Consider the following 143,735-nt stretch of genomic DNA (forward strand, 5'->3'; position numbering starts at 1 on the left):
TTCCTTAGCCACGTTTAAAAAAGTCACTAAACTGCATATGGTTAGTGGTGGCCTTATTGATCCAGCCATATACTTTATGAATTGGTTTATTCAGTTCATGGTGGAAAGTTAGCTTGAATAATTGACACTTTAATGCTTTGCACTTATATGATCTAAGAAGCAGTACTAGGAATGTCAATCTGTATTTCTTATTTATGTATGTGTGTTCATCTATGCCTGTTTGAGTCTGTGTTCCCACATGCATGTAGGAGCCCACAAAGACCAAAAGAGTGTTGGATCCCCCAGAATTGGAATTATAATTATAAGCCTCCATTTGGGTTCAATCCAAGTCCTTTGCAAGAGCGGTAAGCACTCTTAATTGATGACCCATCTCTCCAGACAGTTTCTTTTTTAATACTTACTAAGATGTTTTTGAAAGTACCACTCTTTCAAGATGGGGCTGTACATATCAGTACGCAATCCCTTTCTCATAGTAGACTACATGGATGCTACTAAATTATAATATGTTGTAGTAATAAGGGGCGATGGGGCTGCGTCCCTAGCACCTGGCTGCCTGCATGGCTAGCTTATGCCCCGAAATAACACACAAACTGTATTCATTTAAACACTGCTTGGCCCATTCTCTTCTAGGCTAATTGTCACATATTAATTTAGCCCATTTCTAATCATCTGTGTGTAGCACCCCAAGGTGCGCTTACCGGGAAGATTCTAGCCTATGTCCATCCTCGGTCGGAGCTTCATCGCATGTATTTGCCCAGGAGCGGGGCATGGCGTCTCTCTGAGGCATCTGGCCCCGAGAGGAGAGCTGTGGAGTCTGAGCTTACTTCCTCTTCCTCCCAGCGTTCTGTTCTGTTTACTCCACCTACCTATGTCCTAACCAATAAAATGGGCCAAGGCAGTTCCTTTATTAGCCAATGACCTTCCTCCATCAATATGTGATTAAGAGGATGTTAATTTTGACAAGTTCCTATAGAGATGGATCGCATTTATTTATTTATTTATTTATTTATTTATTTATTTATTTTAGTGGGGAGGTGTTTGAGACAGAGTTTCTTTGTGTATTTTTTGAGTCTGTCCTGGAATTCGCTCTGTAGTCCAAGGCTGTCCTCAAACTCACAGAGATCCCTGCCTCTGCCTCTTGAGTGCTGGGATTAAAGGCGTGAGACATTGCTGCTCAGCTGATTGTTTTAATTTTTATATCTGTTCTTATTTTTATAAACACTGCATTGGGAACTGAGGTTTAAGCATTGAAACAATTGGATAGGACCCTACCTTTGTATACATACTGCAATTCAGTTTGCATCTTTTTATGTAAATCCTTAGAGATGAGACAAGAATTGCTGTGGTAACACTGTAATGATTCTGGCATACAGAAACTCCTCTTTTGTCAAAGGAAATCGAATGGTATTTGCTTATTGGCTATCTTGAATCATAGAAAATAGCTTAAAGACCTTATACGTGAAAAGGAAGGTAACAACGTGTCAACTGTCAGGCAGTGTGTTCCCTTGCTCATGCCATCCTTACACACTTCAGGTGTGACCAGTTCTGCTCAGCCATACTGCCAAGCTGTTAGAGGCATGCTTTTGGAGTCTGTTTGCCACTTTCTCTATGGCTTCTGATTAGTTGCTGTTTTGTTCTTCTATTTTATCTGTTTTCATTTCTTGCTGGATGGATAGAAAAAGCCAAAACCACTTATTTAATTGGGGGGGGGGGATTTCTGCCTAGCTGGTCCCAGCAAACTAGTCCTTCATAATAAAAGCGTCATGAGAGAAATGTACAGTGGGGGAAAAGCTGCTTGCATCTTGGCTGCGAGGAAGCAGAGGTTAAAGAGGAATGGGCTGTGTCTAACCTATTTCCTCCTACTGATCCCCACCTCCGAAGAGCCACCGAAGGATGCAGAGATGGACAGTACCTTCAGTTTCTCAGTTCTTCAGATTCTATTTGGGAGCACTCACTCCTGTGGTCCACCTGACGTTTAAGTTCATTTTTTTAAGAAACGTCATCTTATGTTAAAACTTTTATGCTTTGCACAGTTTCTTTCAAAATAGTCTGATTTATGAAATTGCCACGTCAAAATCAATTTGAGTGTTCTATACAGCAGGAACAATACAGAAAATTGATAACTTGAAAACCAAGAGGGATTACTTGCCGACTGTTCACCCAACAAGGGAGTGGTGTCCAGAATAGTCCAGCAAAGTCCTGAACTATCTGATTACAAGGTGCAAATAAATGGTGTCGAGTATGGTGACACACATCTATAATTTCCTCATTTGGGAGGCTAAGGGGGAAGGTTATTGTGAGTTCCAGGAAGGTCTAAAAAAGGTGGTGGTGATATCAAATATAGTGATTGTATATTAGATATTTCATGTCTTGTTTTTGGGACCAGTGTCATGGTAAACATGGGTGTTTACCAGACATCTTTTTGACAGGCTGATTTGATTCCTTTAGTATATATAACTAGTTGGATAGCTAGATTGTGGGAGTTCTGTTTTTAGTGTTCTGAGGAACCTCCATATTGTTTTCCATATGTATATGTTCATATTCCCACCAATGATATGTGGTTGTTCACCTTTTTTTGCATCTCAGCCAGCATGGGTGTATTTATGGACGGTGCATGGTTGTGCTTTGCATTTCCTTTCCAACTATACAGTCATTTTTCATATAATTGGTCATTTATTCTTTGAGAATGGTCTATTCAGCTCCCCGCCCCATCAGAGTTGCGATATTTTTCTGTTGGATCCCTTGTCTCTCTTGGATCAGCATCTCTTGTTGGATGAACAACTTGCTAATGTTTTTCATCTCTGCTGGATGTCTCTTCACTCTTGTATCCTGTTGTTTAGAAACCAGTTGGTTTGACTAAAACCCCAGTTGCCTGTTTTTACTTTTATTGCCTGTGCCCTGGGGAAGCCATCCAAAAGCTATTGTCCACTCAATGTCTTGCAGGTCATCCTTGAGTCTCCTGACAGTTTTATGGTTTGGGGGTCTCATGTTTAGGCCTTTGATGTACTTTGGCTTGATTTTTATGTGATGAGAGATAGGGGTCTTGTTTATTGTTTTGTGTATGAATTTCCAAATTTCTCAGCTTCCTTCATTAAAGACTCTGTCCTTGCTCTAATGTAGGTTTTTGGTGCTTTTTCCAATGATTATTAGTTAGCTGTAGATTATGGAATGATTTCTGAGTTCTCTGTTCCATTGGTCTGCGTGTGTGTATATTTTTACGTTTACACCGTGTTGTTTTGCTTATTTGCTCTTTGTAGTATGTTTTGAGGTGTGAGATAGTATGATTTTTTTTTTTTTTTGCTAAAATACTTTGACTACCCAAGTTTCATTTTTTTTTTTTATTTTCCTTTCCTCTCTTGTGTAACCTAGACTTCATACACAGGGTGTAGCCAAGGCTGTATTTGCCTCCTGCTTCCAGTTCCCAGGTGCTGGAATAGCAGGCATGTGACACCATTCCCATCTTCCTTTTTCTGTTTTGTGAAGAAAACCAGTGCTTTGTGGGTAGAGATCACATTGACTCTAAATTTGCTTTGATAGTATGGACATTTTAACAACGCCTTTCTGGAATGTCTTCTCCTGTTGGTGTGTAGTCTCCATTGTTCTCTTTTCCTTGTTTTGTAATTAGCATTGCATAATAATCCGCTCCCTTGGCTAGATGGAGGCCTAAGGGGTTTTGTTCTGTTCTTGTTTTCTTTGATGTAGCACTAGGGATGGGGGATGATACCTGTTAGCTAACAGTCTGTCTCTATGCTGTATCCTCATTCCCTTGGAAGGGTTTTCTGTTGGTTGCTGTTGTTGTTTCTGGCTCTTTGTTTTAGCAGTGGGGATTGCATTTTTTTCTTTTCTTTGCAAAAATGCTACTGATTTGGTATATGGCTTTTTGTATCTTGCAACTTACAGAGTTTATTTGTCAGACTTTTTTATAAAGAGTCACGTTGCCGCAACAGAATATGCGCTTCTCTCCTGGCTGGCTCTCTATCCTGTAGCTCTTTCCTTGCTCACCTTGCTACTCTGGGTAAGACTTCACATTCTGGGTAGGAATGGGTGTCCTTGTCATAGCCCTGATTTTACAGGGAATAGTTTTTGATTTTCCCCTTTGAGATGATGTCAAGAAGTTTTTACTTTTTCAAATATCAGCAGATTCATGAAACATTCTCTACTTGGTAAAACTAGTAGACAACTTGTTTTAAGTAATGCCTCTAAATGTTTTCAGCTTCAAAGTAAATAGGCCCATGGCAACAACTTAGACCACATAAACTTTTAAATGTGTTATTTTGTGGAATATTGATTTCTTAGTCATGTTCTTGAATATTGATTAGTATATACATTTATATCTCTTACATAGCATTTATCCTGAAATTTATATGAAATATGAAGCTCACATATTAGGCAGTTAAAATACATATTTAAAGGTTTCAAGACAAAAATACTATTAAACTTTTATTGGTTGAGTTAAACATGTAGTTGGCAGCATCACAGTTGTAGCTGGTGGATGGTGGCTAAGATGTGAAGGGCAGAGTGGAGTGGTAGGTACTAAGAAAGTGGGAATGGAGGTAGCTGATCGAATGCTGGCCTAGCTGGAAGGCCTTGGGTTTGACCCTATCACTGCATAAGCAAAAACAAAGTAACAATGTAAAAACACCCACTAACAACAGCTCTTGTTCTTTTGCCGGGAAGCCAAGAGCAGGAGTCAACTAACAAATGGTTAGACAATATTGGATAGATAATACTGCAGTGATAGAAATAACAATAGTCCTCGTCAGTACATGGAGGATCATGCAGATTTTGGTTAGAGCTGATGGCGAGGGACAAATAGGAGCTGCTTTCCCAGAGGAGGATCTGAGCTGACCCTGAGGGCAACCAGATGAGAAGAGGAACTGTGTAGCACAGCGAGAGAATGTGAGATGTTCAGGGAGCCTTAACAATGAGCTTCTCCTTAAACAGCTCCTAAGTAGCAAGCAGAACTTCCATTCGATCTTCTGCATTGGCCATCCCAGCACATGTGTGCTTTGTTCTAAAGTGACTGAGGGTTTTTATGGGTGGAATCGGTGACAGTATTGTTCACTTGGCTTTTTGTTTTTCTTCTGTTTTTAGTTTTTAACTAACTTTTTTTTTTTAAAGATGGTCTCTTTCTGTAGCACTGACTGTCCTAGAACTCAGATTGGTTTCAAATTCAGTGACCCAGCTGTCTCTGCCATGAATGCTGCAATTAAAGGCATGCACCATCATTCCTGGCTTCACTTTGCTTTTTTCAGATGAAGCAGTTTTAAAGCAGAGTTAGCTTGAAACATTTTCTGGATCACTGGTATCTGATGCTGTAACTGCAGCTAGAGTGTGGTGTGGTGGCCCTGGGAGGGAGGGAGGGAGGGAGGGAGGGAGGGAGGGAGGACAGTCAGTGGGACAGCAGGCATACTTCTGCTGTATGTCGTTAATGGCAGTCCTGCAGGCCTGAAGCTTGACAAATGGAGCAGAAACATGAGCTTACCTATCTTAGCTCTTTGGCCAGGATCTTTAACCTGTAAAACTGCTCTTAATACCTCTGAATATTTTCAGTTTCTCAGGATATTGGAGAATCCCTGTGTGTTCCTTGACTAATATATACTGGGAAGGGACATAGGATGAAACACACTTACTTGCTACTCTGTCACGGCTTTCTTCATTGTGGGTGATGGCTTCCTAAAGTAGTGTAATTGAACCTTTTATTTTTGAGATTATAATATAATTACAACATTTATCCCTTCCCTTTCTTCCCTCCAAGCCGTCCCATATCCCTCTCCCTGCTCTCCTTCAGATTCATGGCCTCTTTTCATTGTCGTTGCCCGTTTATACATATACATTCCTAAGTGTAACATACAGTCTGTGCGATGTTGCTTGTATGTATGTTTTCAGGACTGTTTGGCACTGAACAACCAGTTGGTGTGCTCTTCCCTGGGGAAGCCCACCTTTTTCTTTCCCAGTTTTCCTCAGTTTGCTGTAGTTCTTTGTGTACGGTTGAGGCCCCATCCAGTTTGGCATGTCTATTGGATGTGGTTTCATTCTTGTTCAGTTCACATTTGGGCAGCCACGTTGGTGAGACTTTTGAACATTGCTTCTTACGTGACTAGAAGACAGAGATCTCAGCAAATGCCCTGATCCTCTGGCCCTTGCAGTCTTTTCATCCACTCTTCTGCAAAGTTCCTGGAGCCTTAGATGCAAGGGTGTTATGTGGAAGTATCCTTCAGGACTGGGCTGTAGTAAAAGGCGTGGCCAGCTGCATTCCTGCCCGGATTCCGGCTAGCTTACCCCCGAAATAACAACACACAAATTGTATTCATTTAAACACTGCCTGGCCCATTAGCTCTAGCCTCTTTCTTGCTAACTCTCACATCTTGATTAGCACATTTCTATTAATCTGTGTTTACCACGAGGCCATGGCTTACCGGGAAGATTCTAACCTACATCCATTTTGGGCCGGAGCTTCATGGCATCTGCCTGACTCTGCTGCCTTTCTCCCAGTATCCTGTTTGGTCCACTCCATCTATCTAAATTCTGCCCTATCAAAAAGCCAAGGTAGTTTCTTTATTAACCAATGAAAGTAACACATAGAAAGAAGATCCTCCTACATCACTGGGCTCCACAGCTCTGCGTTATGATTGGTTGTGGTTTTCTGTCAAGGTCTCTGTTACAAAGAGAAGTTTCCTTGATGAAGGGTGAGAACTATACTTACCTGTGGGTATGATGACAAATATTTGGAGTGTAGTTAGAGATTGTGCTGTTAAGTGGTGGTTGTAGTTTCTCCTAAGATCCATGACTTCTCTAGCACTCAGTAGCTAGCTGCATTTCCAGTACTAGACATGGTTTCCCTCTTGCTGAGAACTGCGGGTTACTACCAAGGTGTGCGTGCCACTACTGCACTCTTTGCCCCTTACTTTGCTGTTTAACCACACAATATATTGTTTATTTTAGTTAGCATTGCAAAGTATTAGGTTTCATTATGGCAGTTTCAAAGAAGTTTTATTTTTCTTTCTCCCTTCCATTGTTTCTCCAGTTTTTGTACTTTCTGCTGCCAGTAACAACCTTTCTGCTTGCATTGCACATGTGTTCTGATGCCCTGCTCCTTCCTCAGCACTTCCTTTCACCTTTATCATCCCATTTCTAATTCATAGCCTATGCACATACAGATCTGTGGACATTACATGCTAAGATTCATACGTGAGCAAGAACTGCAGTGTTGTTTTTGAGTTCAGGTTACCTCACTTGATATGAGGTTTCTAGATCCATCCTTTTTCTTGATATGTAGTTTCTAGACCCATCCTTTTTCTTGATATGTAGTTTCTAGATCCATCCCTTTTCTTGATATGTAGTTTCTAGACCCATCCTTTTTCTTGATATGTAGTTTCTAGACCCATCCTTTTTCTTGATATGTAGTTTCTAGACCCATCCTTTTTCTTGATATGTAGTTTCTAGACCCATCCTTTTTCTTGATATGTAGTTTCTAGACCCATCCTTTTTCTTGATATGTAGTTTCTAGACCCATCCTTTTTCTTGCAATTATTGTAATTTCATTCTTTATGGCAAAATGAAATTCTATTGTATACATATTACATTTTTTCAGTGTCTTTTTTATCTGTTGATGGCATTACTAAATAGTCAGGAGAAAAAAGAGATGGATACTACCAGATGCCACAGTTGTTGTGAACAGGAAGCAGGGAATCTCTGATTGAGGAGATAGTCTGTTCTTGCTACTGCCCTGCCCTCTGCCCTTTGTTACTCAGTGAACTCATCTCTTTTTTTTTTCCCCAAAATTAAATAAATTTTTGTTTCAGATGCAAGTCAGGTTTTTAAATTTATTTTTATGTTCACTGGTGTCTTTCCTGCATGCTTGTCTGTGTGAAGGTGTGAGGGTGTCAGGTACCCTGGAACAGGAGTTACAGACAGGATTGAGCTGCCATGTGGGCACTGGGAATTGAACCCAAGTTCAATTCTGTGGAAGAGCAGCCAGTGTTTTAACTGCTGAGCCATCTCTCCAGCCCCCAAATACAAGTTTTAACTTGTCCAGTAACCTGAGGCTTACTGGCAACATGACTTATTGAAGAGTTGAAGATGCCCTAACTGGATCTTCTAGTTAATAATAGTAATAATTAGTGTGCACTTGATAAATGGCACTGCCCAGCACTGCGTTCCAGTGTTTGGCGTATGTGGTTCCACCTGTCTTCTTGAGTTAAAGAATAAGCAGCTCTGGCTGCCCTGGGGGATGCGAGAGGATGCTGTGGGCTTCTGCTTCTCTGCAGAGAAAAATCTTCTAAAGTGGAGCATTTCCAGCTCTGCTTAGGAGACAAGAGTAACCAGTTTGCTTGCTTGTTTAAGGAATTTTCTCAACTCCTCGAAAGACCATATTCTCAGTTAATTACACATTTGTCAGAATGGTCAGGACCAAAGTTGCTTTTTCTGGTCTGGTCTCGATAAACTTTTCCAGTTCTTCACTTCTTTCCCAATATTCAGTGTGTCTTCCATAAGGGATAAAATAAAATATTCTCTTTTAATCCACCTGGAAGAATTAAGCCTTTGCCTAATTTGCTTAAGTTAAACTGTTTTGCATGAAACTTTGACTCTTCATTTTTATTGCTTTGAGTCTTTGATACAAAGATAACCTACTTTTCATAAACAATGCCAGATTTGATGCTGCACACCTGTAATCTAGCACTTATGATGTTGAGATAATTATTAATTTGGTGCTATCCTGGGATATATAATAAAACCCTGCCTCACCAGTGTGTGGGGGTGTATGTGTGTGTATTAGCAGTTTGTTCCCCTCAAAATTGCTTCATTGCCCTCAGAAATAGTCAACCATAAATAGATTAAATACTAAATGTGAAATCTTTGCCCTTAGAGGCATTAATCTGTTTTTTGCGTAGTATAATAGCTGAAGTTCCAAATGACGTGGGTCATCAACAAAAACAGTGGACTATTTCCCAAGACAGAAAGTTGTGTAATACATTTTATAAATTTGTTTGTCCAAAACATACTGTTTTAGTATTGGGTCAGTTTTATGTGCTGCTGCTTTTTAAATTTCCTTGAAACTCAAAGTAATAATTTACTTTCTTATTGTCTTGTATATTTCCAGTGTGGTGATGGCTTCTACCACAGTAGAAGGCAGGAAAGAAATGCTAACACAGCTGTTATTGGCCCACATGTTTCCCTAAGACAGCTGAAAAAGGGATTTTGTAATTTAGGATCATACCTGAGGGTGACTAGGAGTCTACCTTCATTTCTTGTGGTCACTTATCTCCCCCTTTCAGTAGGGTGACCAACTGGAAAGATAGCAAGCTCTGTAGAGAATGAACTCTGGAATCCAAAGTCAAGGGTGGAGGGACACATATGGCAGGGTGGGGGCACAGTAATTTCACTGGCTCCCCCCATTGCATTCCGTCTCTTTTCTGGCCCTGATGGAATTATGGTCTTTTTCTAATCACCTCCCTAACTGCAGTGGAGCTGTTGTAGGAGACAGAGGTAGGGACTCAGCCCCGAGTCAGCTCCGCAGCACTGTCTTGTCTGTCTCTGCTGCAGGCGTTAGCAGTAGCCAGCAGCCCAGCTCTTAGTCCTGTCTCTGCTGGTCCTGTGCAAGGTAGAAACAAAGGGAATCCTGGACCTGGTTTGCAACGCCCCAGCTCCTTTGAGAAACTGGTCAGGAAGGAGCCACTGACTGTTGTCAGTTGTTAACTTACAGTTGTCTGTCTGTCTGTCTGCTCTGCACCAGTCTCACTTTTCAGACATTTTAGACCCTTACACAAACAAGGTTTAGAAATTAATAATTTTCTTAGGTAGCTCAGTGACTTTAATTGTTTTCTTTAATGAGGATTAAAGTGTAGTGAGTTTTAATGGAGCCAAGGGGAGGGAGGTGTCCTACTTGTGTTTAGCAGTGAGGATGAACCTCAGTCTGGTGTTCAGGTTTCGGGTGGCCTGTTGTTAGTGACCATCACATTTAGGTTTGAACTGATTCACTGGTTAATAAAAATTAAAGCCTCAAAACTTGATGTCTTAAGTTTCAACGATTGTCACTCACCCTTGTGGTAGACTTGAGAGACTTGCTCTTGCAGCTTATTCTGCCATTTCCAAGATTATGCCCAGTGTCTGTATTACTGTTAGCATAATTCTGTGTTTGACTAGGAGCTATTCAAGGAGTATGTACCTCATGAATCATGAATCTTGATTTAATCTCAGTTGGTGAGGTTTTTTTTTTTGTTGTTTTTTTTTTTTTTTTGGTTTTTTGAGACAGGGTTTCTCTGTGGCTTTGGAGCCTCTAACTCACAGAGATCCGCCTGCCTCTGCCTTCCGAGTGCTGGGATTAAAGGCGTGCGCCACCATCGCCCAGCTAGTTGGTGAGTTTTTAAAAATGATTTATTTTATGCACATGGGTGCTTTATCTGCGTGTGCAACTTTTATATTAGAAGAGGGCATCAGATCCCACTATCAGTGGTTGTGAGCCACCACGTGCTTGCTGGAAGTAGAACCCAGGACTCTGGAAGAGCAGCCAGGGGTACTCTGAGCCATTGAGTCATCTCTTGAGTCCTCCAGTTGGTGAATTTTATAAACGCTCCATCTGAAGAGACTCAAGACAAACATATGACCCACTGTGCTTGAAGCAGCTGTTCTGACGCAGGGTGGAGCGTGGATTCCTATTCTCCAGTGGTTCCTAGTACAGAACATGGAGACATTTCAGCTGTGACTCCATAGCTTTTTAAGGCAGTCAGAGCGCTTGTGGTAGCAGTCTATTTTTGCTCTCAAATTCCTTCCAACTATAGCAACTTAGTGTTCCTGGTTCAGAGATTTTCAGTGGTCTGTATTGTTTCAGCTGTACGAACTTTAAATTTAAAATGGAATTTGATTTAATTTTATTTAAAATAAATTTACAGGTTCTTGACTGCTGAGCAGTTAAATGTTGCATGCTGAAAAACAGAACTGGTAGGAGAGGTCTTTTTCTTCTCAGCTTTTCTTGAAGGAACCAGATAGGCCCTGCCTGGCGTTACTTCTAAGATGAATGCCTTCAGGCTAGGGTGGGTAGGCCTGAACAAGCAGCCTTGTTGTTAGGAGAGCGTAGTGACTGCTCCAGTGTGAGGGCCTAGGAGGAGACTCAGGTGAGTCCTCACAGAAGTCCAGACTGCCAGGAGAGCTGTTTTAATGCAGCCGGCTTCTTCTGTGACCTTTTGTCCTTTGACTTAAGAAGCTGTGAAGGGGCCTTAGGTTGTGCCAGGTGTCTGTGCACAGAGCCTTGGACTCGAGCGACTGGGATTTGTAAAGGACTCCACTCGTTCATCACAGCCTACAGGGGAAGGGGTAAGGACAGGTAAAGTCAGTACAGCAGTAGTCATCGTATTCATCAGGTTTTAGGACTAAGTGTTCGCAATAGTCACCTGGATCTTATGAGTGTAGACTCGGGCTCTACTCATCATATTGTGCTACCACACATCGTAGGAATGAAAAAGCAGCATAGGTGATGTTTCTGATGGAAAAGGCTTGGACTCTGCCCACCACAGCTGCAGAATTGTGTTTGCTTTGTTTTCAGTTACAGTACACGACTGATTTCTAAATCGATTTCAAGTTTTGTTAGAGAGACTTAGGTACTTTAGGTATACTCAGATATTGATTGAATAAATACAAAGCTTCCAGTGTTGCCCTCTAAGAATTGGGCAAGCACTAAATGGACTCAGTAGGTATTTAAAAAATAGTAATAAATGAGAGTTCATGAAGCTGGGAAGGAAAAGTTGTGGGCTGGTAGGGGAGGAGTTAGAGGGGAGGAAATGCAGATGGATTGATTCAAACACATTATATGAATGATAAATTTTAAATAAACTATTTTTAAAAGTAAGACTTAGTTGTTGGTTAAAAAACTTAAATATCAGCATTATTATGGACTAGAGAGGAATTAGAGTCTGTTTCTAGTTCTACCTTGACAATATTAATTAAACATTATTTTCCATTTCTTCAAAGATCAGAAAATCCTACTAAAGCAGTAAAGGGCTTGAAAGTGACTTTTTAAAAATATAATAAGTATGCATGTGTAATAAGAATGTAATCTGAATATAGTAAGGTTGTAAAGTTTGTTAGTTTTCTATCTAGTATTTTCTGACTGCCATTGAATTAAAATGTGCTGTTCATTTACAGTAGTTACATTTATAAGAAAAATGTGTGGATTGGTTAGCTAGATTGGAGGAGTTTGTGAATAGATGCAGATTAGATAGCACTATAGTGTACCCAGAGCTTAACAGTTGGGTGATGAAATTTTGATAAACGCCAGTTTCCCAATATCCCACTCCCCCACATTCTTACAGGCATCTTTTTCTCTTATATTTTTGTAACTGGGTTTCACCAGTGTAGCCCAGGGTGGCCTTGAACTGTTGATCTTCTTGCCATAGCTGTCAAACTGCTTGCTTGGATATAGGCATGCATCATGACAGCCAGCTCTTGCACATGTGTTTAAGCAGTAGGGTTTTTGCAGAGCATTTCCATCACCCTGAAAGAAAATTGCCAGTTAACAATCTCTTTCCTCTTCCCTTGACCCTGGAAACCACTAGTCTACTTATAGATCCGCCTTTGGGGACATTTTATATAAATAGAATCATGCTGCATACAGCCCTTTCTCTTTGGCTTATTTTTTGAGTGTGATGTTTTCTGGGGCTCATTATGTTGCAGTGAGTCAGATCCTCGTTTTTGCTTTGTGTGGATGTACTACTTAAAAATCCCTTCACTTAATGAACTTTGGAGTAGCTTCCACTTTTGTCTATGTGAGTAACGTTTCTGTGAACATTTGCATATGGTTGTTTATGAGGGCACATTTTTATTTCTTTCCTAAGTATACCCAAGAACTGGAGTTCTTAGATGTTGTATTAACTCTATGATTAGTGTTTGAGAAATGTACAGGTGGGTGACCTGTGTGTCATTTTGCTGCAGTATGAGATTACAGCTTGTCCAAACTCACTAACATTTGTTAGCGGAGTGTGTGTGTGTGTGTGTGTGTGTGTGTGTGTGTGTCAGGGTGGAGACCAGAGGTCAATCTCAGATATTGTTTCTCAGAAAATGTCCATTTTGTTTTTGAAACAAGATCTCTCATTTAGTGTTTATGGAGTACCCTTGACTGGCAGGCCGCTAAGCCCAAGAAAATGGCTTCCATGGTATGTTTAAGTCTGAAGTCAGTGATGGTCGTGTGAGCGGATGCCAATCTAGAGCCAAAATGTCTTGTTCTACATTTGAAATTACAATTGTTGTCAGCCTTCTGCACATTCTGTTCCCCTCATAGGCCTCAGGAGTTCAGGTTGCGGATGAAGTATGTCGCATTTTCTATGACATGAAAGTTCGGAAATGCTCCACGCCAGAAGAAATCAAGAAAAGAAAGAAGGCTGTCATTTTTTGTCTCAGTGCAGACAAAAAGTGCATAGTTGTTGAAGAAGGCAAAGAGATCTTGGTTGGAGATGTTGGTGAAACCATAACTGATCCTTTCAAGCATTTTGTGGGAATGCTTCCTGAGAAAGATTGTCGCTACGCTTTGTATGATGCAAGCTTTGAAACCAAGGAGTCCAGAAAAGAAGAGCTGATGTTCTTCTTGTGGTGAGCACTTAGAATCAACCCCAAGCTTCTGTATATCCGAGCTCTTAGAGAAACGTGGGGACCAGAATGGTACTGGAGATGTTGGGGTTTGAGCCAGTACCATGCATGTGCTAGGCATTCCCAGACCCTCAAGATAACTCGTGTTCATTGTCAGAATGTTTCCCAGCTTTCATAGTTGTAGTGATAGCTTAGCTATGTTGTCTACTTGAAAGAACATCATTTTAGGTAGTTTATTTTATGGATTCTTAGGACTTGTTTCTAAATCAAAATTCCCAGCTTCTACCAAATGTTCCTACTGGTAAACCAAAGCCTCTCTTTGCTTTACTGGACACATATTCTTCATGTAGGTATTTGGAGTGTATATTTTTTTGAGGCCACTGATACTGTTCCTTCTTTATTGTAGTTTGCTATATGTTCTAGTTAGGTTACCACTATGTACAAAGGGATGTTTAATTTTTAATTTAAATTTTAATTGGTTAAAAATGATACTGCTATATTTTGAGACAGGGTCTCACTGTATAGCCCAACCTGGCTACTCAGTAATAGCCCTTCCCAGTGTTAGAAGTACTGGCATAGTCTACCATGCCCAGCTAAAATTCATTGTTTAGCAGAATGAATATCTATTTCCAATTTGTAGCCACATATTACTGACAGATGTAGAGCATTTCCATTGTTGCAAAAGATTCAGCTGAGCAGTGTTCTCTAGTTAGCATTTTTAAGTGATTTATTGGCCTTTTCTAGTTATTCTATCTTTTCAAGTATTTGACATTAAGCCTTAGACAGAAGTCTTATGGCCAGGTATGGTGACACATACCTTTAATCCCAGAACTTTGGAGGAAGATGCAAGAGGATCTCTGAGTTCCAGGCCAGCCAGCGTAAAAGAGGTGCAGAACTGGAGGTCAAAAGCATTGATATTTGGAGGAAAGTAATGGTGGATTCCATCACTTCTTTTCCGCTAAGATTCCCGTTAAACCAGGATGTGAGACTGCAAGAGTGAGGTCAAGGTCCGTGTGAGAGAACAGACAGCACCATCTCTGGAGAGTAGTGTATGAAGATAATTGCTGAGGGGCTGGAGAGATGGCTCAGCGCTACACGCACTGTGCTCTGCAAAGGACCATGGTGTGTTGTCAGGTAGCTCACAAGAGCCCGAAGTAGTTCCAGGGAGTGTATGCCCTCTTCTGGCCTTTGTGGACACCTGCATGCATGTAGTACACATACAGACAAGTAATCACACTCATGGACATAAATCAAAACTTAGAAGGTCATTATTGATAAGCCTTGAAGTTAGTAGAATTTGGATTTGAATGAGGTGCATTAATTAAACTTTATTTCTCCTATACATCACGCATAGTGCTAGGAGCTGAGGAAACAGCCCTATGAATAAAATCAGTAAAGTCCCTGGCTTTGGGGAAGTTATAGCTGTGTGGCAGGTATATTGGCTAAATAAATAGGCTTTTAAGTTGGACAGTTATCCTTTTTTTTTGGCATACCTTTTTTCTTCACTATGGTTATTGTACATATGACCATCTATAACTTTTACCTTCAGAGGTGGGAAATAGAAATCTAGATTCTGAGGCCTGTCTCATTTCTGCTGGAGACTGTTTAACATGGTAGAGGCTGTACTTTTCACCAAAGCCATCTTTGCACTGTGGCATCTTTCTGTCTAGGGCACCAGAACATGCGCCTCTGAAAAGCAAAATGATCTATGCGAGCTCGAAGGACGCCATCAAGAAGAAATTTCAAGGTATGAGCTAGACTTTCCTATGAAGTTTTATGGGTATAGTGAATCCCTGAATTAAGATAAGAATATCTCTAAAATCCCTTATTTTCTTCGGTGAGCTTTGGCGACAGAGAAGGGAGAAATGCCCTCTGAGCATCTTCTGTCTTGGACTGGTCACATTGCATCTGCAGGCCTGTGTCCATGGCCTTTCCCATTGGCTGTGCATCATTCTAGAGCTGGGTTTAAGCCAGGTTCTTATATGGCAGGTGGTTTATGTTATTTGTATTTAACAGTCTGTTTTTTAATGTAGCCCATGACAAGGCCGTAGAAAGGAAATGTTCATAAGTGGGGAAGAATTCTCTTATCTCTCGCTTTACTGTTCAATGGTATAATTTTAGGTAATTGATTCATCTGGGTCCAAAGGAAAATACACTCACCTTGAGCTGGCCAGTTGTATTTGACTTGCCACTGGGTGGCTGGGGTCCGGATGAAGTGGCCTTGGCCAGACTCCAGCCAGAAGACATTGGTATGGTAGAAGAGCATGAGGCACAAGCCCCAGAGGCTTGCATAGGGCTGAGCTTGCTGTCTAACTGCTGTGTGACCTTTGGCTCGAATCTATAACCTCATTGACCTCAAGTCTCTCTGCTCTGGGGAAGGAGGCTTGATCTGAGTCTTCTTCTGCCATCTCCCTTCCACTGTGATGTCCAAGTAGTGGAGGGAGCCCAGGTTACAAGGGTTTACCCAGTGCTGGTATCATTTGTTTTCTGTGACTGGCATTTGTATTCTTGGAGTAGAACTGGTTCGCCCTAGCTTGTTTTAATGAGTTAAAGAATTCCTGTTTCCTTTTCTAAGTCCCACTGCTGCTCAAGTAAGTGGGTTCTTCATGCATTCAAGTTGATGTTGGGGCTCCCTAACCTGTCAACTGATGCTTCAAATGACTTTCAGCTTCAATACTGTGATGAAATCCAATAGTTAAGGGGAATTGCTACATTAGACTTGATTTAGGAATATTAAATGATAGACACCTTGAAAATTTTTTTAGTGGAATCATCAATGGCTTTCTCAAATTAGTCCAAAGTTGGCTAAAAACTGACCTGTTTGAGTAACGTTTGAGAAATGATCTTCAAATGGTAGACACTCACTGTGCAGCTGCTTTAAAACATGCAGCTCTGTGCAGAGAAACTGCTGTGTGCAAGCCCATGGGTGAGCTAGTTCTACAGTGTGCTGATGGAATTGTCCTAAGACCCCCTCAGTGCCACATCTTAAGTGTGGTAGTGTGGTGTGTGATGCCACCACAGAGCTGTTTTCTGTAGCAGTGTTTTAGTTCATGCTTGCTTGCTTTTTAAAATTTATTTATTTAGATTTATTCTATTCATCCATACATACATCCATTCATTCATTTATTTTGGGGGGGGACCCGTTTTCTCTGTGTATCCCTGACTGTCCTGGAAATCAGTCTGTAGATCAGGCTGGCCTCAAGCTCAGAAATTCACCTGCCTCTGCCTCCAAAATGCTGGGATTAAAAGCGTGTGCCTGGCTTCTGCTTTGTTTTTAGTTATGTGCACATGTGAGCGCAGGTGCTCTCAGACCCCATGGATCTGGAGTCGCAGGCCATTGACTCTAAGGCACTCACTCTAGTGCTGTAGACTGATCTCTGGTTCTTCACAAGAGCAAGAAGTACAAGTACTCTTATCTTAACCATTGAACCATGTCTCCAGCCCCCATATTTCCATTTGTTTTAAATAAAAAGTTACTACGCCTGCCTTTTTATTGAAGTACATCTTTAATAAAGTATATATTCTAAATTATTATAGAACCCCACAAAATCTTTCTTGACGCTCTTTTTTGTTTGTACCCTTCTCCTACCTTTCCCTGAACCCTAATGTTAATTGGTACCCTAGCATCTAATGGCATACATTGGCTGGGGCTGATTTAGAGTTAAATAAATGGAATCATAACAGGATGTGCACCTGTTTTTCTGATTGCTTTCAGTCGGCATTATGTTTGTGACAGGTCATCATTTTGATTCATGTGCTTATACATTATTTCTTCCTACAATTGGATAGCATTCTGTGGTCCGTTAATACACAAGGGTCTTTAGTTTGCTACTTTAGAGAAATAGTAAGCTACTGCATAATTCTAAATAGAATTTGTTTTTCTCTCTAGGCATAAAGCATGAGTATCAAGCAAATGGACCAGAAGACCTCAATCGGACTAGTATTGCAGAAAAGCTTGGTGGCTCCTTAATCGTAGCTTTTGAAGGATCCCCTATTTAGATCATCAGCCAGTGCCACAATTGAAAGCTTCCATGTTTAACACTATCCTTTCACTATAGAAGTAAAGCAAATATATTAGGCCAGGATCTCACTGAGGGGAATTTGTCTTGTCATCTTTGTAGTAAACTAAAAATTCTATAGATGTGTGCAAACACCAACACCTACATAAATCTAGCCTCTAAAGTTTCATTGGTGTGGAATTAAATTCTTATTGGCCAAATGCCTATTTTCATGAAGTGACTTAAAAAGATTTTGTTGAGCTCAGGATTTTAATAACACAGTTCACAAAACAGTACAAGGCAATGTGAAGCGAACTCTAAATCTTGACTAACCTCAGCAGTTACTTTTGTTTCCTTTGCTTAGAAAACTGATTGTAATCTATGTATAATTTTCATCCAAATTCTCTATTTTTCCTTGACTTAAACAAAATAATGAGGTATAATTTTCTTTAGTGTGTACAACACTAATATACACTAACAGCAGTAACTAAGCCAGGCAGTCTTCAGTCATCAGATACATCACGAGACTGCTTCAGAACTGTGTCTGCTTAGAATCACGCTGACCTTGAGCACACCATCCAGAGCACAGTGTGGAATGCAGGAAGCAGCCCTGTACCTGCAGCAAGAGGCTCCCTGGGCTAGGAAACTGCTTACAGTGACTTTGTGTCTTAGAAATCATGGTATATCCTCAGGGGAATGTTCAGTGTCTTGTAACAACTAATTATATTGCAAATTAGGGCTTCATTGTAATCTACTTCATTAATGAAAAATGATAAAGCGGTGTATTTAAAAAAGTCAGGGTGCTGTCAATCTTTAATTTCTCCTTTGGAACCCTGCTGCATCTGGTATGGTAGGATGTGGAAGAGTGTTGAGTGTTTCCTCTGGGGCCTGGGAGGACACAAATCCCTAGAGCAGTTTACCAGCTGTGTGGGAAACGGGAACAAGTACCACGGCTGGCACTCACAGGGGCCTGCCTAACGACACTTGGAAGTGATAACATCACAGGCACGACACCACACAGTGTAGATGCACAAGCAGCTCAACTTAGAAGTAGCAATGCTGGCTTTATGTAATAAAGGAAGCATTTGTAACTTACCTTTTGTGTGGTTATTTGTCTGAATTGGAGATAAAGAACTTGTCTTCTGCATGTTTTCTTATTGCTGTGATAAAGGTTATGTCCAAAAGCAACTTGAGGAAGAGGGGTATACTTTTATTTCATTTTACTGCTCCCAGAACCCATCACTGAGGGAAGTCAGCACACAAACTCAGACATGGAGGAATGCTGCTTACTGGCTTGCTTAGTTTGTTTTCTTACCCTAAGACCATAAACTCAGGGGTGGTGCTGCCCACAGTGGGCTGGACCCTTCTAAATCAATTAAGACAGTGCCCCTAAAGACTTGCCTACATATAGGGCAATCTAATAGGGGTATTTTCTTAGTTGAGGTTCCCTCTTCTCAGATAACCCCAGCTTGTGTCAAGTTGACACCAAACAAGCTAGCATACTTTCCCTATGCAGTGAGTCCTCCAGGTTTTGGCATTTCTGACTAGGAGGAGGGGGTCACAGCTCACTCCTCTGCTTAAATGAGAATGCAACTGTAGAAGTTGGACATCTTTTTCTTATTCCATATGTCTATCTGAAGGAAGCAAAGTGGTAATTGTACTTTCATCAGACTCCCTTTAAAAGTTGGCTGTTTGTCATTCATCCTGAATTTCTATGCAACCATTGTAGTGGGCCCCATAGTCCGTGGATCGTCCAGGTATTGTCTGGGGCTTTTAGAACTGTTTGTGCTTGTGAAATGTGACTGCTGCCACCACCACAGCTCCGTGCTTCACAAGTTTGGGCACACAGGCTTAAGCAGTCTGTAAGTAAACATCTCCAGAAATGTTAATGGTTCCTGGAACCTGTTGGTCTCATATAGGTGGCTTTTGGGAAATTTCAGGGGACACCTACCTAGTCTGGGTCCCAAGTTGTGCTAACAACTATTTCAGTTCTGCTGTAGTAGTTCAGGTTTACATGTTTGCTGACATTGGTCAAGGAAATGCTATTTGTAGAAGACATTTCCACTCTCAAGGGCTAACATACTAAAATGTCTGTGGTCACTGAGAAAGGTGCTCATGAGGTCCCGCTATCAAGTTTGTTACTTCCGAGATTATTAGTCTCGGGAAAACAGCTGTGACTTGGATAGTTGAGTCCGTCCTGGTCTTCCTACAAAGCTGCCTAGGCCCTTGGCAGCTTCATTCCTGCAGCCCACTGGAGAATGAACCTGCCCAAAGGTTTGGAGTCCTTTTGAAATAACAAGGTTCGGGCTGCCACTGGAAGAAGGGACACTAGGTGCATGACACTGAATGGTCAGGGGAACAAGGGTTCCTGAAGAGGCTTCAGTCACACAGTGGAGCAACTGTTCTGCTGGCCAGTGCAACTGGAAAGCCTCTGGGCAGCCCTTCGGTAGCCAGCACAGAGGCAAAGCAGTTCACCTAACTGCACAGAAGCTATGACTCTAGCCATGCTGTCCCTGCTACTGTGGTGAGTTCCCGTTCTTTTAGCCCTTGGGATTAAAAGGTTGGGTTTTTAGTAGATGAGCTCTGAGAGGGGTGGGAAAACTACCTCCTTTGGCCTCAGAACTCGTTAGATCCAAACCTGAAGAGAGCTCAGGGAGAAGGTGTTTGTGGAGGGTGTGTTAGCCTCCTGCCCACCAGGGTCTTTGCTAACGTGGCCTATTGTTCCTGTCGTTACTGCACAGCTTCTGCAGGCCAGTATCCTGCCTGTGGGCCACACTCTCAATGAGAGTCGTGAAAGATGAGAACATGCTTGTCACAGCAGTGGTCTGTGCAGTACTGCTTCCAGCTCGGAGGTAGAGGCCACCACGGACATCTCTGGTGGCAAGGTGGGATCTTCCTAAAAGGAAGCATTTGGGCAGCTCTGGTACTGAGAGAAATGTGGCACCCCAGGAGAGCAGTATCTCCAGAGAGGATACCTGTTTTCCCACCTCCTCGGCCAAGTGACTGGAAGCCTGAACTGCTTAAGCATTTAGTCTCGGGGGCCAGGGAGCAGTGACTGACCAGGCTTCTGTGGTGGTTACCATGTTGAACCTCTTTCACATTCTGCAAAAGGCCACTGCTAGTCTAGTGTCTGAGTTGTTCTCTGCTCCAGAGTCCTAAGGTTAGAACCTTGTTTAGGAACAGCTGGGCAGCTGAAGCGAGATCCAGCACACTGCTGCTACCGTTCGCTGCCTGACAAACTCAGGCTCCCTCTGCTGGCCTGGGAGGTGGTGCTACTGGGCCGGTTTGGAGGACTGATGGGCTCTTTGAGCCAGAGATACTGTGGTGTCCACAAGCTACCCAGGCCAGCTCCCAAACAGGCCTCACCGTGCACCATCGCTGGCTTATCTTCCCACCCTCTCCAAGGGGAAGATGGTTCCCACTGGTGACAGTAAGCAAAAGCCAGGGACTACAAACCCAGCTTGGGTAACTCCAGGATCTTGCCACCTTTCCTCAGTTCCTCTTTCCTTTCAAAATGGGTGTCCTAGTGCATGCCTTTAAATCCCAGCACTCAGGAGGCAGAGGCGTGAGGATCTCTGTGAGTTCAAGGCCAGCATGGTTCCAGGACTGTTACACAGAGAGACCCAGTCCTGTGCCATCAGAGAGCATCTTCCTAAGCACGGGGGTTGTTAGCACTCTCCCCCGACTCCTGCGTCTTCAGAGGAAATCTCCCTAAGTATGTGGGCCGTTAGTTCCAGGTCTTCCCCCATTACTAACCCATCTGGGCTTCATGAAATTTATTCCCGTAAGGTTCACTTCCCCTCAGACTACTCGAAGCAGTAATTCTCAACTTGTGAGTTGTGATCCTTTCACAGGAGTCTCCTGAAACCACGAGAAAACCTATTTCCATTATGACTCCTAACAGTAGCAAAATTACAGTTATGAAGTAGCAATGAAAGTAATTTTATAGCTGGAGTCACCACATGATTGTGTTAAAGGGTTGCAGCATTAGGAAGGGTGAGAACCACTGACTAGAGTTCCCGTGAGTCATCCATAGCTGGACCCATGCATGTATTGATTTTCCTGTTACTTCTTCCTATTCGGTCTCCCAGTGGGAAACCAAAGTCTTGGGTTTCGGTGGCCCCTCTCCCCCATGGCCTCTGAGGGGTTCATAACAGCTGTAATTGTTCCTTGCTGACAGTCTCCTGTCAAGCACTGCCCAGCCACATGACCTTAATACCGTCTCAGCCTTACCCTCTCCCCCACAGCTGAGCACCGTCTGTCAGGACAGCCCTCCAGGACCGTCTTGTTCATCAACACCGACACATGCCATGCCTTGGTGGCTCATAGGGGCTCGGCCGTGTGGTCTCAGGTGTGTAGTGTCAGAAGATCAGACAAGACCCCAGTGCCGGGCAACACGTTGGTTTTTAATGGCATTGACATCCAGGCAGTCACATGTCAGTTCTGCTTGGCAACTTCCAGGGGTGAGGGCTGCAGCTTTGCTGGGCTGGGCTGAAGCCCTCCAGTCTGCTCAACAGCCTCTGAGAACTCACCACCTGGCCTGTTGCTCCCCGACCCGGCCCCACTGAGAAATACAGACAATTGCACTGATTGACATAAATCCCGAGCGTTCTGGACTCCCAGCACACCCCGGTCTGTCAGCGTTGATGAGGGCTTTGGCGTCTGCTCGAGGTGGTCCAGGGCTGCTCCCGGGAATAGTGTTTATCAAATGTGACAAAAGTTCTTTTACAGACTGGGGGTCTGGAAGATTTATTTCTGTGGTTCTGAGACTTGTCTCCAATGGCTTCACTGGAAGTTGGGCCTGGATAACGCTGTGTTGGTTGGTTTATTTGTAAGGAATGTGTAAGGCATTTTGGTAAGTTGAACAGTTTGCCGAGGAGACTCAGACAGAGGTTCCCTCCTTTGAGCTGCTACCATTCTCCTGCAAACAAAGTGGAGATATGAAGGAAAGGCCAAGTCAGGAGTCAAGGCACCCACTCTTGTCCCATGCCCAGGACCCTCAAAGCTTGTCCTGGGGCAGTTCCACAGACACCTCCAGACCTTCAGAGAGGCCCAGAGCTGACTCTAGGGGCTGGGGGGTGCATGCAGAGGGACTGATGGGACCCTATGACGAGAGGAAGGTGAGGTGAGTGTGGCTGAGAGTCTGTGGTCCTGCCCCAAGAGGCCCACCCAGGCCATGGAGTGAAGACAAGTTAGCAGTGCAGGTGTCGACTCCCTGGGGCCCTAAACAGCATGGACCAAACCTCTGGAGGTACGGAGGCTAGCCCTGCAGTCCAACCTGCACCAAGTACTTACTGCTTTTTCCAGCTGTTCTTGCAACTTCTTCACTGTGTCCCTCTCTTTTGTCAGCTGCCCCTGGGTGGTCTTCAAAAGTTCTTGAAGCTTGGTGGCGGCACGCCCCAGGTCACTTGTTAACCTCTTCTCTTTTTCTAATCTCTCCTGTGGGCCGAGGGTTGAGAGAAGTCAGGCCCCACGTGATAGACCGGAAGAAGAGAGCTATGAGGACCTCCAAGAGCACAAGGCAGGTATCTGGTTATTCAGGCAGACAGTGCTGGCTGGGAGGAAAGCCTTTAATGACAATGCTGCCTGTGTCCTGCCATCTTCAGCTGCTGCCAGGACAGTTTCCTGGCCTGATGGTTTACTGTGCACTGCCCAGTGTGAAGGCCACTACATGTGTACCTAAAACATGACTTCAAGCTGTATAGAGCTTACATTTAATTGACAACTAACTTGTGACTGAGACGTGACTTAGTGCTGTCAAGTGCCCTCCACTAGGTGTGGCCAGGGAAGCCAGTGCCTGGGTGGTTCTCTGGACTGGCCCCTGTCTAAGGCCATGAATGACTGTGGTGATTTGAGTAAGAATGACCGACCTCCCTAGGCTCATATGAGACTGCTTAGTCATAAGAAAGTAGCACTTTTGAGAAGGATTAAGAGGTGTGGCTTATTGGAGCAGGTGTGGCTTTGGAGGAAATGTGTCTCTGGGGGTGAGAACTGAGGTGTCAAAAGCCCATGCAAAGTCCACTTCTTTCTGGGCCTGGGGATTAGAATGTAGCCCTCAGCTACTGTTTCAAAACCACGTGTGCTGCTATAATAATGGAATAAACCTTGGAAACCATAAACAAGTCCTCAATTAAATTCTTACTTTTTTTGTTTTGTTTCTCAAGACAGGGTTTCTCCATGTAGCATTTCTGGTTGTTCTGAACTCACTTTGTAGCCCAGGCTGGTCTCAAACTCACATGAGATCTGCCTGCCTCTGCCTCCTGAGGACTGGAATTAAAGGCGTGTGCCACCACCGTCCAGCTAAATATTTAATTTTATAAGAGTTGTTTTGGTCATGGTGTCTCTTCACAATAGAACAGTGACTAAGACCAAAGCCTTGAAACCTACAAGTCCAACCGGTACCCCAGTTCATCCTCTACCTTCAGCTGTGTGACCTCTTCTACTCCTGAAGACTCCAGGGGGCCAGCAGCGCGGAGCTTCTCCAGCTCTTCCTGTAACCGATAGGCTGTGCTCTGAGCCTTGTCAGAGAGGAGAAAGGTCTGAGTCAGAGGCCTAGTAGGTCAAACCTGGTTAAATTCACCTAGGGGTTGGGGTGGGGGGCAACCCCAGCCAAAGAAGGCAATAGCTCAGGTTAATCCACATGGCTGTATCTACATGGGCAAGAAGCTTGGACATAATCTACAAGCACCCAAGCCTTCAGGATCCCCCAAAGATGTGGATACCCACAATGTTCCTCGGGTAGACTCAGTACAAGTGCCCACTCAGTACTTCTTAGTCCAGGTGCCGCCTGGTGGTTAAGCTGGGAAGCCCTGAAAGCATGTAGGGACTGAGGGCCACTTGGCAGGAGCTAACCTCTTCAAACTCAGCTGTGAGCTTCTGCCGCCGTGTTTGCTCATCCTCCAGGATGGCCTCTGTCTGCTCCAGCTGTGTTTTCAGCTGTATGGAGACACAACAAATGTGACTGCAGTCTGGGGACAGACCCAAACTGAAGCTCCACCTTCTAGCTGCTTCTAGGACTCCTTGGGCCTTTCCCTGCCCTGGGGAGTCACACTTAGCACTTTCCTCCTGGGGAAACAGTGCCTCAGACTCAAGAGAGAAGCAGAGAAGTTGAAGAGAAGTAGGGAAACATTACCATTCCGGGAGCCTTTCACAGGACTCACAGGATAGGAAAGACCCCAAAGCCATGAGTTTGATCCCAGGTTCGCAACGGGAGCCCAACAACAGGTCCCTGCCTCTGGCCAACTGTTCTTGGCAGCTGTTCCTTTGGTCAAAACACTAGAAGACATCCTGCTAGCAATGACCCAGGAAATGGCCACAGCTAAAGGCGAATCCCCTTTGTGCTACAGACCCAAACCCAAGCTGCAGGCCTGTCCAGGAGCCCCTGGTGTTATGAGGACTGAAGGCCCTGGTTACCTGCTCTTGACTCTACCATACGTTCTGGGTACCTCTCATCCAGACCAAGCAGGGCAGAGAGGGTGGCTAGCAGTGGGGATTGGAAACACCTACTATGCACAGTTCAGTCAGCACAGAGGCTGCCCACCCTAAGTACCACCTGGGGAGTTAGGGACACATCTTAGGACAGCTCATCACCCTAACCTTCATAGGGTCCTGCTCGGCTGGAGGGACAGCTGGAGACCCAGCCACGTCACCATCCTCTACGTGGCTCTTCATGTCACTCAACTGCTGCCTGACCTGAAACAGGGAGGGGTGCATTTGTGCAAATAAACAGCTAAAGGCATGCAGGTACACATGTACACACACACATGTACACACACACACACACACACACACATACACACACACAGAGAGAGAGAGAGAGAGAGAGAGAGAGAGAGAGAGAGAGAGAGAGAGAGAGAGAGAGAGAGAGAGAACACCCTTGTGGAGGAGGGATAGGCCAGAACCACGCATTCCACTCTGAGCCAACAAGCCTCCAGGCCAGTAAGAGCCATGGTGCTTATTGAGGTCAGCTGGTGCCACCCTCCAGCCCCTGGAGCAAAGTGACTTCAGTGGATGTAGACCTCACAAAGCCAAGGAGTCTTCATGGAACAGACGGAGCTGACAACATGCCACACTTTGTAGTTTAATGATGTAGTCTCCTGTTCATGGCCTTTGGGGGGGCTCAGAAAAGATGGTATTATTGCCTTGTAATGCCTCATTCCTCTGAGTTCTGTTGCTGGGGCCAAGATGTACAATATAGAGGAGGCCTGGAGGTCACTAACCTCTCTAGGTCTCCCATCTGAAAGGTGTTAGGGCCACACAATTACCTGAGAAAGGTCCCAGTCAGAAGGCCTGTGGATAGAACTCAAGTACAAGTTCTTCAGGAAATATGGGCAGCCTCAGGCTCCACTTAAGTTTTACTTGGAAGGCCACCCCAAGTCTTCCTTTCCAAAAGTCCCAACAGGCAGAAACCAAAGGGCACAGTTAAAAGATAACAAGAACCCCCGGCAGGCATACTCTGTGTGCATATACTGCCTGGGTGTGGTATGGGGTGGAGGCCTCTCACCCAGACTCAACCTAGCAAATGGCTGAGAAAAAGCTTTAGATTCATTCAGGTAACTTGGCCTAGACAATACCCACTTCTGGTGTGGTAGTCTGAGCAAGGCCAAAGAATGGGATCCAGTAAGTCCATGATGGACTTAGAAGACAGCGTGGAGGATGCTAGCCTAATATACCAGACTTGGTCTCTTGGCCAGAGCTCCCCATGTTCCATCTCCAAATTTCAGAAGCTGAAGGCTACTTCAAGGTTTTCAAAATGACTGTGCAGATCCAACAGACCACAGCTCTGGCTGAGTGGGCTGCTGCCAATAGCCAGAGCTTGGGGGTGGGGTAGGGGAGGTAGCCCAGTGAAGAAGGAGCTCAACTGGCCAAGCTAGGGCATGCAATCAGGCACTGCAGCTGCAACCCGGGAAAACGGAATGGCCTCCGAGGCACAGTGCAGCCCCTCACATCTCTGCAGGATTATCTGCTCCCAGTGCCTGACAGAGGGCCAAAGGGGGCAGGCTGCCCTGTGTAACTGTAGTGGCAGGGCCTGAGCCACCACTGAAGCAGGAAGACCTACAGAAAGCAAAGGCGTGCCACCAAAAGGCACCAAGGGACCCTTTGTGATGTCCTGGACTGGGCAGGTGACGAGACAGGCTAACAGGGCTGTCATCTCACAGCTCTCATTTGTTTGTTTGTTTGAGCTCTCAGTTTTGAGCAGTGGACAGGTCTTCCCAAAGATGGGAAACAGAATGTGAATATCTTGGCCCCTGGCAACTACAAGTCCAGCTCCGAGTTTTAGGCATCCTGCCAAAGTCCCAACCTAGTCTATGTAACAGGACTAAAGCATGGCAGGACCTGCTAAGCTTCAGAGTCTCTGCATGGATGTTAAAACACCACCATCCAGTTAATCACACACACACATACACACACACCCCAATGCCATACTCCCCAGCCCAGGACATAAGCCAACCTACCAGGGCAAGCTCAGCGCTTTGTTTCTGAGCTTCACTCTTGGCTTCATCCAGCTGACACTGAGAGTCTAACAGAAGCTGCCTCAACTTCAGGGGAAACAGCCAGGTGAGAGGTAGAGGAGAGAAAAAAAGAAGAGAAAAGAAAATCGGTTCCAGTGAGTCCATATCTAACCCTGGAATGGAACCCAAGCCCGGAAGATTGACATAGAAGGGGCAGGTGTCCTCCAGCTACCATTTCCTGTCAGTTGACTTAGGAAGGCACAGCAGGCTTTAGAAACACCTGCCCACCACCTCTTATTAAAGAGCAAAAATTTGCAACCAAAACCAGATGAGGGTGTGGGCTTGGGCGATCTCCTGAAATCAGGAGACTGTAGCAGACCGAAATCCAGTGGCAGCTAAAAACGACAGCAGCAAACCTGCGGAGAGGCCACATGCTCAAAGGCCAGCTGGAGCAGGAGGTGCTGCTCTGGCCCTGCCCTGCATCGGGGCCGCCTTTCCGAAGACACCTCAGGGCTGTCAGTGCAAAGGGGCATCAGCAGGGCTTCGGGGGAAACCTGAAAACCTAGCTTTTAAGGCTCCTGTGGACAAGTTCTCCACAGTAAAGAAGGAACCACTCAGGATAACCCAGGCTTCATGGGGCAGAGGCCACTCAGGACCAGAACCTAGGAATGGTGGATTCACTCACCCCTGCCACCTCCTGGGCATAATTCTGGCACTCTGCACTGGCAGCTGCCATGTGCTTCTCCAGCTCTGCTTCCAAAAGTGAAGTGTGCTCCCTCACCTAAACAGGGACAGACATGGACACTGGTCAGAGCCTCTCAGTGGCCAGCAGGGGCCCTTATTATACGAGTGGGAATGATAGCTGTCGAGTCTGGCTGGCCCCAAAATAAGCAAAATACTACCAGGTACACTGAGGTCAGAAAGAAACAGTCCCTAGCAATAGAACCCCTCATTGAACATCGAACAGGTCCTGAAAAGTCCTCAGGCTTCAGGGTGGGTAGAGCAAAGTTTATGTATTGGCAAAGCTTAGGACAGAGGGCACTTTTCCAAAGGCCAAGGCTTGCTGCAGTACCTTGAAGAGCAGCAGGCTCCCCAGGAAGCACATCCCTGAATTCTAAGGTCTACAACTAAGCCACTACTGGGCAGACTACACAGCTCATGGCTCCCAGACCACTGTGGCTATAAAATCTTATTACTTAGGCTCAACAAGACAAAGCCCTTGCTCAGAAGAGCGATGGCCTCCTTGGACATGTGGTTTGTGAGGAAAAAAATAACAAGGATGCATACAGTCTTGGCATGAGTGTCAGAACATGACCAGCAAATTTATAGGACAACAAAAAGCAATCATCAGAACGGAGACAACATACCTGATCTGAGCTTTCAAGTTCTCCTTTTAGCTTCTCTACAATGTCTTCCAGAAGTTTCACTGTGACCCGTGACTACAAGGGAGAAGACAAGACCCATCAGGCATGAGACTCTGGGAGAAGCATCCTGGGCCCACTAGGCTCAGGTGCCCACAGTGCTGTGGCCATCAAGCTCTGGGAAATATGCAGGCCAGCCATACCTTCTGGAGCTCCTCTTCAGCAGCCCCCACCTTGGCCTTCCACACACGCTCTTCCTCCTCCACACTCTTCTGCAGGTCTTTGAGCATACCCTCCTGGAGAGGAGGCAACACTGAGGCAGGCCCCTCCCTCCTTAGTTTGACCCCGCAAACACAAACTATATCTTCTTCACCCTCTGCAGCACTATTCTTCTCCACTGACTGTGAACTGAGTGTCACAGGGGAAAGAAGCTGGCCCTGGCAGGGCTTTATCAGGAAATGAGGTTTACAGCCCCCGTAAAGCTGCCAGAACTCCTACTATTCTTGGAATCAAAGGGCTCAACCCCATTTACTCCAGGCCTACCTCGTCCTTCCTGCCTGCTTGCCCAAGCATCCCTATTGTAACTATCTTTCCTAGCCCCAAACCTTAAATCCATGCTTGTTCTTGACTTAATACCACCCAGCTAAAGAGATGAGGGCAAGGTGGCTGCCGCTGCACGAGGGCACACAGAACCATGCCATCTGCCCCAAAGACTCCAGGCTCTTATTCCTGGCAGTGCCCTAGGAACACCAAGCTACAGTTACCACTAAGTCACCACCAAAGTTAGCCCTGGCTGCTCACCGTCTCTGCCAGGATGGTGCGGTACTGGTCACACTCAGCCTGCAAGGAGTTCTGGGTCTCTTCAGCCTCCCTCAACTTGGAGACTATGTCCTGAGGGCAGAGGGACAATCACGAGTCTGGTTAGTCCTTCCTCTTGATGACTCACTGAACAAACTGGACTCCTGATTCCCAAGAGCCAGAGGAGGACCCAGCCCAGCAGTGTCACTTACCAAGGAGGGCTCTACGGAGGCAGGCGGTTTCTTTAGCAGCTCAGAGCCCTTCTCTTTGACTTCCCGCAGCCACTCAGCATAGTTCTGCAAAGAGACAGGCATGGTGGGGCCAGGTTGCTCCCTGACAACAATGGGGACCTGGGGAGTCATCTTTCTCCCTACCTGGTGTGCTGAAATGGAGAGGTCTGGGAGCAAAGCCAGCAGAACCTCCTTGGTCTGGGCCTCAGCCAAATGGAGCTGCTTTTCTGATTCCTCCTAGAGGATGGAGAGAAAAGGGCAGCACTCAGCCTATGCCCCCGAAGAGCACATCCTCAGCACTGCATGGGAGGGACAAGTCAGAGGAGGCTAGGATGTTTGGTCTATGGCCCTGGTTATTTGTGCAAACCAGCAGACACTCAGGTCCCAAACACTTTCCCTTTCCAGTTTGTGTGTGCAAGGATATACACACGTGTATAATAACCAAGCTGAGGTGTACAGTAAGGGCGGGGTGGGGGCGGGAAGAGGCTAGAAGGTGCATGGTGTCAGAACAGGTGGAAATTGAAGGTGGAAGCAGGGCATATCCAGCAGCCACCAGGGTCAGGGCCAGTAGGAGACAGAGACAGAGGCTGAAAAGGGTCAGGCTCCAGCTGTAGGAGGAGAAGGGGACCAAATTCCCACCAGGCAGAGCTAAACCAACTTAAAGAACACAGTGAACGTGACCCAAGCTTGACTCATCCCAAGCTGTGCCAAGCCTGACACTCCTCATTGGTCCTCCAGAGGGAGTCAGCAGCCCCCTACGCAAGGCACAGCACCAGGAAAAGAGGCAGAGAAGACCTAAAGGAGCCATCAAACAAAGCCCAGGACAACTGCATCCCCTGAGCACACAAGTCTGTGGAATGGCTCCAGGGAACTTTGGCCTAAAAGTTTTGTCTAAACCTGAGACAGACAGAACCCACTTTCAGTTCCATACCGCTGTGTATGGCTTGAGGCTTGACGTGGCAAGGACCCCAACCTTGTGAGCAGCACTTTGGCTATCTATCCCTGATCCATGAAGGCAAACAACATGACACATGAGGTCACCCTCTAACTCTATCTGCCTATGTAGTGCAATCGAGTAAAGTAACAGCTTAGACCACAACTTCCACATTTGCCACAAACGTGGGCCAGATTCATGGGTCATTTCTAGGACTAGAAGTCCAATATTCCAGGAATCTGACTTCAGCTCTAAGAATGCAGTGTGGCTAAGGCTAGCCTTTCCCAGGTCTTTCTTTGGAGAACCACGAGAGAGTTACTGCAAAGCTGTCCTATGGAGATGGACACTCCTGTGTAAGTGATGCTGGCAAGAGATAGCCTTTCATGTGTGATGGGCGCAGGTGCAGGGAGCTCTAGGTGTCACCACTGCTGGGGATGAGATGCCATGCTGGCTCCTGGCCAACCAAGGGCCCTAGAGGACTTCACTGCCCAGATGCTCACTGCTAAGGCCATTTCCCTGAGATACAATATAATTTTCAACTTAGTCCAGGATGAAAAATGCACAAAATCTGTAAGCTGCATAACCCTGGGCTTGCTCAGGGTCTGCGCTCCTCTCAACAGAGGAAAGCATCAGGGCACAAATTTATTTGCTCCATCTTAAGGAAAATGACAAAAAAGGAAGGAGGGAGAGAAGGAAAGAAGAGGCCATGGAGCTCGGGTGGGGGGGGCAGAGTTAGATACAGGAAATGTTCTAAAGCCAAGGCTAGCCCGTCCATGGCTTTTGAGTCTCGTAGAGTTTGCTAAAGCAGATGGGTATTGGTGCTTCACCCGTGGCCTTACCAAAGCACTCAGGATGGACAGGGGCTCTTACCTTGGCTTGGGTCAGGGAGCGCAGCTTCTCCTCACAGGCCCGCTCAGCTAAGGCCAGTGCCTCCATGGCCTTCCAGTTCTTTTCTCGGAGGTCCTAGAGGAAACCAGAGAAAATCAGCTTGGGGCAATTATAGCACAGTCCCCACTGGCCGTCTCAAGCTGGTCTCAGCAAAAGCAGAGCTCACAGAGCCTCCTTTAGTCTACACCAGAGAATCTCCTAGGACTTGCCAGGAACCAAGTATCCTTTCCTTGGTCTATGTATACATGGCCGCTCAGGGCAGGTGGCTCATATACGAAGATAGGTACTGTGGCCAGAAGTAGGAATGGTCAAGGCACAAGGTAAAATGGCCTGCCATTTTCAGGAAAGAGAAGTGGGGAGCTAGCTTATCTCTTCAGAGGGAAGTTTCCTGTGGCCCCTGGCACAGTTCTGGCCTGGACAGTCCTTGGGAAGCTTTGTTCTCTATGGGGGCACTGTAACAAGGCACGTGCAAGCACAGCCTCAGTGGAGAGGTATGCCACCTGCGCAGCATGACTTCTTCATGGCTTCTAGTGTCACCCTCCCTACCCTGAACTGTTCAAAGGGAGCGTAAGTCCTGAGCCAGGCCAACCACTGCAATCCCAGCCCAGAGGTGGCCCCATGCTTGGGCAGTCTGCTGTGGGATAGCTGTGGGCCGTGTGGGAATGGAGAGGCTGAAGAGCGGCTCAGCACACATTGTAAACTTCCAGCACAAACAACGGGGAAAGGAGCTGGGAGCGAGCCACGTCCCATGCGGCCTGGGTGGTCAGAGTGTCTTCAGGTGACTTGGGAGGACTTGGCCCACAGGCTCCTCTCTGCCCCTTCTACTCACATTGTTCTTCCCTTTCTGCTGCTCCATGGCCTCCTTGAGCTCACTGGTCTCCTTCTCCAGACACGACACCTGTGACTCCAGCTCCTTGAGACTGGGGGCGAGGAGGGGGATGGTGAGATTTCAGTCTTGGCTCCAAGAACTCATTTCTTCTCTGCTTGGGCACCTGGCCCAGCTTGAGGTCCCTCCCATCTGCCTGGGCATATGCTTTAAAAAGCCTATCTAGCTGCCTAGCCTCTTTCTCCGAGACTCACCTTAAGCGCAGGAATCAGGGCAAGGACCTGAGTCAGAGTTAGAAGTAAGGTTTTTAAGACGTTCTTCTAGCCTAGGTCCTTTCTGGGCACCACAGCCCATGTCAGCTGACCCTTCCCTGTGGTGCACACCTGGCCCTTAGTGCTGAAACTCAGGGCAGTGCTGCCGCCCCTCCAGCTGGAACTCTTGGAACCATGGTTCTTAGCAGCTCTCAAGAGCCCACTGATTTCTAGCGCTTCGGAGACTTACAAGCTCCTTCTTCCTAGTTTTGGGACTGAGTTTGAGGAATTAGCTGACGACAACCTATCACACTATAGGATGGTCAAGTCCCCATCTTTCCAGTGCTCTCCAGTGACCTTCACCATACAGAAATAAAAGCTATACTCAAGGCTCTTGGGGATGAGCCTCAAATGGACATCTTAATGCACTGAATGTAGAACAGATGGCCCGAGCCAGATATAGGAAACCCAAAGTCCAGAAGTGGTCAATTGTGGTGGTTTAAATAAAAATGGCCCCCATAGGCCCATAGGGAGTGGCACTATTAGAAGGTGTGGCTTTGCTGAAATAGGTGTGGTTTTGTTGGAGGAAGTGTGCCATTAGGCTCTGAGGTCTCAGAAGTTGGAGCCTGGTTAGTGTGTCACTGTCACTTCCTGCTGCCTGCAGATCCAGATGTAAATGCTCAGCTACCTCTTTAGCACCATGCCTGCCTGCATGCCACCGAGCTTCCCATCATAATGAACTAAACCTCTGAACTGTAAGTCAGCCCCAATTAAATTTTTTAAGACTTGCTGTGGTCATGGTGTCTCTTCACAGCAACAAAATCATAAGATATCAATGATATTCTAAACCAGCAGCTTGAGCAACTCTGAGATGCCAAGAGAAGCCTGACACAGAGTAGCTGCTACCAGTCTGATGCAGGGATCTGATTGCCAAAGTCAGCTAGAAGGGCGCGCGCACACGCACGCACACACACACGTGCACACACACACGCACACGCACACACACACGCACACACACACACACACGCACACGCACACACACGCACACACACACACACACACACACACACACAGGTTTCTTTCAGGAGGCCATGGTCAAAAGCTTTTTGAAAACCACCATTCTAATTCACACTAACATGAGCTATAAAGTCAGCATGGGCTGAACACATGGCCATCCTGACCACCCTGACTAACAATGGATTCAGTCTGGCACAGCTTCTATTTTCAGTCTGAATATGGCAGACCTGGCCTAGTGGGCTTTGTGGCTATGGGTTTTAGGCCCACAAACCTTGAATACACCCTGAAAGCTCCACTTGGATCCCTCAGTTACTCCCTCTGAGGCCAGCATTATATAATTGTCTCTTCTGGCAGAACACCCCGAGCACGTCCAGGGTAAGACCCTGAGGAAGAAGCCATACACACCAGTGGCAAGGACACACTGACCATAACCTCCTTGGCAGTGGCTATAAAGTTCCAGAACATTTGGTTTGGTACTCCAGCTCAGAACAGGGTGGCTCCCCACTTAGGCAACTTACAGATACACTGTTTCAGAAGGAAATCAATCAATTCCTGCTGGACATACTAACACCAGACTTTAGCAGGTCTTATTCAGAGTGTGACTTAGTTATCTTAGTAATTTTACTGCGTCACACAAAAACCTGAGGTTGTTTGTTTTGATACAAGGTCTGGTAGGTCTGTCTGTCCTTAATCTTGTAATCCTCCTGCCTCAATCTTTAAAATATTAAAATTACAGGTGTGTCTTATCATGCCAGTCTTCAAAACTATGATCTTAAAACACAAGAGAAAGCCGTAAACGAATACAACCTCTCCACCTTATAAATATCATCAGGAGAAAAGAGGTTCATCCATGCATTCTGAGAGGGCTGACTTCTGGGTCTTCAAGTGAGTTTCTAGTTTATTCTTAGCATGCCCCTCCTCCCAGTTACAGAGCCCGGAGGATGCCAGGGGACACTCAGGCTGTGACTAGGAAGCTGCATTACTGCAAAGCACATGGAGAAACAACTCTTTGGCAGTAACAGTCAGAATGAGGGATCCTGGTGGCTGCTATCCTAGGACACTGCCAGGATGCAGGGAGACCATTCTTCGTACCCCTCCTTCACATGGCTGCTTTGGGGGCCTAGACCATGGCAGCAGGACTCACCTCCCAAGCCTGTGGGCATCTGCCCCAGAGGCGCTGGTCAGAAAGACTTGAGCCTGATCTGAGCAGGCCATCCAGACACTTTGGCCTTAGCCAATAGCAAACAAAAGCCATGAGAATGATTGGTGTGAGTCTGTATGCAACTGACACTGAGGGGAAATAGTCTGGCCAGCAGGAAGTCACCTCACAAATGAAACGACTCTATAATGTGCTCTGGACTACTCCAACAGAAAGGGACACTTCCTCATTTGACTTCTGGATCTCAATCCTTAAAAACCCCACACCTTGCAGAAACTGAGAGCCTTTATGAAGCACTGGAGAGAGGCAGCACAGCTTACTCTGAGTTCACTGTTATGTTCATCCAGGGATTTGGGCTAAGCTTCAAGTGTTAAGAAGGCGTGAGACCCTAGGGGGAGGTAGTTTGGTCATGGGAATGCTGCCCTAAAAAAGGAATTATTTCTATAAAGGCAAGCTGTTGTAAACAATAAGCCTGACCCTGGTCTCCTGCCTCACCACAAGCAACTTATGGATTCCTGCCATTGTGCCACACACCGGGATGTGAGAGCCAAGAAGGGCCCTCACCAGAGGCCAGATACCAAACCTGAGGGCTGAGGAGGTGTCTTTTCTTCTGAAGGGTGCCCAGCCGTAACTACGGAGAGCAGACTAGTGCAAAACTCTCGCAAGCTGGCTTTGTTCCCTACCAGGTCTGTCTTCTATCCTCTGAGTCACCGGAGGGACAGTTAAGCAAGGGGACTCTAAAATCTAAAAATTCTGAAGGAGGATTCTCCCCCCCCCCCAGGAGACCCAAGCATTCCAGTGAAAGCTCCAGCTTCCAGGGGCCCATGGCCAACCTGGGCTGCAGCTAGAGCAACTGCCCTGCAGCCCTCCGTGAAGCTTACCGAGTCTGCTGCTGGTCCACCTCAGCTTGGCTGGCCTGAAATAAAAACACAGAAAGCTCCTTGGTTCCACAAGGCTCACAAGTACAGGAACTGGGCAAGGCTGGAGGCCCTTTGCTCAGCAGAGTCCACCCTCTCCTCGGACTGGCCTGAGAAATGACTGACCTGGGTGACTTGGGCCTGGCCTGCTCCCAGAAGCGTCTCGATGGAACGGATCCTCTCTGTGAGCTGTAAGTTCTCTGCCTTGGCATCCTGGAGCTGCCCATGGAGATTACTCAGCTCCTCACACTTGCTTTTCACTTCTACCTCAGAGGACTGTAATTTGCTGTGCAGCTCTGTAGAAGGACAAGGAAAGAAGTCAGGGTCTGGAAATGCCTGGCTGGGCACCTCCTCCAACACACATAGAACGCCAAGGGCTCCCTCTTGCACTGTGTGCCCAGAGGCCTCACTTCCGCATAGAGCTGCTTATGGGCTGGTAAGGAAAGGCGTTCTGTGGCAGCGACATCTGTGAGCACCACAGGTAAAATAAACCAGTGAAGGAAAACGAACAGCAAGCAAAGCACATTCAGTGCAAGTCACTCTCTACAAAGTACTGGCTCACAGGAGTGGGACTGAGAGCAGAAGTGAGACATCCAGCGGCTGTGCCCTCCCAAGGACCCGCCCTGGCCCTTCTGTGGGAGACATCAGCTCACAAGTCCCACAGCTAAGTTAGCCCAGTGCCTCTGACGCTTCCTCTCCCTGAGGCTGATCTTCAGGCTCAACCCTAGGTGATGCTTCCAGATGGAGCCTGAACAAGGCAAGAGAGACTTGAGTCCCAGCTTCCCAGGGATGGGATCATCTCTCTCCCCATCTGCAGCATGGGGGCTCTGCACCCACCATCTCAAAGTCTGCCTCCAGCAGGCCACTCTCTTTCTTGTCTGGACAATGGCAGCTGCTCCTATCACCGCTTCTCCCACTGTCCATCCGAGCCTGCACCACGATTCTGAGCAGTGCCAGTGGAGCTGAGTCATGGCCGGCCCCACATCTTCCCACGTAGTCAGCTTTCTCATCCCAGTACATACTTGGGGCAAGTCCACTCCTTTCTCTCCTTCTTCTGACCTAGTTTTAAGATCCCACCTTCTACCTCAGAGGGCACTCAGTGGCCAAAGGCATACCTGGCCTTCTAGAGCAGAGGCCAGGAAGCTGGCCCAAGGCTGCTCACCCCCACCCATTGTAAAAAGAGTTTTGTTTCAATGCCAGGACTGTAGATTATAGGATATCAATGGCTGCTTTGCCCCCAGTAGCAAAGCAGTGTGGTTGTAACAAAAATCATCTGTCTCAGAAAGTCAAGCATTTACTTCTGCCCCACCACAAACTGTCTGTCCAGAAGGCATTGTTGTGACTAGTCCTTGTGGCTAGCACTGCTGCCAGCCTAGCGCCCATGTCAGGGGTTCAGGAGGAATGGTGGGTAAGTGACTGATCACCACATTCTTAGCACCAGCACCACCTAGGCCTCATCCAGCCCTTGCAGGCCCTGCCCCCGCTCTACCGTCCTCATCTCATGTTTAACACTTCCAGGTTCTACTCTGCAGCCAGTGGTGGATAGTTTGGGCCCACTATGCTATGGTTCCCACAATGAGACAAGGTCACTGGGAAGACTCATCTGGGAGAGTCATCCAGAAAGAGCCATAGACACTGCACTCACCTGCTACCCGCTGCTGCTGTTCCTGGGCCTTCTCAGCATCTGCCCGGAGGCTGGCGTGGCTAGTCTGTGCCCTGCACAGCTCCCGGGTGACCTCCTCAAGGCGCTTCTGCAGAGCCTCTTCACTCTCTTTATGGGATGCCTGAGGAGGAATAGACAGGAAGAGGGCTGTGAGAAGCAGAAGAGGCCTAGCTCCTGTAAGCTGAGGGGCTGCAGAGAACACAGCTCTTTACATGGTTATCCTAGTCACTGTGGTCTCTGGATGGTGGGCAAAGAACAAGTTCAGGGCCAGTGACATGGTTCAGCTGGTAAAGGTGCTTGCCTCCAGCATGATAATCTGAATTTAGTCCTTGGGACCCACACAATAGGAGAGAATACTCTTATGATGTAATTTCAACAAGAAAGAAAGTCCATTTCTGGATAATTCTGAATCTGTATAAATATTCCCCCAGCTAGCACCCCTTCAATGTGAGGACAGCTCCTAGAGTTCTTGTTTGGGGGAAGATAGCTTCCCCATTGGTGTCAATTCTCTCCCTTGAAGTAGCTGCACACAAGCAAGGCACACAGTTAAGACATATAACACTGCTGGCCTTTTTACTTCAAAGTTCAGCCACACAAAACCATCGGTGTTCAACCATGCTTGATCCGTCAAACAGCCATTTCTCCTATTTCATTCAGTCTGCATCTTGAGGACTTCCATGTCAACACCTCATCCTTGTTCAGAGCAACACAACTGTTGCCCACTCAGTGGCAGAAAGGCCTTTCTCATCTCTCAATCAATCCTCCTCAGGGCATCTGTCAATCATTCCTAAACACTGGCCTCCTGGCGAGTGGGTACTTTACAGGCCAAATTCTGCAAAGGACCAGATCTCTTCAGAACCCAAGTTTGTCTGGATCACGGACGAGTGGGACGAGTGAGAGGGACAGTCAACAAGTAACTCTAGTCAGCTAAAGTGGTATTCCAAGACATCCTCAAACACTTTAAGGGGCTGACAGATTGAAAACACCAATTTCCTTCTCTTCCAGGGCAATGTCTGCACAGGGGTGCTAAGTCAACCATTTTAATGACATGGAGACAAAGCTGAATCCAGTGATAGCGCAGCTCTTACTAAGAATGTATCCCTTGGCTGTAGAAAAGTGTGCACTATACAAGGAAAAGTTGGGGTAGCTTTAGGGTGGGTAATATTTTCTCTACATTCAAATGTGTCAAAAGGTTGGCTCAGCTCCAAATAAAAGGCACAAAAGTAAAGAATGGTTCAATGTCTCCCAGTGGGCAGGCATGCTTCTCCTCTGCCCATCCATCATAGCATATATAATATCCTCACCGCTCTGTCAGTACTGAGAAGAACAGGACAGAGACATCACCTGTGCAAGAATACCACCAGCCCGCCTGTGTCTCTCTTTTCATTAAGTAGGAGAACCAACCTGTCTCATTTTTCTTCTCACTGAAAAATGAGAGACTGCTCATTTTTCTTCTCGTGGTCAACATTAACTAAAGTACTGATTTCAATAAACAATCACAGGAATCCATTCATCTACAGAAATTAAAAACTTCAAAACTTTAACAGAAAGCACATACATACACCTTAGGAGACAACGAGCCTTTTAGTCTGGAAGAAGGTCATCAACACAGCCAGGCTAGTTCTATGCTAGGCCAACAGGCCATGGACTTCCATAAATAAACACTGCTGGGACTTAGGTGCAGTCTATCCTGGAACAAGGAGTCGGGACAGGTTCCATTTACTGCCTGGAAGATGGCTCTAGGGTCAGAGTTAGGGCCACCTCCTGATGCTATGCTTTGGGAACTAAGCCAGTAGGGCCTTGCCCGCCCTGGTCCCCAAAGAGTTAGAAAGGCAGAATGAAAAAGGCCTTTCTTTCTAAAAAGCAAGCTGCAGTCTCGCACGGCTAATCTTCAGTTGCAGACAGGCACTACTGTCATGTCCAGGAGCAGAGAGGAAGCTGGGCTCAGCCTAGGCCAATTCGTCTTCACACAAGCTAGTAGGAGCATCAGAAGTCGTAAGTCCCGGGGCTGACTGAAGCCTTGTGGGTGTTACCGATCATGCTACGAGGACAACCTCCCTCCCTCTGAAAGAGACTGGGAAACATCTTCCAAGCCACAGCATCTCCAGCCAGAAGCTGCAGTAGCCAGACTCAGACCCAGAGTCTGACTCTGCCATGCCCCTTGCCATGCAAACTTTGGGTAGTTGTTTCACTTCTCTGGGCCACAAGCGTCCTTGTGAGTGAATGGCAGATGTCAACAGTTCCTGCCTTGTAGAATAGGGTATAACATTTAGGGTATAACATTGGTACTTATTGGTACCAAGCACACTGATGCTTAGCACACAGCATTTCCTGTATGCTACTGCTCTAACAAGGCAAAGTTCAAGAGTTCAAGCCCCAAACACTGACTAAACTTCCAGCTATTCACCCTGCCTGGAAAGGGATGACTATGCTCATACAGAACACCCACAGGGCTATACAATCAGGTTCAGTGCGCAGTGAATGGACATTGAGGTGGCACCACTGCTACTCACCTGCAGTTGTAGGACCTGCTTCTCAAAGGTGGCTGCTTTGGCTTCCAGAGCTTTCCGCTGTTGCTCCTCCTGCCGGGAGGCCTCTGACTTCTCCACTAGCTCCTTGTTGACCTTGCTAAGCTCCTGTCTGAGCTTTGCCAGTTCTGTGTTCTGCCTGTAAGACAGTTCCCAGCCCCAGTTGAGGAGGAGGATAGAGACTGGCAACTGATCCCTCTCTCAGGCATATCTGCCCTTTTCTAGTTTAGTGCCCAACTCTTAGGTTCATTATCTAAGAGTAAACCATGTGGCTTTTGGTGTGGGATTTTATTGAAAATGGGTTGCCAATATAGTATGTGGAGCAAAAGGCCTCTCTCAGACACCACTGGAAGCAGACAGAACAAAGACAAGACAGGTGCAAGGAGCATCCCCTCACTCCCTGCACGTGTGTCTCACTTTACTGCAGAAGAGAGGATGGCCAGCTTAGGGAGTGCCTTGTGAAGGCACTGATGGTCCTCGTCCTGGCTCTTTGTTCCACCAGATGACCAGAGAGGCCATTCAAGACTAGAGATCAAGACACTTAGAAAAAGTGCTTCAGTGTGGCACTTTAAAGTGGGTGTCAGGCCACAAGAATATTCTGGAATTTCAGGAAACCTACTGAAGGAAAGTTTGAGACTAATCAAATGTCTACCTCTGTTACTAGCTAGAAAAAGCATAAGACAAGGGGACAAAAAGAAGTGAAAACCCAGCTGCGAACAGCTGTGCTTCACTGACAGATGGGGTCCCTCCTCTCTGACAAACTGTACCAGAGACCAAACCACAGAACCTTTAACTCAAGCACTGTACAGTGCAGAGATCCAAATGACCTGGTAAGGGTGGTGTGGCGCCTTCTCGGGACTGCTTAGGACTTGTGGATGGAAAAAGGGCTGGTAAAACCCACTTGGCTGCTGTGGACTCCCGACCAGGCAGGGTTTCTGGACTGAAGGGAGGCAGCAGCCACTACTTGGTGACAATTCCCCAAGCTTCAGAACTTTCTTCAGAAAGAAAGTGACAGAGATTCCACATGACGGAGAATGCCAGAGTTTCTCAGTCCTCAATAGCCTCGCAGTGGAGGACTGAGACCACAGCAGGTCCTTGAAACACCTATACTCTCAACTAGAATAAATCTGGCTTTGATACTCTGTGACAACCTCCTCCATATACCATGTATGCCAGCAAGGATGAGCAGCAGGTTGGCACACATCAGACCTTTCTGAAGCATCAATGACATGAGGGGCTCTGGGCCAGTTGCTAAAAGATGCAACTGCTCAGAACCCGCATAGATGCTGGATGTGGCCAAGTAGAAACTCACAGGAAGTCCTGTGTATGGCTGCCACACCAGCCCCACACCCAGAAAGATGCTTGACTGCATCTGCTATAGCCCACAAGAGACCCACTAAGTCCACCCAGGTTCTCAGCCCTAGGAAACATGTTACCATGGTCTCTACATGGGACACTCAGCTTACTTGCTTTCCACCTGGCTGGTGGCCTGGTTCAACGCATCCCTCAAGATGGAGTTCTCCTGCTGTAGGCGGGCCAGCTGGGTGTTGGGGCCATTCTCCAGCTGCTCCTGAAGAGTCCGGATCTGAAAAGTTACCAACAAGATCATCAGGGCTGGTCAGCCACACACAGCACTAGCAAGGTCACACAGCTCAGAGTGGAAGGTCTGGAGACTACATCTGCTCCAAGACAAGTCAGGAGTGTGCATAAAGCAAGAGGTACAAGCACTGTGCCACTCCAGTGTCAGGGTCTCAGGGACAAGTGTAGATCTCCTTCACCATCACCCATCTCTCTAGCCAACGCCTCAGACAGATGCACAGGTACCTGAGGTCACACAGGTATACTATTCTGAGAGAAAAAAAGCACAGGGCCACAGAGCACAACTACCTCAAGGAGGACTCATCTCTTGCCTCCTGAGTCCACATGGCATCCCTGAGACATGTGGCAGGGAAGCAGTCATGCCCACAATGAGCCAAGCATAGGTTTTAGAAGATAAATGTCAGTCAAGACAGGGAGTCACCAGTGCTGGTCTCCCGATCCAGGTAAAGGTATGTTCAGGTTTCCTACTTTACGGGATCCTCCCAACCACCAAGAGAAAGTGTAATCAGCATCACTGCAGCCTCACCTGATGCAAGGCTCTTTTGAAACGGTGCTCTTTAAAATATATTTTAAACCTTCCTGGTTAGTAACATCAGACGTACGGAAATGCCCAGTCAGATTCAGATCCCAGCAGACTTCCTCAGTCTCTGCTCAAGCCTCACCCTCTGGGTCCCCATGACTCACCCAAGCCTACTCCTTCCCCTGTGCCTACCTTGCCCTGCAGCTGCTGCACCTCCTTCACATGGTCCTGGTAGCTGGCCTGCATTCGTGCCTGCACAGCTGCGATCTCCTGCTCCCGAGCTACCAGCTGCTTCTTCACCTTGGCCTCCCCAGCTGCAGCTTTGGCCTTCTCTGAAGCCATCTCCTAAGAAGAAACGGCAGGTAGGGGTGAGGGAACTTGACCAGGCAGGCAGAAACAGGGCCAGATTACTTTCGTGAAAAGCATTGAAAGGGTAATGTTCTAAGTGGAGTTTGTTCTGTCTATGTAGCCTAGAAGACAAGTATTGTTACCAGCACTCACTGGTGCTCTGATAGCACATTCTTCTGGGATCTGTTCCCATTCCCAGATTAGTGGGGTCCTGCATAGACTGGCAGGGCCCAGAAGGTGTCCACAGACCGGCCTCCATATACAGCCTGGAACCGTACCACCTCCCATCCTGACTTTCTCAGTAGTGTCTGGCTGGTGTTTGCAGGCCTCGGGCTCCTTTGCTGAGCAGAGCCCTATCTTACAAGGCCACACACTTTGGCACTGGAGTGGACACACAATGGTCTTGTCCAGAGTGTGGTGCCTGGAAAGACAACGGCTGGAACGGTTTCCAGAAGGTTTTGCCTTCCTTGGCCTGGAGTCTTCAAAGCTACACCTGGGCCCTGAACACTTAAAAGGGAGCACTGCCAAATCATAGAGCTCCCAGGAGTGCTCAAGCCCATAAGCTCCTTCAGACACTGGTCACGGGCCCAACTCTGACAGGCCCTTCCAGGCGAGTGGCACAAACTCTGCAGATGACTGGCATTCTCAGTGCATCCAGGACAGGCCTTTTGGCATGACTCCAAGAATGATCACCAAGCAAGACCCTTTCCCAAACATTTTCTCATATACTTTCTCAATGGTTTGGGACTAGGAGATATAACACCAGCATGACATACACACGCTGGCTCTACTGGGATATGATGGTCCACAATTGCAAGGGCACAAGGACGATAAAAGCAGACAAAATAAACATTCAACTATTTACAAAGGGAAGATACAAATACCAACAAAAGCTCCTCCCTCAGCTGCAAGCCAGCCGGGGCCTCAGTGGCCACTTGCTTACAAACAGTCTGTTAGGCTGGGCCAAGCAAGGTCAGAGTATTTGCTCTACAAGGCTCACAGTCTACCAGCAACCAGATACAGGTCTGTGGCAATTATAATGATCACCTCCATGAGAGTTCCATAAGATTCCTCAGTGCTGGTTACAAAACTAAGTCATATAGGATATTAAGAAAATGTCCAACCCACCAGGGAAGTACAGGAGAACCTCAGTAGACGCAGGAAAGAGTAGAGTGTCCTGGGAGCAGGCAGCCATCCAAAGAGGGGAAGGTAAGATGCAGAGGCCTAGCACTCAGGGTGCAGATTTGGGGATGGAGACTGGGAGCTAGTGACAAAGCATGAAAGAGGTTTAAGTAGAGATCAGCGTTGGATCTCCTGAGCTTATAGGAAACTGGACGTGGGTAGGGAGAGAGGATCATAGCTGGACACTGGCATTAAATCTGGATCAGAGCCAAGGCCCACACTCTGGAAGATGAGGTGGGTAACAAAAATCAAGGCTTCTGGACCTACAGTCCATACCAGGAACAGATTCTACTGCCACAACCAAAGAAGGGTGGTACATGAACATGTTTGGTAATTAGGTGCCATTGTGGAAACCATGCCACACAGCCACCTCTGAGGGAGAGCATGGACACTGAGTGGCCAACACAGAGGTAGTATCTAAGAAGCCTTACTTCCTTCAAACCTGCCACCCTGTCCTTAGTGAATACGACTTCAGAATGGGAAAGAGCCCACTCTATCAGAGGTTACAACCTCCTCATCTATCATGTCTTAAGCCCTTTCTAAATTAAAGGGAATAGACACAACTGACTAGTCAAGGAACATACAGCCTGCTAGAAGGGCAGACACTCCTGCATCCTCTCATCTGTACTTCAATTTGGGAGTCAGCAAATTTCCATCAGGACCCCTCTGTCTATTTAGAAAGAAGGTATGTTTGTTTTTGTGTGTTTGTTGTTGTTGCTTGTTTTTTGATCACTGACATAAGCTGGAGCCATCTGAAAAGACTGTTGGTTATGCCGACCCTGGGCAGGTAGTAAGCAAGCCAGTAAGCAGCTGTCCTCCACGGCTTCCACTTCAGTTCCTGTCTTGAGTTTCTGCCCTGACTTCCCTCAGTGATGGAATGTGAACCGAGAGTTAACATGAATAAATCCTTTCCTCTCGAGTTGGCTGTGCTGTTTATTACAGCAACAGAAACTTTAACTAGGGCAGAGGGTATTAGAACAGCTCCCCAGAACTGCGGACTCTAGTCATCTGATCTAAGAAGTTGGAGGACTCTGCCAAGTTCCATAGTATAAACTCTCACCCTTCCTGCAGCCTAGGCCTAAATCCTAACATGAAGTGTGCATAGAGCTAGGAGGAGATGGTACATCCAATTGTCATAAGCTGAAGGCCTGCATTTCCAGGAACCCCAGATAGCTCGAGTAGGCCATGTGGTGACATCTTAAGAAGCAGGACAGGAGGTCACTGAACCCTAAGAAGAGGTCTCTGGTGGATGACCAACTTGTCTATCAACCAAATTTTCTGTCTGCCTCAGAGGTGCAGTCACTGAATTTAAGAACAAACTCAATTTGCCTCATTCCTAGTTTGTCTCAAGTAAAACAGATGGGAAGTACCTAAGGGAAGGGCTATGCCTCAGATGGGGTCAGATATTTAATGGCCCAGGCCATTCCCCTGAGTCTGCTGCCTGGGACAGGAAAGGCAAGACGCAGGGAGACGGCAAGAGAAAACCCACAGCACCTGGCACAAGAGAGAACGTCCTAACTGAGAGGATACCAGGCCCATGGGGATTCCCCTAGTCCTGCCCTCTATGTCCTCTGGGGATTCTGGGACACCAGGACCCACCTCAGAAGCAGAGAGGCAAGGGAGAGGCTCCAGTGAGCTCAGCAGTGAGTGACTGTCCAAGCCTGGGGACCTGGTATATCCTGAACAATGCCCCAAACCTGCCCCCTTAGCATCCCTGGCTCACTGCTACCTGTCATTCAGAGTAAAAGCCTTCTGAGCAGCCACAGGCAGCCAAGAGCTACCCTGTACAACACTCCACTAACATCAGAAACAGGGAGGAAGATCAACCTCTGCCCCAGTTCTCAGGAAAACCAAACTGAATTAAGTGTGCACCTCCTCCTTCCTCAATGCACTAACTCAGAAGATGACTTGTCATCCTGGGAACCACTACAATCTGAGGTTCTGGTCGCCGCTGAGCTGCATGTTTTCTTAGACCTCAGAGGAGGGACCCCAATACCACACCATCAGCTCTTTAGACAGCACAGACTCTTCAGTCAAAATATTCTTGGCTTGCTAAGACAGACAAGCCCTATCCTGATACCCAATGGGCAACTGTGGCTGGGTTTCTCAGAGAACAGAAAGAGAAGGGGCTGCCTCACTTCTGAGCTTAGACAGTACCTTGTTGAGTTCCCTTAGTTTGCTCTTGGCGACAGCCGCATCCTCTTGCTCCGTGGCTAGCAGCTTTTCTTTCTCTTCTAGCTGGCGTTTCAGAATTGCTACAGGGTCACCCTTCTGCGTGGCCTAAAAATGTTGACAAAGCCATGTTAAAGGGGAACAGAAAGAGACATAGTTCCCCCCACTCTGGCAGTGAAACAAGAGGACTGTGGGTAGGTAGCTAAGTACCATCTGACCCTAGACACAGCCATGAGGAACAGACGGTCCAGCCTTCAGAAACTCCTAGACCTTGTGCACATGGATGCTTGCTGTAGTTTTCATAACCATAGGATTTCCGGTCTTAAAGCCAGTATATGCAGCCTAGAGGCCACTGGCTGCAGTATGGGAGCTAGAACAGGAAGTCTGTATTCTAAGGACATGGTCTGAGATAAGCAGGGACTATAGTTACCTTGACTTCAACACTCATACCCAGGAAACACCCCCAGTGCTTACTTGCTGAGGAGCTCCTGCATCAGCAAGAACATACAGAGCCTGTCATCCCCCAGTGAGAGCCAAGAAATGACTTAGCCCCAACACCTCCAGCCACTGAACTGACCAGCATACCTCACTCCCTAGAACAGAGGCACTAGAGTAGGAATCAGTCTTTGAGTTTGCCATGGTAGCACAAGGGACATGTCACAGGGCTCTGCCACACACTATGTCTGGATTTCTTTCCTTATACTCTGGCCCAAACCCCTGCTCTGCCTTCCGGGCAGACAAGCAGTAGTAGATCACTGACAGCTGATGCTACACACTGAGCACAGGCAGCAATGGCAGGATTCTCTAGGATGTGGAAGCCCTTCCAACCCTTCCAGGGACATTCTTTTTGCAGTTTGACAAGCAAGGTATGCCTTGGTAGACAGTTCCTGGGCAGGGGCAGGACTGAGCAAGACGCTGATCTCAGGGGGAAAGGCGTGAGTCAGGCCAGTCCTACAGTGGCCTACCTTATGCCAGGTGTCCTGAGTAACTCCAGTCTTCTCAGAGAGGATCTCAATAAGCCGTTGGGCCTCACCCTCATTGAACACCATGCTTCCAACTGTGGAGACCAGCGTCGTATAGGGCAAGAAGAGAGGGCTGTCGCAGTCTTGGGTTCCTGAAGAGGGAAGAAGGAGCAGGGGCTTACATTCCACCCCAAAACAAGGGATGTACAACAATATCCCTCAAAAGGTAGCCCTGGTCGGAGCCAAGGAGAACTGTTCCACAGCTTTAGAACAGCAGGCTGGTACAGTGGGCTTCTTTTTAAATGATGGGTCTACATCATTGCATAGAGTCCCAGCAAGACTAGGAGAAACATCCTCCTTATTCTATATTGGTAGTAAGAATCATATTCAGGATTCGGTGCGTGCTAGGCAGATGCTTTGTCACTGGGCTACAACTTCCTTCTTTAAATTATCAAGACTGAAGCTGTGTGCGGATGCAGGGATGAGGTAGCTTTGTTAATAGAGCTGCTAGCACACACAAAGCCCTGGTTCGAACCTTGGCACTGCACAAACTGGGAGCTCCAGAAAGGAGGAAGGGAGATCAAGGTCACACTGCACTCCACAGTGAATGAGGCCAACCTGAGTTACATTAGACCATGTCTTAAACAAACAACAAAAAGGATGTGCAAAACTATGCACAATACATTTTCCTCTGAGGTTTTTTCCCTTTCTTCTTTTTCTAGTAAATATTTGGTTCATCTCACCTTCCATGGCTCAGTGAAATTCCCTTTTCTACCTCAGCATCTCCATGGGCACTGACTGCCCGTGACTAACAAGGGTGATCAGAACCACACATGCAAAACCTTGGAAAAGGCTGGCGGGTACCAGGAGTCTGCTCCCCACACTCAGGAACAAACACTCTATCTCTAGTCTCCCTGAATGGAGCTTAACTAGTGACTGGCTTCAGGAGAGGAATGGCTGAGCCAGGTCTCCCAGAACGAGCTTGTTCACCCCCATCACAACTATCACTGCCAAAACCCAACAAAATCCTCCTAAACATCCCCATCCCCAGTCCCCTTGTTGATACTCATGCTGCCTACAGGCAAGAAATGAGTGAACGGAGATAGCTCACCTAAAATGACTAGGGAATTCCTTCTGCTGGTATCTAAATGTGCCCCACAGTTGAAACAGAAGGCCAAATGCACTACAACAGACAGACAAGAGAGGCCTGCAACAGCAAATTCAGCTAAGCCTACCTTCCAAGGACAAGGAATGGGAGGGTTCCTCCAGCAACCTTGAATCCTCTGACTTGTCACAATATTCCTACTTCTAGTCACAATATTTTCATCACAAGTGAAAGCACTTAGCACGATACTGTAATAAGGGGAAGGTGGGATGTGGGCGAGCTGGTTGCTATGAGCACCTTATTTTATAACTTCTTACCTTGGGAAAGCTCAGTAGATTTAAAAATAATCACATGAGCACTAAAGGCCTAAGAGTTTGTATTGCCAAGAAAGTGGAAGAGTGTGTGTGTGGGTACCTCCTTAATTTCACTGAAATATGTATGCGCACACAACTAATGGTGGACTTACATACTAGACGTAATCCTGAATGCTACAGAGCCAAAATAAAACAAAACACCCCATGAGCTCACTCTCAGGAGGAACCCCCACTGACACAGTTTTTGTTGTATGTTTTCCCATGCAGCCCCAACCTTGGGTGGATATTCATTGCCCAAGGTTTAAAAACCACAGGCAAGGAGGCATGATGTCCTCTTAAGACTCTGTGGAGTGGAAGGCTGTAGAGACATTCCTTTCCTGATTCAGAACAGTCTAGACACAGTGCTCCCTGAGAACTCGTATGAGAACTCTTGCAGCCTGTGATGTGCTTCAAGCAGAAAGTTTACATGGGGTTTCAAAACTCAATGTAGACAAGAACGTAAACCAGTAAGCTGACATATTGGATGTGAATTGGTAAGTTGGATGAAGTATGCTGTTAATACTCATTCCAACTGTTTCTTCTTGGCCTATTCTAAAATGGCTAGCCAGGACTATTAAGCTACAGATGTGGTTCAAACCATATGCCTCTTGGACTGGCTGTTCTATGCCCTTCCAACCCCGTGATCTTAGAAGGCCCTATCCTCTAGAAGTCCCTGAGTGGTTGAAATCTCAATTCTCCACTAGTAGACACTCTTCTAGTGGGCATGTTGGTATATGCCTGTAATTCCAGCACTTAGGAAGTAGAGAACAAGAGTATTTAAGGCTAGCTTGGGATACATGAGACCCTGTCTCAAAGAAGGAGAGGTGGGGATCCAAATAAAGACACTGCCCTTCAGGCCCTATCCATTGGGCCTCACCCTTTACCATGGGAGTGAAACATTTGTCTATCACTGCTGGAGGAGGCCTTGCTACTGAACATCAACATAGGTACAGGCATCAGCTATGAGAGGCTTCAAGATGCTTCCAGCACTATCCAAAAGCTCCCTCCTACATTCAGAGGGTTTCTGAGGCTATTCTTTCAAAGAGGCACTCTAGACTTCCTACATCCTCCTTCAGGATCTAGCCTCATAAGTAGTCTTCACCCCTCAACAAGGAAACTTCTCTATGCCACAGAGACCACTACAGAAAACCTCAACCAATCAAAATGCAGAGCTATAGAGCCCAGTCCCAGTAGACACAGCTACAAAGCACCTAAGGCTCAGGGAACATGGTGGAAGAAGGGGCAGAAAAAGCGTAAAAGCCAGAAGAGTATGCTGCGAGGTTTTGTCTACTAGTAATGTCAGAAGCTATTAGAATATCTAAAGTAGATAGCTACACCACATGCCTGCCCAAATGTGAGCTGAACAAGGACTACATCAGTAGCCTTGCCAAGCCAGATGTGGGGAGAAGCCCGCAAGACGTCAACCCTACACAAAGAATGTATAGACAATTGAGGAAAGCTGGGAGTAGACAATGTGGCCTTTCCTGGGGAAAAAGGACACCAGTTGGTTGTCTAGCACTAAATGGTCATCATCCCTGAAAACATACACACACAAGTAATATTATGCAGACTGAGTAGGTTACATTTAGAAATGTATATGCATCTACAAATACATATATGCATGAAATTACAACTAACGAAAAAGGCCATGAAGGAGAGTGGGGAGGAGTGTATGGGAGAGTTTGGAGGAAAGGAAAAAATGTTGTAAATATACATATATTTTATAAAATCGCAAAGATTTAAAAAGAAAAAAGAAAAAGAAAACATTTAAAATACAATAAAAACCAAAATAAAATCATCTTGAAGACATTTTTCTGTCAAGTTTTTTTAAAAAGTAGCATTCTAATGAATCCTTATTAAACTTCCTCTAGGGTAACTATGAATTTTTGTTAAATCTTTCAATTAAAAGTAAACAGTTGTAACAATTCAAACAACCCAAAGTAATGTAAAGTAAAATTGAGCCTTCTCTGCCTACCCCCTTCTCCATCACAGAAACTTCCATGGCCTTTTCCACATACATATTCTCCTTTACATTGCTTTTAGAGAGTAAGAACTTCACAAAATATTTTTCATTGAATCTTTGAGGTCTATTTAAAAGGGGGGGAAAAGGCAGTATCTCCACCGTCTCTGAATCAGAGGCAGTAAAACTGACAGAAAACCTGGGTCCCTGGATGAGGCACCTCCATACGGCTTGCCCACAGGAGCCCCGCAACCCACTCACAGCACCCCACTGGCGCCTCTAGCAAATGTTTGAGGATTCTCCTAATCCTTGGTATTGCGAAATCTTAAGGTATTAGAATAAACTTGCCAAAGACTCCATATCTAATCTGTTAACCACAGTCTTTAAAAAGAGCAAGGGTTAGGGAATTCCAGAGGAGGTCAGCTCCCTGCACTGCTGCCCTGGCAGCTTTGGTAAGTATGCTCTGGAATGAGGCAGACAGACGGCAAAGAGCAGCTACGAGAGGGAAACAACCAGATCCTGTCTTTGGGGGACACAGCAACACTCACCGTGGGCCAGGCCCTTCAGGAATGCAGAGCTATACAGACCCAGGACAGGCCTGTCCTGCATGGAGGGGCCTGAGGTACAGGGCTTCACTTTCACACAGGAGACAGTATAGAACCCCTACAGCTGCAGACTAAAAGATTAGGCTGGCAACACTGACAGCTAACTCCATAAAAAATAAAAATAAAAAATAAATGGATAAAGCCACCAAGGGGGTTAAACAAATATATGTGGGCCAGGGGCTAGCCTATAGTCACCTCTGGCCTTGGATATATATGTATATGTATATATATACACATATACATACATACATACACACACACACACACACACACACGCAGTATCTATGGTTTCCAGTGGCCTAAGCTAAAATGTCAACTTCCGACTCAACTCCTCTGACAACTTTATGTCCTTGGACAACTGACTTAATTACCTCCCATCTTTGTTTCCTTGTCTGTAAAGTCAGTAATAACTGTTCCTCCCTCACAGCCTGGCTGCAAAAATTAACTTACAATGTGCCTGGAATGAGGCATGGGGGAAAAGCATTGAAAACTAACCCCCAGGGCCAACTTTGGATGCCCAACCATTCAGACCCCTCCTTGGACAGTGAAACACCTGCCCCTTCCAAGCTCAATAGTGAAGAAGTCAGGCAAGGGTGAGGCTCTGAGGACAGCCTCTCTGAGGTCAAGGCTGACATAGAGACTCAAAAAGGGCAGACTGTTCTTACTCATGCTGCTAAGCCGCAAGGCTTGAGGGAAGATTATGTCTCCACTGCCAAGAAGCCTGAAGAGCGTCAGTCGGTGTGCCTAACACCTCAGACTTCAAAACTATGATGTGGTTTGCTACAGAAAATACTTTATCACCTAGAAAATTAAACTTGTAAAGAGGCACTTAGGAGTCTCTTCTCTGTCAACTGTGGGGTCCTTTAGGAAAATTTGTTCTGTGCCTACATAACCACCAGCTCAGCATTAGGAGGAAGATGTTAACATAAGGGGACTCCAGGGACTCAGCAGCCCACTGTTCCAGCAGCAGCTAGCCCGTGTCCAGCTACAGAACAAGCCTGTCCTTGCCCATGCTCCACTTTCTCAACCAGCAGGGAGGAGATCAGCCCACTCCAGGACTTGCCCTGTGAGTACCTGTGGACAGCTAGACATTAAAGGGAGCTGAGTATTACTGTAGGTTCCCAAAATCTCTGCCCGGGATAAGCAGACCCAGCTTACTTCCAAACACAATGGATGTACTCACCGTCCCTTACTACTGCTGAATACTAAGCTTGAAGGGGTAAAAAGAAAGGAAGACCACCGCTTCACCACATAGCAGGCACAGGGAGGTCATCCAACAGACCAACACGCTGGGGTCTAGAGAGGCAGCCTGGCAGCAATGCAAGCAAAAACTACACGGCAGACGCCTGCAGAAAGGGGAACAGCCCAGAAAGGCACAAGTCTGCAGGATCCAGGACTCTGGATTCCCAGAGGAGTAGAAGGAGATAAGCCTGGAACAGGTGCAAGATATCATGGGCCCCAGAGATCTGGATTTTATCCCACAGACAAAACGCAGTGACTAAAAGGGAGCATTGTGTGGGATGCCAAAAGGAACAAGGCTGAGGGCAGGCAACTCAGGTAAGAGCCCAAGTTAGAGAGCTCACTCAAGTCCAAGAGTATTCAGGAGCCTAAGTGTGAGAAGCCCAAGTGATAATTCAGGGACCCGTCACAGTGGGGCCCGACGGGGACATGGCTAGAGACTAAAGAGGATCCGATGGCAAGGACATTCATTTTCTTAGGGACTGTCCAAACCCATCCTGAAGGCCTTCCCCTCAAACGCAAAGACCAGACCTGAACCCTCACAGGGCATGGCATGGACGGTGCAGGTCTGCGGCACGGCAGCATCCTCACAGGAAGGAAGCAGAGGCCAAGCCCAGTCTACCCCAACCACCCCAGGCAAAGTGGGCTGTGCTACAGAGCAGTCAAGCCCTGACCGGTTCTACACTAACCACCAAAGGCAAACTCCATCCTGCTTATCTCAGGAGGCCAGTTATCCTCAGGGCCTAGCCAAGCTGGGAGGTAACACTTTTTCTAATAACAAGGAGAACATACCAACACCACTGCAGCCTCTCCTCAACTATACACCTATACATTGTGGCCAGGAGTCTATGGGGAAGGCCAAGGCCCTCAGAGAAATAATATACAATTTGACTGCTCGCACCACCGCTTAGTGCTCTTCCAGCCACAGCCAAGACAGGCCGCGGGCAGCATGTTAAGTGGAGACTCCACTCCCAGACCAAGCAGCTCAGCCCTGGTCATCCCTTCCCAGAGCACACAGGCCAAAGATGAACAGCTACACTTGACCCCTAGATGGCCACAAACACTCACATCTGGAGTTTCCAGTGCCCTGGCTCCAAGCACAGAAGCTGTGGAGAGCAGCTTATTAAGGGCTTCCCTTTGGCTGGAGGAGAATAATCTACTACTAAGCTGGAAAGACATGTGCATTAAATGGCTTTCTACAGACGGAATGATTAATTTCCTCTTTGCATGTCAGAGTCTTTCTCTTCAGACTTCCACACCAACAGTTTTATATCTGGAGAACAAATCCAGCATCACAATAGTTTTAAAGACAACCATGGGAAGGCCTTGCGCAAGCCCCCGCTTGGGTTTGCGGGCAGAAAGGCTGAAGACCATAGAGTTTCAGCGGCAGGCACGATTCCTTGGTGCCTACAGAGGAAGACCACAACTTTATCGGGAATGCAAGCACAGAGGCCTGGACAGTACCTGAAGTCTCAGCACTGCCACATCCAACAGTCACCACATGGAGATGTCCAGAAGAATGCCATCTAGATGCTTCTCACTTAACTTGCTTCCCTGGGGGATCGCTTTACATTCTTTTTGGAGAGAGAGGAAGAGAAGAACAGAGGAATAGAGAAGAGGGGAGAGGGGAAGAAAATGAGGGCCTGGATTTTGAAGAACTCACATAGAAAGTGAATGGCTCCGCCGGGCAGTAGTGATTCATACCTTTAATCCCAGCACTTGGGAGGCTAAGGCAGGCGATCTCAGTGAGTTTGAGATCAGCCTGGTCTACAAAGTGAGTTCCAGGACAGCCAGGACTGTTACACAGAGAAACCCTGTCTCAAAAAACAAAACAAAACAAAACAAAAACAAAAACAAAAACAAAAAGAAAGAAAGAAAATGAATGGCTCAAATGCCTCAAGGGTTTTGTTTGGAGACTCAAACCCTGACAAAGAAATAAAGGTCACCAAGGCTTGTTCTGAGTGCACACCTGGTGTGTCTCCAGCCTGTAAACAGGGTGAGGGGTTAACTGTATAGATGGGAAGGGGCTCCAGGAGTGTTACCATGGAGACCCTGTACTGCCATCTGCTGGCCACATGACTTCCTCCAAGTCTGAGCAGTGGCCATGTAAACAGGTAAAGCTGGGCAGTGAGGGGTGTAAACGCAGGGAAAGCACCAGCAAGCACCTCTACAAACCCTGGCTACACAGGATGATTGCCATACTGTGTAACAGCACCAGGACACGGCAGGACAAGGACAAGGCAGGACGGGCACTTGAAGCACGTGTGAACAGGTAGATTGGTAGAAGAAAGGAAGGGCACAATCATGGCCCATTAGTTTCAAGAAAGCTCCGACCCGCTCTGTGGACACCCGAATAGGTCAGATAGCCCTTCTTCACCTTTTCTGTCTCATGCCCATTAAGCTACACTTTTCTTACATTATGTTCCTGCCTGATCTGCAGGTGGGGAGGAGACCCCGCAGGGCTGCGCGTACAAAGAGCTCAGACACCGCCACCAGCACCCACAGGACACTGCTAGCTTCAGGGTACAGAAGCACCTTTGACATTCATCTTACCTCAGCTTACGAGCACTTACCAGGCAACAGGTACCAGGGGCTGGGTGGGCACTGGCATCTTGTGGGAGGCCTGAGAACTGGCTGCCGCCTCCCTCCACCCTAACTCTCCCGAAGGACTAACAGGCCTCCCTTTCCATCATCCAGAGACGCTCCAGGAACACACAGACAGGAGTTCCATAGTGGAGTTTTGTTTCTTTTCCAGTTTTTAAAAATATATACAAAAAAGAAAAACTAGAAAAAAGTAAGAGGGTGAATGAAAGATACAAAAAATTACCCACAATCCTATCTCCCAGTGGTGTCCTTTCTCGTGTAAGTCATGAGAGACTCATAAAAGCCTATTTCTGTTTTCTACATTATGGAGGCTAGTGAGATTCTCCTAGTCACAACATCATGATCACCTAGCCCCAGAACAATACCAACCTGCCAGCTGGGGAAGGAGATGAGGGAGAGGGGAGAAGGGAGGGGTCCTTCAAAAAGCCAATCCATGGATTATGGCAAAAGTGCCAGAGCCCCTGGGTGCACCCCTGTCCCACTGAGCAAAGAGGCCATGTGCTCTGTGGTAGACTCCTCACTTGGACCCTGGTCTCAGCCCCTCCTACCAGCAACAGGAAACAGACTCACTCCGGTTAACAACTGCCCATTCTGGAACTCACACTATCTACAGAGTCAGAGAACATATAGTGTATTTCCCACATCCCAGACCCACATGGGATCCAGGCAAACTCACTTCCAGTGCAGAGCTCCTGACAGCACACCACCACGAGGCCATTCCAAGTAATCAGTGCGGCCCTCAGCTCAGGGTGGGAGGCAGGCAGGCATAATTAAGAAGGCACAGACTAAATCCAAGGATAAAAACAGATTTTAAAAACCACTACCACTACCACCATACACATGTTTACCATGCAAACTAAAGTATGCTGGACACAGGTGCTGGACTACCCACTGAGCCAGCGGTGGTATCCAAACAGTGGCACTTTAGTTCATAGAGTTTTTACTTCTCTAGGATTCTACCACTTCCCAGTCCCTAAACATTCAGAAAAGAATCCCTGCTTTTTATTTCATAGACCAGTGTTGTCTCCTCTTTCCATGCAAAGGCTTCTAACACCCTTTTGTAACACAAACCTTTCTCAGTCCGACAGAAGAACCACACAGAGGTTAATATGACACAACCAAGCAGGCCTCTGTAAACCACTAACCATTTTTGGAGAGCAAGAGAGCACTCTTCCTAAATGAAAACCGTACCCACCTTCTGACTTGCAATTACAGACCTAGGAATTTACTTTAAGAGACACTCACAGCAATATATGTACATCACTGCAGCATCAATTTCAGCATCCAAAAAAGTCTGCACACTATTTAAGTGTCATTTAAATAAATCACGATACATTCACGTTACAGAATGTTATACAGCTGAATGCAGCAACTTTGCAAGCCTGATGTGGAAAGATATCACCAATACACTGTTAAGCAAACAGCAATTTCTAACTGGTTATATACCATAGCTTGCATGTGACAGCAGTGTCTCCAGGGTCCCCAGAAGTGAACAGTGACAGGGACAGAATGGGACAACTTTAAATTTTCACCCTATCCATACTTCTCTATTTAAATTGCTTGCTAGAAACATGTTTTTTTATGTAATGATACATTTTCAAAAGCAATCAGGATCGGGTGTTCATTGTCAAACACTGCCACAGACAAGTGGTTAATACCTATGGCATGGCCCTGATCAGTCCCTTAAAGTCACATCAAAGAACAAATTCTGAAAGAGCTCCAGCTGGTCTGCAGAAATGTGCCCAGGCTTGCCTCCACGCCTGGCTTGTCACCTCTACGGTACCTGTACCAACCACGGACAGAGTGAGACTGGCCATGCAACCCCAGCCCAGTGAGAATGCACTGTGATGTCATTCTCAGTGCCTCTCTATATGAGGAACAATAGATGGACTGCTAGAACCAAGTAGGGGAGTAACTGCACATGATGCCAATACTTGGCTGCAAAGCCATGTCTTCTTCATGTGGATACCTACCTGCAAGGTGACCCGGGAGGCCACCTCCCCATAAATGGCTGCTACTTACAGCAGGGGTGTCCAACAAAACTTTCTGATGGTGACATTTTATCTCTAAGCTGTTCTAAAAGGCAGTCACTGGCGACATGTGACTACTTACAGATCATTAAAGACAGAAAATATGATCAAAGAACTGAGTCTTATCTTGGGCTAATTTAAATGACTAGGGTGACCAGTAGCTCTTAGTGGACAGCACACCTCTCAACCCTCAAGATCTGCAGTCAGCTGTTGGAATCTCATGGTACAAGGGTCCTCCTCATCCTCCTCATCCCCTGCCCAAGTCTAGGTCTCCTGCATTTGTGGGAAGACGTCCCTTCCAGCCTGTTCTAGACCACTGATGGGACCCACCCCTCAAGCATTTCCTGGATCCTCATAGCATCATCTCAGGCCACTTCATCTGCCCAGCCCTACCCTGTCAGATACCTAGCACCCACCTGCAGTTCTGCCATAATTCTTTTGTATTGGGCACATGTAGTCCCCAGAATGAAGGCAGTTCTGGACAGACAAACACTTAGTTGTGGCTAGGTTGCAAGGTGGCTAAAAGTAGGCCAACAGGGGCCAACCACAGACCAAAGAGGTCTAGCTGTGTGAAAACATTCAGGTCTGCTTCTCATTCATGCCTGCTCACCTGACAACACTGTACCAGCTGCAATGTTCAATATCAAATCAGGCGAATTCTAGTACACTTCATGTACCAGACTAAAGACGATTCCATGACCCTCTGGTAAGTATCCATACCGTTAGATTTCATGCCCCAACTTGCAGTTACTACAGTTTATGCTTCAGTTCAGTGATGAAAATCATGTGCAAAGTTCAAGAAATTGCCAGACAAGGTGAGTCTGAGTTCCCACTGCAGTTACTTTCTGAAGCAAGATGGCCAGTGATCCCAAGCATTTCACTGATACCTGGCTTTGTACTGTTCCTTTGTTGTTTGTACTGGCATTTCACACATGAGACCCAAAATCAGAATCCTCCCCTGTTGGAAGTGAGAGCCCTACTTTACCCACCCCCCCGTTTCCCTGGAGTTTTCTCTGTCCAGCAGCTGTGACAGTGTTGCCAGGTGAGCAGACAAGAAAGAGAAGCAAGTCTGAATGTATTCATAAAGATTATATACATCCATTCACATGTTGTACTTGCAAACACCAGCACAATGAGGAAAATGGCTTGCGTCTGACTGAGCCCACCCTGGGCCTCTGCCTCATGCTGACCCCCACCCACAGAGGCAGTGCGACACTGCAGGTTCTATGTAGCTATTTGTCTTACTCTCCCCATCACTGCTTAGCCATGGCTCGGGTTGGGTCACCCTTCCATGCTACCATCAATCAGGAGAATCTTGGCCACAGGAATAAGAAATATCTTTAGAGCCCGTGAACCAGAAAGAATGGGAAATATATTTTGCTGGAGAATAAGCAGACTGTGACAGAATCCATTAGGCAAAGCCAAATGGGTGGTCTAGCCAAGGGCAGCCAGGCCCCAAGGAACCAGAGAGTATATATAAATGCAAACAGCAAGCTGTCCTCAACCCACAACCATCAGGGGCCATACCGACTGGGTCATTCTTAGATAATCCTAGCACAGAGCAGAGCTGTATACAGTACAACTATAAAAACAGTAACTCACGAACACGTTCTTGCCTGTTTGGGTCTGACAATGCCACACAAGGTCTGGCCACTGCAGTAAAAGACACAATGAGAAGACATGATTCTTTTATCTCCATCACCTTTCACAAAACCAGTCATGGAGTGGAATGGACAACCTCCACATAAGGCACGCTCACCCTGTCCACATCACTGCAAGCATGAGGTACTCAAAGTCCCCTACATCCTGAGTGTAACAGGAAGCTGAGGGGAGTCTTGACATCGCAGAGATGAGGTAGGGGCTCACTTACCTAAGGGTACTAAGTGGGAACAGAGTTATGAACAGCAAAAACAAGAACTCTCACAGACCTTCACAAGCCCCCAAGGACATAAGAGTTTTCTGAGCTCACCAGGGAGCCTCACCAATACACTCTCCTCATTATTTAGGAAAAAGAGGTGGCTAACTCCGGGCATGACGGTTCATACCTACATCCCAGGATTTGGGAGGCTGAGACAAGAAGGCCATCATTTTGAGGTCAGCCTGTGCTATAGTGAGAGATCCTGGGGCAGAGGGCTAAACACATAGACCTGTCACTTGGGCAATACCTGGAATCTTAGGACCAAGTGCACAGCCAAGTGCTAGCCAGGAACACCCTTCACATGCTTATGAGTGCTTCCCATCACCTGTCCTGAACTTTTATAGCTCTTCCCCATGGCTGGAGTTCCAGCCTTTCTGAGAGACCATACTCCCTTAGTGACAGCCCTGGGCTTCTCTGAAGCACCTTGGTTCCGCGGCTCTGTGAGTCTGCTCTACTTTTCAACACAGAGTCCCTGATGGGAATCAACCCACTGCAGAGGCCTGACACGCTATCCACATCCAGAGAACTTGCCAAGCACAAGGAAAGGAATTCCACCCCCCACTTCACCCCTGCCCCATACTGCAGAATTCTTTCTGGATTGTTACAGCATTTGGTAGTTAGCATTACTGCTTTATTCTTTTGGGGATGAGGAATACAGCATTTAAAGATAATATATCAAGACCCAATTTTATGCCCCTAATTTCAAAAGGCCATCAAATAAGAAGAGTTTTAATGGGAAATTATCTACTGCAACATCTCATTAGGATTCATGTCCCATGTGGCCTTGCACCAAGGCGAATGACTGATATCGAAGGCCTTCCACACAGGTGTTTCCAACTTCAGGGGGTGCTGTCACAGCCACAAGAGCCAATGCCTTCTTCAGGATTGCTTCCAACTTTTGAAGAATAAAATATCAGCACACTGCATAAAAAAAAAAAGTCAAAGAACAACTGGACTCTCGCTGGGGGACAGCCAGCACTCTTGCCTCCATAGGCTTCCCATCCAGATCCAACCAACCTCGGATCAAAAACATTAAAAAACAAAACAAAAAGAGAAAAAAAAATGTGTCTCTACTTAACATATGCAGTTCTTTTCTTTGTAATTATTCCTTAAACAATATAACATAACAACTATTTACACAGCATCTGCTTTGTAGTAGGCATCTTTGGTAGTCTATAGGTGATGTAAAGTATGTGAGGCAGGCTACAAACATAGCTCATTGGTATAAAACTTGTCTAACAAACATAAGTGCTCTGGGTTTGATCCCCAACCCTATAGGGGGTGGATAATAGAATTTTTCTAAAAAAGGGATATGAAGTATATGGGATTTAGGGAGTTACTTATATGAAAACATGATGCCATTTATGAGACTTCAACATCTACAGATTTTGGAATACACAAGGTGGGGGGAGCTTGGAATCAATCCCCTGAAATATGAAGAAATACTAATTTTTAAAGTTGCTTTCATTTGTATTATCTCATATTTAATGTCTTTGTCTTCTTTCGTTATCACCTTTCAAGATCTGGTAGCCTACTTTTCCTGTGTCATCTCTGTACTTCTCTTTGGTGTCCTAACATCCATCACCATTGAAGCTGGTAGCTGTGTTGTGCCTGCATAAGCAGATGCAGGGCCCCCAGGCAGTCTGGGGGCATCAGGTCCACTAAGCACCTGTGTGCCACAGTTCAGTTTCCCCAGGAGAGACCTGGGAGAACAACTGCCTCAAAAAACCCTGTTTGCTAAAGTGCTTTTCACAAGTCACACAAATTCAACCACTTTTTAAACCCTGGCTGAATCTGTATAGTTACTGTAACCCACTAAAAACACCAAGGCAAATCAGTGTTCTGTATTATCTATTTTCTCTCTATATAATATGGAATCTACATTAATGTTCCATAATGCTTTATTAAATAACTAGGGAAGAATGGTAGGATAATATGAAGAAAACTATTTCCTAAAAATACTAAATGAATAAAGCTAAAATTAGGTGGGGCATCAACACAAGGCAGACTGGTAAGACACAACAGACGCTTGAGAATATCTGCCAAGACTACCCTATCTAGACTGTTTCTCACACCACTTCATGCAGTCCCTCAGAGGGGACTCAGTACCATTCACATGACTTGCCCTGAAGAATGAGATGCAGCTTGAAGGTGCCTGCTCAAAATGTCTTATGCCTCTGCTACACCCTAAGAGGGCTTCTGCCCTAGAGAGAAACAGGCACTTCAGCTCAGGCCCCCAAATGAACTCATGCATGTGGAGTAGCCCTGAGCCTACCTAGTTATGACACAGCATGAAGCAGAGCCTCCCAGCAGACAGGACCTACATCAGCCAACCTTAGCCAACCACAGACACGGGAGCAAAGACAAAGGACTGCTGTTACAAGGCGGTAGAACTTGGGGTGCTTGTTACGCAGCCTTACTATAGCAGCAGCTGACTGACACGGAAGGCACCAGTTATGTAACTACATCCTCCAAACTCAAACATCCCTCCTGTAGAGGACTGAGGATCATAAAATTCAGGAAGCTCAGAAAGTCCCAAGACTCACAGGTCCTCCTCAAGGTTACACGACCACCACAATTACTGGGGAGATTGAGTCTTTAGTGGAGCTGCCTCCAAGTTGAGCAGGGATAGAGAGAGCTCCAGGAGCACAGCTTTCCTAAACCCTCAGGGAGGCTGTGGTGGGCATTTTGGTGGTGATACAGCTGCCTTAGACTTATCCATGCTCCTGTAGGTAAACTAGCACCCCTGCTCCTGTATAAAAGCCTAAAAGCTCAACGGTCCATGGAGCTGGACTTGTGTGGAGTTGTTTCCCTGGTCTGTCATCTGTACCCAATCTGGGGAGAACAGGAAAAGTGAATCAACAGAGCACTGAGGACACCGGCCAGTCACAGAGGAGCAGCTTTCCCTCAAGCTCACAGGACAGTCAGGGCACTCACCAGGCTCGCCTTTTCTTTTTGAACCAGACTTCTTCTTTGCAGGAGCTTCTTGCTTTGGTGCCTCCTGGCTCTGGACCATTCCTGCATTTTTATCCTGGGCAGGAGCCGACTCTGACTTTTTAGCTTGATTGGCAGCTGTGTCTACCTTTTTGCCATGATTGGGGGACTCATCTACCTTTTTGCCCTGATTGGGGGCCCCCTCTGCCTTTTTTCCTTGGTTTGAGACACCTTCTGTCTTTGTGCCCTGATTAGCAACTGCATCAGTCTTTCTACTCTGGTTGGAAGCCCCTTCCCCCTTCTTGCCTTGGTTGGGATTTCCATCCCCCTTTTTGCCCTGATTCTGGGTGCCCTCCCCTTTCTTGCTTTGACTTTGGGTCCCTTCTGCCTTTTTGCCCTGGTTTTGAGACCCTTCCCCTTTTTTCCCCTGGTTTTGGGCCCCTTCCCCCTTCTTGGTCTGATTCTGGGCCCCTTCCCCCTTTTTACCCTGGTTCTGGGCCCCCTCCATCTTCTTGCCCTGATTTGGGGTTCCTTCTGCCTTTCTGCCCTGGTTTTGTATAACCTCAACTTTTGTGCTCTGGTTGGGAGACCCTTCTCCTTTCTTACCCTGGTTCTGAGCTCCCTCTCCTTTCTTACCCTGGTTCTGAGCTCCCTCTCCTTTCTTACCCTGATTCTGGGCCTCCTCTCCTTTCTTGCCCTGGTTCTGGACCCCTTCTCCTTTCTTACCCTGGTTCTGAGCCCCCTCTCCTTTCTTGCCCTGGTTCTGGCCCCCCTCTCCTTTCTTACCCTGGTTCTGGGCCCCCTCTGCCTTTTTTCCTTGGTTAGGAGAGCCTTCTAATTTTTTGGCCTGGTTTTGAGTACCTTCTCCCTTCTTGCCTTGGTTTGGGGTTCCCTCTGTCTTCTTGCCTTGGTTCTGAGCTCCTTCCATTTTTTTGCCCTGGTTTTGAGTTGCTTCCCCCTTCTTGCCCTGGTTCTGGGATCCTTCCCCCTTCTTGGTCTGGTTCTGAGCCCCTTCCCCCTTCTTGGCTTGGTTCTGGCCTCCCTCACCTTTCTTAGATTGATTTTGGTTTGTTTCCCCCTTTTTGCCCTGATTTTGGGCCCCTTCTCCCCCTTTCTTGGCCTGGTTCTGGGCCCCTTCTCCCCCTTTCTTGGCCTGGTTCTGGACCCCGTCTATCTTCTTGGCCTGGTTCTGGGCCCCTTCTCCCTTCTTGGCCTGGTTCTGAGCCCCTTCTCCCTTCTTGGCCTGGTTCTGGGCCCCTTCTCCCTTCTTGGCCTGGTTCTGGGCCCCCTCCCCCTTCTTAGCTTGGTTCTGGGCCCCCTCTCCCTTCTTGGCCTGATTCTGGGCCCCCTCCCCCTTCTTAGCTTGGTTCTGGGCCCCCTCCCCCTTCTTAGTTTGGTTCTGGGCTCCCTCTCCCTTCTTGGCTTGGTTCTGGGCCCCATCCCCCTTCTTAGATTGGTTCTGGGCCCCATCCCCCTTCTTGGTTTGGTTCTGTGCTCCCTCCCCCTTCTTGCCCTGATTGCTGGTGGCAGGAACACTGGCCTTAGAGCCCACGGGGGGTACAGCCACCATAGGCACCTCCTTGGGTGTTGCTTCCAAGATGGCAGACTTTGAAGCAAGAACTTGGATGGAATTCACAATAGAACTGACTGCTGGCTCAACCTTTGCCACTTTTTTCTCCTTCTTCTTTTTGTCCTTAGGGGAGGAAGCCAGCTTTTCTTGAGGCATGGCTGGTACAGTGGCTACAGGGGTATGGACCATAGACGAATGGACTGAAGTTGGAGCCACAGCCATAGCAGGTACACGCACTGGTTCCTTGAGGATGATGGTCACGTTGGGATCCAGGTCATGATCGGGTATCTTCCCATTAGGTTTTTCTTCCTTTTTCTTGGTCTTTCCTTTCTTCTCCACAGTCTTCTCCTTCTTTTTTTTCTCGCCTTTCTGGTGGTGAGTTTTTGCCATCTCCTTGCGCTGGTTGGCAAGTGCTTCTTCATACGATGTCTCCTTCATGGAGAAGGTTGACACCAGGAAGATACCGATGGCAGAAACAACCATAAATCCGCCAAAGACCACAACTCCCAAGGTCTGAGTGTCGTAGATATCCATCTTGGCTGGCTTGCTTTCCACCTGCCAACACACACAAGTAAATTACTTTCTGGAGAAACTGAGGAATTACACAATTTCTACCCCTATCACAAACTTAAGGTTTCTTACATTTCTTCAGACTAAATTAAGAGCAGAAGCAAACCCATGTTCTTACCCCCTCTTCAAAAATGGATAATTTTTACCTATAGTCTGGACAGTTCTTCTAGTACCCAAAGATACAAACAGGCAGATGGCAGAGTACAGGGGACAGCTGGAGTTTGTAATGTCCAGTTGATGTGGGAATCCCCTCTGTATGCTGTTATTACCATTAATGAATAAAGAAACTGCTTTGGACCTATAGCAGGGCAGAACTTAGGTAGGCAGGGAAAACCAAACTGAATACTGGGAGAAAGAAGAGCAGAGTCAGAGAGAAGCTATGGAGCCTCTGCCAGAGTCAGATGTGCTGAAACTTTGCTGGTAGGCCACGACCTCGTAGTGACGTACAGATTAATGGAGATAGGTTAAATTAAGATGTAAGAGCTAGCCAATAAGAAGCTTGAGCTAATGGGCCAAGCAGTGATTTAAATAGTACAGCTTCTGTGTGGTTATTTTGGGACTAAGTGGCTGGGAACTAACTAGCGGAATCCTTACTACAACCAGTAGCCTTCAAAGTCCATGACCATGGCCCAAGTTCAAGGTGCCCCTTAAATCCTCCCCACTACAGGATTCAAACCACTCATGGGCACAAGTGCTGTTCAGAAGTGATACAACAGGGTGTAGTGGCAATGATGCCAAAGCTAAGCATGGCTGCATGTGCCAAATACTTAAGATGTGATTTTGACTAATCTGAGAACTTTTCATTTTTCATGTTGGGCCAAATTTTTTTTTTGTATTTTTCTTCAATGTAAAATTGTCTGGTTTTAGTTAAACAAACAAACCAACAAAAAGCTCAGTCAACCCCAACACATCTGCAGGCTTTCCCGCAAGGCCCCTGGCACACCATAATCTGCTTTGTTGCCAGTGCCCTAAGCAAAGCCCCTAGGGTCATAGATAAACACCTTGGTACTGCAATCCTGAAAAGTAATCAAGAACTTGGTTCAGGACAACACCCTTTCTGTAGCAATACCAGTCAGTCACAGAGCCTACAATTTCCATATTGGGAAACAGAAAGCAAGTCTTGGGAAGCCCATGGGATTCTAGGACTGGAATTTCACATCTGCAGACTTCACAAGAGAAGGGAGCAGTGTCACTAGGCTCTTTGTCAGACAACATACCCCGAATCAAGAGGCTGAAGCATACCATTCTTGTTGCTTACAGACCAAAGTCCAAAGGATCAGAGGCAAGTGGGCTCACCCCTTCCTGGCTGATAGCCCTGGCTCAGTTCCACTTCACTAAGTTTTTAACTCACGTCAACGCTATCATCAGTTCCCAGTCCCCTGAGCTAGAGAGGAGAAGTAGTCTACTCCCTCTGAAGAGGATCAGCAAAGAACAAACAAGCAGAACTCCAGTGTGGATGAGAAAGACTAGGAGGGAGGGAGAATAAGAGGGAAAGGTGGGGAAGGTGAGGACACTGTGTCCAGGCTCTCTAGACACCAGCTGCTTGGGCAGGGAGATTTATGTGCCTCTTCAGAGACATTAGGGCATTTTAAAGAAGGGACATCGTTTAAACACCTCAGCATCACATTTTTGGACACTCGGTCTCTTCACAGCACAAACCCTTTCTCTGCCTCATTCTGATGAGGCCCTTGAGGAAGAACTGGACTGCTCACAACGACTGTCACTTGGGGATGTGTAGGACCAAGGCCCAACACTCCATTCCTGCCATTGCTTCTGGGGGAAAAAAAAGGCTGAGGCCAACCCACACAAGCCTTCGAAGCCTGGGCAAGGCAGCATTCATATTACGAATGGATTCTGATTTCTAGCTATGGACAACTAGTGACATTTGATCCAAAGCCAAGGCCAAGTGCTCTCACAAGTGGTAGTCAAGGAAGGCTGTTAAATAAAGTCTTTCCAGGAACACACTCCTAGGTTAGGTGTAGAAATAAAAACCTCGCACCTGCCCATTCCGGCTCCATTCTGTGTTCAGGAGGGCAGGGACAAAGTGTGTGATATGGCTGATCACCCCTTCCCGGGGTAGGGATCTCCAACCGAAGCTCCTCCAGGGCCTCACAGACTCTACCAACAGAGACATGCTCAGGTACAAATTACAGTGCAATCAGATGTCTAGTCAGATGACAGAAGTTCTCCAGAGCAAGACCTACAGTAAGCCTGGTTCAGCCTGGCCACAGTTCTATAAACACCAAGTGGTCTCCAGACAACTATGCACTCAAGGGATGGCCTCTCATAGAGTTGCAGTTGGCACTGGTCACCAGCCCCTGACACAGTGAAGGGCCATCAACAAAGCAGGGCCTGTTCACAGCTGAGGACTGTGGAGTTCTGTGTAGCTTCGTGCCTTCCAACTGCTCAGCTTAGACAGAAAAGCCAAGGTTGGAAAATCAACCTTTAATCTGACTCCACATAAGCGAACAAGACACACAAAATACATTCTCTGTGGGGAGTTCAGAATCAAGGCACACAAACTTGAGTGAATATTTTTCACATACACAAAGTATGTTTATAACAGCATAAGTGTGTCTTCCCAACTTTTGCAGAACTAGCTGCTTTAAAAAGAAATTACATTGCTACCATTAATTCCTGAGGTAGAATTTTTTTAAATGAAAGCTTTCACAGGAAAATGAAAAAAGCCCAGTCGTTAGCCATACACTGAAACATTTAAAGCTAAGGCAGTATCTCTGAAAGGAGCAAAGAAATGGAAACAAGGAAACAGAAAAATCACCTCTGCTTTCAAAGTGAGTTTACCTCAAGATGAACGACAATTGTAAGCTGAAATACCCCCCCGGGGGGGGTCCACAAAGAGAATTTTGGTGGGGACAAAAACACATCTTGGAGACTTGACTCACAGACTAATAAAAGCAGAAGGGTCTCTCTCTTATGCTTGCAGGAACCTCTATGCTTGCAGCTTGCTCACTGTTCTAAGACTGCAGAGTGCATCTCTTCAAAGGTTTTCTTTCCCCTGGGCTGTGCCTACATGGGCTAAGGTCTGGGCCAGATGTGTGTCCACCTGTACTCTATACTATCTCACCACAGGAATCTCTACTCTGTCATTTCCAGAAACTTCTGTGAAATTGATATTTTTCCACACCTACTATTGCTAAAGTACTCAGTGAAAGACTAGCTAATGAAGCTAATGAGGGAAGGAAATCAAGGCCAATGACCAGTCCCAGGTTTGGCTAAACGGAATTCACTACCATCTTTAAATCCCAGGAGAATGCTGCTTCTTCTAGTCTTAGGATTTGGGGACCAAAAGGAAATGGGAGCTCTCAACTCTTCAAATATGGACCATATCTACTAACTCAACTGGCATGATAAAGCCAGTTCAGTCCAATTCAGGGCTTGAGATCTAGGTCAGTTTTAGGAAATGTCCCTCAACAAGAACCTGAAGTCTGTCTTATCACTCCCAGCTGCTCTACAGTGGACAGCCGGTGTTCAGAGACGCCGTCTTGTAGAGGATGGACAAAGATAACAAGCCTACAGACCTAGTCCTAAGCCAAGGAATACAGATTTGACAGAAAGATACCAAACAGCAAGAAAATCGAAGGCAGCAATAGCTATAAGTACATCTCCTAATATTTTAAAATAAAGATTGAGTACCCCAAATCCAAAAATCTGAAATTCACATAATTCTTAAAGCCAGGGAACAAGAGATGGTGTTACATGCGGAAAATTCTCCATCAAACCTTATGTGATGGTCTCAGTCAAAACACAGGAACAGACCAGGTGTGGGAACACATCCCTATAATCCCAGGGGCACTCAGGAGACCCATGTGGGAGAATTCTGAGTTCAGGGTAAGCCTGAGCTATAGAACATGACCAAATATCAAAAAAAAAAAATCAGATACATTAAAAATATATAAACCTGGGTGCTAGAGATGGTTCAATGGTTAAAACTGGGAGCTGGAGAGCTGACTCAGTGTCAATGCTTACTGCTCTTACAGAGGAGCAAGATTTGGTTCTCAGCACACGTGTGTACCTGGCAACTCAAAACTCTTAACTCCAGTTTTAGGGTATCGACACTCTCCATGAGCTCCTGAGTGCCCATGGTACTTGTAAACTCATACAGGGATACAAACACACACATAAAACTAATAAATTTATTTTTTAAAAGTATCTTAAAATACATAAACTTACTTGAGTACATAATGTACACAGGAAACATAAATGAAGCTAGCGTTGAGATTTGGATTCATCCCTAAAATATCCACAGATAAGATACCAAAGAGAAAAACAAAAACAAAAGCCCAAATCTGAAACACTTTTAGTCTTAGCACTTTGGAAAAGGGACAGTAAACTTGTATTATGATAGTTCAGATATACAGAGGTTTGAGAAGTATGATTATTTCCCAACCACATACACTTGACATACAGGTATGTCAAATACTAACATTGTGCACACTAACTTCAGATACTGTGTGTGTGTGTGTGTGTGTGTGTGTGTGTGTGTGTGTGTGTGTGTGTATGTGTGTATCTTAACACATGTGCGCGTGTCCAATGCTGTAACTGCTTTGTAAAGGTATTATTCTGGGTGACATCTGGCAATTTTTAACTAACCTTCATTTTGAAATTCATACAGATAAGAATAGCTCTGGCTCATTCCTTTTAACTCCTATGACATGCTAACAGCCACTCTTTACATGCTCATGTTTTAAACTCTATGCTACTCACATGGAACTGGAGCGATGTGTTTACCAGAGTCTTACAGGGCCTATTTCATGCTCCTGACTCTTGACATTTGAAGTCACTTCCTAGAAGTAACCACTGTGACAAACTCGCTGTTCAGTTCCTTTCTTCTATAGACTGGAGTACAAGAACTGCAGAGAGAGCTCAGAGGTAGCACACTCATCTGCAGGGAGCCCTAGATGCACTCACTGGCCAACTTCAGTCACGCTTTTTGCAAAGAGGTAGGTTCCTTCATTGGGTGCTTCCTTTGGTGGATGACAGACAAGAGTCACACTGGCTTTATCACCAGCACCACACCCTGTTGGGCCTCCCCCTTCTTTCTGATGGGTTCTATACTGTACTCCACTGGGGAATTACTCAAGTCCTGTATCAATTTCAGGTTTTTAGCTTATCACCATTCCCTTCAGAATTTCTACAGAGCTTTTAATTTGAATCATGCTGAAGTTTCAGATAATCACAAGAACTGGCACTGACTACAGGGCTCCCATCAACAAGCAGCTATGCAGCAGCACTACAATGACATCAGCGTTCACTTGAAGCCTTTAGAAATTCTCATGAGTCTTCTCTGTGAATGACTTCCATATCTTTGTGATGTCTCAAAACTATTGCTTTTTGTAAAATCCTAGAGAAAAAGCATATATTGTGAATTATTTTTTTCTATTCTCTCAGTTACATACAGCCAGTAAAGCCATGATGTTTATATATGTATCATTCATTTGGCTTTTATTATGCTAAACCCTTGTCCAGCTGGAGTTTACAGATTTGCTTTGATTTTCTTGGCAAAAAACTATCTATGCAGGAAAAAGAAAGCCCTGTTTTTTGCTCTCTGGGCTACATTACCTCATTTCTAAGCCGAACTGGTAGCAGAAGTCTCCTTGCCGGGTCCCTGCATCCCCACAGCTCAGGTTAAACTATCACATAGAGAATCGATGCACATTTTTGGTGAAACACTTTCCTCAGGTTATGTAGTGTATCCTATCCTCGCAGTTACTGTTAACAAAATGAGCACTAAATTTGAGCAACTGTTTTTTACATCATCTGACATTTTCTCCTTTAATGTGAAATACACTGAATTATAATACAGTAGCTCCCCTTTATCTACTAGTGCTAAATCTCAAGATTCCAAGGGAATCCTGACATAGTACTGGAGCCTATGTGTATACACTATACACATACATACCCTTATATACATACCTATGAGAAAGTTTAGTTTGTAAACCAGACATTCAGTAAAAGGCAAAACAACAACAACCAAATAAAACAATTATAATAATACCACCAGCAGCATCACTACTCTTCTGTTTAAGGGCCATAATTAAATAAAGATTAGTCATATAATTCTACAACAGTCCATCTGATAATCTAGACTAATGGGTAGGTAGTATATATGATGTGCATGCACTGAACAACAGGACAATTTATGTCCTGGGATGACATTCAATAGTGTAAGAACAACAAAAAATGTGAAAGTGATTCATTATTTCTAAAATTTTCCATTTAATATTTTTAGACCATAGTTAACTGGGTAACAGAAATGTTTGACAGAAATTCTTTTTAAATAACATCTCTAGATTTGATCTGCCCATGTATTTTTTTTTTCTTTTGGTGGCCTTTGTCTTCAAAGTGAGAGAAATCAGGTCATCCTCACTGTTCTCACCCTGGCGGCAGAACCACTAGAGTCAGCCCTTTACTCCGGTTCACTGGGACAGTTTGTGCAGGTTTAGAAGACTATAGGATGAGATCAACTGCCAAGGAGGAAGCCTTAGATCTCACCTTTGAGAGAGAAGGTAATAAGAGCACTGACTTAATTAACCACTGACGATGACTGTATATCCAACTTCTGGGTTGGTGATCCAATTAAGTCTCATTATTCCCTTCATCTTCCATTGGTTTACATTGTTTTAACAACTTCTTGACATGAATGTATATTATTTTTTAATCCTCTTCTGGTAGCAAATATTTAAGGCAATAAATTTCTTCTAAATACTCATATAGCTTCATCCTAAAGCTATAATGAACATTTCCATTAGAGCTCAATCTCCAAATCCCCATGTATTTCTTCTTTGACTTGTGGTGTGGCAATGTATTTAACTTTCCTAACATACAGAAAGGTTTGAATTATCAAGCTAAATTCTAATTTTAACTGCTGTAAACTTCCACAATTTTAACTGATCTAAAACTCAATCATTCTCTCTCTGTTGCCATTTTGTCTAATCCAACAGTTATTGAGAACTCTCAATATATGCTCACACACTTTTCAGTTGCTTCCTGGAATCTATCAATTTGTGTTTTATTTGAGACCATCTTGTTAGAATATAAAATCACAAGTAATAGCTCTTCCTGGTTAAGTACCTGCTATTTCTCTTCCCATTTGAGAATGATCCTCTTCAATATAGTGATTTTTTTCATTAAGTTCTAGTTTGTTCAATTATTTTCAAAGCTTCTCTAACTCTTGTGGGATTAGTATTAGACTGGCATTTTTCTTTTTCAACCTTCCTGTGTTCGTGTTTTAAGTGTTACTCTTAAAAACAGCATATGGCAGGATTTTATTTTAATCCCAGTGGCAATTGTTTTTAGGTTTAGTCCACCAACATGTATGGTGATTTCTGCACAATGCACTCGTCCGTGCTCTTTATGTTGTGGTACCTATTAACAACAGTGGCTTTTTGCTTACACCCTCATCCCTTTTGCAGTGTTTGACTATTCAAGCACCATTCTTTCTTGCTTTATAGCTTGGGTGTTAAACATTGTACTTCTTTTAAAATGAGTTCCCTTTAATATTTGTTTGTTGAGACAGGGTCTCACTATGTATCCCTGGCTGGCCTGAAACTCTCTAGGCAGACCAAGCTGGCTCTGCCCCCAGAGTGCTGGGATAAAAAGGAGGGACGCACTAGCATGCTCAGCTCCTTTAAAATTTTTAGCTGTGATGTTCACCCACATTTTCCTACATATTCAACTCAGTTTCACTCCTCCACCCCCTGCTCCAACAGGAGAACCTAAAAGGCCACCTCTTCTAGTGCTGCCCTGACAGACTGCTAACGCTCATTTAACTACTCAGAAGTTTGTCATTTGTTCATCATTGCTTCTTATATTTCATCCCACTAGGATCTTGCCAAAAACTCCGTCGGTCAATTCTCTGGACAAGTACAGCTTCCTACTCGGCTTTTATGGCCCTCATTCCCTGGAAGACCTTTGGTTTACCTTCAGTCTTCAAGAGTGAGTGACTGCACAGAACCCATACAAAGGCTGTCTTTCCCCACTCCAAAGATCCGATTCTACCTCCCAGCTTTTCTTTGGTGCGAAGGTTACTACTGAAAACAGGCTACCAACCTATTGCAACCTTTGACCTCTCACCATCTTCCACATGTGTGTTTGGTGTGTGCACGTGTGTGAATGTCAGGTGTGAACAAACATATTCACATGCATAGAGAGGCCCCAAGTTGACTTATGTGTCATTCTTGAGTACTCTGTTGAAGCAGGGTCTCTCAGATGAACCTAGAGCTTACTGATGGGCTAGTCTTACTAGCCAGCTTGCTCAGAGATCCTGCCTCTGCTTCCCAAATGTTGGAGTTACAGGTGGACCTTTATATGCGGGGTCTGAACACAGGAACTTGTGCTCTCCCCAGCCCTTCTTATCACATTCAAGTTCTATTTTCAGAGTTCTGAGGAGTTCACAAAATACATATGTGTATTTGATCTTATTTAGGTTTACTGTGTTTTCCAAGTTTGAGGTGTCATCATTTGACATCAATTCTAGAAAACTCATCATCACTGAATTCCTTTGACAACTGTCTCGTTTCTCGTGTTCCTTCAAGGTATCACCTCTAATTAGACCTTAATAATTCTCTTGTGCAGCCATTAGGGCAGACTTCAGACCTAAGGTCCACTCACCACTCTCTCTTAGGCTGGATCCAAACAGCTCCTTAATGAAGTCTTGGAGTTGTTCTGTCCTTCTCAAGTCTGCCCACTTCTTCCACGGCACGTCTTAACCTCTGCTAGCTTTCCTGCCTTCTGCTCCACGGTCACTTGTCACCTCCTATTGCATTTCTGTTGGGCTTTATTGGTGGCAGTTCTTTAGGGACTCCCCTAACATCACTTGATCTTTGCTTCAACCAGGCCTTGGAGGGAGTCAGCAGCCGTGGGCTGATTGTTACCTGTGGCAGGGACTTCTGATGGAAAAATTTCAGCTTTTGACCCAACAGTTTGGCTGTCCTGTCATCTCTTCTTGCTACTAACTAGGAAACTGCCTGTCCTTTTGTGGAGGGTGCAGCCCTTCAAAAGTTCAGGACACACTGGGTGTTAGTCCCCACTTCCTATCTCAAATCCCTGTTCCATCTGAACACTGAAGCCAAAGATGACATCAGCTGCCCAAACCCCACCCGACAGTATCCCAAAGTCCGCTCAGGTTGGGCCTCTGTCACTCCCCTCACTTTCCCCTGACAACCTCTTTGCTATCTTTGAAGCACAAGGCTTATCAACATTTAAGTACTATTTCCAAAGAAGCATCAGAACCTCTCATCTAAAAATTGAAGCAATGTTGTTTTTTTTAAAAACAGAGTAACTGAAGGAAATGTAGCTACTAAAACTAGAATTTTGAAATAACTTATTTCATGTATAAAAGTAACTTCCTACTTTAAAGAAACAATGCCATTCATTTTAAAGAGTTGAGACACTAAAAATAGAAATATATTCTATTATAAGCCTTGCTTAATCATCAGCCATTTCGGATTCAATTTCTATGCCTGAGGAAAAAAATAAAGAATTAACAAGCTTTTGTTCCCAAAAAAAAAAAAAAAAAAAAAAGTCTTTGAAAAAAGACCTAAATCCTCTGGGGGTTCACAAGAAGCTACCAGTTTCCACTTTATTAAAAAAGACAGGCCTATACAGCATGATAAAGGATCTTCAAAACAGACAATTGGTCCAAAAGTTTTCTTACTGTAATAGGCATTCATCCCCAGAAAGCAGAGGCCAGTTGGCACGGCATCCGACCAAATATCAGTTCTCAGTAGGTATTGGCTGTGAAAGGACCACTAAATATTCTATCAGAGTGTTCAATAACCAGCACTCATATGAATAAATCCAAAGAGAAAAATACAGTTATCTGGACAGAGAAAAATATTTTGCATGTTGCTGGAGAGATGTTTCTTGTTTCTTCCGTTTTATACTCTTGCAAATGGTCACTAAGGTTCTGTTGTCTGTCTGTTACTGGCATGGGAAAGTGTGAATGATTCTCACGTCTACTACTTTCCTAAGCAACTCTGCCTAATTCTAGTGATAAGCCTTTAGTTTTTTTGTTTTTGTTTATTTTTTTTAACTTTCCTGTGTCTGTAAGCATATAAATCAGTTTGTTCCTTTTTTTCCCAAACTTGACCCATTTTACTTTCTTTAGTTTTTGTGGAGTGGGACCTCTGATACAATGCTAAAGGGAAGGACTGGTGATGGTCTTTCCTCGTGTCAAAGGGGACAATATAGATGCCTAGCTGTTTTACCCATAGTATGCATGGTAAGTTTTATCACATATTTTCTCTGTATCTGTTAAGATAATAATATCATTCTACTCTTGTAACCTGTCAGTATGGCAAATGAACATACACTTAATTTTCAACACTAAAGTTTGCATTCCTAGGACAAACATCACTTTGTCGTTACATGTACTGTTGGGTTTGGCTTTCATTCCTAGGTATGAGATGACTGGTGATTTCCTCCTCCTCCTCCTATTTCTATGGAACAAGATTAGCTGAGAGCAGAATGAGTGGATACATACATCCACTTCTTCCTCTCCTCTAAGTTTGAGAAGAATTGGAATGTGCATTCTTTACATGCTTGGCAGGGATCCATTTCCTCATGATTACAGCAACATGCAGTTTTCTTTCTTCCCTAAGTTTAGTACTGATAAGTTTGATTTAAATGTATCAGGATTGCCACAACTTGCAAAAGTTTTGTCATGTTAATCTATAAAAACAAGCTATGTATCATAAGTGATGTATCTTTTTCCTCCACTTTCTATTAAATATTTCTTTCTCAGACAGGGTTTCTCTGTAGCTTTGGGCCCTGTCCTGGAACTAGCTTTTGTAGGGTGGCCTCAAACTCACAGAAATCTGCCTGCCTCTGCCTCCGAAGTGCTGGGATTAAAGGTGTGCGCCAACCACTGCCTGGCTGTACTGAAATTAAATTTTTTAAGACTGCCTAGCTACATGTCCTAGAGTGGCCCAAGATCTTTCCTACCTCAGCCTCAGAGTGCTCAGGCCAGAGCTGTACGCCATCATAGCTGACTGTTTTAGGGAAGCACCAATAGTATTAATTTTTAAAAAACTGATTTAACATGAGCTTTTCATAAATGCCACTGTCTTTTCAGTGTCTGCCATCTGCAGTGAGGTCCCAATCCACATACTTCATGTTGCTTACTTGTTCCCTGTTCACAGTTTTGCCTGAGAGCTGCCAATCCCACCTTCTTTTCTAAAGAGGCCCTGTGGCTTGGCTGCTGCTCCTTGTTTTCTGTCTCCTTTGCTCTTCCTTCCACTACTTCATGACCGAGTTGGGCTAACTATGACTTTTATCAGGTTAAAGAAATTTCTTTTATCCTAGTTAGCATAAACTGCATCGAGATAGATGCTTTGCTCAATAATTTCCTTCTTCCCCTTTTGAATGTGTTTAAAGTTATTAATCTGTCAGAAATGTTTCATCTACACACTATAAATTTAATATGTACCATTTTCTTTATTGCTGTCAAAACATTTTATATTTCCCTACTTTATGACTTATAAACATTAGAGGTACTTTTAAATTTCTAAATACATGATGATTTTTCTATTTTTTTATTCATATTTCTAATTTACTTGGAGTGACACTTGGGTTTCAATCAGTGTTCTGTCTAACATTAGTGTCCCACCTGTCCTGGACTGTTTTTTGCCCTTGACACAGCCATCTGAATACTATGAAGTGTGTTAGGTAGTAGCTGTGGGTTTTTTTATAGTCACATATAGACCAAATCTTTTATTTACTGTTTTGTCTAAAGCTGTTCATTAGTTATATGATCACTAAAATTTCTCTATTGTGGCTATAAATTAGGCCATTTCCTAAAATGTCTGACCATTTTACTTTATATATTGAGATTATGTTAACTCAGAAAGTTAAAATGGGGCCAGAGAAAGGGCTCAGCATATAAAGTATTTGTTGTGTAAGCCTGACTGGTACCTAAGTTTGATTCCTAGAACCCACAGGAGGAGAGAACTGACTCCCACAAGTTGTCCTCTGACCGCACACACACACACACACACACACACACACAATTTTTTAAGCTAAAAATGCTTAAATTGTTTAATTCACCTCCCTCTACAACGCTTTCACACTTGATCTCAGCCAAAACGCTGCTAAGCAATCACGATGTGCTTTTTTTCTGCCTTAAAGTCTATTCTCAAAATACTGACACAACATCAGTTTTCTTTCCGCTCTCTGTGTAACACCCCTGGCTGTCCTGGAACTTGCTCTATAAACCAGATTGGCCTTGAACTCACAGAAATCTGCCTGCCTCTTCTTCCCAAGTGCTGGGACCAAAGGTGTGCACCACCACTGCCCACCTCTTTCTGCTTTGAGAGCTTTTCTATATAGCCCAGGCTGCCCTAGGCCAGCATACAGCACCAGCACATGTAAACTGCCTTTCTCCATCCATTCTACCTATGACAGTGCAACAGCTGTATTTTTAGAATGCAGCATGAGCAGTGTCTTTGGCTTTTACTGGAGTATTTAGGTAATTGGCATTTAATATGAATGCTAATGCATTGGGTTTAAACCTGTGTTTTCTCTAACATTAGTCTCCCATCTGTCCTGGGCTGCTTTTTGTCTTTATCCTTCTTGATTACTTTTGAATGTTTTGTTTCCCCTTCTAGTATTACAGAACTAACCCACTCTTTAATTCTTTAGCAGTAACCTTTGGCGGGGGGGGGGGGGAGTCAATATTCAGTGATCATAAAAGTTAAACAAAATTTTTAATCTGTCCCACTAATTCCTTCACTCTCCCTAGATATTGTTTTTATGCACTTGCTCTTACAGTTCTTTAGTCTCACCAACATATGGCATTATTAAAAAATTATCCAAATATTAAGCACCTTCTTCACTTTTCACTCTTTTCCTCCTGCCTTACTTTTCTTCCAGGAACACCCTAGAGTTTCCTGATGATGTGCTACTAACAGTTTGCTTCTGCCTTAAAATAGTCCTTCCCCTAACCCCACAGGGACTGGAGAGATGGCTCAGTGGTTAAGAGCACTGGCTGCCCTTCCAGAGGACCTGGGTTCAATTCCCAGCACCCAGATAGCAGCTCACTAAAGTCTCCCTTTGTTTGAGGGAATCCAACACCCTACCATACACAGACATAAATGTAGGCAAAACACCAATCCACATAAAATAAAAATAAAATAAAATAAAAACATACAAAACAGTTTCTCCCACTACTGAATTCTTCTCTAGTTACATCATGAATTATCTCCATGTAGATTTACTTTTATTCTGTTTGTGTTGTTGAGATCTTTAAAAAGATGGGTATCTCACCTATTATGTAAGATTATCAGCTACTATCTCTTCGAACACTGGTTCTTTCTCCCCCCTCTGGAACTGTAACTCGACACACGTCTCAGTTTGTTCCCCTTGGTTTTCCATTGCTCCCACAAAGCACCCGTCTGTGGTTCTTCATAGTGAATTCTGCATCCTTTCTTCCGCTCTGATCAGTCCCGTCTAACCTGCTACTGGACCCACCTGTTGTGTTTTTATTACAATTATTGGACTATTTATCCCTCTAAGTTGTACTTAGTCCCTTTCAAATGTGCTAGATCACTGTACAGTTTCTATCACTTGTAGATATTTTAAACCCTTTCTATTACTTTCAGCTCAGCAGGCGGTGGTGTTTAAACCGGGTCAACAACTCTACCTCATGCTCACAGAGCTGTTCCTGCTGTCTTCATCCACAGCACTTTGCAACCTTTGTGTTTATTCCTTCTGTTTCATAACCATCCACTGTCCATCTTCCTGTTATAATCATGCCTTGGGGATTCTCCAAGTCCAGGAAATAGGTGCAGTCCTTCAAATAGTCAAGGACTAGCCCAGGAGCACTGTTCAGTCACCTCTCAAGCACAAAATCTTAAACTTCCTAACATGTCCTATGACCTTCATGAGGGACAACTTGCAACACCCACATTCAGGCTGTGTTCTCCCTACCCTAGTAGTTCTACAGTAGGAAAAATGTTCTGGTTTTTTTGTTTGTTTTGGTTTCTTTTTCACGGAACTGAGTCTGGAATCCAAGGCCTCCTCAATGCTAAGCAGGAACCAACCATTAAACTACACTCCAGCCACAGAAGTGTTTAATGCCCGTCTTCCCTGGAGGTTCCATTGCCCTCGGTGATACCAGCTCTTAAAGGATCACTTTCTAGCATGTTGCCCACACTGACCTCTACCCTTTGACCCTGGAAATACTACAGTTTGTTCAGTTTGCTAAAAGCTCTTACAGGGCTGTGTTTGACTTCCTTGGAATCTTCTGAGCTGACCTATGCTTTTCAAAAGGCATTTTTACATCTTTTATTTAGAGTGTATCCAAATCAGAAGACTGATCAAGACAACCTCTATTGCCAAAAACCCAGTGCCCCTGCCGTGATATCTGCCACTGCTGCCACTCTCAGCTAAGCCAAATCACAGCTCACTGCATCTTAGATTTAAAGAGCAAAGACTACTGCTACATGACAAGAAGGCCAGCTGGGCCAGGGAAAGCACATCCCAATCCACAGCTTTACTTCTGGAGGGTTCAATAACCCCCGGACAGTCACTGGACTTACCACCATGTAAGCATGGCTAACCTCACCTTCTTACCAGAAATGTGGGCTCAGTGTAGAGTGATTTATGTAGGACAATCAGATAACTTTTATTACCGTATGTTGTTACAATTCTTAAACTTCATTTGTTTTTCTTCTTAATTTCGCAGTGCCTACCTAATTTGTAAATTCAAGATTATCATAAGTATTTAAAGGCAAAACAAAACATATATTTTGAGGGTTTGGCTATCTGCAGTTTTAGGCATCTAATGGGGATCTAGGGAAGTACCCCTCACAGATAGGGGAGCACTGTATTCCACAGCAGGTTAGGAAGTAGAGGAGTAGGAAATCCTGGAGGGATATCCCCCTAGCACCAACCCGTGGAGGCAGACCAGTATTTTAACTAGAAATGTCTATAACTTCATTTTTATAAAATCCACAGGTAGAAGGCTCATCCAGGAAGGACTGCTCAGCTTCTGCCTTCACTGCCCACTGCTTTCCCACTTGGCTTTGCTGCGAAGAACATCAGTGGTCTGGCCCTCACTCCACAGCCTGCCCTGACCAACAAATCCTACTGGCCTGACAGTCCCACCCCCAATAACACAGACCTTCTTCTAGCATGTGGGAATTAACTCTTTTTATTATCAATGTGATTCAAACTTCACTTTAGCTTTTTTTTAAGTCAGCCATTTTATAATACACCCCAAGCTCTCAAATACTGCGGTGAGAGTATAAATTACTACAAGCACTTTGAAAGAAAAGCCTGGCACTTTTCTCTATAGCTGAGCATATGCCTCTTTATAGCCTACAATTCCAGATTTAGATAGCAGACCCAATAGAAATATGTGTGCATGCTAACCAAAAGTCAGGGCGAGACCAATTATGCCAGGGTTATTTATCCACAACAGCTCCTCCCTGGAAGCTAGCCAGATACTGTGTTACAGTCACACACTGGAAGATACAAGAGCAAATAAGCGGACCACAGCTATCTCAACCACATGGATGAATCTTACATACACACCAAGGGAAAGACAAATGAGCATATGTCACGTGATCCACTTCCATTATGTTCAGACACCAGCAAAGAGATTGTGATGTTATGAACAGGAAGGAAAGCAGGTATCCTTGAAGAAGGCAATAAAGGGACACAGGAATACAAAAAGAACGAGTTAAACAAGGGTGTGCAGTTTAAATAAGTGTATTTTACCAGGACTCAAGTACACACACATGCATTTCAGTAAAGAATTAAAAATACGCACAACTTGCATCCTGAAGAACAGGGGCACCCTTTAAGGATTGTCATACAGTGTACCCTCACCTTCCAGCTCTAACAAGCATACAGGACATCGTTCTCTCCAGAGAGAAATTAATGGGACCTCAGTCAAGGAGGGTGTCCCCTTCCCAAAGTAGCCAGGGCTTCTCATTAGCATTGTTAATATTCTGTTCTCTTCCTGTCTTTAAAAATGGAAATAGTAGCCAGGTGGTGGTGGTACATGCCTTTAATCCCAGTACTCAGGAGGCAGAGGCAGGCAGATCTCTGTGAGTTCAAGGCCAGCCTGGTCTACAGGAGCTAGTTCCAGGACAGGCCCCAAAGCTACAGAGAAACCTTGTCGTGGGGGAGAAAAAAAGAAAATAGTACAAAAGGTGGCCCTACATCATCCAACTTACCTGGGAAGTCACTTATAATGATGAGGAGTAGCTGGGCTTCAAAGGGACACATCTTTGAGAAGTCCCTCGGCACACCACTAATAAGACTTTTCATTAAGGGTTTTAATAATTCATTTACTCTTCGTCTCCTTCCTTTTCTCAATCACTGTGATTACTATGAAGTGACTTTCTAACTACAAACGAACATTAACTACAGGAAATAATATAGCCAACAGAAATAAAGCTATGTCTAATTCCTATCCAGGAACAGTCTTCATGGAAAACAAGGTTGGCTTTAACACAGATGAACTGTATTATACGAGAAGTTCTGGAAAACATACTGCCTGGGTATGGACAAGGGTCTTTTGCCCTTCTACACAAGATAACTCATTCCCATGTTCTCACTCACCACAAAGGACAGGAACTCCAGACACACTTGCCATTTCTTTGCCTACAGTAGAAAAGTGGAAGAGAAAGAAGGAAAGGGTCTGGACTCTGATCTTACCGAGCAGGCCACCTTGCCTCAGCCGAGTTTCCTTCACCTCAGCTAGCTTCCATGAAAAGTTCCTCAGAGGAGACACTGCCATGTGGGAAGCCAAAACCTCCTCTCACTCCTTAGCCTGACAAAAAGTCTGACCAAGAGAAAGGAAAACGCCATGCCAACCAACTACAAGACAGTAATTCTCCCCCCTGCCACTATGGCACACTTTTATTCTCCAAGCACAAAATTCAACTCATTTTAGAAAAAGCCACCACACTGTTCGAACCAAAAATAACATTTAGTTTCCTAGACAGACTAGCTCCTCTGCAGGCCTGACCCAGGACCTTCTGTACCATGGGAAACGTGGGTGATCCCTGCTAATACTTCTCCTGGGACCGGAGCAGCAGTGAAGACACAAGCTCAGTCCAGAGTTGTGAAACTGTCCTGCAGAACCAGGAGCCCAGGACAGAGCCAGCATCCAAGCCCACGCCCCTGCCCCAAGGCTCCTTTACACCTCCGGCTCCACAGGCAGCAAAGGGCTGACCAGTGTGACAGTACCATTCAACGTTCTTGTCAATTTCTCAACTGGAGCTGGGCTGGAGGGAATCCAAAACTCACTCCCATTGGCTCTAGGATGTTTTGTGTTTCTATTTTATGCTCCAGCAATTCAGACTACTTTAAGTTAAATGATTATGGTCTTGCACTAGAAAAGCCTCTTCATTAGCCTAGTGAGCACGGACATCTGCTAGGTGCCATCACTGTTCTAGACCTAGGAAAAGGAATCAGATAATAACCATGTGTTGACAGAGTTCGTCCTCCGGTGGAGACAATGACAGGCAGGTCAAACATAGGACATATCAAGTGGCAGGAATGAGGAGAAAGCTATACACAGGTTGGACATGATGGGAGGGTGTCTGCCACTTTAAATAAAATGATCAACAGATGTGAGGAAGGTGGAAGAGCAACCGTGTAATCTATCTGGGAAAAGCTCCCCCAGGTAGAAGGACACATGCCAAGCCCTACCGCAGACACAAGCCTGAGGACTAAAGAAGTGGCCGGTGTGGCTGAAGAAGTGGGAAGGAAAGAGGCAGGAGTAAGGCGCAAGATAACTGGAGCCCAGGAGACCACAGGCAAGACAGACCAAGGAACAGACAGAGCGGTGATGCCATCAACTGTAGCAACCATCTAGAGGGCGGGGTGAAGTTACAGCTGGGAAACCACTTCAAAGACTAAATAAAACAGGCTAGAGGTAGGTGAAAGTGACCCAAGGACAGTAGAACCAGCAGAGTTGGTGAGAAGGGCCGAACTTGGGCTCCACTTAGAAAGCAGAGCTGATAGGATTTGCAAGGAGAGAGAACAAGGATCAGAAATAAACCAAGGCTCATGGCCTGAGAGATGGAACCTCCTGGTCAGCTCTCATTTTACAGGGAAGGTACACTGAAGCCCAAGGAAAAGCAGTTGTGCTCCCTGTTCCTGGGATTAGACCCCACCCAGCCCACAGGCCCTCAAGGACTCCAGACACGTGCCACACTTCAGGGCAGAGCTGCACAGAAGGCTCACAAATGGCAAGCAAGAAGCAAACCAAATTCTCACTTTTCTTGTAAAAACTTTAAAAACCTAAAATTTAATGAAAAAAAACCTTTATTTTCAAAAGGTTGGTTTTGTTGTTTAGTAACAAGGGGTTGGCCAAACAGATGTCATTTTTGTTCCAAGAAATAAATGCACACAGGGCACTCACTGGCTTGGAGTCTGGAGACACTAACAAAGGCCTTGTCGGCTCCCAGCCTGTCCAGGCTTAAGGTACAGAATTAAAGGTTTGAATTCAAGAGGGTTGTTTAATCCAACTTCTGAGTCAGGTGATGCTCCTTGTCACTATAAATAAAGCTGATCAATTCCGGAACCATCTCAGTGGACCCTCTCACTGACCAGCCAGAAAATAACGACTTGCCCAGCACTGGAGGTTTCTTTTGAACTTGTCAATCTACCGAGCACTGACATGAGGACAACCAAGAATTCAAAAAGTCTTCCCAAGTCCCAAAGAGCTTGCAAAGTCATACAGAGTATAATAGGCCCTGCAAGCAGTCTCTGTAGTGCTCAGGAAATAACTTCTATCAGCCAGAGAGAACTCCACATGCCGGAATGCAAGAGTGCTGGGGACCAGTCTAAACAACCAGGAAACACATCATTTATATAGCACCCTTTATAAAGCTGCTGTTCGTTTCGGAAAGTTGAGAGATATGTATTACTAAAATTTAAAAGAAAAGCAGAAGGTGAGTCTGGTTTTAAACTTGGGTGTGTGCCTGCCTGTTTCAGGAGACTCAATCAGAATCCGCCTGCCTAAGAGAACAATCTCCTAGGAAGCCCCCGAGATAATATTCTATAACGCTAAGCAGACTCCATCGCCCAGGCTTTCTCACTTAGAATTAAATATTTACTTTCCTTACAAGCTGCATCCTTTCCATCTAATGCCTACTTATTTTTTCTGCATTTGGTACATTTGGCCATCTTCATGCTGTTAGTTTTAGGTTAAAGTGCCTGTCCACCCCCCACCCCTGCCCTATGCACTCCCTTCCCTCATATGCACATAGAATTGAGAATGGGCTTCTTTCTTTAAGATTTATTTTATATATGATTGCCTGCATGTATGTATGTGAATCATGTACATGTCTGCTGTCTGTAGAGACTAGAAGTAGATGTAAGATCCCCTAAAGCTGGAGAAACGAGCAGTTATGATCCACAATGTTGGTGCTGTTAGGAACATCAAAAGCTCTCAACTCTCCAGCCCCCAAGACTAAAGTTTCCCAAAGGTCACAATTTACTGAGCTGGGTGTGCAAACTGCTATCAGTCGTCTGTTCTGACACAGACAAACGGAACATTTCACCTGGTTCAACATTATTATGTTTTCATGTGATCAAGAGGAACAGGGACTTGAACCTTTAGAAAACAGCTACCTTGGCCTGGTGCTGTCTGGTCAAACTTGCCAAGACGATGGGAATGACGTAACTCTATAAGCAACTACTCAGCACTTGCAAATTGACTAAGAAATATAATGTTAAAATGTTACTGCCCCTTAACTTACATCCTTTAAACTTACACAGCTGCAAGTGGCTCCAGCCATACATGATGGTACAGACAATGCTGTTGTGGACAACAGCTTCATCACACAAATTCATGTGTCATGCATTTGTATGTACAGAGTTTGAAAGCCCAGAGCAAAGACTCTTCATAAAGGAATGAAATGCCAAGTGCCTTCCTGGACTGCCAAATTTCCATTGTCTCTACACCTTGCCACTGAAACTCATTTTAATCTTCTAGTTGTTCTGTATCCTCTCTTGGGTAATTACTGTCCCAGCAGGATAGAATTATGTGGTCCTGTTCAAAAAGCAGAAATGATGTCACTTAGCAGCTGGCAACAGGAACAGGTCCCAAAGCCTTCTTATCCTCTGGGCTTCCAGGTTCTCATCTACTGAATGGGTAACACCCACACCTACCCTAAACATGGGTCTATTATGATGCCTACAACCACAGCAGTGTGGTATCTGATTCTGAATTGCAAGCCTTTTAAAGTTGGATTCAGATACTTTAAACCATGAGATGGTAGTCTCTCTTATCGGTATTAACTACGGACACCCTGGGCTTCAAAATTCTAAGAGCCCCAATCTTGGCCTCTTCCAGGAGCCAGACAGCCCATGTTTATACTACTCAGTGGAAAGGGGCTTACAAGGCCTTCACCACTGCAGACGTGGGATGTATAAAGGAACAACCTGGGATGTATAAATGTCCCACAAGGGACATTTCCCCTTCTGGAAAAAAGATTTGGGCAAGCACTGTTGGCTCGATCTGTCTGTCATGTGTCTATTAGTTAAAGCCCTCGTGATAAAGGCACAAGCAAGGATCCGGGCTCCTGTGCTTTTAAAAGGTATCCATGCTACACAATAATCCAATATTCCAATTAAATCATTTGCATGCAACCATTTAAACCGAGTTTGGTGCTCTATAATTATTGTAGCATGTAGAGTTAAGGCTCATTTCAGCAAAGAACTTAATTGCTCAAATGTGACTCGATTCAGGATGTATTTAAAACTCTCCCATCAAGCCGGGTGTTGGGGTGCACACCTGTAATCTCTGCACTTAAGAAGTAGAGGCAAGAGGACCAAGAGTTCAAGGTCAGTCTAAGCTGACATGGCAATCGGGACTGAGACTCCATTCTGAAAACTGTAAAAAAGGAAGAAGAGGAGGAAGGAGGGAGGAGGGAAGGATGAGAGGAAGAGGAGGAAAGAAGAAAGGAGAGGGCAGGCAAGGGGAAGAAAGAAAAATGTTTCCTATCAACAACAACAAAAAATCCATATATTATAATATCACTCTAACTCCTTAGACACGGTAGGTCAGAGTTCAAGTCCTATACACGAAATCCAAGAGTTCTAACATGCACGACTTCACACAAACTTGCTGATTCCAAACCTCAAGCTCCCTTCTTGCCTTCATCCCCCAATCTTGGCCTTCTCCAGGACTCAACGAGCCCAGGAGCCCGACAATCCAAGCTTACCCTGGCCTCTAAGTGGAAAACTGACTGAGAGGTCTGCCCTGACCTCTCTCCTGCACTCAAACAGAAGGGAAGTGGCATCTCAGGCCCTCAGAACAGGAAGCCGCTTCTCAAGAGTAACAGGCTGGCAGACCATAGTGGGCTGACCTTGCAAAGTTCACTAACACAGTAAGACAGCTCTCAGGCAGGCAGCATGGATCACAGAAATTTCTCTGGGTGCAGGAAGTTAAGACAAGCAAGAACAGTTGGGGAAAGGTAAGAAGTGGTGAGAGCATACTCGATTGTAAAGGGCCGTGTCCAGTGTATGGACTTCGGCCTACAACGTGAGACTGCACACAAGATTCCACTCAGGACCCGTCACCCCCACCAGAAGACCAACTTAGCAAACAGAGATGTGGGAGGCTCCAGGATCCTCCAAAGTTTCATTTCCTTGGTGTTTCCCAGTCCTGACCTCTGACCTCAGGAGTTATTACCAAACTGCTCTCTGTTTAGCACAAGGTCCCACACTTCCTGCCCAGTTCCCCAACCCCAGGGATGAGTGGGTGGTACTATCTTCAGGCTAGAGATAAGGAAACCCAGGTTCAGAGGTTAGGAGACATGAGCCTCAGGTGGTCAAGAGGGGTGGAATCCAGGTGTGTGACTTCAGCAGCCCTGTGTGGTCCACAGAGTGAGCCAGGCACCACCTTGTTTCCCTCCGTCTCCCACGTCCCTCAACACACATCCCACAAGAACAGTCAATACCAGCTGGCTACTCCCTACGTGTGCTAGGTGTCAGTTTGAGGGACAAGCAGGAACCTTGTTTATTCAGATGGGGAAATGGGAAACGTTTGAGCGAAAACACTTGGTTAACTACCGTCCACGAAGAGTGACACCAACAGAACTCCAGCTGGTGGCTTACAGTACGGGCAGGAGACCCTATAGCATCCCATACCGCTGGAAGCGCGGGCCGGCTGGCCTCTCTGCCCCGGGCACAGCCGGGAAGCCTGGCGGGCCGGGACAGACGGCGGGCCCAGTGCCAGCGCGCTTGGCCGGCCTGGCCGGAGGTGTCTGCTTCCGCTCGGGCCTGGCACCACGGGTCCATTCATCGTGGCCGCGGAAGGGATAGGCCAGGCAAGACCCCGGGTGGCCCCAACTCCGGCGGGGTCCGGCACCCTCGCGCCGGGCTCCGCGCGGCCCCGCCGGGAAACGGTGCTACGGCCCCGCCGCCAGGGGGAGCAGGGAACCTCATCCCGCACTCCGGGAAGTTGCTAAGGCCAGTCCCGGACTGCACCCGAGGCGAACCCCATGGCCCCCGCCCGCCCCGTCGGGGCCGCCGACGTGTCCGGTGGCCGCGGCCCGCAGCACTGGGCTGTGGGCCCCACGTCGCCCATCGGGTCTCAGCCCTCGTCCCAGGCCGGCCCACCGCCTTCCCTCCCCCCCAACCCCCTCCGGCCCGGACTCCGGCCCGGCAACGTCATCCGGTGGCTTCCCGAAACTTAACCCCTTCCTCCGCCAGCTGTGCGCCGCCCCGCCCCGCCGCCAACTTTCTTAGCCCAACTTCGCAGCGCGCGGGCCGGCCCGACGGCCGGGCCAGGAGGGAGGGGTCGCCACGTCGCGCCGCGGGGCCACCGCAGCTCCCAGCCGGCCGACCGGCCAGGGGGTCTAACCCGAGGGGCGCGCTCGGCCGACGCCCCTGCACGGGCTCGGCCTGGCACACGCAGCTCCGTCCCACCCGAGGGGCCGCGGCCACCGCCAGGGCGGGCGGGCCGGCGCCGCCGGGGGAGGGGCCGCCAAGGAGACGTGTCACTCGCGGCGCGGCGCGACCGGCCCGGCGCACCGACGGCCCGGCCCGCGCGCCTCCACCGCCGCCGCGGCTGCAGGGCCCGGCCAAGTTTCTTACCTGCAGCGGGAGACGCGAGAGGGAGAGCGAGAGGGCAAGAGCAGCCGCCGCCGCCGCCGCGGAACCGCGAGAGAGGAGCCCGCCGAGCCTCCGCCGAGAAGCCACCCCTGAGCAGCTGCACACACCGCGACCCCGGCGCCGTCCGCCCCGTCCGCCGTCCGCTCCGGCCGCTCGCTGGCTGCGTGCGCGCGTGTGGAGTCGTGGCACTTTCTGCCTCGGAGCTGGCGAACGGCCCCCTCCGCCGGGATCGCCGCCTCCTGCCTTCCCCACCCGGACCAGCCATTCATCGAGCCGCCCCTTCCCATTGGTCCACTAGCCGCCACTCTAACGGCAGCTGTCCAATCGAGTCGCGGACTGCCGCTCAGCGGCGGCGGCCATTGGATAAAAGGGAGGGCCTACGTCTCAGCCAATGGGAGAGGGGAGGAGCTGCGGGGAGCCGCGGGGGGCGGGGCCGAAGAGGGGCGGAGCCGCGCAGCGCAGCTCTCTGCTCTGCGCGGGGGCGGGTCTCTAACGCCCCGCCCATCTAGGGAGGTCGCCTGTCGGCCCCGCCCACTCTGGGCCGCCGCTCTCCACGCCACCGCTTTTTCCGAGTCGACTCCGCCTAGGCAGATGGATTGTGGTTCGAATCCCTGTGGCCGCGGGCTGCTCTTCCCCACACGGCCAGGCTGAGGTGGCGATGGGTGTAACCCAGAGGATTGCACAACCCGTGAACAACAGGGCAAATGCTTTATTTAAACCCATGTATCTTCACACAAAGCACCAGCCCCTGGGTCTAAAGACAAGTTATACAGGGGTGAGAGCAGGGAGGATAGGGCTTTATCCGCAAACATTCCTCTCCAGATGGTATTTTCTCGAATGAATGAAAGAACTGAGGTGGAAGATCCAGAAAGAACAAAGGAAATTGAGGTGCGCTGTATGTCATTTTGTTAGGGAAGGCCACTCCCTAGACTGTATGAGATACCGTCCTTGTACAAATCACACAGCAGTTACATCCATCCTGTGACATTTGATTCCAAGTGATGGGGACCATGAGGTTCTGTCTCAAGAAAATCTTCTGGCAATCCAGGAAATTGATCCAGTGGTATTCCAAATATTATTAGCTCCATCACATTCGCTCTTAAAAAATAAAAATAAAAAAATACAAACCCAAAACCTATTCAGACTCAATAGAGTTGGTTCTCCCTGTCTGCAGTGGATTCCAGGGGTCAAACTCAGGTAGTCAGACTTGCATGGCAAACACTCTTATCCTGAACCGTCTCACCAGCCCAACACACGCTCTTCAAAACCAAGTTGAAGTGAAATAATTTTGAATTGTGGTGCTTTTTTATTTTGTCAAAGTCTTATTATATGGCTGTCTGCTTGTTATGTATAACAGGCTGGCCTTGAACTCGCAGAGATCCGCCTGCTCTTGCCTCTTGAGTGCTGGGTTTAAGGGCATGAATCCCCCATGCCAGCTTAAGTTTAGGTTATAGCCATTTTAACAGTATTTCTTAAAATTATGCCTCTGAGCCTGCGCCAGAGGCAGTCTCTTTGAAATGAAGTTCTCTGCGTGTCTCTCTCTCTGTCGTGTGTGTGTGTGTGTGTGTGTGTGTGTGTGTGTGTGTTTGTGGGGGGAGGGGCAGCCAGAGTCTGATACCAGGCATCTTCATCTGTTGCTCGGGACCTCATTCTTGGAGACAGGTTCTGTGTCTGACCCTGAGCTCGCTGCTCTGGCTAGACTGGCCGGTGAGGAAGTCCTGGGGATCTTCTTGTCTCCATCTCTACAGAGCTGGGATTACGGGTGGCGCCTGGATTGTTCTCATTTGTGCTGGGAACTGAACTCAAGGCCCCCATGCTTTCACAGCAAGCATTCGCCCACTGAGTCTCTCCAGCCTCTAAACTGTTTTCTAATTTGTTGTTTGTTTGTCTTGTTTCTCTAGACAGGGTTTCTCTGTGTAACAACTGTGGTTGCCCTAGAACTTGCTCTGTAGATCAGGCCGGCCTTGTACGCAGAGATCCGCCTGCCTCTGCCTCCCGAGCGCTGGGATTAAAGGCATGCGCCACCACCGTCCACTCCTAAAATGTCGTTTTCTAAGAGACCCAAAGGATGATGACTCTATGGCCGTAGAATCCCTGCCTCAGTTTCTCCACAAGCACTGTGATTGGTCATTGCTTCTGTACATGCTGTTGGTAGAAAGTAAAGCTTTAGGGAGAGAAGACACAGGGGTTAGGTTGAATCTAAACCATTCTTTTCTAGTTTTAATCTCAGCAGTTCCTTCACAAATTGATTCGTTGGCAGGAATTAACATAGATTACCTTTCCACACTCAGTCATTTTCCAGGTCTGAGACTCACTCGATATAAAATTCAAGGATTCCCGTTTCTAGCCAGCTGTTGGCCTAGGCATTTACCTCTCGAAGAATAAACGGACTTTAAGACAGTCACTCTTCCGGGGTTAAGTAAGCACATTCATCCATGCGTCCATTCACTAGTGTTTGTTAGTGCGGGGGGAAACGGAAGGCTGAACACACCTCCCAAAGCCATACACAGATCCACCATGGGCCCAAAGACTTGTCTATAGCAGGGTTGCCCTTTATCCTCTCCACTGTTTGCCTTTAAACTGTCCCAGAAGCAGATCCCGGCGGGAGGAATTGGTTCAAATCTAGTAGTCCTTCAACATCTGGCAGAGATTAGTCCCAGGACCCCCTCTACCAGGTTGCAGCGTCTGGGGATGGGCGAGTCTGATAGAAAATGATTTGCATATAGCCTAGCCTCTGCACATCTTCCCAAATGCTTCAGATCCTCTCTGCATGACGTACGCTGACTGCCACGCAAGGCTGTGTAAATAGTTGTGGTACCGTATTGTTTCGAGAGTCATGACAAGGGGGAAAAGTCTGCACGTGCTCAATACAGACAAGCGCTTTCCAAATGTTTCTGATCGGTTGGTTAAATCTGTGGATATAGAGCTGGGGGTTGAAGGGCTGATGGAAATTCATTTGGGAGATGAGCTGGGAAACACTGGTGGAGAACTGGGGAGGGAAAGAACCGATAGAGAAAGCATGGTATCAAGCAAGCAGCTGCTGGGGGGTGGAAAGAGCCCAGGCTTGTGTCACAGGGGATGCAGATAGGCCCTATAGAAGACACCCCCAGAGATCCTCCCCAAGAGGAATGAAGACATGGCTACCCATTACCCATTCTGAGTACTTGTTGACTAGAATGTTCCTCAGCAGGGGGAGAATTTAACTCCCTCCACACCTCTGTCAGTAGAGAAAGCATAGAAGCAAGAAGCGCTTAGCGGACTTGTGAATACCAGAGGGTGTGACAGGGGCTGCTATTATACTTTCTACATGGGAACCTGCACCTGACGCAGGGCCCCACAGAGGAGGGGCTGGCAAATATAGGTTCTGTAAATATTATCCATTGGGCAATAGGATCACAGAGTCCCCAGGAGTAAGGAGTGTTTACAAAAAGGGCTCCCTATCTGTTCCTTTCCCTATTTCAATATTTGGTTCAATCTCTCACAATATTCATTTCAGGACGGAAGAGTGTGGCATGGTGTAAGCTCTGCCTTCCTTCTGCCCCTGCCCCTTCCTTCTCTGTCACCCTCTAGCTGTGCGATGCAGACTCCAATTTGTGGCTCCCTTTTGCCAGGCCTCTTCAGCTCTTCCAAGGAGTAGCTGGAGAAACAAGTCACCTCTAGAATCCATGAATACAAGATGCCTTTGAGGGAATGAGAGGTGCTCTGAGGCTAAGGACTTCCAAGATGGGCCTCAGTCAGCTAAATCACACATTCCCCAGCCTTATGAAGACGATCCTATGTCACTGTCCAGCCTCTGGGTGCCATCTGCTCAGTGACAGACTCCAGGCTGAAGCCTAAGAGACAGGTTCCTGCCATCCACAGATGACCATCCACAATGTAGCATTCAGGTGTGGTTAGGCGATTTCAACACAGTTTCTTCAGAGAGACCTGGAGTAGTCCAGGCAGGGAATTAACCCAGACACAGCAGAGGCAAGCAGAAGTTTGAAGGAAGTGTAGAAGGTACCCAGGCCAAAAGGTTTGCATCTGGCAAAGAACAACATGGGCAAAGGCTAGGTGGTAGAGACTGGGATCCCCAGGGTGGATATCTGGCAAGATTGACCAGGAAGAGAAAGGGAGGGAGAAACTGTTTCCAAAGCTGATCACAGGAAAATGGGAGTAATGTGCATGTTCCATATCTTGATAGAGTGATGGTTACATGGCTGGAGCAAAATTCATCAAATAGTGCACTCTCCAAAAGGCTAAAACTTGGTCTGCAAGCAAATATACTTGAGTCAACCAGACTCCAAAAAAGAGACACCTTAGGTTTCAGTTGCATCTTTAAAGCAAATGAAGCATTCTTATTAGGAACAATTAAACACGTAAGATTAATTACCAAGCACGGTCTATGAGTTCATGACAATGCTTTGATTTCTATTACTAAATTGTGGGTATTATTTTAAAAGAGTAGGTGGAAAAATAAAGGTATAGCACAGTTTTAAAGGTGGTTTTGCTTTGTCGACTATAGAAGGATGCCAAATGAAATGAAATTTCACACACACACACACACACACACACACTCAAGACACACAGTACTGGAGAGATGGCTCAGAGGTTAAGAGCACTTGTTGCTCTTGCAGAGGACCTGAGTTAGGTTCCCAGCACCTACAGGTGATTCACAGCCTTCTATAATTCTAATCTCAGGGGACCCAGCACCCTCTCCTGACCTCTGCAGGCACCAGGCATGCACACGGCGCACAGTTGCATACATTCTCATACGCAGAGAATAAAATAAATAAGTCTGGTGGGTTTTTTTATTCAAGAAAAGTCAGGGTAAAATATACAGTATTTTTATGGCTTATCACGAGCCAGGCATTGTTTTAAATACCCTACAAATGTGTAAAACTATCTAACCTTCAGAATGGCTCCCTAAGGGACGGTCTGTAGCTATCTCCATTTTAAAGATGAGGAGACTGAGGTTTTGAGAGGTAATGTGAGTAACCTGCCCATTGTCCCCAAGGCTAGTCAGAGGAGGAGTGACTGGCTGCAGGGCCCATACATATAAAGACTGCAGTTTGGAATGTGTCCTGTATCTCTGGGAAGAACAGAGGCCGTCAGAGTTAACCTCCTGGTGGTGGGAACTCAACAAAGGATTTGTGACCGTGACATCTGTGATCATTTCCTCAGGGTGCGCTTAGAGTAACTGAGTCACAGGTTGGGGACCCACAGGGCTGGGAAGTGATGCCCCACACTAATTCAACTAAGAAGTAACACGAGAACTTGAAAGGGGCAGGATGGGGTGGTAGGAGTGTGTTTAGAACGTGATGCAAATGAGCTTGGGGAACCTCCGTCAGGGAGAGACTGGAGTCACCTGTGAGCTGAGGTTCTGGCCTGAGTGACTTCCAGGACAGGGTACGTAGCTGGAGAAGGGAACGAGGGAAATGCATTTTACACACGTGTCATGTTAAATTAAAGGCACTGGAGGAGGCCCTGAGGGAGATTCTGCAGGCAGTACCACACTTACTCTCCGGCATACATTCTGAGACATACAACATCGGGTTATGTTATCTCACAAACAGCTTAAAATGTACCACACAAACTTAGACAGCTCCAGCATCATTAGGTCCACGGCTCCAGCATCATTAGGTCCACAACTCCAGCATCATTAGGTTGACGGCTCCAGCATCATTAGGTCCACAGCTCCAGCATCATTAGGTCCATGGCTCCAGCATCATTAGGTCCATGGCTCCAGCATCATTAGGTCAAGGGCTCCAGCATCATTAGGTCATATAATCATATAGGACCACATTGTTTATGTACCAATGTCTGTCACTGAACTATCGTTTCTGTGGAACTGAAGTTCAAGATCCATGGCAGAGTTTGGAAGCCTAAACATGCAAACGGAGAGAGAATGTCCATAAGAAGGACAGCAATGACCATGCACACAGTACAGAGCTGTGGGTACTTGGGGACAGGAGAACACCAGTGTCAAAGTCCTGATTAAAGAGCAGAAATCCCACAAAAGAATGTATCCGTCAGCTCTTGCCACATAACAAAACATTCTGAGAGCCAAAGGCTTAAAACAACTCTGATTTTACATTATATAGTTTAGGCTTCTGTGGGTTAGCTAAGGCCTCTGGCTGAGGGTGGTTGGCTTGCTCACAGGTCTCTGGGTGATCTGGACACATGCTCTCTAGCCTGGGCTTGACTAGAGTGAACTAGAGGCTGACTCTCTCTTCCGAGGATCTGTGAGGACAAGTAAACATTGCCATTGGGTTAATGATGGGAGCAGAAGGAAACAAGCAGAAATGCACAAGGTCTCCTGGAGATGAGGCTCAGAACTCTGTTGCTTCTGTCTCGTTCTTCCGGCTAAATCACATCACATAAGTGAGCCTGGGTCCAAGGAGAAGGGAGGTATGGGCAGAGATGAATGTTTGGCACTACAGATATGATTGATGTACAGCTAAGTTCAAGAAGGGGTAGGGTGTAGTCGGACTTTTCTTGGGGCCTCCAGCTCATGGATAATGACACAGAGACTTATTAATTATAAAAGCTCAGCCTTAGCTTAGGCTTGTTCATAACTAGCTCTTTTAACTTAAATTAACCCATATTTTTTAATCTATGTTTTTCCAAGAGGCCCATACTGCCCCTCCTGCTTCTGCCAAGTCTGGTTGGCAACTCTGTCTTTTCCTCTCCTCAGAGTCCTCTCTGTCCTCAGAAGTCCGGCCTAACCTTTTCCTGCCTGGTTATAGCCATTCAGCTCTTTATTAAACCAATCAAAAGCCTCCTTGGCAAAGACACATCTTCACAGTGTAAACAAATATTCCACAACAGTGGGGGGAACTGTAAATCCGGAGAAGGTTGGCTTATGGAACTGAAGGTTTTAAGAGGTGGGAAGGAATGACCAGTGTTCAATATAACCTGGAAACCCAACAGAAGAGAGACAGGGATAGGCAGTAAATGCAGCAATTCAGCAGTCACAGGAGACTTGGAGAAACAGTTCTGATGAAGAGAGTGGCTGGCAAAGCAAGCTCCAGATTGCAAAGGCTGAGGAATAAACAGAGAAGCCATGAGCATCCCTTCATCCCACAGGTGTATCCCATGAGTACCACTGCATACCCATCTCTGTCTGGGGTCTGCAGACACAGCCTTGAGTAGGGTAAAGAGTTTTCTTCCATGAGCATAGTCACAGTACAGGGACCATAGAGAAAGCAAGCCATGAACAAGCAAGAGGGGTCCAAGTGGAATAATGAGCTACAAGAAAAGACAATAGGCTCATGGGACAGAGGAGGGTGAGGATTTAGAGATAGGGGTTCTGTGGCTGGAAAGATGATCAGAGAAAGACTCTGGGGCAGGGTGAGGGGTTTGGTGGAGGCTGCATAAGACACAGATCTTGTCTCTGAACGAAGAAGAGGAAGTACAAAAATCCTGGGGGAAAAGGAAGCTCAACCAGTGGTTCAGGGAACAGAGGGAAGGCTGGCCACTTGACGAGGCCTTAGGGAGGAAGGAAAAACAAAGTAGATAGGTATGGAGGAGATGCCTAGAGATATGACAGGAAAACGGCTCCAGGGGAACCTTACGCAGTGGACAGCAATCTGATCTGCATTATAAATGGTCACATTATAAGCGCTGCAAAACGCAGAATAGATTGTACGGTGTAACAGAATAGGAAACGCACAAAGTTGGGGCAAGATTCCAGGCAAGGTGTTGTTGATATCGTGCTGGTAAATATTTAAGCACTGACTTTTATAGGCGAGGCCTTCCTTGTTTGTAGCATTTGCCAATTCCTGTGGTGTAAATACTTGCTTCAGATCCCATTGTGTTCAAGTCAAAGGTAGGGAGAATTCTGTAGTCATGTGCCACTATATAGCATCTCTACTGTGGAGACATAAGCAAAACAATGATATTTAGTATTAAGTATCTTTGAGGGTTTTTTTTTTCGAGATAGAGTTTCCCTGTGTAACTTTTTTTTACTATCCTGGAACTCGCTCTGTAGACCAGGTTGACCTCAAACTCACAGAGATCCACCTGCCTCTGCCTCCCGAGTGCTGGGATTAAAGGTGTGTGCCACCAACGCCTGGCTAGTATCTTTATATTTTAAAAACTACCTCATGGCAAATTTTAGATGATTTAATTTTTAACAATGTTTGTATTTAATTAAATGCCTCAAAAATTTTTCCAAATGTTGCAGACAGCTCTCATGAGTGAACTAGTTCCATTACATCACTGACCAGCAAAGCATAGTAGCCATCCGGACCTGAGTAGGGTGCGCGTGTGAATGTGTCTATGTATGAGTGTGTGTATGTGTGAGTATAAGTGCAAGTGTGTGTGTATGAGAGGGGTGCGTGTTTGTATGTGTGTGGATGAATATATGTGATTGTGTGAGTGTGTGAGTGTGTGTGTACGAGAGTGTGCGTGTTTGTATGTGTGTGGATGAATATATGTGATTGTGTGAGTGTGTGTGAATGTGTGTGTGTATGAGTGTGCGTGTTTGTATGTGTGTGGATGAATATATGTGATTGTGTGAATGTGTGTGTGTATGAGAGTGTGCGTGTTTGTATGTGTGTGGATGAATATATGTGATTGTGTGAGTGTGTGTGAATGTGTGTGTGTATGAGAGTGTGCGTGTTTGTATGTGTGTGGATGAATATATGTGATTGTGTGAGTGTGTGTGTGTGTATGAGAGTGTGCGTGTTTGTATGTGTGTGGATGAATATATGTGATTGTGTGAGTGCGTGTGAATGTGTGTGTGTATGAGAGTGTGCGTGTTTGTATGTGTGTGGATGAATATATGTGATTGTGTGAGTGTGTGTGAATGTGTGTGTGTATGAGTGTGTGTGTTTGTATGTGTGTGGATGAATATATGTGATTGTGTGAGTGTGTGTGTGTATGAGAGTGTGCGTGTTTGTATGTGTGTGGATGAATATATGTGATTGTGTGAGTGTGTGTGAATGTGTGTGTGTATGAGAGTGTGCGTGTCTGTATGTGTGTGGATGAATATATGTGAGTGTGTGAGTATGGGTGAATGTGTGTGTGTATGAGAGTGTGCGTGTTTGTATGTGTGTGGATGAATATATGTGATTGTGTGAGTATGGGTGAATGTGTGTGTGTATGAGAGTGTGCGTGTTTGTATGTGTATCGATGAATATATGTGATTGTGTGAGTGTGTGTGAATGTGTGTGTGTATGAGAGTGTGCGTGTTTGTATGTGTGTGGATGAATATATGTGATTGTGTGAGTGTATGTGTGTGTATGAGAGTGTGCGTGTTTGTATGTGTGTGGATGAATATATGTGATTGTGTGAGTGTGTGTATGTATGAGAGTGTGCGTGTTTGTATGTGTGTGGATGAATATATGTGAGTGTGTGAGTATGGGTGAATGTGTGTGTGTATGAGAGTGTGCGTGTCTGTATGTGTGTGGATGAATATATGTGATTGTCTGAGTATGGGTGAATGTGTGTGTGTATGAGTGTGCGTGTTTGTATGTGTATCGATGAATATATGTGATTGTGTGAGTGTGTGTGAATGTGTGTGTGTATGAGAGTGTGCGTGTTTGTATGTGTGTGGATGAATATATGTGATTGTGTGAGTATGGGTGAATGTGTGTGTGTATGAGAGTGTGCGTGTTTGTATGTGTGTGGATGAATATATGTGATTGTGTGAGTGTGTGTGTGTATGAGAGTGTGCGTGTTTGTATGTGTGTGGATGAATATATGTGAGTGTGTGAGTATGGGTGAATGTGTGTGTGTATGAGAGTGTGCGTGTCTGTATGTGTGTGGATGAATATATGTGATTGTCTGAGTATGGGTGAATGTGTGTGTGTATGAGAGTGTGCGTGTTTGTATGTGTGTGGATGAATATATGTGATTGTGTGAATGTGTGTGTGTATGAGAGTGTGCGTGTTTGTATGTGTGTGGATGAATATATGTGAGTGTGTGAGTGTGTGTGAATGTGTGTGTGTACGAGAGTGTGCGTGTTTGTATGTGTGTGGATGAATATATGTGAGTGTGTGTGTGTGTATGAGAGTGTGCGTGTTTGTATGTGTGTGGATGAATATATGTGAGTGTGTGTGAATGTGTGTGTGTATGAGTGTGTGTGTTTGTATGTGTGTGGATGAATATATGTGATTGTGTGAGTATGGGTGAATGTGTGCGTGTATGTGTATGTATGAACAGAGCAGGATTTTAAAATATTAGAAACAATGAAATACTAAATCAGATACAGTAGCATACACCTACAATATCAGCATCTGGAGGCTTAGGTAGGAGGATCATGACTTTGTAACCATCCTAGGTGACATACTGAGCCCCCGAAAATATAATAAAGAAAAATGATGATGTGGGGCATGTTGTTGATGCCTGTAATTCCAGTAGTCAGGAGGCTGAGGCAGGACAATCGCTGCAAATTTAAAGCCAGCCTAGAATACACAGTGAATTCCAGGATATCATGGGCTACGGAGGGAAACTCTATCTCAAAAAAAATCTATATAGAAAACAGGAAAAACAAAATATCATGCAAGTGTGGGTTGACATTTTCAGACTCTCTGAGGTCAGAGTGTCTCTATGTGATGCATCATTGCACAGACCCAGGCAATGCCTTGATTCTGGAAGATTAAAAAAAACTGCCACAGATCAGATTTCCCCAAAAAGAGACCCTAGAGAAAGACGTAAACACAAGAAGTATACAGCAGAGACATCCAGTGGGAGAGCAGGGACGTGAGATGGGGGGAAGCCAGTCCAGAATGCACCAGAGAAACTACTGAGGACCCAAGCAGGATCCCACTGAGGAACCCCAGAGATGGTGTGGGATGTACCTCAGGAGGAAGTAAACTGAGATGCAAGGAATGAAGCTTTTTAAAATTTTAAATTAAATTTACTTAGTGTATATGCACATATGTGTGTGCATGTGTGTGTGCATGTGCGTGTGTGTGCGTGTGTGCATGTGCGTGTGTGTGCATGTGTGTGTGCATGTGTGTGTGTGTGCGTGTGTGGAATCAAAGGGTATTCTGGGATTCAGTTATTTCCACCACCACGTGGGTTCTGGGATTGACTACAAGTCCTCAGGCTTGGCACCAAGCACCTTAGCTTGCTGAGCTGTCTCACCAGTTCAGGAGGGGAGTCCTTATTCTCCAACTTCTGTCCATCTCTGGTTTCAAACTATGCCGGTCAGCATTAACTCACTCACTGATATTTCCAGCCCACATACCAGAGTAAGCACTTACTCACGCTTCTCAGGGGGGAGGGGGGAAGGGAATGGCCAAGGGCCATTTTCAGAGTAACTTTTTTTAACATTTCAGTTGCGTGCTTGTATTAAGCATCTTTTTTAAAGTTATGGAAGAAGGTAGCCTAGGTTTGTAACCATAGGCCTAGGAATGAGAGATGGCTATGGGCAAGACACTAATAGTACCTGCTTCATAACTCACAAACAGTTCTTGAATGCATTAGCGAATGAATGAATGAATACTGGGCCTTTTGTACCTAAATTTAGAATTTAAAGGCTTCAAAATGTAATGAGTATCCTTGTATTCCCCAGTCATCGCATGCCTCCCGTACTCATGCAAGATCTAGAGCAGAGAATTTGCGTGAGCTCTTAGATAATTTAAATTCTGCAGCTGTCCTCCTCAAAACCAGAGTAGTAATATACACGGAAGGCAAAAATCTCTAGACTATAGTGTCTAAAGGAAGATAAGAGAACATAAAGTAAATAGTAAGTTGAACCAATTTACCAACATGTGTAGTTGTTAATGGTATTGAAAGGTAACTTAGGTCAGAATATTTGGTTTGTTTTGTGGGTAGGATTGGAAGCGAACTAAGAGGAATTTTGCAAGTGGTAGTACCTGATTCAAAGGCTGGCTTTAAGTTCCCAAAGTAAACAGAAAAAAAAAAATAGATGAATCACATCACTACGCACCTAATGGCTTCTGAAATGCTCTGCAAATGATCCTTCACCAGTCGTGACGGGGAAGTGTCCTGACTGTTATCTTCAGTTTAGGGACAAGAAGCTCAATTTCAGGGAAGTACAATGGCTTGTCTGGGCCTTCCCACTTAACAAATGACAAAGTAAGCTTTGAAGACTCCCAGAGCAACATGTTTCCAAGCTACACCGCCACCCCCAGAGCCACCAATGGAGAAATGAGCAGGTATAACAGGCCCTTCATTAGCTAATGAAACAAACCTTTCTCATGTCTACTCTCTTTCAGGCCCCAGACCATTCTTTGGGTACTAATGAGCAGGAGGTAACCTGTCAAAAGGGTTTTAATTGAAGCTGAGTGTGGTGGCGCATACCTATAGTTCCAGAATTTAGAAAGTTGAGGTGGAAGGACTCCAAATTTGAGACCAGCCTTAGCTACATAATGAGATCCTGTCTTTGAAAAAAAGTTAGCTGAATCAAAGACCCTGTCCAGTTGTGTTCTTTAGGATCTGAAGAATCATAGCCAGCATTCTCAGATAAGGGGAAGCGCCAATACAGAGAAACAATGGTCCTGATGTCACCCCACGCCACATTGGCTAGATGCCGCACACTGGACACCATGGATAAAACCTAAAGACCATTGGTTTGGAAGGTACAATGGGCCTTCATTGTCCTATCCTCAAGCAGAAAGCATCCTTAAGTAGCCTAGCTAGGCAGATACCTCTTCTTTAATATTACCAGAAGAAGGGATTTGGCTCAGTGCTAAAGAGCTTGTCTAGCATGGACAAGTGTCCTGAGCCAACCCCCTGCACCTACCCCACCCCTCCCACGCAAAGATTGCCAGAGGCGAAGAGCTAGAGTTCAGAATTCTATCCCTCATTGCTCATTTACTTATTCGCTTATTCAAAAACCATGTAGGGAGCCCTGAGTACACAGGTCTCTACCAGTTGATAGGACTTCAACAGAGAATGAGACCAATAGGCCCTCTGCCCTCGGTGTGCTTGGTCTTAGTGACAGCTGAAGGCAGGCAATTGGCTTATGTAATAGACTAAATTTTAACTGTGGGATACCCTCTACTATTAGTGCACAGGACAAGAGATGTGTGGGATACCCTCCACTGTAAGTGCACAGGACAAGAGATGTGCAGGAACCATGAAGGCCAGTGCTGGGTTCCATTCTCTTTCCTCTTTCTAGTCCATCTTCCCTCAAACTTAACCCATAAAGCCTCCACCTCCCGCTTGTTTAGCCTCACCTGCAGAAGCTTAAAGTGGTCCTCGTCATAGTCAGTTTCTTCCCCGACTTTGTAGACCCTACCTCCATCCACCAGGTTCCACATCCTCCCACCTGCAGACACCTAGGGTCTCAGATGGCCCCACCCCTACCAAGGCCACACCCATCTTTTCAGCTCTCAGGCCCTGCCTTTGGCCTTTTATTGTATAACTGGGGCTGAGTTTTCCAAACACCCTCTTGTCACAGGGATGAAACATTTATTTGAATTGAATTGTATTTTGTCTTTAAGAAGCTCACGAACCCCTTTCTTGCACGCCACTGCTTAATACGTTCCCGTTGCCTTGGATCCCCTTGAAGGCTGCCACACAGAGTAAACCAGGAGACCCCGTGTTTAGGAGGCCGTACTTCAGCAACAGTCATACTTAATACTTAAAAGGCTGGGTTTGTTCTTTTCTCCTCCTGAATCCCCTGTGATGTCAGTTCTACAGTAAGCCACTTTTAGCTCCAGGAAGTCCTTTCTTACATCTCTCTTAAACCACTCTGCCTTGCCTGTGTGTGCTTATTTCTTATGCGTCTTGTTCTTTGTGGCTTGAGGGCAGAGCGGAGGCCCCCTGCTCGATGCTGGGCCTCTGCTAGGGGATCACGATGTGGGTAGTGGTTGATTAGTAAGTGCCTGGCACTTAAACCTTATTATCCCATCTCCTCTTCCAGGTTCATCCTTGCAGGCTTAAAAACCGCAGCCCCAACCTCTCTTCCCCACTTCATCACTGCGTGGCTCTCCTGAAACTCTGCTAATCAGCCTTTTCGTTCTTTATTTTTTAATCATTGGTGAAAGTTTTGAAGACGATCCTTAAGCCAGAAGCAAGGGGGGAAAAGAGTAAAATAAATTCTAAAAGGGCCCAGCAGGCCAACAGAGCTCCATCTGTGTCTCAGGCTGAAAGGCCCGACTACCAGCTGATACAACAGCGCCATCCCAGCTCAGCGGAACCCTCCCCACAACCCATTTCAATTGCAATTGGAGAAGTCCGCTTGCAAAGGGGGAGAGCTTAGCCTTCAGCATGAGCAGCCCTGTTTTTTTATACTGCTGATGGTCACTCTCATCAGAGAACTCCAGGTTTGGGGAGAACTTTGTGAAATGGCTTTCACGTAGGCAGATCTTATTCCTCCTTCTTGTGCCATCTCCGTGGAGCTCTGGGGTGGGGTGGGGTGGGGTGGGTGGGGGAGGGTCATCTGTGGATGTGTATATTTTGTATGGGTGTGATGAGTGAAGAGGAGAAGGTGACAGACTCATTTATACTAAAGTTTCAGTGACTTATTGTGCAATACTGTTCACATATTTTCCCCCAATTATCTCCAACGGCAAGTAAGGTTTGGGGATTTGGGTTATTTAGTTATCCTTTTTAGGATGATGTTAAAGCCATGTATGGTGCCTGGACACATGTGTATGAGAGTGATGCTGAACATGTATGGGTGTGATCTGTGCCTATACACACGTGCATAGGTGTGATGCTGAGCCTGGACACACGTGCATGGGTGTGATGCTGAGCCTGGACACACGTGCATGGGTGTGATGCTGAGCCTGGACACACGTGCATGGGTGTGATGCTGAGCCTGGACACACGTGCATGGGTGTGATGCTGCACCTAGACACACGTGCATGGGTGTGATGCTGAGCCTGGACACACGTGTATGGATGTGATGCTGTACCTGGACACACGTGTATGGGTGTGATGCTGAGCCTGGACACACGTGTATGGATGTGATGCTGTACCTGGACACACGAGCATGGGTGTGACGCTGAGCCTGGACACACGTGTATGGGTGTGATGCTGAGCCTGGAAACACGTGCATGGGTGTGATGCTGTACCTGGACACACGTGTATGGGTGTGATGCTGAGTCTGGACACACGAGCATGGGTGTGATGCTGAGTCTGGACACACGAGCATGGGTGTGATGCTGAGTCTGGACACACGAGCATGGGTGTGATGTTGAGCCTGGACACACGTGCATGGGTGTGATGCTGCACCTAGACACACGTGTATGGGTGTGATGCTGAGCCTGGACACACGTGCATGGGTGTGATGCTGAGCCTGGACACACATGCATGGATGTGATGCTGAGCCTGGACACACGTGTATGGGTGTGATGCTGAGCCTGGACACACGTGTATGGGTGTGATGCTGAGCCTGGACACACGTGTATGGGTGTGATGCTGAGCCTGGACACACGTGTATGGGTGTGATGCTGAGCCTGGACACATGTGCATGGGTGTGATGCTGAGCCTGGACACACGTGTATGGGTGTGATGCTGAGCCTGGAAACACGTGCATGGGTGTGATGCTGAGCCTGGACATACGTGTATGGATGTGATGCTGTACCTGGACACACGTGTATGGACGTGATGCTGTACCTGGACACACGTGCATGGATGTGATGCTGAGCCTGGACACACGTGCATGGGTTTGATGCTGAGCCTGGACATACGTGCATGGGTGTGATGTTGAGCCTGGACACACGTGCATGGGTTTGATGCTGAGCCTGGACACACGTGCATGGATGTGATGCTGAGCCTGGACACACGAGCATGGGTGTGATGCTGAGCCTGGACACACGTGCATGGGTGTGATGCTGAGCCTGGACACACGTGTATGGGTGTGATGCTGAGCCTGGACACTCATGTATGGGTGTGATGCTGTACCTGGACACACGAGCATGGGTGTGATGCTGTACCTGGACACACATGCATGTGTGTGATGCTGAACCTAGACACACGTGTATGGACGTGATGCTGCACCTGGACACACGTGTATGGATGTGATGCTGCACCTAGACACACGTGTATGGATGTGATGCTGAGCCTGGACACACGTGTATGGGTGTGGTGCTGCACCTGGACACACATGTATGGGTGTGATGCTGTACCTGGACACACGTGTATGGACGTGATGCTGCACCTGGACACACGTGTATGGATGTGATGCTGCACCTAGACACACGTGTATGGGTGTGATGCTGCGCCTGGACACACGTGTATGGGTGTGATGCTGTACCTGGACACACGTGTATGGACGTGATGCTGCACCTGGACACACGTGTATGGATGTGATGCTGCACCTAGACACACGTGTATGGATGTGATGCTGTACCTGGACACACGTGTATGGGTGTGATGCTGCGCCTGGACACACATGTATGGGTGTGATGCTGAGCCTGGACACACGTGCATGGGTGTGATGCTGAGCCTGGACACACGTGTATGGGTGTGATGCTGCGCCTGGACACACATGTATGGATGTGATGCTGAGCCTGGACACACGTGCATGGGTGTGATGCTGAGCCTGGACACACGTGTATGGACGTGATGCTGCACCTGGACACACGTGCATGGATGTGATGCTGAGCCTGGACACACGTGTATGGATGTGATGCTGCACCTAGACACACATGTATGGATGTGATGCTGTACCTGGACACACGTGTATGGGTGTGATGCTGCACCTAGACACACGTGTATGGGTGTGATGCTGCACCTAGACACACGTGTATGGGTGTGATGCTGAGCCTGGACACTCATGTATGGGTGTGATACTACACCTGGGCACACATTAATAGGTGTGATGCTGCACCTGGACAGGTGTGTAGGGTCTAGAGGAGGATAGCAAGCATCCTGCCCATCACTCTCCACTTCATTCCTTCAGATAGGGTCTCTCACCGAGCCTGTCCCAGGAGCCTCCTGTCTCCACCCCGCACAGTGCTGGAGTTGCAGGAATGCAAAGCCATGTCTGACTGTTTACGTGAGGTCTAGTGTTGAAACTCAGGTCCTCACGCTTGTGTAGCAAGCTCTCTTACGCACTGAGCCATCTCCCCAGCCCCGGTTGTATTGCAATTTGTATACCATAAAATTAATATGGGTGAGTGCAGATAGTGCAGGAGAACCTTCCAAGAAAAATACAAAAGGGAACTGGAGAGATGGCTCAAGGAGTAAAGTGCTTCCCTGGCAAGCATAAGGACATGAGTTCAATTCCCAACCCCCAAGGAAAAAGCGAGGCATGGAGGCACATGTTTACAAACCCAGTGCTGGGAGGATAGAGATAGGAGGCCTCCTGCGGCTTGCTGGCCATGCAACCCAGACTAATTTGAAGCCCCAGGTCCCACTGAGAGAACCTGTCTCAAAAAATTATGATTTCTGAAAAATATGATACCCAAAGCTGATTTCTGGCCTTCACATATATACACGTGTGTGTATGTGTGTGTGTTTACTTACGCATAAGTAAACAGGTATATACACATAACTGCATATACAGGTACAAAAGAAAAACACATGAAATCCAACTTTCTGGTGTGATGTTTTAATCTTTTCCTTCTACACTGTTTTCCTTTTATGAAGACTCATTGTCTAAATACAAAATATTTTAAAAGACTAGCTACTAGGTAGATGTTCTAATGACATACCTGCTTGTGTCAGTCAAGGCCTAGGAAATCGACCTAAACCGTCTTCTAGTTGGGAAAGCAGGAGCCTTAGGGCAGCCCCTCCAGGAACCTGGGCATTCAGAAAAGGAGGGAACAGGAAGGGACAAAGAGTGTTCTGGAAATGTACTGGGTGGTCACTAGAGGAGGAGAGGCTCTGCCCAAGTCACCTAAGACAGTGCTGGCGACTGTCACCATGAGCAGCACACGTGGCAGCGAGCTGGCGTTTTCTAGAATGACCCACCCACAGACCTGAGCTTCCTGGCACTCCTTCAGCCGAGCAAACACCAGCTCCTGAAGAAGCGTGCTTGCTTGCTTGCTTGCTTGATTTCCTCCCGAAGCAAAAACAAATGAGATTCATTTTCGGTGTGTGTTGGAAAACTCCACTGTGGTTTTGGCAAGACGTGTGCCCCCACCAGGGTCTCGCACACCAGGCCTCAGTCTAACAGCTCTGCCCTCTAGGTCTATACCTGACTGGCAGAGGTGTAGAAGTCCTGGGAGGGACTTCCCCAGCTCCTGAGAGCACAGCCCTCCCATCCCTGCAGGCAGGACAATGCCCTCCTTATTCCCAGTGCTCACTGCTCACTGGCCAATGTGGAGCCTTGCTGGCAGGGCAAACATTCAGACCTGAGGTCGGCAGACACATCTTGGACCGAGTCCTGCAGCTATGGGTGGAAACAAGCAGTGTTTGTCTCAAAGAGTCTCCTCAGGCAGAGACAGCTGGAAAACAGAACAGAGTTCATACGGTGCGCATGCAACCCAGCGTCAGTAATTAATAGCGTCTTCATTCAATACGTGACATTTGTTTTTGTTTGTTTGTTGAGGCAGCAGGTCACTGTATAGCTCAGCAGGCCTCAAACTTAGTCTCCTTCTGCGTCATGCACCCGAATGCTGGGTGTGTGATTTTGAAACAGCCGCTGTGCTCCAGGGCTAAGGCTGAAGCAGTGAGCTTACCAGCCACGAGCCCTCTGCTCAAGGTGCAGGATGGGAGTCGAGAAGCAGCCTTGAGGGAGCCAGAGCTTCTCTAACAGTAGTGCCTCTGGCCTGAGGGTTCCTCTTCATTCTCCTCAACTGAGGGTCAAAGCTTTCTGACAACATTTTTTCAGAGATAAATAATCTGTAAGTGTTGTGGAATATTAATTTAAGATTTGTTTAACTCTTTAAAGCTTTGCCTAAAGCACCTGATTGGTCTAATAAAGAGCTGAATGACCAATAGCTAGGTAGGAGGGAGAAATAGGTGGGGCTTTCGGGCAGAGAGAATAAATAGAAGAGGAAGGAGCCAGAAAAGGAGAGAAGGATGTGTGTGTGGGGGGGGGGGACAGCCACACAGATTCACAGTCAGACATGGAATAAAAAGGAAAGATACGCAGAAATAGAGAAAGATAAAAGCCCAGAGGCAAAAAGTAGATAGAATAATTTAAGAAAAACTGGCTAGAAATAAGCCAAGCTAAGGCCAGTAATAATAAGTCTCTGTGTGGTTATTTGAGAACTGGGTAATGGGCCCCCAAAAGATCAAAGAGTAAAAAAAATCAACAATACATAAGTCTTACTGTGCGTGCCTATCTGAGCAGCAGGATGAATTCTCACATGAGGGCAGCGCCTCTGTCCAGCGTATCTATACTGTATATGCTACCTCCCCATGAGGTTCTTAGCTTTGAGGTGGGGGAGTAGGGGGTCTGGGCTCAGTCTCATACTGCTTGTGTTCAGACAACACTCACTTTACTTAGTAACAGCCCAGAACACCAGAGCAGTGGTGCAGAGGAGGTCCCTGAGTGTAACTCACGAGAGGACAGAGTATCTCTGTTATTGCAGAACTGAGGAGTGTTGCCCCAGATATGGCAGAACTCTCTATTAATAAAAGCAGATGAAAGCACCAGAAAGGGGCAGTGGGGAAAGAAGCTAATTTAGGGTAAAGCCTCAGGTGCCATGACAGATGCAACCTCAGCCACCTGAAGAACCGAGTAGAGTAAAAGACAGGACACATTGTGTCCAAAGGCCCGGAGGTTGGAAATCCTTGACAATTTCAGGGAACTGAGTGAAAGCTGGTAAAGAAGTAGTGGGGAAAGAAGAGAGTAAAGAGAGACAAGGAAAGTTGGAGGCGGGAGAGACAGCTCAGCAGCAGAGGGCCCAACTTCGGTTCCCAGTGCCCATGCCAGGAAGCTCACAATAACCTGTAACTCCAGCTCCATGGGATTTGACACCCCCTTCTGGACTCCAAAGGCAGCCTCACACATGTTGGCATGCACACACAGACACACATACACACACACAGAGACACACACATACAAATAAAAATAAAGGAAGTCAGGCTCTAGATGTGTTACTTGAGTAACTCACCTATTACTGCAGTGTATTTAATAATTTCTAGAGTGCTTCTATCATACACTATCTAAACTTAATAACCCCAACAATCCATTAAACAGATAAAGAAATAAGCTTGAGAGTGGTTTTTCCAAATCTCAAAGCTAGGATGTAGTGGGACAAGGACACTGATCAAGAACTGTTGGCATAATCTGGAGCGCGCCACCCACATTACAAGAGGATCTATTTGTATCAAGGCTTGAAGGTTGTGAAGCAGCCTGTACCCCGAGACCTAATAGGGGCTCTGATACATCATAGGATTGTTTTCTTTGTATGTATGTGATTTTCCCCCTATGCTAAAGGCTGGTAGGAATATAAAGAACAAGGATTTGTTCCCTGGGCTGGGACTGTAGCCTGGTGTTCCCAGCCTTGCTGGTAGGGAGGTTAGGCAGGTAAGTATTAGATGATAGAGAGTATCCTAGCCCTTGTTGAGCACCAAAATGTTATATTTAAAAAAGAGACAATGTAGCTGGGTGTGGTGGGATACTTCTGTAATCCCAGTGCTTGGGGGAATATAGGCAGAAGGGTCAGAAGTTCAAAGCCAGCCTCTGCTACATAGAGTTAGAGACCAGTGTGGGTCACATAAGATTCTGTCTGAAGAAATGAACGAATGCGTAGAAAGATGGTAGATGACATAAATAAATAATGAAAGTATTTGTTTTTATCAAGGATACTGTGGCTAGTGAGATTAGAGCTGCCTTAAGATTGCAGAGATGGATATACAAAGAAAAGCATCTACAGATTTCATCATACTAAAAATCTAGTGTGTTGTAGACCATTGCAAGTGCTTGCCCCCGGTAACTTGCAGCTTAAAAATGGGGGTGCTCTATCACACTATAGAAAAAAGAGAATCACAAAGGTAAAAAAAATCTTGGTAAATCTAAAAAGAAGAAAAGAAACACTTAAAATATTATCCCAGAAACACAATCCCTATTATATTTTGGGTATATTTCTTTCTATTGCCCTCTAGAGAAACAACATGTAAGCATGTATGTATTATACGTATATACCACAAGCACACACACGTTATCCATATATGTTTATCTTCTTGGGATATCGATTATATGTTTTTAATTTACGTACTAAACTGTTTGTAGTACCTTTAAAAATTTGTGTATGTGTGCACACACATGTTCCATACTGTGCAAGTGGAGGTCAGAGAACGACCTGGGCAGTTAGTGCTCTCCTTCTACCACCCGGGTCCTGGAGATGGAACTGAGATTTACAGGTGCAGAGGCAAGTGCACCTTTCATGCATCTTGAAAGTTCAAATCAGGGCTGTGGATGTAGCTCAGTTGGTAGAGTAGTTGTTTGGCATGGAATAGGTCCTGGGTTCAATTCCCAGAGTCTCTCCAAAAAAAAAAAGTACAAACCTACAAATTTGGCCAAGTGAACTCCAGTCATTACTAGAAAAAGTTGTAAGATGCTCATTTATCCCCATAAGCTTGTTTTGCACCCTTCATCCTACCTTCCCTACTGCCCCCTGCTCCAGGTGACCCCTGAGCTCACTTTTGTAACCTCAGCCCAGTTTCGCCTGCTCTGAGAGTTCGTGTTCACAGAATCACGTGTGTGTTCTTTTCTCTCTGGCCTCTAATGCTCAGCAGGATGTCTTTGATGTTTATCATATGATCCTGTCAGTGCCAATAATTTCTTCAGTTTTATTGCTGGCTTATCTTCCAATAGAAAAGTCCACTGGAAGTGGTTTATCTTGTCCCTGTTGATGGACATCGAGATTGTTTCTGGGTTGCAGGTGTAGCGCATAAAGACGCAATGAACATTCTGCACAAGTCTTTCTCGTGGATGTGTTGCCTTTAGCTTTGCGGAATGCCCAGGAGTAACGCTGGGCCGTAGAACAGGCGTGTATGTTTACTTTTAGAGAAAGCGACCAGTTGTCCAAAGTGGCTGGACTGTTTGTCATTAAATGAAAGTTGTAGTTGCCAGCATATTTGTCAGCACTTAGTAGGGCTGCTCTTTTGATTTTTGCCATTCTGGTAAGGGTGTGTTGGCTTTAATATGCATTTCCCTAATGACGGTGACCATTTTTTTATAGGCAAGTGTTTTCATAATTGTAATTGTTTGTATGCTCCGCTCTTTAAATCCATTCTTTGTGTTCTTCTGTTACCCATGGTCTTCATAATCACTATATTAATGACTCCTAATAGTCTAACAAGAGAACTCTTTGCAATTTACTTAATTACCCTTCTATTAAAATTTAAATTATTTCCAATTTCTCACAATTCTAAATAGCACTAATGCTAACATTTTAGTCATAAGCTTCCCTCTATGCTTTAGATTTATGTATTTCAATGTGTAATATATGTGTGTTGTCCATATTTTGGATTACTTTTTCCAAATTAATCATGGGCATGAAATGATCTGCTGTAAGCATTTTCATGGACTGCAGTGTAGCTTGGGGTAACACACAAGGTCTTGGAGCTGTTTGCCACAGCAAAATAGAAAATTATGTTTCATCTTTTCTTTTTTCATATTCTCTCTCTGTCTCTCCACACACACACACACACACACACACACACACACACACACACACACACACAGTCTTACTGTGTTTCTGACTAGCCTTAAACCTGCTATCCTCCTGCCTCAGTTTCCTGGGTGCACAGATTACAGGCCTATGATCCTATGCACTTTTGCCCGTTTCCTTTTGAGCCCTGGCTATGGGGCAAGGGTTGACAATGCTCCTGATAGGTGTCACACTGTCTTGAGCCAAGTGAAAACGGGGGAAAGAGGAACTCTGGAGGCTTTGTCCCTTAAGAATGACCCACCAGCTGGGTGATGGTGGCGCCCACCTTTAATCCCAGTACTCGGGAGGCAGAGGCAGGCGAATCTCTTTGAGTTCGAGTCCAGCCTGGCCTTCCAGTGCTAGTTACCGGGACAGGCTCCAAAGCTACAGAGAAAACTCGTCTCAAAGAAAAAAAAATGACCCACCCAAAGTGACCAGCAGTAGCACCTCCAGATTTCCTGCATCTGAAGTACTGAAGTATCTGGTAGGAGAAAATGGCTTTCGAGGCATATTTTCTTGCCATACCCATTTCTGTTGGGGTGTGTATGGATTTGGGGGGGGTGCTCCAGAAGGGATGACAGTGAGAGAGGACACCATGAGAGGACCTGGGGTGGGAACTGGGGTTCACTGCAAAGGCACTGGGGGGATTGAATTGATCCTACTCTGATGCACGTGGAAGGCAGCGCAAACTCTCAGCATTGTGCTGGGTGCCCAAGAGAGCACACTCATTCTGTCCACCAGCGCAAGCCCTTCCCAACCACTCTCCAAACTTCCAACGCTTCTCAAACACTTGAGCAAGAACTCCACCACATATGCCCAGCCCCACCTCCACATTCTTGTTTCCAGAGGGGAAGGCGAACACGGGGGAAATGTGCGGAATCCGTGAACTCCCGTGGGCAGCATGAGAAGCCTCTCCACGTGAGAGAAAAGGCCTTTGGGCCAGGTTTCCAGGCCTCCACGAGCATACCCACTGCAGGTTTCCTCAAGGTAACCTTGACTGAACTCCAAAGGGCGGCCAGTAGAATGCCTCTGTCTGCCCAGGGACCTCTCTCTTGCCTGCATTCCCAGACCTTCCATGTTTTTCTAGCACAACTCACATTGTGCTCTTCTTGGGCTTGGGATGTAGTTCAGCATAGCATGTGTCTAGCATATGTAAATTCCTCAGCACTTACAAAAGCCTGACCATGGTAGAGTCTGAGTCAGGTGTGGTGGTATATACCTGTAATCCGAACACTACCAGGAGGTAGAGACAGAAAGACCAGGAGTTCAAAGTCATCCTCTGCTATACAGTAAGTTCAAGGCCAGAGTAGATTGCACAAGATCCTCTTTAAACAATTAAATAAATGTGACTCTCTTGAGGACTTACAAAATTTTGGGTTTTTTGGTTTTGGTTTTTTGCTTACTTTTTTTTTGTTTGTTTGTTTGGTTTTGGTTTTTCAAGACAGATTTCTCTGTGTAACAGTTCTGACTGTCCTGGAACTTAATTTGTAGACCAGGCTGGCCTCAAACTCACAGAAATCCCCCTGCCTCTGCCTCCCAAGTGCTGGGATTAAAGGCGTGTGCCACCACTGCATGGCCATACAGAATTTCTTATTCATATCTTAGGGTGATTTCCCCTGAGATGAGAACTCAGGGAGCAGAACTCTGGGGTTTCTTCCTAGTGGAATACTGGGCAGAGCTGGCAGAGCAGAGATGGAGGGAAGCAAGAAACGAGTTGTGAAGTCACTGCGGTACCAAGGGTTCAGTGCTGTGTGGTCCTCTGCCATCTCCATTAAGTGTTCACCACTGGGTGAGGGTGTTCAACTGGAATGCCTGAGAGTTGGTGACAATGGTCCCTGGCTGCTGTGGGCAGGATGGGCAGCTGTGGGAGGCTCTGGAGCAGAGATGAAGCTTGGCAGCTGGAAGTCAGACTGCCTTCTTGCTGAGGTAGAAGAGCCACAAGGCTGTGGGCAAGGTCCAAAACACCAGTAGGGAGGCACCCATCAGGGCTCAGGCTGACCAGTGAACAGCTCTTCAACAAAGTACAGGCTCTGCTAGCTTTGGCCTCAAAGGCACCGCTCCTGTTTGCTCTCCAGAAACCTCAGAATACTGTCATCAGTATGGAATATGTTGAGATCAAACCCAGCATGCCTCACTAGCCTTCAAAGTGCAATTGTAGTTCCTGCACCTACAGAACCAGCTCTGTCTGCCCAATTCCTAGAAATGTACATTTGAGGCTTCCACCCCAGACCTACTGACCCAAGATGTCTCATTTGGAATCCTTACCCGAGACCCCACTGTTCAATTCTAAAATTGAGGCTAGCTCAACTTTTCCAAAATGAAGCATTTTTAAAAGTATTTTGAGGATGGAGCCCATGTGGAGGTCAGAGGACACCTTGCAGGAACCGGTTCTCTCCTTCCATCACATGGGTTCTGGGAATCGAACTCAGGTCACTGAGCTTGGCAACTAGCACCTGTACCTACATCAGCTGGTAAATCCATTCTGAATGCTCTCTGTGATAGAATCTCCCTAAGCACCCGCAGAAAGAGAAGACTGAGATCTCAGGACCTGTTTCATTTCATTCCCTCCGAAGAGCTCTTTGCTTTTTGGCCCTGCTAATTATAAAGTTTATCTAACTATTGATTGCCACTCGTGGAACAAAGCCAGGGACCACGGTAGAAGATAACCTAAACGACATCTGTGCTGGATGCCATGGGTGTGGGGTGGACTTGTGTGTCCATCTCCTAAACTAATATTTAAATTATTTTGTTTGTCTTGAGGCCACACCAGGTGGACAGAAAAGGGGAGCGTCTAAGATATTGCAGTATGGGGGAGTGGCAGCAGGGGTGGGGGTGGCGGTAAAAAGACAGAGGCTGCCCTGGCATTTTAAATGAACCGCAGGAAGTGTGACAAGTTAGGTGTGCATGTCAGTCGATTGGTGTGGACAACCTTGACAGAGAAGACAAAGATGGGATTAGTGTGGCTGTGCTGGCCTAGGATAAGCGTGCGATTGGAGCAGGAAGTGGCAGATGCGGTGTCATACCTGGTCCCATGGGCTTATCCTCGACAGTGTCGCTAGATCTCACTACTTCTCAGCCCCTCCTCTTATACCCTGTCCCTGGAAACCACGGTAGGGCTACCTCAGTAATGTGACATCACAATGGGACCCATTCAGAGTCTTGGGACTGATTTAGCCCGAAGGCCCTGGATACTTGACCACTGGTTCACGTTGAGCTCACCTGCAGTTACAGATCCGCAGTGACAAGTCACCTGCTGCCCGCCTCTGCCTGATCAGGTGCACCTGTAAGTACTGACACCTTGTCCCTAGCCCCCCAGAATCAGGACGAAGCCAACAGCGGCTAGCTTAATGCCCTGGGGTCCTCTTGTCACACTAGGACAGGATGGGCCAAACTGGTAGCCAGGAGTATGCACAAATGAGCCCAAAGTCATCTTGGGATGCTGACTAAGTTGTATCAGACATGCCTCCTTCTAAGCCCTTTCCTGCAGGCTAACCACCTGGAGGAGGAAGAGCACGAACTGGCACCAGGTTCTCAATGGATCCCTGAGGCTTAGGCTAGGTTTGCAGGTGACAAGTCCCCATCCCTCATCAAAGCCATAAGCAGCTATTGGCTGAGCACACTCATAGCCCTGTTATCTTCGTGCTCCCAAACTAGCGGGGCTTGTGATGGGCGGAGAAGAAGGAGGGGGCAAGCACGGTATCTGGAACATGGCAGATCATTCGCTTCTGTTACTGCTCTTTGTTCCTAGCTCCAGTCTGAGAAACTGGTTCTTTTCATCTCCCCACGAGTGAGCCAAGGAGCTGAGGTCTGTGCTGGGCATGCGCTTAAGGAGGGAAAGTAACCGGAAATGTATATGCGTTCTGTACTCACTGTCCCCAACAAGATCGCTCTGGAAATAGAAGTGAGAACACATAGGCGAGCCTGGCCTTCTGTCAGCGTGGCTGGGAATGGAGATACTCAACACAGTAGGGCGTTAGACTAAAAGATCTTAAAGGCCGTTTCTCGATCCCGCACGGCAGAATTCTGAATCCCGTAGCTTGCTTGCGTGAGCCCAGACGAGCCAGCCTTCCGTGCCAGTGGTGGAATCTGTGTTAGTTTGGCAAAGCTGGAAGGACAACTGAGGATCATGCTGGCCCCAAGAGGTAACAGCAGCATGAACTGGCTACCCAGGTTATCCAAAGCCATAGTGCCAATACAGGGTTCATGCACACTGAGCGGATGAATGAGGCAACTAGGCCTGGGCATTCGTCAATGCTCAAGAGCTTCCATCTTTCTTACAAAACTACTATCAATTAGATTGTGGTGTCGGCATAGTGGAACATGCCTGTGAGCCCAGCACTTTAGTAATAGAGACAAGAGGATCAAGAGTTCAGAGTCATCTTCAGCCATATAAGAGTTGCAGGACAGCCTGGGCTTCATGAGACTTTGTCACAAAAAAACACACACACACATAATGATGACTATGTACGGCTGGCTTTGGGGTGAAGAGTATCAGTGTCCCCATTTCACAGATGTGTGGTAGTTATTATACATCTGGCCCAAAGTTAAGGTAGCCGTCACAAGCATTCAGGTCTTGTAAATGACAAGGAGACAGCCTATCTCCACTTGCAGCTACCTCCTGGCCTGCACAAATAGCATTTCCTTATCTTGTCTCTTTTTCTTTCTTTGTTTTTTTGAGTCAGGGTCTTATGTAGTCCAAACTATGTCGTGATCCCCCTGCTTCTGCCTCTACTCCCTAGGTCTGGGATCACAGTGGTGCAGTGCCTTACCAATCTTTTTTAATCTTCCCTTTGGACAAGTTTCCATCGTCTTGCCTGATTCCATAGTTTGAGCCCCTTGTAGGCTTCGTCGCTGATGGTGTCAGCTTCCCCGCAGACTGTTTCAGTGCCTGGACATTTCCTTCAGATGGGACAAGGCAGAGCAAGTATTTCCACGCCAACAGATGTTCTGTGCTGAGGAAGAAAATATGCTAATGGAAATGAGCCTTGTCTAATTGTGGCAATTTCCCTTCTGTGTGTCGCCCTGAAATAGTAGCCATGCCCCGTGCTTTTTTTTTCACATCAGGGAGCCCCAAATTGGTAGCTGAAACGAGGCTGCCGCGGAGTCGGTGAACAGACCTCTGGCGCCACTAATCCGGAGGAAGACTCCAGCGTGAGACACGCAGGACCACTGTGCATTTGACTGTTGATAGACTTTACTGTTACCCACCGTTGAGCGTGAAGAGCCTCATTTAACTCAAGGAAAATAGAGACTCTGACAAATTCATGAAGGACCAAGCCCCATAGCATATGATCTGACCTCTTGAGCCCAAATCTGAGCTTATGTCTGACGTGTCCTGCAGCAGCACTGGTCAATAGAACTCTCACCAAATGATTCTGTTCTTGTACAAACCAGTAGGGCAGCTGCTAGCCCCGGCGAAGCCATGGCTCCTTTAAAATGTGGCCAGCAGAGCTGACAACCTGCTTTTAAATATTTAAGTTAGAGCACATTGCCCTTCTGGGCTACAAATATCTAATGAACTGGACAGGGTAGCTCTAGCTCCCGCCCACTTCTGTGACGTCACCTCTGACCTCAGCCCCGCCCTCTCCAGCTCTCTCAGAGCTGCAGTCACTGGATTTTCAGTGTTGTTTCCCCTGCTGGTACTGCGGCTTCTTCTTTTTTTCTTTTCTTTTCTTTCTTTCTTTTTTCTTTTCTTTTTTTTCTTTCTTTTTTTCTTTAAGATCATCTCATGGTCTGTCTCTTGCCACCTCTCACTGTGAGGGTTTCCGGACCGGGTCTCTCCTCAGAACGAAGGCCCTGGCTTAGGCAGCATTGTCCCCGTTCTCCCATCCCCACGATAAATCAGTCCTCATCTTTCTGAAGTCATCATCCTGCTTTGTCTCGTTTATTGGCATCTCCCGAGAGTTTCCGATCCCCTGGAGCGTGGGTGCTGTCTTCTCACCCGCCGCCTCCTGCTGGGACAGTGCCTGATGGGACAAGTGCTCAGGCAGCATCTTATCTAAGCCAAATGGACCAGCTGCAGGCGGGCGGGCGGCGCAGTGCAGAGAGATGGTCAGGGCTTACCCTGGCTGGATAACCCTAGCCGAATAACCTGGTGCTGCAAAGGCTACCGATTTCTCCCAATTCTATGGCTCAGAAACTTGGTGTTGACATTGATGAGGGTCACTCACTCAACTACACTCAGCTCTGGCCTAAAACTGAACCAGGTGGCCCAAGAGGGCCTCACTCACGGACGTGAGGCTTTTGGTCCTCCCAGGTAATGTTCCTCATGAGGTACTTGGGTTTCCTTACATCGCGGTTATCTCAGGGACCTCATTTTTTTATGTGACAGTTAACTTCTGAGAGAGCAAGTAGAAGATGCCAGTCCATTTTCCTCACATACACTGATCAAGCCAAGCCATGGAGCAAGCTTAGACAAAAAGGAAGAGGAAGTTCTTTGCTTGGCTGGGCAGGAAGTACGTGGAAGGAGGGAAGACTCCACAGTAGTGCCTTGGCAGACAACCACAGTTACTACAGCTAGGCAGACTCCCCACAGTCCTCCAACCCAAGGGGAGAGGCAGTTTAAATCCACGTCTTCTTGGTCAGGGTGGAGCTTAAGACTTCATTCTCAGCCAGCCCCAAGAGAGACCATGACAGTCGGTCCCTGGGTGCTCTTAGATCACAGCCCATCAGGGCTGACTTTACACTTAGATTTGTCCCCAGTGCCACCAATGGGCATCCTTCTCTTGTGATAGCATTACCCTCCTCTGCCTTCTCTGTCACCTGCACAGGTGCCCACACAGTATCATGCAGTGACTACGTTTTGTGGAATTGCGTCCTCCAGACATGATGTTCTGATGCTTCAAAGTCAGCAGCTACGGTTGTCTTCACAGGGACCTCACAAGTTTAAGGTCACTGACATTTCTTCTTGGAGGGGAAGAATGACTCACAAGGCTCAGGAAAGGCAGCTCACAAGCAGAGCTATGAGCAGTTCATGAGGCCATGCATGAGATTTTGGGGAGATACCTCAGGGATGGGGCCTTGCTCTGACTCTCCCTGATGATGTTTAAGAAGTTAGACTTGCTGGCAGGGGAGGTGGGGGCGTGGTAGGCAAAGCGCAGTCGTACAACATCCTAGAAGTTGTCCGTGCCCTTGCAAGTTATGAGTTTAGTTATCAGTTCAACTCATTGGGTCGCTAAGGTAGTCTCTAGTGGAGTGGTTTGTTTGGTCCATCAGTGGTACCCAACCTGCAGTAAATACATCTTTGTTCATGTCTTCTCAGGAAATGTTAAAAACACAATCCTGCATCCCGAGCACTGCCAGACATTCCTTCTTTTCTCTGACATTTGGTTCTCATCAGGCTCCCCTTGTAAAATTGTTGGGTAAGGCTCTCACAGCTACAGGATTAGAAACCAAGCTCAAACTGCACACTGTCCATGACATACGACCATTTGATGTAGGAGATTTCAACCATGTTTAAACGCTCAAAATTTTTATAAGTATTTTGTCTGCATGTACATATGTGTACCGCATGCATGCCTGGTATCCACAGAGACCAGAAGAAGGCACCAGATCCATTAGAACTGGGGTTATGGCTGGGTCTGAGGCACCATGTGTGTGTAGGGACGCAAACTGGGGTCCGCCGCAAAAGCAACAAGCACTTTTAGCTGCTGAGCTATCTGTCCAGTCCTGATGGTTAAATCTTGATGGCGGCGTGAAAACAACACACACTCAGTAGAAATGGCACCTGGGATTTTGAATTATGACGTTCCTAGACTGATGACGTGAGATCCAATCATTTCTTGGGATGCTGGTCAAGGGTTGTGAACCCTTGTCAGTCAGCCATCTGTTTACATGTAATCATGAGATTGAGCCAGAGATTGTACAGGATTCTGCATTCAATAGTATGCTTGAGATATTCTGTATTTCATCAAAAAAAATTTTTTTTAGTTTGGCCCAAATGTACACGAATGTTTGAGCATGATTAAGGTAGACTAAGTTGTGATATTCAGTAGGTCAGGTCACTAAATGCAATTTCAATTTACAATGTGTTTATCAGGATGTAAACACCTAAGTCAGGGATCATCTGTAATTTAAAAGATTAGAATTTTTTGGAAGTTGTGATACAGTTCGGCAACTCCAGCTGCTTGGGAGGCTGAGACAGGAAGATCAGGGCCTGCCTGGATTATATGTGTAGTTAGAGGTCAACCTGGGCAACCTGGACTCTGACTCAAAAAAACTAAAAAGCAAAAAACCCGAAAAGGGTAGGGATATAGTTCAGTGGTACAGCGTTTGCCTAGTATGTGTGAGGCCCTGGATTCAACCCTCATCACTGAAGCTGGATGGGTATTGATTGGAGCATATTAGGGCTTTGAGACTGGCTTTATATAGGCCCTCAAGTACTGATATCAAGAAGCTACCAATCAAACACCCCCAGTTCTTCCTCCCCCAAGGATCTGTCTGGCAGGATCTACCCCAGAGAAGAGATCCCCTGCTCCTGGGCACTAAGCAACCCCAGCAGGAAAAGGGTACACTTTCTCTTCCAGACTTTGCAGCAAAAGTGCCAGGGTTCTCTGGCTGACCCAGCTGGAGCCACCCAGCCATGTGTAGCAGTTACTATGGGAAAGGGGATTACCAGCTTGAGACCAGCCTAGATGACTGGAAGTCCCGGGACCAAGATGGTGGGGTTGGTCCCTTCCCAGCTACATGAAATGAAATCTGGAAAGGGTTCCTTTTTCTCAATGGAAAGGAAGGAGAGTTACTGAAAAGCAAACAAACAGAAATCCCCCTCCCCTGCCAGTTAGCCATGAGAGCTGACACGGGTTACCTGTGTCGGCTGAGACATCAGAGGGTGGGCAGGATCCTTGTAAGTTCCAGAGAGCCCACGGCAAACCAGACCTCCAAAACCATAGAACAGCCTCAGAGAGACCATTAAATTAAACTCTAGGATGAGAAGAAAGCTAAAAATTAGCCACCGCATGCTCCACCCATAGCGTACTGGTTCACGGAATGTTAATTGGTGTTCCTTAAAAGGGTGTTGAGAAAGTCTAGGTGGTGATAAAAGAGCCCAAATCAGCAATTTGTTTGTTCTAGAGGACACATCAGAGCCTTAGATAAGCAGGGGGTAGCCTGGATCCTCAAGGGTGAGGGAAGATAGTAGGCAGTTGAAAATTATTAATCCAACTCTATTGTCTTAGCAACCTGCCTGGTTTTCCTCTGCTCTCACAACGTACCCAGCATAGAAAGACACCTCTGACCCATAGACAGTGGGAGGGTTTCTCACGAAACCCTCAGTCGTTAGTGCTGAAGCAGAGGATAGCAGCTGGGGGTCTAATCCCAGGCACTGCTGAGGTGGCTTACCTAGATGGGTGCCATCCCCTCGTAAAGCTCAGCCCCAAGCTGCCCTCAACACTCAGGGAAACAAGTTCCCTGATGATATGCAGAGCATTAGGAGGGACACTGGGGAAAGGCTGCTGGGACAGGCGAGGAATGCCGAGCCTCTAGCCCCTCCCAAAGCTCTCCCCTCCAGAATCCCCATTCCTGAACTGTCTGGAATCTTCCTGAAGCCTATCCATACATTGTTTTGGTTTTGCATTTTTTTCTGGAGCCGTTGCTGCACAGGCACAATTGATGCGAGCCCAACCATGTGCAGAGGTGACTGGGAAAAAGGGTCCGACTCAGAACTAACAGGCCAGGTAAGGAACCCAGTAAAGGACCTATTCAGGTGCTCCAAGGCTTCTCTCGGCAGCATTCCTTTCTCTAGGCATGGGCAGAGATCATTGGCATGAGGAAGGCTTATGCCCTGCTGTCAGGGGAGGTGGGCTGGAGAATGTCTATGAACAGCTAAAGGTGGGGGAGATGACACTTTCCATGGACCTTCTTTGGGGAAGAAGTTGGAAGCCAGAAGTGTGGATGGACCTCAGAATATCTTAAAATAGCTCTGTGTGCTATTCATCTTACAGATGAAGAAGCCAAGGGCAAGGAAAAGAGGGTGAGTGAGTTGGCCAAGTGACATGACTAGTTATATCTGTGGTTGTTCCCCTGAGCTGTGATGGGGTCATACCTCATACAGTGTAGAAGTATCTCCTTGTACCATCAGCAGACTCTCCCTCCCATCCCACCCTTCCCCCGTGTGTTTCTTCTATATGGAGAGTGCCTGCTGTTCTTTCTCACACCTTTCCTTGTGGAACTGCTCACAAGTTCCGAAGTAGGACCCTATGAAGGACAGTGTGCCCTCAGAGAACCTCAGTCTAGCCTGGGACCTGCCCCCAACTGCCGCAAGCCAGAGGCAGTGGGTGAGAGGTGTGGAAGGCTCCACGGGGTCTGGTCTTAGGAAAACACAGCCACCCAACCATCAAGATGACGTCATTGCAAAGCTAAACAAGCTCACACTTAGCCAAAGCTGCAAGTCAGTGCCGTGAGCCCCAGAATATGCCAAGCAGGAGGGCAGTGGGAGTTAATGCTCCCAGCGCACAGCCCAGCACTCCCTGGTTCCTACTAAAGAGGCTGGGCATCGGTGTGTGGTGTGCTGATACAGGCAGCTTTGGTGACTTTGCTCGGACACCCTTCTGAGCCTGGCCCTTCCAATGGGCAGTGACCTGGCACAAGCTTGATAGGGACCACACAGAGAAGAGAAAAACAGCCATTGTCTCGTTGGCGCAGACACACAGAAATCTCCTGATCACATATATGACCTTAGATATGTTATTAAACTCTTTGGCCTTATTCCCTTATCTAGTGAGCTGGTGATGAGTGTGTTATAAGCCGATTCTGAAATAGCAACAGTCCTAGTCCTTCTAGAATTAGGACTTCTTCAGTGGTGGCTAGAATCAAGGTTGCAGGTATGTGTGTCAAGTTCAAGCCAGTGAGTAGCAAACCAGGGTTGTCACGTGTCCGCCTGTGTCTTGGTGTGGCTCCCATCTCACATTGTTCTCAGAGTGAAGCGAGCAGCATTCAGTGTGCAGATGAGATGCCCAGAGACACAGAGACGTGCAAAGGGCTCTCTTAGTTCCTCCCTATATGGGAGCGCAGGTCCCCTATGTGTGTCCTCGGTCACTCCCAGGTGACTCTACCCAAAGTCAGCACAGAGAAGAATCGGACTTGGGTGGGGTAAGGTGTGCACACTTGCCCTATTGGGGACTTGAAAAGATGTCCAGATAATACCAGAGCTCGCAAGACTGAAAGAGATGGTACCTAAACAAGGCATATTAAGCCAGGTTTGCAGGTCTGGAAATTCATCCATATTCAGAGCATGCCCACTGAGATGAACGTCTTATTGAGGGGAACATGGAGGTAGAGGTAAGAATGGCACACATCTCTTTGCAGACAGCTTCATGGGGAAGGGCATAAATAGCCCAAAGTTGTGTTGCTCAAAGTTTAAGAGGAAACCACTAGACCCACTAGGATTTGCTTGAAAGGACTCTTGACCTGAAGCTCCTGGCCTACAGTACCTGATTATATGATGTCAAATTGTATTCATATGTACAAATGACATTATATCTTCTGGAAGCAAAGTCTGCCGGTCACAGAGGAAAACTGGTGGTATAGATTTGTTTTGATGGGCCTGTGTGATAAATACGTTCCCAATATTTTACATCTAGCAACTTGAGGCAGGCACGGGGACACGTATCTATAATTCCAGCACTCAGACTACTGAAGTAGAAGGATCATTGTCAGGATGAGGCCAGCTCAAGGCAGGTTGTGGCTATATAACAAGGTCTTGTCTGGGAAGAAAAAAAAATGACTACTTTGTGTGATAGCACACACTGTCATTCTAGCACTTTGGAGATAGAGGCAGACCACCTCCGGGAAGATACACAAGCAGTTCAAGTGAGGCCAGCTACGGGAGATTGTATCTCAAAGCAAAGCAAAATAAACACCCCTTGCCCTCCAAAACCTGGTACTTGGAAGGCTGAGTGAGGCAGGGGGACTTAGGGGAGTGTGAAGCCAGCCTACACTACATAACAAGACTTTGTCTCAAGCAAGCAAATGAACAAGCAAACAAAATGGAAAGTTGTGCATAAAAATCTAAGTTTTAAATTTTGAACTTGCCAAAACCTCCCCAAATCTGGTCATGTGAGGCTAACTTTCCAGAGAGAGAGAATGACCTTTAGATGAAATGGGGGACCCTGTTCAGCCAGAGTCTACTCCTCTTTAGTGCCCTCTCTCTCAGATGCAATTCTAGTCCTCTCTTTCCAGTGCCTTGCACTGTCTTTCCACCCAGGTTTCTTTTCTTCTCTTGCCAGTTCCTTCTGGCTTTTGCATTTGTCACTTCGCCCTGATCTGAGCCCTTAGTAGGTGTTTTATAAACTTCTTATTTCAAAAGGGTCATGGGACTAAGACTTCTAACTCTACACCTCCTGATGATCTAGTCTTGAGGTTGACCCTGGGAAGGGACAGAATATCTCTGCCCAGACCAGGAAGGCAGCTTCACTTCCTCTCACATTCTCTACCATGGATGGGCAAAGTTTTCTAACATTTTAAAAAACATCCAGTCCTAGGAACTAAATACAGGGCTTTCTATATGTTAAGCAAGCATTTTACCACTGAGATGCAACCCCAGCTTCCTCTTAAGGTTTTTGTTTTATTTGTTTCATTTTGAGACATTGTCTGACCAAGTTGCCCAGGCTGGTTTTGAACCTGAGGCAGTTTCTGAGGTTATGATCCCTACTGAATGGCTACAAATTCTGCAGATGTCCAGAAATGACTGCACTGCTTCCTACAGCTTGCAAAAAGGCTCCGACGAGCCGGGCGGTGGTGGTGCACGCCTTTAATCCCAGCACTCAGGAGGCAGAGGCAGGCGGATCTCTGGGAGTTCGAGGCCAGCCTGGTCTACAAGAGCTAGTTCCGGGACGGACGCCAAAAGCTACAGAGAAACCCTTTCTCGAAAAACCAAAAAAAAAAAAAAAAAGGCTCCGACGATAACGCCATCAATGAATGTGATACCTATCTTTAGAAATCCTTTTCTGTGTGCCATTGAGGACTCGGAATTCCAGTCAAATTTAAAAGATAGAGCTCTCATGCTGGCTCCCCTTCTGAAAGCAGACCCAATCAGTCTCCTGATATTTATTTCAGGAGGGTCTTCATTTTCTGCTTTGGTGACCCAGGACGGGATCTTGGATAGGTCTTTGCATCAAACCTGTTTTCTTAGTATTCTGGGGCCTTGAGACTCTAACCTAAGTGCAAACACAGAAGTTCCCAAGTTCTCCGTGGGAGAAAGTGGCTATCCACCCCCCTAGCAGTGTGCCCCCTGGGGACATTTGGGAGGTGGGAGTTGTCCCACCTGAGAGAATGGGAGTGTTATCCACTGGTGTCCCTGCCTGGCTGGGTAATACTCCCAGACACAGGGCAAAGAGCCACGACATTGGCTTTTGTGGGAACTCTTGAGTCCCAAAGGATGAGAAGCAGGGCTGGGGCAGCATCTGCTAAGGTTGCCATGGTTCTGAGTCCCTGTCTTAGAGGACATACCTGGTCTGGGGCTCCCCTAACCCTGAACTTAGAGCACACCTCTTTTACTGAACAGGACACCCTCTTTGCTGCTTGGAGCCTCAGTTTCTCTAAATCAATCAATCAATCAATCGTGGCAGAGGCTGTGAAGAGGCAGGCACGCCTGGATTGCTCAATCCGTCTAAGTCCCAGAACTTGTCAGTGCAATTTGGTTTCACATCTCTCACTTGCCCACAGTCTCTACTCCATTTCTATTCCTGGAGAGAGCCTCGCTGGCACCAGGCCTCCCTTCCAGATGAGCAGGGGCTTGCTGACAGCCAAACAGGGTCTGCCTCCCAGGCGACTCGAGACACACCTCGCTTTGCCTCCGTGGGCTCTCTAGTTGTACCCACGCATCCAGGGACCCCAGGAGATTTGGACATCAAGCTTCCTTCCTCTGTGGGGAGGAAGAAGAGGGAGGACGAGGGCTCACGGTCAAGGCAGGAGCCAAATTCCAGAGGGACGTTTCTGACGTCTGCGCCTCTGCTGCTTTGACTCAGACATGGAGGCGGCTTTAGGGGCTTCTGAGAGTCCAGCGTGTGGGACGGTTGCAAGAGAAGCAAAGTTACAGAAATCAAAGAAATGAGAGGTCATTGATCTGTGACTGAAGCAGGGGTAGGAGTATGGGGGCATGGGGGGCCTAATGGAGGGGACATGGAGGTCTTAGAGGGATATAATTATATTTTAATTTTAAAAATGTGTTTTAAAAACACAAGATGCCCAGCTACGGGGCTGGAGGGAGGACTTGGCAGTTAAAAGCACTTGCTGCTCTTCCAGAGGACCTGAGTTTGGTTTCTTCACCTACTTGGGGCAGTTGACAGCTGCCTGGACTCCAGCTCCAGGGGATCATGGCTGTCTTCGGGCCACTTGTGCTTTTTCTTAAACATCTCTACTCCATAGGGTACTGGGAGACGTAGCCTAGGCCTTGAAACGTTTACATCTTGGGTGGCTTTCCTAGAAGCAGACCAGGGCAGTGAAGGGATGCAAGAGGAACTAACAGTTGAATATCAGGTGTAGTCAGCTCCTCCCTGGCCCCAGGGTGCACTCTAGGGCCCAATCTTGATAAGGGAGACTGGGTCGCTGAGCTTCTGTGTCTGTCTACCTACAGGCCACGAAGGGGGTGGGGGTGTTGCTGGGCCTTCCAGATGACTCCAGGTGTGATGACTATCTCCTAGGCAACGCTCCTCCCTCTCGTATCAGAGACAGTTATTGTGAACCTACTGTATTAGATGGTTTGCTGGGTGGGCAGGGGACCTGAGCACAGCCCCCGGAGCACTTGCCACTGTCCCCAAGTTCCCTGGGTCTATGTAGGTACATATGCAGTCTGCTTCTATCCAGTCCACGGGGAGATCTGATGTCCTTGGAGACAGCTCTTCCCCATGTGGTGGTCCTAAAGTAATATGACTTTCAGGGCATTGATGGGAACAGGTCCTAGCTCTCTGGTGGCAGCGGAGAGAGATTCTGAATACCTGTGGGGTCTGCAGGATGACGACCGGATCCTTGTGGCACTGGCACCATTCTGGCTTGTGGTGTCTGGCCTCATCCAGTCTGTAGAGACGTCTTGCTATCCTCCCAGCTGCTACTTGTGGCCCGGTCACTGACCCTTGCTGGTACGTTTCTTCCCCAGGACTCCTCTTCACCCTGACACCGGGCTTCAGCTTCCTCTCAGTCCTTGAGGCACACTCACTGTGTCCTGTCCTGGACAGGTGGGCTGTTTGCTGCAAAATGCCAAGGTCAACTCCACAGACTCTCTCCCTAGACACTGGTCCTGCTGTGCCACCATCCAAAACACTTGGGAAATGGCTCTGCTCTGGTCTTTTCCCCATAAGCCCATGGCGGTAGCCCCTAACTCCACACATGGTTCCCAAGCTCACCAGACATTCAGTCCCACCCCTCTGGGAAGTTCATGCCTGCTACTTCCTGGTTCATGAAGAGAGTGAAAGCCAAGGGCCCGGCAACCCTTGGTCAGTCCCCTTTCTTCCTCTGCATCTGGCACTGATTAAGGCAGAGGAAGGGGGAGTCAGCTCATCAGGAACTACAAATAAAGAGGTCTAAAACTCACCTGTTCTGGTACCCCCCCCCCGTATGCACATTGGCGTTGTTCATGATAGCCAAGAGGCGCCCAATTTCCAGTGACTCATGAATAAAGGAAAAAGTTACTCAACCCTCCATATCGGTGCTTCACATCCCAAAGTTCAGTCGACCTCAAATCAGGAAATATTCCTTAGAAAAACTGCATCTATGCTAAACATGCATGAACATTTTTGCTGCCTTTGCTCCTTTAACAATATTCTACTTCACCTATTACATGGCATTTATATTTCTTAGGTCCTGTAAGTTACTTAGTGGTCACTTAAACTAAGCATACAGGAAGCTGTATGTTGGTCATAAGCAAATACTACAGTCATGAATAGAGGAGACTTGAGTGTCTATAGGTTGTAGTATCATGGAGGTGGAGTATGTCTTGAACCAAAGGGCTGTTGTACTATTGTGTATCCATATGGAGAAACAGTAGTCAGACTCAAAAAGGAAAGAGATATTATATATGATAGCGTGGATGAACAGTAATGACACTTTACTAAATAAAACAAACACAGAACACCAAATACCATATGATTCTATTTATGATATCTCTAGAGTAGGCAAGATTTGAGACAGAAAGTAGAATTAAGTCACAGTTTAAAATGTGAATAGTGAAGGCCAGGCGGTGGTGGCGCACGCCTTTAACCCCAGCACTCGGGAGGCAGAGGCAGGCCGATCTCTGTGAGTTTGAGGCCAGCCTGGTTTACAAGAGCTAGCTCCAGAACAGTCAGAACTATACTGAGAAACCTGTCTTGAAAAAAACAAACCAAACCAAACCAAAATCTTTTTCTCTTTTTATGTTTAATTGTGGAAACCAAAGGCTTAATATGTTCCTAGTCCTTGCTCAGCATCTAAGTACCATATTAGTACATCTTTGGATCTGCCTGCCTCTGCCTCCAGAGTATGGGGATTAAAGGTGGGCACTACCGCTGCCTAGCCTGAGAGCAGAAAAGTTTTTATGCACACAGTAGGAAGACTGGAACTCACATCTCACAGGAGTTCCAAGCCTGAGCCAAGCTGTTTCACGCAGTGTTTGTTGGTTTCACGTGGGTGTTGACGTGTGCACTTACACCATGCATGCTGCATGTGTGGTACCAAGGCTTCGAGGAAACATGTGTCGCAACACAAGTGCACACTGGCAGAAGCACTTGGGTTGGTTGCGTGTTTGATTTTGGCTCATTGCCATATTTTTTACGCCCCTCCCCTGTGCCAAGTTTTATGACCTCATATGGAGTCACAAGCCACAGATTATGACACTGAGTGTTAGACAATCGCTCCACTACTGAACTACAGTTCCGCCTTCATCTGTTCTCTACAGGACTTTAAATCGGCTTCCATCTTTTGCGGAGAATGGGTGTTTTCAGGAAGGGATACAGGCCTGGGAGCAGTCACAGCTAGAATAAAGGTACTGTAGACTCGGTAGGATTTCACAGAAGCTGAAACATTACAGACGCGTTGCTTAAGGCTAGGGAGCTGTGCTGAGGAAGAGAGGAGTCCACGGCTGTGCGAGCATCAGAGAGCATACTTAGACACATCTAAAAAGTCTAGGTCGGTCATGTGACATGGCCTCCTGCTGCCATCAAGAAAATGGTTGTGTAAGGCTGTCAGGTTAGGTGTGAACCTTGGAATGACTATGCCAAAAATGCCTGAGGCAGCTCAGTTGGTAGAAGAAGGGGTTTTAGGAAGCTCGCAGATTTGGAAACTGAAAGTCCAAAAACCACAATGCTCTTGGTTTGGTGTGGTGCCAACTGTACATGGCACGGTGGAGGGCAAAGAGAGGAATATCACAAGGTAACCCAAGAGGGAAGAGCTTTGTGAAGCCAAACTCACACTTTTATAGCAAGACTTCCGGAGAACTACCAAGGAGTCCCACGAGAACTAGTTTCTGAGGGCACACACCAGTGACCCACTGAGCCACATCCTGTGAAGGGACCTAGCAATCATTAAAGTCCCTGGGGAGACACTCAAACCACACCCAAACTGTAGTGCAGGTCATACTTTTGCACACAAAACTTTTGTAAGCAAAACTAGTGATAAAAGTACAATGGTATAACTATACAGGCTAGTCACATAGGGGTTTATTATCGTTCTCAAGTCCTATGTAGTGCACATAATTGACAGTTGTACATGCTGAACTTTGGGTGTGTATGAGTAGTGCATACATTCATGTGTGTGCGTGTGTGTGCGCGCGTGTGTGTGTGTTTGTATGTGTTTATGCATGTAAAATGGCATGCGTGGAGAGGTCAGAAGACAGCTTTTGAGGTTCTCTTACTCTATCTTCATGTGGGTTCTGGGGATCAAAGCCAGATTGTCAAGCGTATGCAATCAGGCTCTTTCCCCGCCGAGCCACTTTTCTGTCTCTCTCCACTTAAATTTTGAGACAGAATGCGATGATCGATCTACACTTCTAACTTGATGAGGTTTATACTGACCAAAGAAACAAACCTCTGGGTAAATCCACAAAAGAGTTTTCTGGATCCGGTTAACTGAGGTAGGAAGACTCATTCTAGATATGGGTGATATGACTCTCTGGGGTCTCAGACTAAATAGAAAGGAAAGAGGGAGTAAGCAGGGACATCATCTCTCTCTCTGCTTCTTGCCAATTAATGCAGTGTGACCAGCTGCCTCAAACTCCTGTCACCGGGAGCTTAGACTTAGACTTTACTCATGAACTGTGAGCCAAAACTAACCCTTCTCTTCTAAGGTTGCTTCTTTTCAAGCATTTTACCACAGCGCTAAGAAAAACATCTGCTATACAGGGCCTCTGATGAAACCTGGAGCTCACTGATTGGCTAGCATGAGTGGCCTGCGAGAGCCAGCGAACTTCTTGTTACAGCCTCCCTAGTGCTGACTTCATAAGCATGCGTTATCACACCCGATCTTTTGACATAGGGGCTGGGAATTCAAGCCCAGTCTTCATGCAGGCATGGCATACACTTGACTGACTGACTTATCTCTGCTAAACAATCAGCAGCATGTTGGTTTATCTGTAAGCATTGTGCCAATGATAGGATGACTGACATCTCTAGGCCATAGGGAGTTTCAGCTCCATTGTAATCTTACAACTGGTCCGTTTTCAGACATAATGTCCATTGTTGACTAAAATGATCTGATCTGGCACATAATCATACAACCTGAAAGTCTGAAAGAGTGTTGAGGGACTTATAGTTATGGAATGAGATGGGATGTAGATAAGCTGTGGGTAGCATTAATTTGTCCTAGGAACATGGTAGGAGTCTTGGCTACACACTGTCCTTGGTGTAGATTCGTAGAACCTTATTTAACATTGGAGAGGTGGGTGGAAGTTTTGAGGAGTTCAGACATTTTTAATATTAGGAAGGCAATATAATATGGTGCCTATTCTGTGTCTCCCAGACATTCCCAGTGGAGTCTGGCCCAGCACCCTGTAAACAAACCCATTAATATTCTCATGATGAAATGCATAAATACTCACACCAAATGGGATAATAAGGACTATAAATAGCCTCATGTCCATTCAGGCCAGGTTTGGCTCCTAAGTCAGTACTCCTTGCCAAAAAATGGGGGAAAAAAGAGAAAAAGGAAAAGAAACCACTCTAGTTTTCAGAGCTATTTGGATTCGAAACTGGTAGGACAGAGCCTGCTTGAGCTTTGTGCCATCTGAAGACTGTAAATGAACAGAGGCACAACGTGGCAGGGATCCAGCGTGCAGAGTTCCAATCTGCCTAGCATTCTGGTTTGATGAAGTACAGATGATTGGCCCACACTTAGTGAGCTGGCTATGGGCAGAGCTTGAACCAAACTCAGGACTCTTGCTTGCAACCCGGGCATTCCAGCAGGAGTTGGCAGTCACCTTCAGACACAGGTGCCTTAGAGCAGAGCCAGAAGTTCATGACCTGCACTCATATCCCCTTCCCAGTTCCCCAAGGATGGGAGCCCTTTCTTATCCTCAGTGATGTCATGCTCACCCCTAGATCACTCTTCTACTATGGACTTAGGGAGAAGCCTCTGCTTGGAGGTCCTGTCCTACGAATTCAAAGATTCAAGTTCTTGGGTATGGATGATGCTCATTGAACCCCTGGGAAACGTTGAATTTAACTGGTCATTACATGCAGACTGGTCAAGAGAAAGATTTACAGTAGAAGGCTCACGTGCAAGCTAGAACTTAGCAGAGGAATACAAGATCTTGCTTTCTGCTGTGGAATAGGAACTAAGGGGAAAGACGGCAAATATGACCTCTGTTTCTGAAAGATGAACATCAATGGCCATTGACAGTGAATTCCTCTGCTCCCAAAGCCTGGTGATGCCCATCCCAGGTCTCTACTGAATGAGTGAGCTAATAAGTGAATGCTGAAGGTCTATTATCTGGGATCCTTTGTTATAACTAATGCCATCCCAACTAAAATACAATGGGTAACACTTTGATTTTTTTTCCCCTAAGATAATGGAGCAGTTCAAGGGTAGACACCTTCAGGCACAGCTTAATCTGGCATGCCAGTGAGTGATGGGAAGTCTGTCCTTTCCCTCCTCTCAGGGCTGCTGCTGCTCCCCTTGTCATGTGGGGTCTCCAATCCCCACAGAGAGGGGAACCTGAATAGCCAGGTCAGGTCATTGAGGTGGGCCGTGTTCCCCTTGGAGATGGTTCCTGAACTGACTGTACAAAATGCAGCCTTGCCACACCTCCTGTAACTCTGAGCGCCTCAGAATCAGACCTCAGCATTGAGGAAACAATACATAGCCCATGCTCCCCAGCTTTAACTCTCAACTTGGCACAGCCTAGGATCGTCTGAAAGGAGTCTCAGCTGAGTAACTGGCTTTATCAGGTTGTTCTAAGGACATGTCTGTGTGGAACTGTCTTGCTTATTTTTATTGACTATTGTTATTTTTATTGACTTGCTTTTAATTGACTAAAAGGTCTCAGCCTGCTGTGTGAGGAGCCATTTTCCTGGGCAAGATGGTCCTGGACTGCCTAAGAAAGCTAGCAGCAAACAAACCAGAAAGCAGCATCCTTCTGGTTTCTTCTTTGAGTTCTTAAGTTTCTGCCCTGACTTTCTTCAGTGATGCACTATGACCTGGGGGAGCCCTTTTCCTCCCCAAAATGACTCTAGGTGAGAGTATTTTATCACAGCCACAAAAGGAAGTGAAACACTACCCTTCTTTACATCCCTTCTCCATGAGAGACTGACTGCTTGAAGGAAGACGCTTTAGATTGAAGAGTGGAGATCAGGCACTTGAGCTCCAGGAAGCAGCAGTGACTGACAGACAGCATTTCCTCAAATTCCAGTGCAGTAGGTGCGGGAGTGTGCCCACCCCATCCAGGTCACTGCATCAGCCCACTGCAGACAGCCTGGGGCTCTCACGCCTATGTTTTTCTCCTTGGGGTCTATCAGCCCTTCACTGTTCAGTGCGTATAGGTTGGATACTGGATGTCTAATCTTGCTTGTCTTAGGAGTGTTTCCTATTTTTCATGTCTTCGAGGTTTGTCTCTCTCCTTTCCTCCTTCCTCCCCTCCCTCTTCTTCTCTGGAGAGTAAACTCAGGGCCTCCTGTGAGCTAGGCAAGGACTCTATCACTTAACTACATTCCCAGCACCTTTTCATTTTGAGATAAAAACCTAAGTTGTTCGGTGGGTCTTGAATTTGTTATCCCCCTACCTCAGTCTTCAAAGTAGCTGGGATGGATAGGCATGATCTCTCAGGCCCTGAATCTTTGAGACCCACTGTATGATAACACTGCATTCAAGAAAGATGTTGCTGGACATGGCAATGCATGGTTGTGACCCCAGCACTCAGAGACGAAGTAAGGCAGGAAGATGGAGAGTCTGATATCAGCCCAGGCTACTTAGCAAGGAAGGTCCTGTCTCCAGAGACAGAAGTAGGGCGAGGAAAAGCAAGGAAGGAGAGATCAGTATGTGTGCTCTGAATACATGGATTCTAAATTTTAAATTAAAAAGAAAAGAAGTATGGGAAATGTAGTCATTGAACAAAAAGAAAGCAACTTGACCACTAGGGTGAGGGATGCTAGCCTGGGCTATCTTCATTATCCAGTCATCAGATTTACCTCAGATCCCTAGTGGCCTCCAGGAAAAAGGAAACACTTGCAAATTGAAAAGGAGGGCTTGCAAATTCTTTCAATCGTAAAAGTGGAATACACCTATTTAGAAATGTACTCTCTTTTCTTAACATGAAATTCCATAAGAAATACTCTGTGCAGTATGTATGCATTATTCCCCCACTGTTTCATGCATATATACAAAGTATTTTCATCATCTTCCCCATTAACTTTTCTTATCCCCACTGCTCCCACCAAATCACCCATTCTTCCCCCACAATCTCCTGTCATTTCTTCTCCGCCGCCCCCCCCCACGGTTCCTCCTACACGTTGCATTTTGTTGGCATGGCTTGCATGACCATGGTGGGGGAATTGTTTGCTTCAGGGCAACATACTAGTGGCTACACCAGTGAGGCCCATGACTCCCCCTCCCCCATCAACCATTGATTGGTCTGTGGCTCCTCTGGGAGGGCAGGATGGCATGCCCTCCCATCTCATCATGCTGGAGTATTGGCAGCCCAATCTCAACAATGCACAGCATTAAAACGTGTTTAGACATATTTATATTATAGCGTACGAGTGTTTTGCTTGTATGTATGTGCACCGCACTCATGCCCAGTGCTTGTAGGGGTCAAAAAAATGTCAGCAGATCTCCAGGGATTAGAGCTACAGAGTGGTCAGCTGCCGTGCGGGTGCTAGGAAATGAACCCAGGTCCTCTGCAAGACCGACAAGCACTCTTAACCACTGAGCCAGCTCTCCAGCCCTCCATAGCATTTAATAGGACAAAATACTTACAGTAACATGCTTTCCTTTTTTTTTTTTTTTTTTGGTCACTAAGGGGAATTGAGCTCAGGACCACGAGCATACTGGTCAAGCACTCTGCCACCACCAATGAGCTACTGGTGGCATCCCTAATGCTTCCAGGACCCACACCCCCACAGTGTTTCTTGTAACTCCTTCTCCTGCCCTCTCACAAGGCCAAATGGGAAGCTTCGGTTTTATTATCTGAGTCCCCTGATCTAGACAATCCCATGGGGGACTAACTACGAACATGAAAGTCAGATCATCTCTCACTCTTTGGGAAAGTAAGTCCTCCCGGGGATGACTATTTAGTCGTTTGGATATATAAAACTTTTAGGGGCGTGGGCAACATGGTTTCATATATACTGCTTGGTTTCATAATTTAATTATATGCACTTAAAATCATAGGCTATATAAAGTACTTTGGAATACTATTTTCTTTTAGAATTCACATTTTAAGAAAACCATTGTGTTCTAATGGGTGTCATCTGATACAATTCTCAGAGACTATAAGCTTCACTTTCAGTTGCTGGGAGATGTTCCATTTTGAATTCCTATTACATCAGGTCCAACTTTTTGACCTTGTGAGGCATGTTGTCATTTACAAAGTTCATGCTCAAAAGCCACACAATGGAGTCTCTCACTCTTCTCCCACCCGCAAAAAGAAAAAAAAAATACAAAAGAAGAACTTGTATCGCTTTAAGTAAGTTTGCAATTTGGTACTCAGCCACACTGTCCTCGGTACATGTAGCCCTATGGGCCAAGGGGTGGACTCACCTGCTAGAAAGCCCCAACTGGAGCTTGCACCCCAAATCCTATGTAAGCATTTTCATGGCATTTCTACAGTCTCTCGTCTCACCCCTTTTATCTGGGGGTGTGCTTATGATGGTCTCTTCTTTCAGACTTATTATGTAGCCTTTGAAAATGACCTTTAAATAGTGTGGCGCTTGTGAGGGGAGGTAGTTCCTTTGGGAATTGTGATTAGATCCCTCTGCCTCCTCCTTTCTTTATTTAAGCAGGTGACTTGCTGAGTATCTCAAGCCAGAATTGATTGAGGTCATTCCTTGTCAGTGTGTCCTCCCCAAGCAGTCCTTTGTGGTTCAGAACGCAGCCACCGAGAGGATGCCTGCAAAAGGAAGGGCTTCCCTAGCAGGATTACGCTGAGACGTTTGCGACCGCTCTGATGGTATCTGGTGGCTGAGGACTCAATCTTGTGCCCAGCAGGACCGGTCCAAGGACTACTGCCTGTGCCCAGAGGGGGATACCCCTCTGTGGAACGGTGTAAGGACTACTGCCTGTGCCCAGTGGGGGATACCCCTCTGTGGAACAGTCCAGGGACTACTGCCTGTGCCCAGAGGGGGATACTCCATTGGGAGACAGAAAGTCAGGCTATTGAACAGGTTCGTTGTCTCTGGCACATGAACTCAGCTCTGAGTCTTGATTTCCCAATAAGTAGAATAATTTAGACTAGATCAGAGATGGATATGGGGAGCACCGGCAGCCAGGGAGGTGCTCCTGGATCTCAGTGATCTCGCCTCATTCCCAAGATCCTAGAGTAATTCCACTTTGATTGCACTACATAAATACATTCAAGATAAATTTTCCTTTGAAATAGTTTTGAATTTCAAAAGAGAGGGGGGTGAGGGAAAGGGAGAAAAAGAAGAGGAGGAGGAGGGAGGAGGGAGAAAAGAAGGGAGGGAGCAGGTGATTTCCAAGGCCTACCTGCTCTGAAGTTCTCTGAGTTCAAAGCCATAGGGAGAATCATTGTCTTCTTACTGGTGGTTAACAAGGATCCAGTGTGCCTGGTAGCTGGGAGATAACACGGCCTCGGTGCTGGGCTGAGTGTACCATATGGTGACACAGACAAACCAGTCCCAACAAAAAATCCTACCCAGCTGGAGCCCTTCATTCTAGCAGAGCAGCCCAGAACTTTCTGAGAAAAACAATGAAGTAGCGGTTCTCAAAGCTCAGACACACTATAAGGGAAGTGGTGGTGGTGGTGGGTGGTGGTACTATTTGTTTGGTTGTTTGAGGAGGGCCGTGAGTGCTTGAAACAGGATCTCACTATGTTGCCCTGGCTTTTCTGGAACTTTCTATGTAGACCATACTCACAGATGTCTTACCTGACTCTGCCTCCTATGTGCTGGGACCACCATGCCTGGCTTCCACTAGGATATTTTGAAAGAGCAGGTGTTCAAAGATGTGTGGATTAATATCCAGGTCTTCTATTCGGTTTCATTGGTCCTCCTGTCTATTCTTATGCCAATACTGGGCTGTTTTCAATACTGTAGCTCTGTAGTAGAGTTTGAAATCAGGGATTGTGATGCCTCCAGAAGTTTTTTATTGTACAGGATTGTTTTGGCTAGCCTGTGTTTTTTGCTTTTCCATATTAAGTTGAATACCGTTCTTTCAAGGTCTTTGAAGAATTTTGCTGGGATTTTGATGGGCATGTAATGTATTTTGATCACATTCTCCCTGGCACCTTCCTGTTCTCTTCTTTTTCTCAAAAAGTTTCCCCCGGACTGTTTTTTTGTTTTTTAAATCTGATTCTCCATATGAGAGAATGCTCGCATTGTTTGTCTGTGTCTGGCTTGTTTTGTTTAACAGGATGACCCCCAGTTGTTTCTATTTTCCCACAGCAAATGACATAACTGAATGAAACTCCACCGTGTATACATAGCACATTTTCTGTATATTCACCTGTTGATGATGGCTCTGTATCACGGCGGTGAATAGCGCCAGAGTAAGCATGGGCGTGCAGATGTCTGTGCTATGCTAGCTTAGATTCCTTCTTGTATTTGTCCAGGAGTGGTAGGTATATTTGGGCCATGTGGTAATTCTGTTTTTATTTTTGGGGGAAATTCCAAACAACCACTTTCGTAGTGGTTGGGTTGATTACATTCCCCTCAACTATGTATAGTGGTTTAGGACCAAACAATTACCACTGTTAGTAATAACAGAACAATCTCCCAGCATTCCCTGGTAATAACATAAAGGTCATTAAAGCGATATGGACAAATGTCTTAGAACTATTCTCCTAGACCAAGAGAGCTTCAGAAAGACAGCTGAATTGCCTTTTCTACAGTGTCTCAAGTCCTTAACGGTTTCTAGGAGATACTTCACAGCAGAACTCTGTGCCCTTTTAGCATGGTCCCACCCAGTTGACTTTCCTTTGGATTCTTTTACATCATGTAATATGAGAATCAAGTATTTGCCTAAGCCAGTAACAGCCCTCTATCTGCATCTTCACCCACTTAGAAAATGTGTGTGGTGGTCTGTAGAATAGCACCTGAACTCGAGAGCTCTCTTTCCCTCCCTCCCTCCTCCCCCCTCTCCTTTCTCTCCCTCTCTTCTCCCCTAAAGACCAGGTTCATTGTTTATAAAGGAAAAGTGCCTGTATGAGCATTGGCTGGGGGTACCCTAAAGACTCTGAAAGAACCTCCTGGCCACCTCTTTCTCCTCTTTCCAAACAGCTCTCCTTTCTCTCAATGCCCCTCAAAGCTATCCTACCATTTCCCCACAAAGTCTACCCTCACCTAGCATCAGTTCATCCACCTGGGTTTCCACCACTCTCCCAGATAATTCTAGACTGTGGGGACTGTCCTGAGCAAGGTTTCTAGTGTCTGTGGACTTGTCCATTGGATGCAGGTAGCACCCCCTACCCACTGGCCCCCCGTTTTGACAACCAAGACAGTGAAGCCCATTGACCCCGAGTGAGATCCACTGTAGTCATCTTAAAGAATGCTGAGACCTTCGACTGCTGTGGGCCCTGAGAGGAGAGCCACTCCTGCCGTCTCCCTTGGAGGTGTTTGGAGGTATTTCAAGGAGCTGAGTGGGCTCAGCTGTGGGAAAAACAAACACAGCAATTGTTCGGGTCTTTGATGGGGTTGGCGGCCTGATAACATTGTGGTAGTTTCCATTTGTTCTTAGGTTCAGTGGGTGAGGTTTATCTTAACACAGATGGCTAAGGTGGATAGTAGATGGAATTTTCCCTCAGCAAAGTTAGCATGGCTCACGGGGCTTCCCAGCTATTCCTCAGTCAGAAACCCTGAACCTGGCCTGGGCCCCAGCAGACCACAAATTCCAACCGTTACCTTGTAGATCCAAGGGTCCTGGGGAGTACATCTGCTGATCTTTTGTATTAGGATACAACACAGGTGTACTAATACAAAAGACTTTTGTATTAGGATACAACACAGAGATAAAAAGAAGGCTTGAACCCCTCCATATGGCTGTCAGAGTTCACGTATCTCACAATCTGAGTTGACGTGTCAGGGGACCCTCCACAGCCTCTCCCGTCTTCTCTCCTTTCTAGGGTCTCCTGACTCACAGAGCCCTCTAAAACTCAGAGCCTCTGGATCCATCACTTCTCAACGAGTTTAGTCTCAGCTCAAGGGGTTCCAAAATGAACCGGAGGACAAGAAATCTTTCGAGAGACCTGCTTCTCAGAAAGGTCAGGAGGGAGGAGATGGGGATGGAGAGACTACATCTGATGATACATTTCTGTAGTCAAGTGTCTACCATGTGCCAGCCATGGTACCCTAAGCACCAGGCCGTGGTGGGGAGAGAAGGCCATGAGGAGGTAACCACAGCTCCTGAGTCCTCATGAGCTACTGAGGGTTTATGCAGGAGATTATCTCTTGCCCTATTCACATGCTGAGTAATTATTCCTAGCAACATGGTAAACATCCCAGTTTACCAGGCACCCCCCACCCAGGCAGCTCATGAGCTTTGCAATCCTAGAGGAAGTGCATGCATTTTAGGCCAGAACAGCTGTTGTAGGGCCTTATGGATGACATTAGGGTGGAGTAGAGACAGCGTTCATTAAGGCGGGAGCGCCATTTGCAAAAGTCAAGGTGGGCCCTTGTACAACCAGCTTGTTTCTGAGAAGAGTTTCATTAAGCTAAGCATTGAGCTGATGAACAAATGGAGACTAAGTCAAGAGCGCTGTGTTGACCCAAACATAACTGACCACTTAGGGACTTTTTGATATCGTGTACTAATTAAATCTTGTGTGAGCCATTTTAAACTGGATTTTTTTTTTTGTCCCTCAAATCACAACAACCCAAAACAGAGATTGATATCAAGAAAAGGATGCTGCCATGAACAAGCCTCAAAGGTGGGATCAGTTGAGAAGAGAGGTTCAGACCAGTGCAGCGAGGAAAGTGGTTATGCTGGGACCAAGACCTTCTGCTCATAGAGCTAACGCTATGAGGCCATGAATAGTCCCCAGATTCTCCAGTTATGAGGATTTGACCCAGGGCCTTGGGAATGCTAGGCAAGGTGCTCGACCGTTTGTGCTAATTTGACTGAATTAAAAGGTGTCCAGAACTGGTGTCTGTGGGGTGTTTCCAGAGAAGATTGGCATGTAAGACAATGACGGGGCGGGGGCTGACCTGAATATTAGTGACCCCGTTTAGTTGGCTAGGGGCTTGGGCTGAATAAAGCTGGGTGAGAAGGAAGCCAGGGTCATATATCTTTTTTCCTTTGAGTGAGTATGACAAACTATCTGATAGACAGTTTCTGAGGGAATAGCTCCTGGTGGGGGGAGCAGGTGGCTGGGATTCCTCACGCTGTAGCTGACTGGAAAGCAGAGAATACGGGTTAGAACCGTGGTGGGTAGGACCTGCAAAGGCCCCAACCTTTGAGACCTAGTTTCTGCAGCCAAAGCCCTTCCTCCTAAAGGCTCCATGACCCTCAAAATAGGTACCCCATGTTGGGGCCCAAGGATTCAAAATATGAGCTGGTGGGGGACATTTCAAACTATGACAGAGTCCAGAGCGTGAGGAGATTTTTGTTTGTCTATTTGTTTGCTGTCGGGCGGTTTCATTTGTTTGTTTTAGCTTCTGGAGATCTATCCAGGGCCTTATGACCGTCAGACAAGTGTCTTACTTTTGAGAACCACTCCCAGCCCCGGTGTGGACATCTCACAGGAGAGACTCAGAATATGGGCTGTTGCCAGCAGTCTTGGTAAAGAAGTGGGGGCATTGCCTCGATTTACCACATTCAACCTCACCCTAGACTTAAATAAGTATGACCAAAAATTATCAGGTGGCTAAGAGAAAGGAGAGATTAGCTGGGCAAAGAAAGCAGTTCTTTTTTTTTTCTTTCTTTTTTTTTTTTAAATGTGTTTCTTGGTAGCATTTTCTTTGAAAACTTTCTATTTATCATTCTGGTGGCGGTGGGTCCATGTCACAGTATGCAGTGGAGGTCAGAAGGCAGCTTCATTTCTGTTGCCGTGACAGATACGAGGACAAGCAGTTGCACGCGGGGGAAGGGTTGATCCCAGCTTACACTTCCAGCTTCCCGTCCTTGAGGGGCCGTCCAGGCAGGAACTCAAGCAGCCAGGCACACTTAGTCCACAGTCAAGAGCAGTGCAGAGAAGAAAGAATGCACCCAGGCTCCCCGCCCGCTCGGCTAGCTTCCTCCTTTCTATAGTCCAGCAACCGTTGCCTAGGAAACAGTGCTGCCCACAGTGGGCCAGGTCCTCCTACATTGATCAGCAGTGCAAACCCTTTAGACACACACGCCCATAGGCTAACCTGATCTCGCCAATGCCTCATTCAGGCTCTCTTCACGGGAGACTCCAAATTGTGGCAAGTTGACACTGAAAACTGAGCCACCACATCCGGGTTTAGAGGATTAAGCTCAGAGGTTGTAAGGCTGGTGGCCAGTGCCTTTACCCAGAGTCACCTGACCAATGTGACAATCGTTTCTTTAAGTGTGCTGAGTGAAAACGTTGGCATACTTAGCCCTTGGCTCATCTTCCGTTGCCATGGGGCTGGACCAATCTAACTCATCCACAGCCATCAGCACACTACTTCTCCTCTGTCCAGGTAGGAATGGAAGGGTTAAGACCTCCAGCACAGGACAGCACACCTGGCGTTGGAAAGTCCCCAGTAGATGCCGAATGACAGATTCCAGTCTGCCATCTGTAGCCCTCCATCCCTTGGACGGAGAGACCTCCCCAGTGTCCACTGAGGGATGAACAGTCAGACATCACCTAAACACTTTCTCCTTCACCTGTCTGTTGCAGGAGATGGAGCACATGTCTCCCAGGCTGAAAACCTTCCTCTCTGAACCCATTGGGGAGAAGGATGTGGCCTGGGTGGATGGAATCAGCTATGAGCTTGCCATCAATTTGGTCACCAAAGGTTTCGACAAGGTGCGCTGTTTTTCCTTCTCTAACTCTTCTTCTTAGAGTTGTCTTTCCCTAGCCAGATGGCAGCTCCTGCCACATGTCCCAGTGAGAAGCCATCAGAGAAAAAAAAAAAAGCTGCCACTTGGCAGGGTGCCAAGGGCTTCACCGCCACTGACCTCATGTGCTTAGGAGCCTCCCAGGCTTGTGGATGATGGCAAATAGAATAGTCTCTGTGCAGAGCGTCAAAGGCTGATGGGATCAGCTCAGTATTCAAACACTCAGGACTTGATAGAGACAGGCCTGCTACTGAAGTCCGGGACAGAACTGTCAGGACCAATGGTGAGTGTGCTCTCCACCTCCAGAAAAGGGCCCGTGGTTTTTTGCTTGCCTTTATAAGGGCACCAGCATGCCAATGGTATGTTGAGAGCCAGCAGCCTGGGTGCTCCACCTGGATAAGGAGATAAGAGTTATTCTAAGATTCATTCCGAGCCCAAGAATGGCTTCAGTGATGGCCAATGGGATTGGGATGGATTACTTACTTTCCATTTCTGTAACAAAATACTTGACTCTGTGAACTTTATAAAGAAAGGATTTCTGCTTAGCTAAAAGTTTTATAGATTAAAAATCCACTATGGGGTGACCTTATGTGTTTGGCCTCTGGTGAGGACCCTCCCAGCCACATTACAGCCTGACAGGATGGCAGGAGCTGGTGTGAGGAGATCACAGGGTGAACTAGGAAGCCAGAGGGTGTAAAAGGACCCTCGAAGGACATTTGCTAAGCATGTCCTCGGCTGCAAGCTATATCCCCAAGGCCCTATTCATGCCCTTTTTATACAAATCGCTTTCTTAAGAACTAATCAGGATCCCATGATGCTCTCTTCCAAGAGCAATGCCATTAACATAATGACCAAGTTACTAATATAACAAAAGCATTAGAGTCCAGGAACTGTTGTCTGTGTATATGTGGCTGGCATTATATTTGTTTTGTGCCCAAATCCTAGCACCTGGGCCCATGGCTTCTGACTAACACGCTACACTGTGTCTGTTATTACATGTTGTGAACTCAACCCCCTTACTTAGCTAAGTGGAGATCCACTTTGTGGTACTATCAGAGTAGAGCCACATGGCTGAGGGGGCTTGATGCTTGCTTCCCTGATAGAGGGGGAGGACCATTCTCAAGCAGCTAAGCAAAGGAGGCAAGTCTGACTAGGGGGAGAACTTTTTAATTAAATATCTTTTCCTTTAAAGAAATGATCGTTCTTTTCAATTTTTTTTGCATTACTTATTTTTTCTCCTGGTTGTGGCCAAATACCTAATACAAAGGAAGGTTTATTTGGGCTCACAGTTGAAAGCCATACAGTCATTATGATGGGGAAGGCGCAGTCCCTGACATCGCCAGGAAGCAGGGGAAGGAGAATGCCAACGCTCATCTGGCTTTCCCCTTTGCCCTCTTTCACTCTGCCTGGGTCTCCATCCATAGGATGACGCAATTCACATTCAGGGTGGGTTGCCCAGCATTCAGTTAATTCTCTCCTAAAACAGCTTCGCAGACAAGCTCGGAGGGGATTTCGGACAGTGACGCTTAAGCAACACGTTCCTCTACCGTGTGTAGTACACACAGTATGAAGTGTGCCCAGTACATTCGCACATAGACAGATATGCTCATGTGCCCACACCTAGGTCCAGGGACTCTGAACACTTGCCAACTCCCAGCCGGCCTCCAAGACCTCCCAGCTAGAGCGAATCCCCAAAGATGCCCATTGTTCTGTTATCTACGTTTCTATAATTGTAAATTTCTCTTTATTGTTCCTTTATGCTCACTATTTTTTGTTTTGTTTTGTTTTTCAAGACAGGGGTTCTCTGTAGCCTTGGAGCCTGTCCTAGAACTAGCTCTTGTAGACCAGGCTGGCCTCGAACTCATAGAGATCCGCCTGCCTCTGCCTCCCGAGTGCTGGGATTAAAGGCGTGCGCCTCCACCACCTGGCTAATGTTCACTATTTTAAAAATACTCTTATTGAGGTATAATTGTGTACAGCGATTTTATCTTTTTGTCACATAGTTCTATGACTTTGGTTTGTTTCGTTCTTTTGAGATAGGGTCTTGCGGGTCTTGCTGTGGGATTCAGGCTGGCCTGAAAGTCACTGTGTAGTCTAGGCTGGCTTCAGACTTCTACCTCATTCTCCTGTACATTACAGACATGTGCCGCTACACCCAGCAGTTCTGTGCACTAAAAAGGCATGGCCAGGTCGCCTTGGAAAAGAGCGGCCTCAACTCCCCAGCCATTTCCTGTGCCTTGAAACTCAACATCCTCTTCCCTGCCAACTTCTGCTTTGTTTTGTGGCCCTGTAGCTTGGCCCTCTCTGCCTCAACTCTATTCGAAGTAAGGATTAGAAGTACAGAGACAGATGTGGAATGTTGGAATGAGGGAATAAATGGACATTTTTCAGTTTGACTCTGGTCTGCACACACAGGACTACAGGGAGTACTATGGACATCTTGGTCCACAGACAAGAGATGTCTCAATGCTCATGACCAGCTGACCAGCATAGTGTCCAGCATTCCAGTCAAGGCCCTGGGCATTCCCAGAGCTACTGACTCCTGACACTGAGAGGCGCTGGTAATTGTCGGCCTTTGTTTTGAGTTTCTTTACCTTGAAAGGTCAGTGCAAATGGAGGCCTAACAGATGTGGCTTGCCCAGCACCTGAGAGGACCTGGGTTCCTTATCCGACACCACATTAAGATATAACACAACACAAATAAAGTGATAAAATCAGGCAAAATAAAAATGCAGAGCAGAGGCTTTGGCAGTTGGCTCTCCGAGGTCCCCAGTGGGAAAGAGAATGGCCCTACTCATTTTACTGTCAAAAACAATACAAGAAGATTCATGCACTTATACCCAGCAGGAAGGGCTTAGATTAAGAAGATTTGGTAGTTATATTCCACATCAGCTCCTGAGACCCATCAAACCCTGCCTGGGCCCATCAGAGTACCCAGGAAGATGCACAGGTGTGTCACCTACAAGACGAACAAATGCATCAGGATACTGATGGGTCTGTGGGCACAGTCAGAATGGCAGCATCCAGATAAGCAGATCCCATAAGGCAGGGATTTCAGGGCTAGTTGATAAAAATGCAGCCCATGGGGGTATTCATTTTCTGCCCACAGGGGAGCTGTATACACGGAGGTCTTTCAGGGCCTCATCCCATCCTCTGTCTTTACCAGCCTCTGTTGTACGGCCATCATTTTCTTCCTCTTCTCTCCCTAGACTAAGTTCTTATCTTTGCCCTAAACAAACGTTGCCTCAGGGGCCACACTTGTTCGTAAAACATTCTCGGCATTTCCCTAGCTGACTCTCTCAGCTCATACCTGCTTGCCTCGGCTCTTTACTTGGCCACCAGCTCTCTCCAAAGCTACCAGGCTGCTGAATGCAGAGAGCAAGAAGTCATTAATAAGACAGCAAGGATGCCCTCACACATCTATCTCTCTGGGGGTGTGGCCTGAATTGGGCAGATATCTTCCCTCTTACCAGTCCTAATGCCTTCTCCCCTGCCCCAGTGCTGAGCTTCCATCTCTTTAGCAGATGGCTAGCCATGAAGAAGGGGGATGTGTGTCTCCTCTATCCCCCAGAACCTTGACTACAGAAGACAGACTACTGGTCTACCCCTCATGGTTAAACCATGATTTTTAAAACTCTTAATTCATAGGGTGGAGGACTGTGTGTTTGTAGTCTCAGTGAGCTGGGAGACGGAGACAAGAGAGTTATTTCAGCATATAAATTCAAGACCAGCCTGTGCAACACAGTGAAGCCTGACTTCAGAAAGAAAACATGGGCTAGCTGGGGAAAGGGCTGAAAAGGTAAATTATTTGCCATGCCTGAACTCATGCAAAGCCTAGTATATTGGCGTATGTCTATAATACATACAGACAGCAAGTTGGGGGGCAGAAACAGGAGTCACCTGTCTTACACAGTGGCAAACAAGACTCTGTCTCAAACTGGAGGGCAATGATTGACACCTGAGGTTGTCCTTTGACCTCCACACATGTGTGCTATAGTACATAGGTGCCCACACGCACACCCTCTACACCAGCTTGCTCTCTCTTGCTCTTTCTCTCTCTCCGCCTTTCTTCCTCCTTTCTCTCTCACACAAGTTTTTTCTTTATAAAGAAAGCATTAACTATTGACTCACCTGAACCTTTTCAAGGGACTCAGAGACCAAAAAATATGTGGCAAGTCGTTCTGGTTTCTCAGCACCTGCTGTTGACTGGGGAAACCAGCTTTGGCCTGAGGACCTAAATGCAAAATGGTAGCTACTGATCCTCTGTCTGCTAAGACCTTGTCTGCATGGAGATGAGTTAAAAACATCAAACATGCTCTTTGATGCTAAAGTCTTCCCCTAAGAAGGAATGTGAAATGTCTCATAACATTTTTTATTGATTACATACTGAAATAATATTTTTGAAAATATGGAAGAAAACAAAGTATATTATCAGAATGCATTTCATCTTTTTTTTTCTTCTCCCTTAGTCCTTCTATGGCCCCTAGGAGATTAAAATTACTTATGTGGCTGGCTCCTTTACTATTTCTCCTAAACAATACTGGTCAAATTTAAACGTGGCAAGAGAGCTGCTAGGTAGAAAGGGACACTGTGAGTGGAAAACCCATCACACACATGGGGTCGGACCTGTCACAGCCAGGATGGAGCTATGTCTCCTGACCCACTGTCTCCCACACATAGTCAGACTGTGAGCATGAGCATCTATGAACCCACCCTCTTCCAACCTGGGGTCCTTCAAATGGCCAATCTCATCCCAAAGTCACTTTGTTGTAATATGAAGAGAGGCCAGAAGGCTGAACTCAGGACCAGGAGACGCCAGGACTTCCAGTTGCTGCCTTGTTCATGTCCCCAGGTTTCTGCTGAGAAACCCAATTTCTCCTGTCCTCTGCTGACACTGGGCCCTACCATCTGACATATGAACCTTGCAAGGGACCAGTCATTTAAGTTTGGACATTACTCTGCATAGCATGGTGAGATAAAATACAAGGAATCCATTGAAAGCTGAATTTTTAAAATAAATAAATAATGTAACAATATGAGCATGTCAGCACTCGGGAGGCAGAGACAGGCGGATCTCTGTGAGTTCGAGGCCAGCCTGGTATACAAGAGCTAGTTCCAGGACAGGAACCAAAAGCTACGGAGAAACCCTGTCTCGAAAATCAAAAAAAAAAAAAAAACCAACAACAACAACAATATGAGCATGTCTTGGGAGCATAGAGAAGAGATAGTAGGGCCAGAACCTGCTATGGATTGAGCACTCACACCAAAGGCTCAGTACTTTAAGCCTGGAGTGACCAAGAAAGAGCAGGTTTGCAAGGTCGCTC

The 143,735-nt window shown here is 46.4% G+C and overlaps 3 protein-coding genes and 1 long non-coding RNA gene across 6 annotated transcripts in view; 2 read left to right on the forward strand and 2 right to left on the reverse strand.

The window, feature by feature from the left end:
- Dstn (destrin, actin depolymerizing factor) overlaps positions 1-18,671 on the forward strand; it is a 25,564-nt gene extending 6,893 nt beyond the window's left edge. The window contains exons 2-4 of the mRNA XM_075962341.1: positions 13,274-13,581; positions 15,249-15,325; positions 17,468-18,671. Of these exons, the coding sequence (XP_075818456.1) occupies positions 13,274-13,581; positions 15,249-15,325; positions 17,468-17,577 (495 nt within the window). The 3' untranslated portion in view covers positions 17,578-18,671. The remainder of the gene's footprint in view (positions 1-13,273; positions 13,582-15,248; positions 15,326-17,467) is intronic.
- Positions 18,672-21,961: 3,290 nt separating this feature from the next.
- Positions 21,962-86,487, reverse strand: Rrbp1 (ribosome binding protein 1). Of its 3 annotated transcripts, XM_075962343.1 has the most exons (24): positions 86,357-86,487; positions 61,135-63,256; positions 46,387-46,535; positions 45,407-45,529; positions 41,912-42,064; positions 41,067-41,185; positions 39,586-39,739; positions 37,055-37,193; positions 35,536-35,705; positions 35,374-35,408; positions 32,069-32,159; positions 31,222-31,314; positions 29,562-29,654; positions 29,400-29,483; positions 29,191-29,280; positions 28,593-28,685; positions 28,396-28,467; positions 27,714-27,809; positions 27,032-27,115; positions 25,173-25,268; positions 24,429-24,512; positions 23,996-24,094; positions 22,872-23,015; positions 21,962-22,497 (listed from the first exon to the last, which is right to left on the reverse strand). In XM_075962343.1, exons 2-24 carry the CDS (start codon positions 63,233-63,235, stop codon positions 22,459-22,461), a joined length of 4,401 nt encoding a protein of 1,466 aa, XP_075818458.1. In that variant the 5' UTR covers positions 63,236-63,256; positions 86,357-86,487; the 3' UTR covers positions 21,962-22,458. The 3 variants fall into 3 exon arrangements, with proteins under 3 accessions (XP_075818458.1, XP_075818457.1, XP_075818459.1); XM_075962342.1 differs by lacking the exon at positions 25,173-25,268; XM_075962344.1 differs by lacking the exons at positions 21,962-22,497; positions 22,872-23,015; positions 23,996-24,094; ... (17 more) ...; positions 45,407-45,529; positions 46,387-46,535 and adding an exon at positions 58,978-59,118.
- LOC142844046 (uncharacterized) lies at positions 53,134-54,291 on the reverse strand. Its single transcript, XR_012909715.1, has 3 exons — positions 54,219-54,291; positions 53,350-53,459; positions 53,134-53,219 (listed from the first exon to the last, which is right to left on the reverse strand). It is a non-coding gene; the product is annotated as an uncharacterized LOC142844046 (long non-coding RNA).
- A 51,766-nt stretch (positions 86,488-138,253) lies between the features above and the next one.
- Banf2 (BANF family member 2) overlaps positions 138,254-143,735 on the forward strand; it is a 9,544-nt gene continuing 4,062 nt past the window's right edge. Inside the window, exon 1 of the mRNA XM_075963843.1 lies at positions 138,254-138,379. Coding sequence (XP_075819958.1) covers positions 138,254-138,379 — 126 coding nt within the window. The remainder of the gene's footprint in view (positions 138,380-143,735) is intronic.

This window comes from Microtus pennsylvanicus, chromosome 2 (genome assembly GCF_037038515.1).
Source record: "Microtus pennsylvanicus isolate mMicPen1 chromosome 2, mMicPen1.hap1, whole genome shotgun sequence".
Classification (NCBI taxonomy): domain Eukaryota; kingdom Metazoa; phylum Chordata; class Mammalia; order Rodentia; family Cricetidae; genus Microtus; species Microtus pennsylvanicus.

What these genes read in the sequence shown, in the direction of transcription:
- Rrbp1 (XM_075962343.1), bottom strand. Translation starts at nt 63,235, where the DNA reads ATGGATATCTACGACACTCAGACCTTGGGAGTTGTGGTCTTTGGCGGA. An exon ending in AGCAGAAAGGGAAGAACAAT is followed by an intron (nt 31,315 to 32,068) that starts GTGAGTAGAAGG and finishes GGTTTCCTCTAG; the next exon opens with GACCTCCGAGAAAAGAACTG. An exon ending in GCACCATCCTGGCAGAGACG is followed by an intron (nt 28,686 to 29,190) that starts GTGAGCAGCCAG and finishes CCTCCTCTCCAG; the next exon opens with GAGGGTATGCTCAAAGACCT.